Source organism: Grampus griseus (genome assembly GCF_964374135.1).
Source record: "Grampus griseus genome assembly, chromosome: 15".
NCBI lineage: Eukaryota > Metazoa > Chordata > Mammalia > Artiodactyla > Delphinidae > Grampus > Grampus griseus.
In genome coordinates, this window is record NC_139009.1 from 84,389,574 (window position 1) to 84,533,752 (window position 144,179).

General features: G+C 41.1%; 1 protein-coding gene across 3 annotated transcripts; it reads left to right on the forward strand.

The window, feature by feature from the left end:
• Positions 1 to 9,949: 9,949 nt before the first annotated feature.
• TMEM182 (transmembrane protein 182) lies at positions 9,950 to 59,710 on the forward strand. Of its 3 annotated transcripts, none has more exons than XM_082672031.1 (5): positions 9,956 to 10,300; positions 10,539 to 10,638; positions 12,293 to 12,391; positions 40,796 to 40,933; positions 42,359 to 42,976. In XM_082672031.1, the coding sequence occupies exons 1-5, from the start codon at positions 10,169 to 10,171 to the stop codon at positions 42,451 to 42,453; spliced, it is 564 nt and encodes a 187-aa protein (XP_082528157.1). In that variant the 5' UTR covers positions 9,956 to 10,168; the 3' UTR covers positions 42,454 to 42,976. The 3 variants fall into 3 exon arrangements, with proteins under 3 accessions (XP_082528158.1, XP_082528157.1, XP_082528156.1); XM_082672030.1 differs by lacking the exon at positions 42,359 to 42,976 and adding an exon at positions 57,344 to 59,710 and having other exon boundaries at positions 9,959 to 10,300; XM_082672032.1 differs by lacking the exons at positions 40,796 to 40,933; positions 42,359 to 42,976 and adding an exon at positions 57,344 to 59,710 and having other exon boundaries at positions 9,950 to 10,300.
• Positions 59,711 to 144,179: the final 84,469 nt, after the last annotated feature.

Genomic DNA, 144,179 nt, shown 5'->3' on the forward strand with positions numbered 1-144,179 from the left:
CATGTACCCTCAGAAAGAAATACAACGAGACAAAGGGATGAGTAAATTAAATCAAAATTATAATCGTTAAATGTGTATTTGTTTATATAATACATTCCTATGGTTACATAATTTTCATTTCTATTTTCATGTATCAGAAAATTTCCCCTTTGTCCTCAGTTTTGTTTCTGAAATGTTTTTTTTGTGTGTTGATTGCAATTGAAGGCAGGTTTTTAAAAAAATATGTTCCAAGTTTTTTGTGCCTTTCAAGAGTTAATGCACTTAAGTGCACTAAGAGTTCTTTATGGGAATTGAACTTGGAGCTAGGCGTCGGACACTTTTACAAAGTGAAAGATATTTTTGTAATAGAACTCCCTTTGTTTGAGTTACTTGTGTAAGTAGCTCTTAATTTGGTGGAGTGTAAATTGCCCACATTAATGAAGTGAATGGGCCTGTGGATCCTGATACAGTTGTGTTCAGCATAAGTATTTATCAGGGCCTTGGTGCTTTGATGGCATCATCTTAGTTAAGGCTGTTCAGCATCATATCCTGTGAAAATAGGAAATCCTTGCACTACAGTATTTGTGTGATATAAAAATCCCAATAGCAAATCCTTGCTCTACAATATTTGCATTATATAAAAATCCCAGTGGACCATAGTGTACCATAGAATGCAATTTTTTACTGTGGCCAGCAGATGGCAATGTTCAACCCAATTTAATTCAACTCAGTAAGATTGCTGCTTGGTCAGCTAAGTTTTTACTGAGCACGTACATAAAGCATTGTGCTATGTGTTAGGGATGTAGCAGTAAACAAAAACAGAACCTCTTATCACCCCCATAGAGTTTGTTTGTTGTTCCTGTACTCTGTGTAAGATGAGAAGGCTTGTGAAAATAATCTCTTAAAATTCCAGATTGTGGTCCTATTGTCATATTGTTGGATGGGGGAGGTAGCAGGGAGGGTGACACACAAGAACCCAGAACTGTAACACAGAACAGATTTACAAAGGTCATTAGAGTCACAGAGACATATAGTAATGGTTCATGGGCAGGAAAAATCTGTTTCAATCGTGATCACAGGGAAAACAATTAATTTTAGGGTCATCATTTAGTCTATTGCCTTGTGTCTAGGACTGTGGGGCCACAGTCCCTTATATGTAACCTTGAGGGCCTTATATGTAACCTTATACGTAACCTTGAGGGCCAGGTGTATTTAGAACTCAGAATTTTGAGGATTTTGAAAAAGTAGCAACATGCATATACCGTACATTACTTAACACCCCCCGTGGAACCTGGCGAGCCCTATAGTCAAACACGTTCATGCTTGTGAAGTCAAATACGTAAGAATTCACACGATAGCTTATGTGCACCCTCATGCCAATCAGGTTTGCTTTGCCAAAGCTTTTGGTGTTCAGAAATTTTGGATGTTGGAATGGCAGATAAGTATTGTGGTTCTGCAATATATTATTCCAAGACAAAAAAGAATCTACCCGAAAATCTCCAAAAACCACTCCAGTTTTCTGGAAGTTTGATTTGTATATTTGTTTACACGTTTGTTCAGCACTTTTGGATGGTGAGCCATTCTTGCATTTGTTTTAAACTAAAGTGAACCAGAATTAATTGTTTTGGAGAATGTTTAGATAGTTTCATGAGTTATTTTGAGATAATTAAGACTATTACAATATCAGGATTAGAAATTATGACCTTAGAAAAAAATATTTTGCTCCTTGTCACTCACAAATTAAGCATGGCTTGGGATTTCTGCTAAGTTTTAGTGTATTTATTGATTAAAAAACACAGTTAACTAAATAAAAAGACATTTAATCAAAATAGGCAAAGCCTTCCATTGTCTATGGTCATCTAGCCTTTGGTTGTCAAGTTTTATTTAATCTGTTAAAAAAAAATTTACCACACCGCCTTGGAATGCTATTGATCTTTGTATCCTCAAGATTTTAAAAGGTTGACTATAAATTTTTTAGATTGAAAAATTAAAAACATTTTTGCCATAATTTCTCTCAATGACAAGAGACTCTAAAGGGGATGCTATTTCCAGGAAGTCGGGAGGATTGCCAAGTGAAATTATGACAGTAGAAATAATCAGAATGATGGGAAAAAAGGCAGGGATGAACAGAGAATTCAAGGATCTTTCAGAATGGAAGAACGCAACTGGTACATGGTGACTTCTCATATCTGATTTCACAAAGTGTCTATGTTTGTTTGCTTCACTGTTTAGTCTTTATGTTGTTCTCAAAAGTATTTGAAGCTGCTTACATAAACACATACAAAATAATAGGTTAAAAATATGTGTGTGAGAGAGAGAAAGTCAGGGGCACACAGAAAGGAAACTAAGGAAGTCAGGGTAGGGGAGGGAAGCAGGAAGCTGGGACATCACCTTTTGCACATTTGCCCCCGAGCTTTCCAGGTACCAAAATGAAGAAAAGTACTCTCAGTGCCATGAGAATTAAGCTCGTTGAGGATAGAGAGCACATTTTATTCACTGTCACGGTTCTAGGACACAGCACCCTGTCTTAGAACAGGCAAGTGATATGCATTTGTCAAATGAATCAAGTATAGTGTCTCTAAGATGAAAAATAACAGTAGTGCTCTGTGGAAACACAACATTTTTTTAGCATCCAGAAATTTTCTCCAGGTCTTCATAATGGGACACTGTAGATGTTGGGACCAGTGTCCCTAGTAACATCTTGAAGGATAATGGGGCAGATTGTCCATGGTACATTTATTCATTCATTATTAATTTATTCATTGAACAAAATTTCTTGACCCAGTTTTTTTCAAGACACAGGAATTGACAACTGACTAGAAGGGCAGGAGTGTAGTTAAATATATGGGAAAGTGGTATAGGGTGTATAATACAGTCTCCTTGGAGAGTGCGGATGGTAACTCAACACTTAGAAGAACATATTGCACACCGCAGCATAATGGTGAATGTTTGTGGAATGGATTAATGAAGAGTTCATCAGCCAGGAGGAAGAGAAGGGACTTCTCATCTGAGGGGAGCAGAATGGGCAGAGATTTGGGGAACTGCTGGTGACCTAGGAGGGAGGATGGTGTGTATGGGTGAGAGGAGGGCTGGGAGCCCTTGGTGAGAAGTTAGCCTGTGGGAATAAACCTGAGTCAGATCTGGGATGCTAGCATAGGGAGTTTTATTTTCTTTTCTTTTTAAAAATATATTTTTTTTCATCAAGAATGATCCCCAGCTAAAGGCAGGATAGAAGAGAAGCCTAATGTGTGTGGTGCACCAGCTCCTCTGATGCACGTCCTCTTACTCGATACCCCCAGTCATCTTCCGAAGCGTTGTTCCCATTTTCCGTATTAAAAAAACTCAGAGAAACCTGTCCTAAATACCTCCCTGTTCATTCATTAAGACAACACTCAGTGAATGCTAACCACGTGCCAGCCCCACCTCCCGCCTAGGCAACCCTGGGCAGGGGCGTATGTCACTGCGCTTCGGTCTCCTGGCTTGTACACTGGGAGTCGTGAGAAGGAACAGGTTAATAGACATAATGTCTCAGAAGTGTGCCATCCTTAGGGATGGTGGGAGGGAGGGAGACGCAAGAGGGAGGGGATATAGGGATATATGTATATATATAGCTGATTTACTTTGTTATAAAGCAGACACTAACACACCATTGTAAAGCAATTATACTCCAATTAAAAAAAAAAATACCCTCAGAGACTCAGAGTTGAACCGTTTGCCCAATATCAGTCATCTGTGAAAGGAAAGTCCGCCTCTTCTTAATTCAATGAAGTACTCGTTCTGAAATACCAGTAACAAGGGAGAACGTGGGAATGAGAGCTGGTCCCTGCAGTTCCTGTTCTTGTCCCAGGTTCACCGGATCCTGGAGGGTCATTTCCTGGTCCTCAGTCAGCCACGTTGCCTTCTCATGGAGCCTCAGGGATCCAGAGGACAGACTGAAAGTTATAAACAAATTATTGTGAATTGCCTTTGGCAGTGGGACCCCATGCAGAGCTCTCTTTGCTTACCTCTGGCCTTCTAATGCGACCAGGAACATCTTTAACTCCTACCAAGAAGACCTTTAGGTGCTGAAATTCCCACCCAAGACATGGATTATTTCATATTCTACCTACTGAAGACTTACTTGTACTCAAGGCATCTAATATGCTTGGGATGGTGTCTGCTACACAGCAGATGCTCATGAGTATTAGTTATTATCATTCACCTCCATTTACATTTCTGACCATCAAGGTCTCCCACAGGACTGAACCTTAGACACCATGCTTATGCTTGTGCTCTTGCAGATTCACTGTGACAATCATATCAGCGTAAAACAGATTCAGTATTCACTAAAGGAGTGGGCACGTACAGTAGCCATGGAGTTGTTCTATTATAGGATTACTGTGAGTTGAGGTTGGTGCTAAGGTATGTCTGTCTCCCCTCATCACCTGGTCTAGAAAAGAGGCTGAAAGGGAAAAGATCCAACGTCTGAATTTGTAAAGAGATCATGAGGACACAGCAGCTGTTTAACAATCACCCTGGAGTATAGACAGTTTTTTAAGCTGCCGAGAGAACCTGGGGAAGAGATACTGAATGATTGCTGGGAGCATTTTAGGAATCATGGTAAATTAGGAGTTTCAAATGGTAGACAAATGGTCCAGTTTTCTAAAGAAGAAAGATACTTTTTGACCCCTGGATAGTTCTATTTTATTTCTAAATAAGAGTCTACTATGGATTCTTTTTTTTTTTTTACATCTTTATTGGAGTATAATTGCTTTACAATGGTGTGTTAGTTTCTGCTTTATAACAAAGTGAATCAGTTATACATATACATGTGTTCCCATATCTCTTCCCTCTTGCGTCTCCCTCCCTCCCACCCTCCCTATCCCACCCCTCTAGGTGGTCGCAAAGCACTGAGCTGATCTCCCTGTGCTATGCGGCTGCTTCCCACTAGCTATCTATTTTACGTTTGGTAGTGTATATATGTCCATGCCAATCTCTCACTTTGTCACAGCTTACCCTTCCCCCTCCCCATATGCTCAAGTCCATTCTCTAGTAGGTCTGTGTCTTTATTCCCGTCTTACCCCTAGGTTCTTCATGACTTTTTTTTTTCTTAGATTCCATATATATGTGTTAGCATACGGTATTTGTCTTTCTCTTTCTGACTTACTTTACTCTGTATGACAGACTCTAGGTCTATCCACCTCACTACAAATAACTCAATTTCGTTTCTTTTTATGGCTGAGTAATATTCCATTGTATATATGTGTCACATCTTCTTTATCCATTCATCTGATGATGGACACTTAGGTTGCTTCCATCTCCTGGCTATTGTAAATAGAGCTGCAATGAACATTTTGGTACGTGACTCTTTTTGAATTCTGGTTTTCTCAGGGTATATGCCCAGTAGTGGGATTGCTGGGTCATATGGTAGCTCTATTTGTAGTTTTTTAAGTAACCTCCATACTGTTCTCCATAGTGGCTGTACCAATTCACATTCCCACCAGCAGTGCAAGAGTGTTCCCTTTTCTCCACAGCCTCTCCAGCATTTATTGTTTCTAGATTTTTTGATGATGGCCATTCTGACCAGTGTGAGATGATATCTCATTGTAGTTTTTTTGTTTTTTTTGTTTTTGTTTTTTTTTGCGGTACATGGGCCTCTCACTGTTGTGGCCTCTCCCGTTATGGAGCACAGGCTCCGGACGCACAGGCTCAGCGGCCGTGGCTCACAGGCCCAGCCGCTCCGCGGCATATGGGATCTTCCCAGACCAGGGCACGAAGCTGTGTCCCCTGCATTGGCAGGCGGACTCTCAACCACTGCGCCACCAGGGAAGCCCCTCATTGTAGTTTTGATTTGCATTTCTCTAATGATTAATGATGTTGAGCATTCTTTCATGTGTTTGTTGGCAATCTGTATATCTTCTTTGGAGAAGTGTCTATTTAGGTCTTCTGCCCATTTTTGGATTGGGTTGTTTGTTTTTTTGTTATTGAGCTGCATGAGCTGCTTGTAAATTTTGGAGATTAATCCTTTGTCAGTTGCTTCATTTACAAATATTTTCTCCCATTTTGAGGGTTGTCTTTTGGTCTTATTTATGGTTTCTTTTGCTGTGCAAAAGCTTTGAAGTTTCATTAGGTCCCATTTGTTTATTTTTGTTTTTATTTCCATTTCTCTAGGAGGTGGGTCAGAAAGGATCTTGCTGTGATTTATGTCATAGAGTGTTCTGCCTATGTTTTCCTCTAAGAGTTTGATAGTTTCTAGCCTTACATTTAGGTCTTTAATCCATTTTGAGCTTATCTTTGTGTATGGTGTTAGGGAGTGTTCTAATCTCATACTTTTACATGTACCTGTCCAGTTTTCCCAGCACCACTTATTGAAGAGGCTGTCCTTTCTCCACTGTACATTCCTGCCTCCTTTATCAAAGATAAGGTGACCATATGTGCGTGGGTTTATCTCTGGGCTTTCTATCCTGTTCCATTGATCTATCTTTCTGTTTTTGTGCCAGTACCATACTGTCTTGATTACTGTAGCTTTGTAGTATAGTGTGAAGTCAGGGATCCTGATTCCTCCACCTCCGTTTTTCGTTCTCAAGATTGCTTTGGCTATTCGGAGTCTTTTGTGTTTCCATACAAATTGTGAAATTTTTTGTTCTAGTTCTGTGAAAAATGCCAGTGGTAGTTTGATAGGGAGGTTATCTACAGAGGAAGCACAGACCCTGCTAAAATCCACTTCTCCAAGTTTCACAAACAGCAGGCTAGATCAGAGCCATTTCTTCTTGATGGATTACCAGTTGGCTAGCTCAGGAAGCTACGTATTTGTATCACAGCCAAGAGTCCTAATACAAATGGATTTTTCTTTTTATCTTAGTGCCCCTTGTGTGTCAAGCACTGTGAGAAGCACTGAGGATAACTGAGCTAAAGGAGTTCAGTTTGATGATGTCGGAAGTAGTCTACGGTATCTTTCTCAAATGGATGCCCACGAACGAATGGTTGGAAACAATTAGATTGGTTACATTAGTAGCTGCTTTGATAAATATACCTTTTGATAATGATGCTTATACCTTTTTGGATACACCAAAACATGGTGAAAAAATATTAGTTGATAGATCTCATCCAGAAAGACGATTTTTTGTTTGTGACCGAAACCAAAATTGAGATGAACTGTAGCAATAATAGATCCTGCACTCTTTCTACTTATTTTAAAAATCCAGTTGTTTGTGTGTGTGTTTGTGAATGTGTAAAAGATTTAGTATTAATGCATAGACTTTTACATGTCATTACAATATAAATAAATTAAATAAAACCTTCCTAAAAGGATTCCTCTTCCTCTGCAAACAACAGCATTGTCACCTACAGTAAAGCCGCAAAACCACAACCACAGTCGTCTTGGGGGTGTGTGTGGCTGAGCAGGAGGCTGTGACTGGGGCGGCCAGAAGCTTATTACAACCTTAGGTACCTCATTCTGAAGAATCTTTTTTTCTCACTAGCTCATGAACTCCTCAAGGTCAGGCCCTGCGTATCTGATAAAATGCCTGGACCCTCGCAAGTTCTCAGTAAGCACTTCTTGAAGATGCATTCCCCCCCCAACAAAAACCCCCTTAATTTGATCTTATATTGTATTAATTATAGAACAGCATCTTTGTTAGTTTCCTATTGCTGCTGTAACAGTGTAACAAATTAACACGAAGTCAGTGGCTTAAAAACAACTCAGATTTACTATCCTGCAGTTCCAGAGGTCAGAAATCCCCAAAGTCAAGGTGTTGGTAGGGCAACATTCCTTCCTGGAGGCTCTTGGAGAGAATCTGTTTTATTCCCTCTTCCATCCTCTAGACGCTGCCCACAATCCTTGGCGTGTGGTCTCTTTCCCACATTTTTAAACCAGCGACTCTCCAACCCTTTTTCTGTGGTCACATTTCTTTCTCTGAGTACTGTCAGGAAAGAGTCTCTGCTTTTCTTTTCAGGATTTATGTGATTAGATTGGGTCAACCTGTATAATCCAGGATATTGCTATGTAAGGTAACACATTCACAGATTACGTGATTATATTTAGGATTAGGGTATGGACATCTTTGGGAACCCATTATTCTGCTCATCACAGCATCCAAATAAGAAAGGTGGTGATATTAACTTCGTTAGATTCTACCCGGAATATTTCGCTATGCCTCACCTCAATCAAGTACTTGCAGGTTGTAGCAAAGAATCAGAAAAGCAAGGAGATTGGGAGTTGTTCCAACCTAAGGGATGTTTAAAGGAATGGGATGTTTAGCTTAGAAAAATGAAGACCTATATTAAGGGGTGGAGTGGGGTTTGAGGGAGGTACGAAATGATTGCTTCTTCAAAATATCAGAAAGCTCTGTCATACGACAGAGTTTAAACGTGCTGTACAGCCTTGGGGGACAGAATACGATTAAGACTGGAACCTTTAGGGAAGGAGTTTGGGGCAGAAATTAAGGCAGAGCTATGGACATTATTGATGTCCTTAAATGAAACGGCTGAAAATGGCATGGCTTGTTGATCTGCAGAGTCTTATAAAGGAGATTTGAACACTAGATGAGGGATCAGCACAGATGTACTCTCAAATTCCACTTAACCCTCACAGTCACTGATTCTATGACTTAGTGAAGTAAGTCAGAAAGAGAAAAACAAATATCGTATATTAACACATATATGTGGAATCTAGAAATATGGTACAGATGAACGGGTTTGCAAGGCGGAAACAGAGACACAGATGTAGAGAACAAACGTATGGACACCAAGGGGGGAAAGTGTGTGGGGTGGTGGTGGTGGGATGAACTGGGAGAGATTGGGATGGACATACATACACTAATATGTATAAAATAGATAACTAATAAGAACGTGCTGTATAAAAAAATGAAATAAAATTCAAGAAAAAAAGATTCTATGACTTAGAATTCCATTCATGACTCTTGGGCACTTCTGATTGCATATAGCTGGAGCTGGTCAAGGCCCTACATCCTTACTAAGGAGTTGTCTTTTTGCCCTTGCTAATTTCATTATCTAAGGATCTATCCCATGTCAAACAGAAGTGGTGAAGGAAGTCGGTAGAGTTCAGATGCCTCTTGAGAAGATGCAGTGACCTGTGTTACAACTGGGATTATAAAAAACAATAGCTATAGAGACTGAAAGTTTTAAAATATTACACAAATACTTAAAAAAATGCTCTCGGGCATAGTTAGACATGGAACAAAAACAAAGAAGTGAGCTATAGAGGATAGACATGAAGAAAGTATAGATTCATTGCTATTTGGTGACTTGTATGGGTATCAGGTAAGATCCATATTTTGAGGAGGTTGAATATTTAAAATGAAGGAAACAAAAAGTAGACCACATTCTTTCATCCTAATCCAGAAAGTAATATATTTTTGAGACTTTTTTTTCATTAGTGCACTTTTGAGATGATTATTTGGAATAACTTGTGCAAGATCTGGGAGCTGCTATATAAAGTGCTGTTTTTATGTCATAGTGTATGCTACATAAAAGTATTTTTTTCTACTTTAAGTAGGTTATGTTACCATATTCTTGATCTTTTAAATACACTTTTGAATGTATAGGTTAAAACCTGAATTGTACTTGCTGTTACGTTAGATCTGTCAACCCACTAATTATGTCATATCCCACAAATATCCAAAAAGGATTAAGATACTAATTACAACCTCAGTTATATCCAAGAGAGGTCTTTGTGGTTCTTTATAGCTGCGGTTTATATATCTTCAAAGAGAGTCTTCAGTGTCTTTGGGTTTGTAATGGTCATTCTGGATTAAGAGGAGCTTGTTCAGACACTTAAGACTTTGGGCCAGTGCCGTCAATGACCTCATACCATTCCGTCTTCTTTCCACTTCTATGGATTACCCAGCAGCAGTAACGATGATTCTGGCCAGCTCCTGATACTGCCCTCCACAGTCAGGGGAAGGTCAGTTATTTTTTGATCCCCATGGGAGAGAGACAGCTCCTCAATCAGTATCCTAAAATAGTCAGCCATTCTCAGCTGCTGGGCTGGAGTCCCTCCAGGGCAGAGCAAAGGCAATACAAATCCACCGGCTGGGTGCGAGTGCGAAGCCACCGAAACAGAAGCTAAGAGACACTTCTCAAGAAGATTCTGCCTGTTCAAAAATCTTTGTTCTTTTTGGTTGAGGAGCTAGGTGTTAGCTATTTTTTATTTTCTTATTTTATTTAAAGGGAAGCCAGTGAATTGAAAATGAGACTAAACATTGCCATCTTCTTTGGGGCTCTCTTTGGTGCTTTGGGGGTTTTACTCTTTTTGGTGGCTTTTGGATCAGATTATTGGCTTCTTGCGACTGAAGTGGGAAAGTGTTCAGGTGAACAGAATGTGCGTTTCTTCTTCAAAATATTGTTGTACTCGATAGTAACGAGCATAGCTTTATGTATCCTCTTGAAATCCGAAAATGGTAGTGGAATGTCTCTTTCTTCATAGAAGAGATATGTAGAAAGCTACTGATCATCATTACTTGGGAAAAAATACATTGCTTAAAAAATTTCCTGGAGGTAACTGTTTAGATTATGTTCCTTGTGTTGATGGCAAGTTACTTCATTTGCGTTCTGTACAGATAGAAAACGTCACTTTCCACCATGAAGGATTCTTCTGGAGATGTTGGTTTAATGGGATTGTGGAAGAGAATGATTCCAATATCTGGCAGTTCTGGTACAGTAAGTGGAATTCAGCTTTATTTTCCCCCTTGGCTTTAAAATAAAAATGAACAGTTTCTCATTTGGTGCATGTCACTTATAAAATAGGATTGGATTCTTAGTTGTAGAATCTCAATAGGATATCTTCCAAATGTTCATAAAGTGATTCCTTTTTATTAAGTAGAAATGGCTATAGGAATAATTATTTTATTTTCTAACATGAAATTGGAGTCTGAATACTTATGGCAGAATTGAATAATCCGCTGTTTCCTCGCTCATGTTTAAAATACACCAGCCCTAACAAACAAAACAGATATTATCTATAGTATTTTTTTCGAGTGTCTATTATTGCTATGTTGCAAATAAATGCTTTTATTTCTTTTGGCTATTTTGGGGGGCTTGAAATCCCAAGTTTAAAAATCCAGAATTAAAGATGTATTATTTTATATTAATAGCTTCAAAGTTTAAAAAAATCTTCTTTATAACAAAACAGTGATCAGCAGTGGCAGATGAAAGCTTGCTCTGTTTGGGCTTAAACCAAGTTTGTGGGCAATATTCAGAAATGCTTTGCTTTTGATGTTTCCATTCTCTCATAGAAACTTTAAAGTTCTTTTTTGAAGTAGAATAGCTCCTTAAAAATATGATGCATTCTTTCAACTGCTTTTTCTATATTGTGTTAATCTTTGAAAATCAATTCACTGAAAATAGCTAGCCTTTATCTTATTGCATCCAGCAATGAAAGAACTGTTTATTACCCTCAGACTTATTGTGGGTTGAAATTATCAGTCTTCTTATCAAAATACTCCTGTGATAAATCAAAGTATGGTATTTAAACAATAGTCAAGATCATGGAATATAACATACAAATATGAGATCACAGAAGACGAGTCAACGGTAAATGGCATATGTAAAAGGAACAAAGTAATGATGAAATGGCATTTTGAGAGAAATATTTCATAGAGTTTCTGATTGTCATTTGGGGGAGGAGAATAAGCCTGTGATCTGCCAGTGAAGATTATTTAGACTTTGGTAAAGTGGAGTAGGTCAGACTTTGCAAGAGGAAGAGTTTGCCAAGACTTAGAGAAGGGAAGAGTATTTTACTCCTTAGAGGGTATATGATGAAATCCTCAAGATTTCAAACAACATTAAAGTTCTTTCTTGTGGTTTCTTCAAATGCTAAAAATGTACTTGAATTATTAACTTGTATGGTCTATCATTTACATCTTTTCCCTGAAAATAGAATATAGAAGAAATTTTCTATTAATTAGAACCAATAAAGGTTAAATCGAAATTTATTAGATTTTTAAATGACTATTTTTGGAATACCTACTATGTGCTAGGCATTATGTTAGGAATTGGAGAATATAGTTGTGAAAACGAATGAAATCTGGTGCTTTCAATCTTGGGGTGATATTAAGGGCGTTCTCTCCCTTGAATTAGGTCATGCGCCAGATGTTTTAAATGAATCCACTTGCCAGGTCCCCTGTGCTTTATTTACCATATGAGGTTTTTAAGGAAGTTTCCTCCCTTACTCAATAATTCTCTGAATTTGTCGATCTAACCTATAGTTTTATTTTGCTTGTGTACCCCCAGATCCTGTATTTCTCTTCTGTTAGGAGCAAACCTTCACTCAGCTTCTCAGTAACAAATGCCTTTGTTTTGTTCTCCTTCCTAGCCAATCAGCCACCACTGAAGAACTGCATGCATGCTTACCTGTCGCCATATCCCTTCATGAGAGGAGAGCACAACTCGACCTCCTATGACTCTGCAGTTAGTAAGTACCTCTTTCCTCAAGGCCCCTGAGAGGGGCCTTTCTTTCTGAAAGATGCCCACCACAGCATTTCTGTGGGCGATTAAAAAATAATTTAACATTTTTAATTTCAACATGTTTTTTGATATCAGTCTGTTATATATAAAATAATAAGATGCCATTTTTAAAACACCATTTATAATCTTAATAAAATACAACTTTGGTCTAAAATTAAAGCCATTGTAATTTGCTTTCCACTTATAAAGATAATTTTTTTTAAAGTGTGTTTTCTGATATGAAAAGTAGTGGTGTACATCAAGAAGAACTGCTCCTTAAGATGTAAAACTGGTCTGACAATGGAAAATATTGTAATATACACCCTGATTTTAAAACATTTTTTTGCAGTTGTTACACATAAGATTATGATTATGCTACTGTATTTCTACAAAATGACTGAACTTTGCTGTGTGTGGTATCCCACAGAAGAAGTAGAGTCTGATGTCATTAACTGGGAGTCATGATTACCTGAATTCTTTCATGTTTTCATACTATTTTTTCTATAGAAAATATATAAACTAAGTTTCTATAGAAAGTACACAATAATATATTTGTGTACACAAATCTAATTTTAGAAAGTACATAAGCTCAATATGTCAACTTTATTCTCAGCTGGTTTCATGAAGTTTTTAATATTGTTTATCCAAACCTTAAAACTAGGGTTGGCACAGAATTTACCAATGTCATAAACAAAGCCAAAAAATATGTTTTTCAAAGAAGATACTTAATATATTTAACATTCTGAATAAATGTGTATTAGTCAGGATTCTCCGGACAGTCAGTAGGGGATTATATATGGGTGTGTGTGTGTGTGTGTGTGTGTGTGTGTGTGTGTATACAGAGAGAGAGATTGAGGTTGATTGATTGATTGATTGATTGATGGAGAAATTTTAAGAATTGGCTCATGCTGTTGTGGAGGCTGGCAAGTCTGAAATCTGGGGCAAGCCCGCAGCTGGAGATTCAGATAAGACTTGATGTTGTGGTCTTGAGTCTGAACACTGGAAACTCAGGTAGAATATCTGTGGTGCAGTCTTGGGGAGAGTTCCTTCTTCTTCAGGAAACCTGTCTTTGTTCTTAAGTCCTTCAACTGATTGGATGAGGCCAACCTCCTCATTCTGGAGGATAATCTACTTTACTTATAGTCTGCTGATAGTAAATGCTCATCACATCTAAAAAAATACCTTTATAGCAGCATCTAGACTACTGTTTGATCAAGCAACTGGGCACCATAGTCTAACTAAGTTGACACATAAAATTAATCATCACGGAACTTAATGAATTTTTACATCATTCATCCATTTTTTCATCTTTATATAAAATTTGTATTTCCACACATTATAATTTTGTTCTGAGTTTGTCAAAGGATGTAGCATCTGCTTATATCACAGCATTAACATGACATTTTATGGAGCGGATGTGGGTCCGGATAGGAAAAGGGGTGAGGACGCAGCTGTGCTTGTCCACCAGGCTTGCGTGTGCTCAGAGGGTCTGTGGCTGTCGGCCTTGAAGCATGTGCAACAGAGATGCTTTTCCCATTGAAAACCTCATGAGGCACCTCATTCACACTAGCCAGACCCTCTTACATCGTGGATGACACGGACCCTCTCACTGACGAGAGAACAGATGGCACGGGAAGAGCAGGATAAACCATTTTTTTAAAAAAATTTATTTATTTATTTATGGCTGCTTGGGTCTTCATTGCTGCGCGTGGGCTTTCTCTAGTTGCGGCGAGCGGGGGCTGCTCTTTGTTGCAGTGCGCGGGCTTCTCATTGCGGTGGCTTCTCTTGTTGCAGAGCACAGGCTCTAGGTGCGTGGGCTTCAGTAGTTGTGGCACGTGGCCCAGTAGTTGTGGCTCGTGGGCTCTAGAGCACAGGCTCAGTAGCTGTGGTGCACGGGCTTAGTTGCTCCACAGCATGTGGGGTCTTCCCAGACCAGGGCTCAAACCTGTGTCCCCTGCATTGGCAGGCGGATTCTTAACCACTGCGCCACCAGGGAAGTCCCAAACCATTCTATCATATACTACAAAAAGTTACAAAAAAGTTACATTACAAAAAATTATGAAAATGGTACCCCTTCCTTGTCATTCTTTCTGGAACATTAGGTATTTGCATAAATATTAGTATTGCTGTTGTTGATACTCATATGTTGAGGTCCTGTGATAAGATAGGTATTGTAAGTACCATATATTTAAAAATGAATCTACATATTTGAAAAGTTTGCACCTCAAGGAGATAGTGGAGAACTTGAAAAACAAGGTAACGTTATCTGTGCATAATAATTACGATGGAGAAGGATAGTAAATGCATGTCAGAAAAATTACACTGCAATTACATTCGGATTATTATGTGGCATTACATATAATTACTGTGTCATTTTTTGAATCTACTGACAAAACCGTATTCCATTTTGTTTAAATTGTCAAACTCCTCTTTGGCACACATATTGTAACTCCTTATTCACTTTAAGCAACTTTATCAAACACTCTAAGTAAAAATGACTGAGGTGGGAAGAGGTATGTCCTACAGCAGAAATACTATATGCAAGTTTCATTTATCTTCATAATACTGTACAATGATATGTGACATTTTATTTGGGTGATTATTTTATTGTTTCCTTTATCCAAGAGAAGGACATAGATTTCATCAAAAAGATTCCACCTGATCGAAAGTGTGTGCTTCCCGGTTAATGAGGCCACATAGACTTCACTAGACTCCAGAACTACTCTTTGGCTGCGTAGCTTCTTAATTGTCAGGCATTATACATTTGCCAACTTATCTTAGGAAAATTCAGATTATTGTTTGTGAAATCTGATGTATCGTGGCCTGGCAAATTATTGGTAAAATGTCTTTGTATTCTCCTGATTTTTTACAGTTACAGTTATCCAGTATTTGAAATCAGTGAAAATGATACAGTGGTGGATGGTTTTTCTGGAAAGTCTATTGTAGAATTATTGGATACTACTGATGAAATTATTCTTTTTCATGATAAGGAGGCTGAGACTCAGAGAAACCATGTGATTCTGTCTTCACACAGCTGATCACTGGCAGAACTAATGTAAGGTCCAAGTCTCTGGGTGTTTATTGATAATCTTATAAACTACAGTGAATGAAAAGGCTGATTTTAGTTCTTAGTATTAAATCTTTTTAAGTGTAAGTCTTTTAGTTGGATCTCAATAAAAGAACAAAGTAAACTTATGTTGGCTTTTTCTGCCTTGCTGTCTGATCCTGACTTGTGTATACAGGCTGGTCTAATTCATTGTTTCCTTTATTTTTGTCTTAATCTCAAATGCATACAATCATGGATCAAATCTAGTCATTTGGATGGTTGACCAAGCTTAGAGGGGGTGATCTAATTCTCACAATTATTTTCTGAGCTAGGACTGCATGCTTCAAAGTCCATTAAACAATTTCATTACTTTTTGATATGTCAGAATTTAGATTTTCTGGTTTGTTTCATGCTTAAATTCAGTCATAGTTCATTAATTTGGTAGCATTTGGTGATGATGTACTGAATGTGGATTAATTTTCAGGGTAACTCAATCCTTGAGTGAATCAATCATTTCTTTTTGGTGTCCCCATAGCCTTTGATCACACCCATTGGAGTGCTCCTTGTACTTAACTGTAGTTGTTTGTTTACTGGGCTTCTTATTATTTATTGCAACTCCCCAAAGGCACAGAATGTAACCTACTCAAATTTATCTCAGCAGAGCTTAGTGTAGCGCCTGGTCCCCCTGTCCTCACTAATACTTGGACTAGACCAGAGTCTCCTTTATAAAAACCATGCTTTAATTTGATAATTTATAGCACAGATTTTAATCATTTACTTGCATAATTATTTTGTTCATGTATTCCTTCCCGATTCAACTCTAAGCTCCACTGCTGTGATGTCTTTTATGTTTGACTCACCATTGTATCCACTGTAGACTGAATATTTTTGTAGAATTAATATTTCTTGAGAGTCTCCACTAACTGTGCTGTACTCTGGTGCTGGTACTGATGCCCTGAGTAACTAATGATGTGTGTAGGAATTTTTTAAACCTTACTAAATGGACTGTGATTACTCTTAAAAATTTTTTTTTCATACTTTTTGTAATTTTTTAGGTCTTCAACATTGTTTCACGTGTCAGCTGTCCTTTACTTTTATTGTCAATATTTATTTATTTACTTTTCCTTTCTGGTCTGTTCATCCTTCACTCATAAAAATTATAGGGTGATGTGAGTGATGTAAGACTAGAAGCAGGAAAGCAGCTAGGCAAGATATTAGTCAGCAGCACATCAAGCTGGAAGTAGCAGAAAACAAACAGCAACTAAAACGTAAGGGCTATTTTTCTCCCACAATAAGAAGTTCAGAAGCAGCTGCTATAATGATGCTGTCAGGGACCCAGGCCCTTTCAACCTTTTCTTCCACCATCTTTGGCAGGTGGATAGCCCCTGTCATGTTCTTCCATGTTCAGAAGAGCAAACATGTCTCTAGAATTCTCCAGTAGATTTCTACCAATGCTTTCTTCATTGGAACCATGTCACATGGCTTTGTTGGGCTGGGATGTGGAGTTGTTTGCTTTCTAGCCTCTGTGGCAGAGGAGGAGAAGGGAGAAGGGCTGGGAGTGTTGATGGATCAACCTAGAGGAGCCTCCTCAGGGGACCAGCATCGTAATCCTGCCTGGAAGTTATCAGGGCAGGACAAGGGTCAGGCAGCAAAGGTGAAAAGGGAGTGATGGATAGCAGTGATATTTAAAGAGTTAAATGTAAAACTTGGTAGCCAAACAAAAGAAAGCTGGAGGAATCCAGGACGATGAAGGAATTGCCTTTTGAACAAGATGTAATTCAGTTTAAACAACATACAATCAAGGTAATATGGTCACTTTCCTCCAGACAATAAATATTATTTTAGTGTATTTCTTTCCAGTCTTTTTTACGTGCATATTGTACATTGTTTCAATCATTATAAATGCAAATGTATGTCACTTTTCTATTTTTACGTCAGCACATATGTCTCCATATTTGTGCCTAATAGTTTCTCAGATTTTAAATGCTAGTTGCTACCTCCACATTAAATATAATTTTATGTGTGTTATATTTGTCATAATTTGTTTTGGTTCTTCGGATTATGTTTTCATAAATGTGAATGGTGGTGAATCAAAAGATAGGAATAAAATTGCATTATCGTTATTGTGCCAAGGTACCAAATTGCTTGCCAACCAGCACTGAACTGTGAATTATTTCAAGAAAATTTGGTAGGGAGGATAGAAATGTGAGAATCAGGAGGAGGTGGCATGTTTTGAAGTGGAGGATGGGGATTTAGTTTGGATTTAGACACAGTAAATTTGGGTTGATGGTGGAATACCAGTTTGAAATAGTTCAACAAGTAGCTTGATGTGCAGAACTGACGATTAATTTAAAAAACATTAACTAGCACAACTGATAATGATCAGGAATTGCAGACATGGTTTTTGATATCAGATATAATCTTCAAGAAAAAATGTCATAGGAGAGAAGATGGTAAAATACCAGTTATACGTAGGAGAAGGAAAGAAGCGAGGACAGTCCAGAAAGGAGAAGCAGAAAGAGGTATTGAGAAGCAAGCCAGTGGGCAGGCTGGTGTGTCGTCAGAGGGGCCTACGCAGGTGAGTCTTGGGAAAGACGTGGTGGTCCTCAGTGCAGGTGTAGAGTGAATGAGAATGAGAAGGGGGCAAAGAGGAATTGGATAGCATGCTGATAATGAAAAAGTTCTGGTGGCCCCTGGTAGCTCCCTCCCCACCAAGGACCCATAAAGAGGCCAATAAAGTCAGCTCCTTTGAAATATACACTCACAGGCCCTGCTGGTTTGGCCTGAGACTTCCAGACCTTCTGCTCTGTGTCCCACTTCTGTGCACGGCCCATCCCCTTGGGTGGAGCCCGAGGGCCCTGCTCTCTCTTCGTGGCAATGCCTTTCCCCTCCATTTTCCTGTGCGTTCTGTCACCTGATCCTCCTGAGAGCCAAGCCCTGCCGCAGGCTTCCTCCTCTTCTCCCAGGAGACGTCAGAAGGCTGCGATCCCCCTAAAGGCGGGCAGAGCAGCTTGATGATAGGAATGTGAAACCTCACACTGGGTGTCCACGGGGGGCGAGAAGTGAGGAAGCGAGACCTTTGCAATTAGCCAACACTGGGACTTGGAATAGCAACCAGAAGAGCACAGCCTTGCAGCGAGCACCAGGTGCTCGCAAAACCATCCCGCGCTTCACTCTACAAGGCGAAATAAACCGTAAAAATGAGTGCCCTTATACACCACAGCGTTAAGCAGCAGATAAATGAATTGAGATTTGAGTCAACAGTTAATGTAAATTCTTAAATAATTGCAGAGACACATCAGCATGTCATAGGAATCTAATCACGTCGGGATCCCTGCGTCCCAACTCTACTTACAAATCAATTATGCTAGTGTAGCTGGATCTTATGTTGCAATTTTTTTTGTGTTCGTATATGGTGATTCTGGACATTGTTGTAAATGCACCAAATAATTTTAAATACTTCTGCTCTGCCTTAGTTGTGTAGGAAAAAAGCATACTCTGCAAAGTTTAATGGAAAATACAATTCGTCTTTTTTTCTTTTTTGTCACAAATGTCAAGTACCTAGATATTTGGAAATGCCTTAACATTCACTTAATTTCCTACTGTTCATTCAGACATTTGGGATCATGCAGCCATGATCACAGACACAGAGTGATATTTCAGGGGGGCTGTACTTCCTGGTTTCCTGCTGACTTTTCATCTGTGGCCCCAGTGTGGGCTCTCTTTGCGTTCAGGTTAAAGTGCTGCCCACAGGGCAGCTCGCTCAGGCTTCCCAGGCTGCAGCTCCTGAGGGTACAGTTGGCTTTTCAGTTCCAGGGCCCAGCATCAAAGCTGTAATTAAAAATCACTTTTTCAGAGAGCGCTATTTTGCGTTCTCTACAATTTAGTCACGGGTATCTAAGGATTGGTTGGCAGTTTATGTAAATCCCTCCAATAATGGGGACAATTGCTTTCTATAAACAAGACTGGTTATTTACAACGGTGTGGGTCTGCTTCCCTTCACAGAGGACAGGCTGCAGCCTTGACAGAAGCTTCTGGTAACATCTGTGGCGCTGTCAGCCACACTCAGAAGTAGAAATCCCCTCGAATGATAGGGCACCTCCTGGTGCTTCGACCAGGGTTTCTCAGCCTCAGCATGTCGACATTTGGGGCCAGATGATTGCTGTGGGAGGGATGGTCCTGTGTGTTGTAGGGTGTTCACCAGGAGCCTTGGCCTCCACCCACTAGATGCTGGTGGCATCCCTCAGTGTGACCACCAAAAATGTCTCCAGATATCCTGGGGTATCTGGATGGGCACAGAATCACCTCTGATGGGAACCACTGGGACGTTCTAGACATTCATCCCCAACACTTCTAACCCAGGGCCCAAGCTCCTCTTCAGAATTATATTATCCACACACTGTGCCCAACTCCAATTCTGGACCCCAAAGCACATAAATAATGGTTAGTTTCCTTCTGCCTTCTTTTATATTGAATGTTTAAACCAAAAGGGAGCAAGGAGACCATCTTGGCCTCGATTATCTTTAAACAGCATTGCTTCTGCTTCAGACCCTTTTTTAGAAGACAGTATTAACTAAATTTGATGAAAAAAATAGTGTCTGTTGTATGTTGGGCACTGTTCTGGGTGCTCCAGAGTCAGCCCTAAATTCTGACCCTCATGGGGCTTTCACTGTAGTGGGCAGCAGAAGATAAACGAACCAGTCATGTGCTTGGAGAGGAATAAAAGGAGAAGGAGTGTGTGTGGAGGGAACCTCAGTATTAAATAGGGTGACGGGGAGGCCTTATAGAGAAGGTGACGTTTGTTTTGAGTTGACAGCCCTGGGTTGAATGGGGCTCTGCCACCCAGCTAAGCTGTCCAGTTTCCTGATCCCTCTTTTGGGGACTGGATAGATGCTGTTCAGAGTGCTTAGCACAGGGACTGGCTCTTGGTAAGGGTTCTATGGGCGTTACAAGCTGGCCTTTCAGTCAGCGGGTCTGCGTGCACTATCTCGAAACATGACTTCCTGTCTCTAATCTCCCCTCAGATTTACTGCAAAAGGAAGATAAGCTTAGTATCAACCTCATGCGGTTGTTAAAATGAAAGGAGAATACTACAAATGCTTAGCATAGTGGTTGCCATCTAGTTGGTATTCAATAAATGTCAGTTATTCTTAGGATGCTATACCAATTTAGAACACCAAAAATAAGTCATCCTCAAGGCACATCAATTCATCCTAGCTTCTCCCTAGTGAAATGCTTCCTGCTCTCTGAGTGTGTGTGTGTGTGTGTGTGTGTGTTGGGGGGGGTGTATGCCCACATCAAGCATTTGGCACAGTTTCTGGCAAAGAGTAGGGGCTTTATAAATGCTCACTATTATCATGATCCCATCATCCTAGTACATGATACTTAATATTACCATCTGTACAGGCAAAGATTTTCTACTGTTTATGTGATAATATTGATTAAAATTTACTCAATAAATACTGTGTGCTATTCCCTGTTCTAGGTTCTGGGGAACAGCAGTGAACGAAACAGTTGGAAATCCCTGCCCTTGTGGAGCTGCCATTCTAGTGAGGGGAGGCAGACAAAGCAACATAAAATAAGCCAATTATATAGTACATTGGAAAATGACAAGTGCCCAGAGAAACGTAAAACATGGAAAGAGGCTGGAAATTAAGGGGCCTGGGGTAGCAGAGGCGGGGGAGATATGAGCTCTATTATGTGAGGTGTCTGTTAAGTAAGGTCTTTGGACCATTTTTTAACAATTGAGTTGTTTGTTTTCTTATTGTTGAGTTTTAATAGTTCCTTGTATCCTTTGAATCAGTGTTTTATCAGATGTGTCTTTTGCAGATATTTTCTTCCAGGCTGTAGCTTGTCTTTTCATTCTCTTGACATTGTCTCTTGCAGAGCAGAAGTTTTTAATTTTAATGAAGTCCAGCTTATCAATTATTTCTTTCATGGATTGTTCCTCTGGGGTTGTATCTAAAAGGTCATCATCATACCCAAGGTTTTCCCTACATTATTTTTTATAGTTTTACAGTTTACTTTTAAGGCTATGATCCATTTTTTGTTAATTTTTGTGAAGAGTGTAAGGTTGTATCTAGTTTCATTTTCTTTGCACGCAGATGTCCACTTGTTTCAGCAGAATTTTCTTTGCTCCATTTTATTGTCTTTGCTCCTTTGTCAAATATCAGTTGATTATATTTTTGTGGGCCTATTTCTGGGCTCTCTATTCTGTGCCATTGATCTATATATGTCTGCTCTTTTGCCAATACCACACTATCTTGATTACTCTAGCTTTATGGTAAGTCTTTAAGCCAGGTAGTATCAGTCCTCCAACTTTGATTTTCTTCAATATTGTATTAGCTATTCTGGGTCATTTGCTTCTCCGTATAAACTTCAGAATCAGTTTGTTTATATCTACAAAATTACTTGCTGGAATTGTTTTTGGAATTGCATTGAATGTATAGATCAAGTTAAGAAGAACTGACAGCTTGACAATATTAAGTCTTGCTACTCTAGACATGGAACATCTCTCCATTTATTTAATTCTTTGATTTTGTTTATCAGATTTGTAGTTTTCCTCATATAAATCTTGTACATATTTTGTTAGATTTATACCTAAATATTTCTTTCAGGGGGCTCTAATGTAAATGGCATTTGTTTTTAATTTCAAGTTCCACTTGTTTATTGCTGGTGTAGAGGAAATCGATTGCCTTTTCTATATTACCCTTGTGTCCTGCAACCTTGTTATAATAACTCATTAGTTCCACGAGTCTGTAATGGATTCTTTCAGAGTTTCTTCCTAGATGATCATGTCATCTACAGACAAAAACAGCTTTATTTCTTCCTTCTCAATATATATAACTTTTATTTCTTTTTATCTAATTGCGTAATTAAGATTTCCGGTGTGGTTGAAAGGGAGTGGTGAGAGGCAACATCCTTGTGTTATTTCTGATGTTAGTGGGAAAGACTTCAAGTTTCTCACCATGAAGAATGGTATTAGCTGTAGGGTTTTTGTAAATATGCATTACCAACTTGAGGAATTTCCCCTTTATTCTTAGTTTACTGAGAGTTTCTATCCTAAATGGGTGTTGGATTTTGTCAAATGTTTGTTCTGCATCTACTGATATATGATCATGTGATTTTTCTTTTTTAGCCTGTTGGTATGATGGTTTACATAAACTGATTTTTGTATGCTGAAGCAGCCATGCATACCTGGGATAAATTCTACTTGATCATGGTGTATAATTCTTTTTATACATTGTTGGATTCAATTAGCTAATATTTTGTTGATGATTTCTGCATCTATGTTCATGAGTGATATTGATGGTAGTTTTCTTTCCTTGTAATGTCTGGTTTTGATATTAGGATAACACTGACCTCATAGGATGAGTTAGGAAATATGACCCCTGCTTCTTTTCCTCTGGGATATTGTAGAGAATTGGTATAATTTCTTCCTTAAATGTTTGATAGAAATTAACAGTAAACCCATCTGGGCCTACTGCTTTCTGTTTAGGAAGTTGATTAATTACTGATTCAGTTTCTGTAATGTATATATGTTTATTCAGATTGTCTGTTTCTTCTTGTTTGAGTTTTGGCAGATTGTGTCTTTCAAGGGATTAGTCCATTTGAACTACATTGTCAGATTTTGGGGCATAGAGCTGTTCACAGTATTCCTTTATTACCTCTTTAATGTCTACAGGGCCTACAGGGCCTGTGATGTCATCTCTTTCATTTCTGATGTTAGCAGTTTGTGTCCTTTCTGTTTTTTCCTTAGAGAGCCTGGCTAGAGACATTGATTTTATTGATCTTTTCAAAGAACTATCTTGTGGTTTTGTTGATTTTCTCTATTGATTTTCTACAGATTCTTGATTTCTGCTCTAATTCATATTATTTCTTTGCTTCTGCTTATTTTGGATTTAATTTACTCTGCTTTTTCTAGTTTCTTAAGGTAGAAACTTAGATTATAGATTTTAGATCTTTCTTCTCTTCTAATATAGGAATTCAGTGCTATAAATTTCCCCCTAAGCACTGCTTTCCCTGCATCCCACACATTTTGATAAATTGTGTTTTCATTTTCATTTAGTTGAAACTATTTTTTAAATTTCTTTTGAGATTTCTTCTTTGATCAATGTGTTATTTAGAAGTGTGTTGTATAATCACTGTGTATTTGGGTATTTTTCTGTTATCTTTCTGTTATTTATTTCTAATTTAATTCTGTTGTGGTCTGAGAGCAGACTTTGTTTGATTTCTATTCTTTTAAGTTTGTTACGTTATTTTTTATGGCCCAGAATGTTGTCTATCTTAGTGAATATTTCATGTGAGTTTGAAAAAAAATGTGTATTCTGCTTTTGTTGGGTGAAGTACTCTATAGATATTTAATCTATAATATATTTATTACAATTGTCTGCTGGAGATTGTTTCCAGGATCCACCAGGTATACCAAAATCCATAGATGCTCAAGTCCCACAGTTGGTACTCTGCACCTGCAGGATACACGTCTGTGGATTCAACCATCTGTGGATTGCAAACTTAATACATGATCTGAGGTTAGTCGAATCCATGGATGTGGCCTGGTGGCTACAAAGGGGCAACCATATATTTTTTGAGAAAATTCCACATGTTAGTGGACCCATGCAGTTCAAACCTGTGTCGTCCAGGGTCGCAACTGTATATCCAGTTGATGGTGTTGTTGAGTCTAGCTATGTCCTTACTGATTTTCTGCCTGATGGATCTGTCCATTCTGATAGAGAGGTGTTGAAGTCTCCCACTGTAATAGTGGATTCATCCTTTTCTCCTTTCAGTTCTATCAGTTTTTGCCTCATGTAGTTTGATACTCTGTTGTTAGGTACATGTACATTAAAGCAAAGTGGACTTTTAATTAGTGTATTGTACCATTTATACTTAATGTTATTATTGATATGTTGGGCCTCAACCCTGCCATTTTAATTTTTGTTTTCTATTTGTTCTGCCTGTTTTTCATTTTTGTTTTCTTTATCCTGTCTTTCTATGGGTTACTTGAATTTTTAAAAATTCCATTCCAGGCCATTCCATTTGATTTATCTAAAGTGTTTTAGAGTATATCTCCTCTCTCTACACTGTTTAGATCATCCACTCAGTTTTTATTTTGGGCTACTATATTTTTCATTTCTAAAATTTCCTTTTGTTTCTTCTTTATATCTTTTATTTATTTGCCAGTAACTTTTATTTTCTCTTCAATTTGGGTCAAGCATGTACGTATTTACTCTTTGAGACGTCTTTATCATGATTCACTCAAAATCATTCTTAGATAATTCTAACATCTGTATTCTGTATTGGCATCTATTGAGTGATCTTTTTCATTGAAGTTGAGATTTTTCTGGTTCTTGGATGACTCATCATCTTTTAAAATTAAAACCAGGAATTAGGATGTATTATGTTATGAGACTCTAGATCTTCTGTTTTGGTTGGCTTTTTTTGATACTGCTCCTGCAGGAGAAGGGGTGGGCATTGCCTCAATAAAATCAGGTGGGGTGGAATTCCAGGCTCCCCATTTAGTCTGTGTTGACATAAGGGGAACTCTTCTTGGTACTGCTGGGCAGTAGTGAAAGTTCTGGCTTCCCACTATGTTTCCACTGATACCATCCTGACCAGGAGGGGCAGGATTGAATCATTACAACTTTAACCACGGTTGCCATTGACATGGTAGGTATGCAAAGGTAACCTAATTATACTGGGTGGTGATGAAAGTCCTGAATCTCCACTAAGCCTCCTCTGATACCACCCCAGGGGGAAAGGATGTCTAATTTCCACCCTGTAGGGGTGAAAGTCCAGGTTCCCCACATGGTCTCCACTGTCACTGTGAATGGTGGCCTTATTACCCTGCAGAGATCAAAGTCCTGACTCCATATTCAGCTTTCTCTGATACATCCATGTGTGTGTGTGGAGTTGGGAGAGGGCACCTTACCACAGTCTATCAAGAGTCAAAGACTAGGTTCCCCTCTTGGTCTTTGCTGATCACAGTGGGGTTGGGGCCAACGTTTTATTCTGCAGCGTTTGGTGTCAGGTGGCTATTTTCTAAAAGTTTCCTGCTTTGATAGGTAGCCCCTTACCTGGTTCTTTGGACAAACAGCTTTTGTTGGGAATTTTTTTGACTGTGATTGTTGGCATTTCTGGGTTGCTTGCTTTTCCATCCCCACTGACACCACAGGATGGGAGCTGACCATTACCACCTGTGGTGGTAAAAGTCTCACCTCCTTTCCTTCTCTGGCATTTCCCTAGCAGGGGGGTTGGGCCTGCTGTTGTCTGTGTCCATTGCCATTTCCTAGTTATTGGCTCCCCTAGCTCTAGGTATAGGATGAGTGAGCAAAAACAAAACCCAGGGAACTCACCATCACATCATTCCTTGGGTTCCAAGTTTCCTAGTTGGTCTTCTTCTCTCCCTTCTTTCTGAATCTTCTTCTGTTTGTTTCATAGATAATCGGCAGGGATTTTAGTTGTGATTAAAAGAAACAGTAGGGAAAAAGTATGTTTGCTGCATCTTCCTGGAAGCAGAAGCTCAGTTTATCTAGTTACATTCTGAAGGAACAGCTGACCAGATTTGCTGATGGTTCATTGTGAGGTGTAGGGAAAGAGCAGAGTTAATGATGACACTTTTTGTCCTTAGCAACTGGAGGGATGAAGTTGTTATTTTTAGAGATGGGGAAAGCTGAGGTAGAGTTGATTGTTAAGAGGAAGCTTTGGAGTTTTCAGACATGTTAAGTTGAGGACACCTAGTAGAGATGTTATGTAGGCTTTTGGATCGCAGAGTCTAGAGGTAAAGGTTGCTTTTTGAGCAGAAACTGTGCACGTGGCAGTCATTGCATGGAGGTACATTTAAACCATGGGGCAAGATAAGAGCATTTGGAGAGTGAGTGTAGAGAGAAAGGAGGTCGGTCCAGGCACAGAGCCCTAGGCTGCTCTGTTGTTCAGAGGTCAGGAAGAAGAGGAGAGACCCACAAAGGAGACTGAGGATGGGCAGCTAGGGAAGCGGGAAGCAAACCAGGAGAGTATGGTGTTCTGGAAACCAGAAAGAGAAAGCTTTTCTCAGAGAAGGGAGTGATAAGCTTGGCCAAATGCTGCTAAGAAATAGAGTAGGGCGTGGACTGGGATTTGACCCTTGAATTTAGCAAGCTGTCCACAGCAATTTGACCTAGTGTTTTGCAACCTGGATTTCTTTCTTCTTGGGCTCACTACCACTATTTCCCCTTTGACAGATCACATTTTGTGTAATCTCATTTTTCTCTCTTTTACTTTTAAATGATAATATATGAATTATATTTTAAACATAAGTACTGCTTGAGAAATTTCAGTGCTGGCATGAGGGATGAGATCCAGTGAGTTTATGAATAATTGGAGCCATTAATTGCACAAAGGCACCATCCTAATTTCTTCAGAGCTGTTCATTTATATCCTTATTTCTTGTTTCTGCGTGTTGAAACCCACTAATCTATTGACAAATATATAAAAAAAGAAAAAATGTTATTTATTTTATACAAATCATTAATATCACAAGAAAATGACTTATTTTATTTCTTATGATAAACTCCTATTGTGTGCAGTCATTGGGCTAGCCCACCTACTTTTTATTTTACAAAGATTCCTCCTTGGGTCTTGATGACAGTGCTGTGAGGTAGAGTTCGTTGCTGCCATTTCAAGGCCAAGGAAACTTAGAGCATTTGGGTTTCTCAACTCAAAGTACATGCTCTGCAGTGAGCTGCCTCCGTTTCCACAATCAGCTTCTTGATAACATTGTAAAGGAGATTATGTTTCATCTTTCTAACAAGGAATATATAGTTTAAAACAAAATCTATAATTAATTAGGGGAGAATTGGTGAGTTCTATTATATTACTTCTTAGTTTTCGTATGGTGACTCGATATGAGTCTTTCTTTTACTATTTATTACTCTTTACAAGCAAATTTGGGGCTATAGAAATAAAATAAAAGTGATTTTTATATATAGTTTTTAAAAAATATGATTGATTTTTATAAAGCACTTTTTCTAGGACTCAGATTCATTGCTTCAAGTCTGCAAGTGGCCGTGGCAATTATTCACATCCACAGAGTGTTGATTTAGTATCGTTAAGGGAAGGGACGCGTTGTACGGAAAGCGAAGCGTTAACTTGTTTCCAGAGCCACAGCTGTTGTTACACAATATGAAGGGCATTTGCTCCAACAGCTTGCTATGTTGATTAGCTAGAGAGTGAAGTCTTCCCAAGATGTATCGTATCACTGCAAATAAATAAATACAACCAAGTCCCCCACTAGACTGTGTGTAGAGTAGCTATGGGAATGCTACGTTTGATCTTTTCAATGATTTTCTGCTTAAACATGCAGTTTCAGAAGGCTGGTCTTTTCGAGTGGAGACTTGGAAGTTCAGTTCACTATCAAAGGGAAATATTGACTGTTCACTTGTTGGGACTCTAACCAGAAGAGTTAGAAGTGACTTCTGAGACTGATAGCCTACCTTTTTATCAAGAACAAGCAGAAAACCAGGGAGGCTGGACAAGTGACCCACCTCTGAAGAACACACAGCAAATAGCGGACAAGTCAGTGAAGACTGAAGGCTGCCGATAGGCATTTCTACCCCATTCCTTCAGATCGAGCCCTGGAAGAGGCCAAGTCAGTGAGAGATGCCCAAGGGGTTTAGGTCCTCGGTAAATGCTGACTTTGAATAGCAAAGATCGTGTTTCCTGCTCATTGGAGAAAATGTGACTCTGTTTGTGAATAAGCAAAGTGTGAATGTTTGTTCTGGAGTAAATGAGGCGTGCTTGCCCTGCTGGGATGGCAGCTATGTCTCAGCTATCTTGTCTGTCCCCAGGGGATGGTCATTTCACACCGGCTGTGCTAGTACTCCTTGCATGTGTGGTTCACATCCCAAACTATGCAGGTCCAGATTCTAAGCTGGCTGAGTATTTTTCCAAGGCATTTGCTGGCTGGGACAGGCCACTGCTTATTGCCTGCACAACCCTCTCACCCCAGCAGCCAATGGTTACTCCCAGCTCTATACCTTTATTTTGTTGCTAGAAACTTTTTAACTTCCTTTCTTTTGTTATTACAATTCTTTGATAAGGTCTCTTGCCCATTTCATTTTACTCACAAGAGAGGCTAGTTTCCATGAAGTACTGCTAGATTTTTTGGTACCTTTATCTCTAAGTATTTTACCCCTAAGAAAAAAATATCAAGAAAATATAAATGCCTGTAATAAAGAAAAGGGAGTAGGTGTTTTACTGCCTTTTTTCCCCCTCTTTCGCACTGAAAACACCTCCCCGCGCCTCACAAAACCAGACTGCAAACCTTTTGCCTATGGTTTGATTATTAATAGATTGAAGCTCCATGTGGACAAAACACCTATTTTAATTTAAATTGTTCAGTGATTTTTCATATCGTTTGGAGGGAAAGTTTCATGTAACGTGGGCCAAAATGCTCCCCTGCTAAATGACCATATTCTACAAGGACCGTCATGATGTGCCTCGTACCCTCTCTCTCTCACCACTTCCCCAGCACCAAAGCTTTCCTTCCTGTGCCTTCACACTAGGCTGCTTGCACACACCCGCCTTCTTTCTTGTTCATACTTTCTGCTGTCTGCCTTCATTTCCTGCATTACTGCTCTCCTGTTTAAGAATCACCTCCTCCAAAGACTGGGATTGACACATACACCCTCCTATATATAAAATACATAACTAATAAGGACCTACTGTATGGCACAGGGAGCTCTACTCAGTACTCTGTAATGGCCTATATGGGAAAAGACTCTAAACAAGATTGGATATATGTGTTTGTATAACTGATTCACTTTGCTGTACACCTGAAACTAACACAACATTATAAATCAACTGTACTCCAATAAAAATTAAAAAAAAAAAAGAGAATCAGCTCCTCCAAGACGCCTTCTGCAAATATGCCAAGACTGGGTCAACTACCCTTCCTCTATTCCCGTGTGATATACCTTAGAGTTCTCCCCTTGCCCTTGGTGTAGCTGACAGTCATCTGATGGTGTGTTTCTCTCCCGTTAGACTGCTTGATAGCACATACTGGACTTTTTTCATGGCGTATCACCAGTATGTACTTATCTAGCACAGCACCTGATACAAGATAGATTTTTCAATCAATGTTTGAGCATGGGTAAATGAAAGAGTGGGATTCAATTCAGTTGTTTATCACTTCTTTTGTTGGTGTTTTATGATCAAAATAGAGGGGACATATCAAATCATCTTAGTGCTATGCAATTCTCAAACTAACTTTTCTGATAAAGAAATATAGAAACTACTTTTGAGCCACATCCCTTAGAGAAAGATTCCTGGATGTATAGTTGCAATGAAAGACCATAAAATTCCTCAGAGAAGTGTGATTTCTAAGGTGTTAGAGATTTGTGGAGGCAAATCATCTGAAAGATATGAAAATGAAGGCTCAGGAGTCCTAGAAAACTTACAATCAAGTAAGCAAGGCTTTGCTATAATTATTTTCAATTATCTGCCAAAAGCTTTGGGTAAACAGGTTCATAGTCAATGTTTGAAAAAAGTATATGAATAAAGGGATCCTAAAAATGTTCCTTTCATGGCTCAGTATAAAAGACAGCAAGTCTTCTCAGGAATAGCTGATTTTTTAAGAGGGAATCAGTTAATGAGGAAATTTGCCTCTCTTCTGGCATTGTTAGAGTTGGGCAGGAACATTTACAGAAGTTCCCAATGTTCTTGATTCATTTCTATGTGCTGGGTATTCAGCAGCCTGGAAAGGATGGTTACATAGTCCTTGGTACTCTTACTTAGTATCCAGGTGTTAACATCTCATCACTTGATTCCTCAACTCTTCTCTTCCGAGTGCCTGTTTCTCCCTAGTAGGGATTTAAGTGATCCCTAGCCATTGTGATTACAGGCCAAGACCATCAATTCATTTCCGTTTTGAATGAGTTAGCTTCATTCTGTCCCATGGCCATTAAATATCTCACTAACCTGAACTGTATACATTGAGATTTCAGTGGAGACTGAGTGATAAGTTATTGATTATTCACTTATTCATATTTTATTGAGCATCTATTACATGCCAGCCATAAAGATTCCCCTGGGGTTAGAAAGATGGGCAAGACTGAGTTTTTTGCCCTGCAGGAATGCACAGGCAAGAAGTGGAGGTGGAAATGTAAAGACAGAAGCACAACGCAGAGTGCTGTCTGGTGACGGGCATGTGTCAAGACCCTGATGGAGTGCAGAGGCAAGGCACTGCTCAGGGCTGACTCACAGTAACTCTTCCAGTCCTCTTAAGGGCACTATAGGATGGGTATCTTTTTTATTTTTTTCGGTATGTGGGCCTCTCACTGTTGTGGCCTCTCCCGTTGTGGAGCACAGGCTCCGGACCCTCAGGCTCAGCGGCCATGGCTCACGGGCCCAGCCACTCTGCGGCATGTGGGATCTTCCCGGACCGGGGCACAAACCCATGTCCCCTGCATTGGCAGACAGACTCTCAACCACTGTGCCACCAGGGAAGCCCTAGGATGGGTATCTTTATTATCACATCTTAGGGAAGGAGAGTGAGGCATGGAGAGCTAAGTAACTTACCCAAGGTCACACAACTGGTAAGAGATATTCCAGCTGTTGAGTCTGATTCTACTCTCTCCTGCCTTTTGGTGGAGATGAGGACATAACTCCACTGTGTCCTTTTGGGGCGGGTCGGGGGGGATGTTTGATTGGATCTCAAACGACAAGTTGGAAAGCTGTGTATTCTAGCTGACAGAGGCAGTATTATGAAAGCCTACAGGTGTGATAACAGCATTTCCCCACCGGAAACTTCAGTATAATTTCAGCATTTCTGGAGGATAAGGTACGAGGAGCCAGAGTGGGAGGATTTGAGCCTAGAAGCCTTAGATGGATCAGTGACAATTTATTGGAAATAAACACCACAGACATTGAGGCTAATGGTGTCTGAGACTGAGCTCAGATAGCCCTGAGTTCAAATCTTGACCTTGTCATTTACTGGCTGTTTCATTTTGGGGACTTTACGTAACCTCTCTGAGCCTCATCTGTAAATCACAAAATAGGGATTTTTGTGATGACAGAGGAGAGAATCCCTGCAAAGGCTGAGCAGCACCTTCTCAATAAAATTCGCAGCTCCAGAGAGACTCAGCAGTCCAGTGGTTCTCATCCTGGCTGTACATCCCACTCTTCTAGGGGGCTTTTAAAAATATGGTCGCTTGTGCTCACCCTCAGAGATTCTCACTCAGTTGGTGTGGTTTGGAATCCTAGCTTGGGTGTGATGTTAAAGCCCTCCAGGGTGGCTCTGGAAGCTGAGCGGGGAGGGGAGCCATCAGTCCAGGCCCCTCAGGCAGCAGGGGTCAGAGGAAGACCCTGGAGCTGGGGCTTTACTCTGGATGCTCACCTGGCCCCCTGTGTGAGGGTCTGAGTGGCTTTGTACACCGTGCCGCCACAGGGAAGGAAGAAACATTTTTCTCTACCCCCTTAGGTTCAGGAACTGGGCCCTGCAAATTAGATGATAAAAATGGACATTGACATAGGAGAGGTTTATGGTTATGTGTACATACGGAGGCCTTCATAGAAACGTGAAGACCCAAAGAAGCAGAGAGGCCTGGGAACTTACATACCTTTTAGCCAAGAACGATGAACGTGGAGATGCGACAAGACAAAGGAAGAAGAGGTTTGGGCTCGGGTGGTAAACTGTGGGAAAGTGACCGGGAAAAGTATAGGAGAGAAAGCAATGGAACATATGGCTTGTATTTGTAGCTTTGTTTAAAGACCCATGTTGGTGTTGACTTGCTGTCTTTTTCGTGGCCATAAAACTCCCCTGGAAGTCCTCATTTCTCAGAAGTTTCTCCTCCCAGTTAGATAAGGAAAACTCCTAAGAGGTTTCCTTCTGCATTCATTGATTCTCATTTGCTCCCAGCTCAAAATAATCCTTACACCAAACTGGCATATGTGAGGGTGGCCTGTTCTGGTCCCCTTCACTCACTGCCGAGAGCCTGGGTTCCCTCCCTACTGCGACCTTGAGGGTGCTGCCACCACTCCTACCTGCATTCCTGCAGCGCCCCTCTGCCCAGCTCCCCGGCAAGCCTCCCTTCCGGCCGCTCCCTCCCCGAGACTCTCAGGAAGAGAAACTTGAGAATGATTTCTGGGCCTTTCCCAAGGTCACAGCCAGTGTGGGTGGTGAGGGCCCTGCCCCTCCTTCCTGAGGCGCTTTCTCCCTCTCAGCTCTTCCTTCACTGCCAAGTTTACAAGAGGGAAGTCAATAAACTCTGTCAGGTCTTTCAGTGTTCTTTTTGTCCTGAAAAATCAGTGGCCCGAGCAGAGCATGTGGCTTGGCTTGGCACGTCCCGGCCTGTGGAGCTCCGACACGGCCGCTCTGTACAGCCTGTCCTTCTGCTCTGGTGCGGGCATTGCTGTATTTTTAGACCCGCCCGACATCGCCAAGACAAGTAGTACGTGGAGATGCAGGACAGGCCTGCTGGCCTGTGTAGCAGAAGCGTCTTGCCTGAAGCTACGGCGACATATGCTGGGGGTTCTCGTTTGCTGCCGAGGATGGTGGAGGGGGTGATGTGTTTTGTTTTGGCTTCATTTAGACCGTTTTACAGCACTTCGCGCCGTGTGTGCTTGAGGATGTGTCGGAATACAGGATTAGCTCTCTGAACTAGCTTTGTGAGGTGTCTGAGGCAAGATAGCAAGTTTTGAAAAATGAATAACACTTAAGTTTATCTTTAAACTGCAAATACAATATTTACATTTTTATATACCCAACAAAATAATTTATCAAAACACTACGAATTTGGAATTGTGATCATTTGGATTGACTTTCCCCCTATGCTCTGTATGAAAGAGGGTTTGTTGTGTAAGTTGAAATGTTACAAAATCAAGACGAGATTTCTTAGTATCTCAACAGAACAAACTGTTTTGATATATAAATGAAATCCATGAAGACAGCCTTTATCTTGCTGGTTTCTTACTACCTGTAACAACAGAATCACTGAAGCTCGTTTCACCTCTCCCCCAGCTGCCCGGCATTAGTTCCCACTCGGGGACTGTGATAACTACATAACTTGTTTTCCCTGTTCTGTCTTTTTCCTGCCAGTTCATTCTCTATCCAGTTACAGGAATGATACTCTCATACACATGTGGCCACCAGCTCTGATCACTGACTTCAGGGGCTTCCTAGGACCAGTATGATAAAGCGTCAGCCCTCGAGTGGCATGTGAAGCACTGGCTACCTTCCTGGGTTCCTCATTGTCCTTCCCCTCATCCACCTGGGTGGCAGCTTAGGGAAGCTGCTTTCCCTTCCCCCGTCACTTCCTCCTGCCTTCTGCCTACTGAAATCCTAGGCAAACGTCAAGACCCAGTTCAACTATACCCAGTACGGTAGGCCTTCTCTTACTCCCATCCAGCCCTGAAACAGTGGCCTCTGTGCAGGAGTCATCTGGCTTCATGATATTCTGGGCACCCCTCGGCGAGGGCACTTAGCACACAGTGCTAACTGCTTTTCCCTCACTGGCCTGAACTCGTGAGGGCAAGGGTTCTGTCTTGCTCTAGCGGCTTTCGGTGCCTGGCACCTGAAGAGCTGTCCAAATACGTTTGCCAAATTAAGTGGCTTCTGGTTACAGCAGTGTGCCCGTTTACCAGGCAAACTTGGCAGGGCCCTGCTCAGAGGTCCCCTGTGAGACATCAGTTTGGAATATTGGATGGATGTGAATGACTTGGAATGGGACTTATTCTAAAATAAATCCACAGTTAAAACTTCAGGTTGCTTTTGCCCATCGTCTAAACTAATGAGGTTTCTGTACGTTTTTATTACATTTTTAGTGGAAAAGAAATACTGTAGGGTTTTATTTTTTTAACCCCTTACATGGAATTTGGAACAGGTGCCACTTCTGCCATTGGCTTCCTGTCTGTGGTAATCTGCACAGGCATACACACACACACACGCGCAGTTACATATACATGCACACATATTGATGTGTATAATTAAAAGTCCACTTTATTTCATGGTCTTCACTGTTCTGTCGTTTGAGGTGATTTGTATGTTTCCTACCTGAAGGATTCTTAACAGATGTCTCCCTACACTTCCTAGGTGTGTCACTTGGAATTAGGCCTTTTGGGTACTTTCTGGGACATGAGATCGTTTAGTATTTGTTTGAATCTGAAATTTGAATTTGCGGTACAGTTAAGACTCTTTATGTTATGTAATTTTTTATGAATGAACTGAGACATCATGAACATTGTTTTGCATTCATATACACTCTTAGTTAACAAACTAGACAGTCTCTAATGATTTGATGTCTCTTTTCTCTAATAAAAACAACAGGATAATACTGTAAAGGTAAAAGTTTAATTGATTTAGGAAAATAAACTGAGTACTTCAGGAGAACCATTTCTATAATGTCTGTTGTTAGACTAATTATTCATCATCTTCCTCATTACGACACCCGACCAAGGATCACTTTGTTAGGTCAGTTCACCAATTTATCTAGAATTGACAGAACTTCATTTCTTTGAAAACAGTAGTTAATTTTGGCCTTTCACAGATTCAGATGAAGCTTTCTTTAATTAATCCAAATTGTGATGATATAGATTACATGTAAATCTATTTACACTGTAAATCTTGCTTCATGTTCTAAGGAATTAATAGAAATTCAGTATTGTTTAAGTTGAGCTTTAAATTGTATTAAATGGTCGAATTGGATTTTTAGAGATGTTTTCACTTGGTACAGTCCAAAGCTTTCAAAGACAAAGCTTTGCAGTTTTTATGGGCTCATATTAAGAACAAGGAAACAAATTAAGTATTCTCAGAGATACATTCAAGATCTAGGAGTCTTAAACAGTATAAACCACTAACCAAACAAGAACATCCTTTAAACCAAACAAGAACAGCCTTTAAAATTTTTAAAGTGTCTATATACTAGAACTGAAAGCTTGTCCCCATCCTAAATCCATGAGATAAATAGATATCTTTTAAGTGTCAAGCACATTGTTGACAAGAGTATTTTATTACAAGGCATGTAAAGATAATAGTAATAGCAAATACATTTGATTCCTTACTGCATGCGGCTACTTTTCATATATGTTCTCAATCCTTGCTATAAACTTATTTGAAGGATATTGTGCTTTATGTTGGAAAACTGTGGTCTCTCAGAGTCACCCAGTTAGTAATATCTCAAAACATTCATTTTATTTTGAAAATTCTCTGATTGCCTCAGTTTTACTTCAGACAGTGAAAGAACTACCCAGTTCCAGGAGCTGATTCTTCATTACAACTGAACATTTCAATTCTGGAATCAAAGTGTGCCACATATGCAAACTAGGTAATATAATTAGCTAAGAAACAGGAAATTCCAAGAAATTTTGAAATAGGCTTAAAGTTGCGCACTTTGGAATGTTGAAGCACAGGCAGAAGATAAAGCCTGTGGTGACTGCAGGAAGGAATTCTACTTGGAAGCTACGTCTGTATGGTCACAACTCTCCAGGCAGCCAGGTGCCCCCTCCTTTAAGTACAGATCTGTTGCTCCTGCCTTTCACCGGGGACTCAGAATCAAAAGTCAGGCTGCTCTGCTAGGGCACACCAAGGGCAGGAAGCAGCAGGTCTCAGGAACAGCAGTTCTGGGGAGCACTTATCCGCCATTTCCATCTGGCTCTCTTTCTCTCTCACCCTCACCCGGTGTTTTCTCTTTCTGGCAGTCCCCCCGCTTCTCTCTGTGGAGAGGCTCCTCTGCTTTTTCTGCCCTCTCTATGGCCTGAGTCATAATTCCTGCCCTCTTGCTTGGCTATGGCCGTGGCTCACCACAGCTCTTCTGGATCAGCTACCAGTGCTTCTTTGTAGCTTCAACTCTGCTGTGAATCCTCTCCCTTTTGCAGTGTTCCCGTTCTCAGGGGGTCACACTGATTAGCTCAGCTCATCTCTGCATGGGTCAGAGGCCACCATGTTTCGGTCTTTGTGTCAGGTATCTGACCCCGTTTGTTTGTATTTGGGGTAATTAAGAGTAGAGCCGTGTGGTATGAAACGTGGCCAGTGCCTTCTTAGTGGACAGGGAAACTTCCCATGGAAGATAGTGTGAAAGCTCTGTGGAACTGTGTGTATTGGCAAACACAACCTGTACTGTAATCTAAAGGGATTTCCTAATGTCCATGATACACAAAAAACACTGTGCAAGGCTCTCTGGGGGAAGTAATCCACCTTCCTATTACTGACCATAATACCCTCTGCTGTGTCTTGTAAATGAAATTTTAACATGCAATAAAAGCAGCCACAAAATAAGTGGCATTCATTGGTCTCTTGTGAAATGCCACACACTTCAAATACACTGTTAGTAATTCTTCCAAGAGCTCTGAAGGATGGACACAAACATTCTTATCTTACAGAAGTGAAGGTTCAGAAAGCATTCCTGTTTTACAGGTTCATAAGTTTAGTAAGTGGTCCAAGGTTACATTGCAGGTAAGAGTGCATACTCAGGTCACTCTGATTCTGAAACCTACATTTCTTTACTGTATTATGCCATATATATATATATATTTATTTATTACTTTCAACAGTCAAATATATTTTAAAGAAATTAAGATGAGAAAAATAATCTACTATATTTACGCAGATATCCACCTTTTCTGTTTCTCTTCCTTCACTTCTGAAATTTCAAAGAAACCCTGGTGTCATTTCCTTTCAGCCTAAAGAAATTTCTTTAGGATTTCTTTGTAGAGCAGGTCTACTGATGACAAAGTCTATATTTTCCTCCTTGAGAAATGGCTTTCTTTTCCATTCATCCCTCAAAGATATTTTCACTGGAGGCAGAATTTTAGGTTGACAGGTCTTTTTCTGGGGCACTTTTAAGATACTGTTTAACTGTCTTCTGGCCTCAGTCGTTTCTTTTTCTGTTTGTTTCTTTGCCGTGCCTTTTACTGTTGTGTACTTACTCAGGGTCCCCAACCTGAAAGTGGAAGCTGTCAGACCTCCTCTGCCCTCTACTCACACAGGGCTGCTCTGTCCCCAGCATGCCCTCAGTCCTCGAGCAGCCCCTCTGATTGAATGTACACCCTGTGATCATGAAAGGGGACCACCCAAGTCAGCATCTTTGCCAGCAACCCTTTTCCTCTACTTTGCGGTGATTGTGACAACGTGCCCACAGCTCACAATGTCCACTCTGACTTGGGCAGTGGCCTCAGTCACTTCTGATGAGAGACTTGCCATCCGTGGAATTACTGTTCCCGTCCATCTAATGGGTCATCTCCACCCCCATACCCCCAGCTGCTTTCAAGACTTTGCCTGTGGTTTTCAGTAATTTTCTTATTACGTATCTAGGCCGATTTCTTTGAGTGTGTCCTCTTTGGAGGTTGCTGAGTTTCTTGTATCTGTAAATTTGTCTTTCACCCAGTTTAAGAAGTTTGAAGGCATTATTTCTATAAATGTTCTCTCTGCACCAATATGTTTTCCCTCTGCTTTAGGGACTCCAGTGACACAAGTGTGAGATCTTCTGATATTGTCCCACAAGTACCTGAGATTCTAGTCATTTTTCTTTTCAGTCTCTTTTCCTTCTGTGGTTCAGACTAGATAATTCTTACTGTTCTCTCTTCAAGTTTGTTGCTCTTTCCTCTCTCCTCCCTGTTCTGCTAGTGAGCCCATCTAAGGGAGTTTTTATTTCACATATTGTATTTTTCAACTCTAAAAGTTCAGCCTAGCTCTCTTTTTTATAGATACTACTTCTATTTTGAGAATTTCTATCTTTCTGTTCATTTCAGGAGTGTTCACCTTAGTTCATAGAAGCTGGTTCTAAAAGCGACTTCAAAGTCTGCCTGCTAACTCACATGTCTGGATCGTGTTTGTGTTGGCATCTACTGATTGCTTGGTCCTTTGAGAATTGGTCAGATTTCCATGGTTGTTGGTATATCAAGAAATTTTGGATTGTATCCTAGACATTTTGAATATTTTGTTGTCAGTCTCCACGTATTGTTAAAATCCTCTGGAGAATACTGATTTGTTGTTTGAATAGGCAACTGGCTGGCATGGTTCTGTCCTTTTCCTCTGTGATAGTAGCTGCATTGTCAATTCACTTCTCTATGCTATTTGGGTCTGCCTGGGGCATCACCGCTCCGGGCTTGCTCTGGTACTTGGGTGGTTTTTATACTGTAATTCAGTTCTCAGAGCCTTTGCTATACATCTCTGGGTGTTTTCTGCATGTGTGCAACGTGGGGAGTGAGCCCAATACTTGTACAGATTCAAACACAGAACTGGAGATTCTCTGGTCCAGCCCTCTCTCATCTGTGGGATTTTCTGCTGTGTACACCCTCTGGCTTCCACGGCCCCTTTTTCCCAGTTTCTCTGGGTAGAAAGATGGGGTTCCTTTAGAGTTTTGGTCTCCTGTGCTGTGGCAGAGTTCCCTGCAGCGGCACCAGTGCAGACCAGCAAGAGAAAAGGTGATTCCCCCACTCTTTGCACAATTGGGTTTCTTTTTCTGATTCTTTTATCCTGAGAGTTGGATCATCTTTGGGATGTTAAACGTCCACTCCCCCATGGGAGTGGCAGTGCAGATCTATGTTTGAAGCTGGCTGTGAAGCAGGGCGAGGAGAATAAAAACATGAGGTCTCCCCATACTCTGGCTTGCAGAGCCCCTCTCCTGCTTCTCTAGCCAGCATGACGGCCTTCACTAGGGATATTGTGCTCTTTGAACCTTTTTACACAGTTCCCAATTTGGCTTGCCTTGAGGCCAAATCCTGGATGAAAAAAATAGAAAAAACCCAGAAAACCCTTTGCAGCTGAGTTGATCTTTCATTAAGGTTTTACTTCCCTCCTTAATCCACTTGCTGTTGTTTACTTTCCAAACTCCTGTTGTTTGCCATTTTGTCTAGTCTTAGTTGTGATTGGAGGGTGATCAGAGGGTGATTGGAGAGGTGATAGAAGGGCTCCTTTTCCCCGGACCACCTCTTACGAATGTTTATACCCCAGCACTTGCCACAGAACGACCGCGTGATAGTGCACTAAATGAAGTGAACGAAAGTGTAACATGTGAGGCTCACCAGTTATCTAGCAAACTCTGGTAGGACAGGGATGGCCGACATTTGGCTCAAAGCCTTTCACTTTCACTTCCCGCACTGAGAGCTGATCAGTGCTTTACTGCCCTGTGCCTTGAGGACCCTGAATACAGCCACAGAATACTTCCTCACCAGCAAGCCTGGCAGCCACTGCCAGATGGATGGCATTGGCCTGTGAGGTGGAAGCCTGCCTTTTGTTTCTGTCTTCAAAACCGAGTTATTCACGCGGAAATGTAAGCCTTCTTTTCTCATTTAACTGCGGTGGTTCCTCTCCTCGATTTTCCATCCTCCCATTCTCTTTTCTCTTAAAGATTCCAGTTGATTGATATATTTCTTCCTCTGCCAGGTGGCTTGTTGAGAAAAATCATTCTTTGCTTTCTTATAAAGTTTCTGTATTTTTGTAAAAAACTGTAATTTCATGAATGTGTTTCAGTGAGCTTTCCCTCATTTACACACGTAGGAATTTATTTTTGTGTTTTAGCCTTTGGGAAATGATGAATTTGTTGAAGAGATCGGTAATTATCCCACTCAAAAATGCACATTAGAATTCTTCTTTATTTGATCACTGTATGTCACCAAATCCACAATTTATTTATCACCAGCTGCATCCATTAGTTCAGACTCACTGGTCCTTGACTAAGAGACCGCTATAGCTTCTCATTTTAAATCTTTCTAGGAACAAATATTAATAGAAAGTAGTAAGCCTTAAATATATCTGATCTTAAATCTCAGTCTGTACAAACCCTTTTTTTTTTTTCCACTTTGCTTGTCGTTTTTATTACCTTAAGACTATTTTCCAGTAGAGTCACAATCTAAATAGAAGTGTACTTTTTTGTTAGGAGATTGGGGGGACCATTACCAGCTTCTAAGGGATCACTGTGGTATAAACACTATCTTGGCAGTAATTAAGAGGCAGCATTTGTGAATATGAATGCCTTTTTATGTCCTTGTCCTTTTGGTGTGAACACCTATGTGTGACCTATCTGGGAACTTTCTCAAGAGGAGTCTTTATAGAACGTTAGGTGTTCCCACTTCTAACATGGATAATCTGGTTAGAAAAATGAGCTCCCAGAGTATATATTAAGCACATATGTGGTGTAAATACCAAGCGCTTGTTGATAGAAGTTCGGCATCATTGAGTCCAAAGTCGTCTGGTGAGGCTTCCTTTTAAAGAGAACTCAGGACCACAGCCTGGGATTCCGTCCAGCAGTGCTGGGGCTGAAATTAGAAAACTGAAGAGAGAAACTTACTGTGTGACAGTCTGCTGCGTTCACAATCTAAGTGTGCCTTTCTCTTGTCCTTTTCTCCTGGGGTCTGCAGTTTACCGTGGCTTCTGGGCGGTCCTGATGCTTCTTGGGGTAGTTTCTGTGGTGACTGCGAGCTTTTTGATCATCTGCGCAGCCCCCTTCGCCAGCCATCTTCTCTATAAAGCCGGGGGAGGCTCCTACATCGCCGCAGGTACGTCCATCGTGAAGGGTATGATTTCCAGCTGTGGTTTTCTGCCATATCTTCATATTTTCCACTTCTAGTTTCAGGAGTGAGGCTTCTAGTAGTAATAATATGTTAATATTCATGTACAATATTTCCTGAGTGCTACCTATATGTCACACACTTTTCCAGGGACTTCCCGTTTTCCATTTGCTCATTGTATCCACATTATATGAATGAAGACAGTAGACAGGAAAGCTCTGCTGCAAGAGCCCTTTAATCTCTCTTATCCTGTTAATTTTCTACCTGTAAAAGGGGGCTATAACACATCTCTCTGTAACATCTGGGTGTAGGTGAAGCTTTTTGTGATATTACAAACCCTCATGATTTATTTATTGTAGGTAAAAAGCATCTTTTTCTATATCATCATCCTTCCATTTTAATTGTGGTTCATGTGCATTATCTAAACACCTTCTCTTCTTTGTAAAACCTGTATCTTTTTTAGTCAGCTTTCTAACTAGTCTAATTCCTGCTAAAAGGATCATAGTACAAATAGAAAAATAATTGAATAGGTGAGTCTTGTGAATTTTAAGACTTTTAAATTTAATTAGGAAATAAAAGCCAGAGCACTAACCTGAAAACATAAGCACAAGGATTTTTGTAACATAAACGTTCTGGGAATTTAGACAAACTACACTACGACTAAGACCAAACTGTACCTGAGTTGAGTCTATTGCAGCATCCCATAAAAGGGACCAGTTGTCTCACCTGGGATTGTAGTGACCGTGAAGGAAAGGGACAGAGTGGGGAGCTCTACTGTCTTTCTAATCACTGCAAAGATGGCTCATGCTGTTGCCCAAAATCATGTAATCAATGATCAATTAACAAATAGTTCCTTTAAACACTATTTTTGCATAATATTGTGCTTAATTTTTTTGCAGAGGGAATAAAAAGAATAATCACATAGATCCTCTGCTCAGAGAGCTTAAAAAACCACAAAACAGGGCTTCCCTGATGGCGCAGTGGTTGAGAGTCCGCCTGCCGATGCAGGGGACACGGGTTCGTGCCCCGGTCCGGGAAGATCCCACATGCCGCGGAGCGGCTGGGCCCGTGGGCCATGGCCGCTGAGCCTGCGCGTCCGGAGCCTGTGCTCCACAACGGGAGAGGCCACAGCAGTGAGAGGCCCGCGTACTGCAAAAAAACAAACAAAAAAAACAAAAAAAAGCCCCACAAAACAATAACACTGTGGGGACCAGGGCCCTCTATTTAACTTATTCTGTCTTTATTTTTGTCTTTTATTTAAAACTCTTTTCTTCACTGAGTTTTCAAGGACCCAGATTTAGCCATTTGAGCTCATAATTAAAGAAATAACTTTAACAATTGAGATATAATTCACATACTACAAAATTTACCATTTTAAAGTATATAATGCAGTGTTTTTTGATATATTCCCAGAGTTGGGCAAGGATCACCACTGTCTGATTCCAGAATATTTTTATCACGCCACAAAGAAACCTCATGCTCTGCTCCTGCGCGCCTCCCAGTCCTGAGAACCACAGACCTGCTTTCTGTCTCTGGGGGTTTCCTGTTCTGGACATTTCATGTCTATGGAGTCACATAATACATGGCCTTTTGTGTCTGGCTTCTTTCACTTAGATCTCGTAATTGATAATCTCTCTTCTTTACTTCATAATTCCATAAGACCAAACCCCTTATATGCCTTAAAACTGAGCATCTTTTTCACCAAATATTTCTTCTCCCCCAAATCACATTCTACTCTCGGTTTATCCAAATGTCTAGTTAAGGTGTATATTTTTGAATGGTCTTCCCAGAAACAATAGCACTCTACTAAAATGTGTAAATATTAGTTTCTTCTTCTTCTTTGCTTTTTAATCTTTTAAACTCTTTGTCAATAAAGGAAATATGTACTAGCAGTAGTTTAGTACTAACATTATGGGCAACATAATTGTTTTAAACTCAGAAATGCTCTGATCCTGAGTTTGGTCTTATTAGAGAATTGTGTGTTTCTGTATGTGTGTGTGTGTGTGTGTGTGTGTGTGTGTGTGTGTAGTGCTTTTGAAAAAAATTGTTGGTCATTTTTTCCGTTTTATACTTTTTTTGAGAAAGTAGCAGATCTAAATAATTATGTTGGCTGAGGACTCTGAAGGGAGATTAAGCGTCTGATTTGCACCCATGTGCCTCTGACCACTGGATTCCCTTTTTCCAGTGAATCTTTGGCTGCAGTGGGTGTGGGTCTGAAGTCCTCTCGGCTCAGGTCTTTATGCAGAAACGCCTTGGGAGGGGTCCACCGTGTTCTGGGAGCCCATCCTGAAAGCCACTCAACCAGACGATTACGAGGATACTTCTTTTTAAATCTGACTTTTAATTTCCTTCGTGGCACTATTCTTTATTGTTTTTATAGGACTGTTTATTTCCCAAGAACAGAGAGATATTCTGTTGGATGAGATTAAAAAATTACTGTTTATTTTTTATCAGTTTGGGCAGTAAAAGTGGTGTTCTCAGGAATAACTAAAATTTACTGTCAGGTAGCAATTTCTACCACGAGACACATCTTTTAAAGCAGTTATGGGGCAAATAAATCATCCTCAGATGTGAGTGTTATTGACAGAAGAATTTTCAAAACCTTCCAATTGTCTATTATTAACATCCCCAGATTTGTTAATAGGCAGCTAATCCTTTCAGATGTGGAGATGGAAACTTACATACTATTCTGTATGGACACTAGGAAAATATGTGCTAAACACTAGGTTTTTGGGGCAGGCAGCCAGGATTTTTCTGTACTACGTTTAACATGGAACTGTGCGTGTAGTCTTTCACTGAGTTAAACTGGATTGAATTTGTCATGCTTTCTTTGGTTAGATGTTATGTTTTCAAAGCGAAGACCTCTCTTTCCATGGAACTAGTATTCCCAAATCTCCCCCTTTTAGGGCTTGCCTTGTCATTCCCTGCCTCGCGGTCTTCCTTTGCCAACACTCTGTGCTCAGCCGGGCAGCTGGGAACAGGTGCAGCCTGGGCCCACAGCTTCTGTGACTACTTTATCAGTGCCACAAACAAGACTGGACACTCTCTCTTTATTTGGACAGATGGCCTTAAGAGAGGGCAGAACCAAATTCCAAGTGGCCATTGCTGGGTGTGTGCACACAGAAAGACTCTTTGGCATCAGCAAGAAGACTATTTTGGGGCATTCCACACATGGCCGTGGCATGCTGATGTCACAGCTGTCCGTGTGAGCAAGGGGTGGGGTCCGTGTTTTTCGTCTTGTTCTGTCAATGGCTAAAAGGTCTGGAGGCCATATGTTGCCACTCCCTGCACTTGGGCAGATGCCTCCTCAGCTTGGGCCATGTGTCCCCCACGGGAGGTCGGTTCTGGACCAAGCACACGGTAATTGTCAGGACGTTATGACACCCGAGTGTGTTTCAGTGAGTCTCATCCCAATGCCTAAACAGTTGCTGAATTTTCTTTCAACGTGGACTCCAGGAGTACTCAGATGCAAAGGGCCGACGCATGTTTTCTCCTAACCCTGTGATATTGGATGTGTTAGGAAAGATGCAAGGAGGCGTGACATTACAAAACATTTGAATTATGTGGAGAAGATTACTGTACAGCTGAGTATTCCTAATGCCTGGGCAAAGCGACATCCATACAGGAATTGCTACACAGGAGTAAGATCCCTGAGTACACAAGTGAGAATGAGGATGGGGTCTGGATGTTCTGGGACACTGATATTGGGTGAAAAGACATAAAAAAGCTAGACATTAGTATTTTACCAGCATATCAGGGTAGAAAGATTCTTCTTCCATAATTGAAATCCCCTTTACCTGAATGACAACCTGGGGTTACATTTTTCTGCTGGATGGAGAGCTAGACAGAGTCTCACCTGAGCAGAGGGGCCTGGAAAGCTTCTGGATCTTGGCTAAATCCTTGTTAGAGTCTCACGTTGGTGAGACTACACAGACGTCTTGTAAGTCGGAGGAACATGGAAGCCCACGCTCCAGGCCCAGGGTGTGTTAGCCGAAGGAGAGGACACCTTTGCTGTGTAATTAGTCCTTTGGAAGGTTGATGGAGGTAAAGTTGTGGCCTGACTCCTGCCCCATTCTGTGAGCACAGGGTATGTTTCTTGCCCAGACAGCTGTTTCACCAGCTGTCTGCCCAACCAAGCTGCCGTTGGTCACCAGGAATGTGAGCGGTGTGAACCGGGGTGAGTTGTATAAACCCTCTGCCAGGTGGGACAGACAGCCTGAGCACGTCCTTGTGGGGCTCCAACCTGCTCCCTTCTGGTCTGGAGGACAGTGCTTTCTAAGAGTGTAGGGATATGAACCCCCTTAAAAACACACTATAGGGAAGGTAAGTGGATACGAAGGGGATGTCACATTCTTACATGTAGAGGGCAAAACTGACTCAGAAGTAAACTGGATTTGCGGTTTGTTTTTTTGTTTCTTTAAAAAAGATCCGTGGAGTTTGTATAGCTCATGGTAAACATGACTCATTTCTACTTGAGATAAGATAGATGCGATGGATGCATAATACAAGAGACTTTTTTGCCTTCATCCTAGAAAAAATAGCTCACAAAAGCCAAGGGACTTGTTTCAGACTCTCATTTTCCTTCGGCTGCGACTGAACACGTGGCTCACAGGAGGCACTGGGGGTCGTGTCTTGCTCCTCACGTCTCCCTCCAGACAAAGCAGAACACGGCGGCAGTCAGGGCAGGAGAAGAGTATGTGGAGGAAACAGCCCCAAAGCAGGAAGGGATTAGGGGAGAGCTGCTGACAGCCTAGAGGCAGGCATTCTAAACTTACGGGAAGCACACTCATCTCCCCGCTTACACCTGCTGTCCCCATGTCTGTATGCTGAACAATCAGCCTGTAAACAGCTGCTGATCCCCGAGAGGCAAAGGGGGCCTCCTGTGTGAGGGGAACGGGCCAGGAGGGCCAGTGAGTGCTTGCCAGCTTTGCTAAAGCTTCCGTCTTTCTTAGCAAGAAGTAGGCTCTCAGGGGAAAATCAAAAGCATCACTTCCCAGTGCGGAACTGAGTATTTCACCAAAGTCCAGGACTTCAGCATTTTATTCAGAGCTCTGGTTTGTTGGAGGTGGGTGGGGGAAAGAAATAGTGATTAATAAAAACTGTGTATTACTGATATCAGCCAGATGTACTTTTGTCGTAGAATTAGTGTCTCTGATTTTCATGAACTGCAGAAGGGCTGCTCGGATTTCCCTTTTGCTCAGGCCAAAGGTTTGGGTATACAGATCTGCTTTCCAAGTAGGAACAGAAGACCCAGTCACTCTTATGTTTCTAAAACTACCTGCTTTGTACACTTGCTTTCTGCCTTCAGTTGTCATATTTGGGACTTTATTTGGATAGTATCAGTATCCAACAAAAATTATTGTGTTGGATACTGATACTATTATCATGTGGAATTTTAATGTCCTTGATCTGACATTTTTTATAGATGTCAAGTGCTAGAACAAGTCAACCTTGGTTAATATTAAATAGGAAAGCGCTTAGAAGAGCTTTTATTTACAAAAATACTTTAAAGCCTTATTTTCTTTCTCAGATAGTTCTTTGAGCATTTATTTCTCTCCATGTTGCTTATTGGTTGAAATATGTGTAACAGGCTGTTAGAATCAGACTTGTCCAGACTTGGTTTTGAATAGGAACCGATATGGTAAGCACAGGTACACCTTGGAGATACTGTGCGTTTGCTTCCAGACCCACTATGCTGTAATTGATTAGTGTGCAATAGCGTTATGTCTAAAAAATGTATGGACCCTAATTAAAAAAGACTTCATTGTTAAACAGTGCTAACCATCATCTGAGTCTTCAGCAAGTTGTAATCTTTTTGTAATAGTAACATCAAAGGTTACTGATTCCAGATCACCCTAACAAATATAATAATGAAAAAGGTTGAAATAGTGTGAGGATTACCAAAGTGTGACACAGAGACATGAAATGAACAAATGCTGTTGGGAAATGGCACCAACAGACTTGCTTGAAAGCAGCGTTGCCACAAACCTTCAATTTATTAAAAAGTGCAGCATCTGAGAAGCGCGATAAAGCAAAATGCGATAAAACCCGGTCTGCCTGTATGTGGCACTAAAGTGAGGACACAAGTTCCCAGAGGAAGAATTCAAAAGGGACACGTCACACCCAGTCCCGTGAGTTTCCAGTGTCTCAACCAGATGAAGGCTGTGGGAAGGAGGGGGAGTGCGAGGGGAGAGAGGAGAGCCACAGCTGGCTCGTTCCTGTGAGTCCCCACCCTAGCCTGAGCTTGTTACACCGTCCTTGCTGGAGACAGTCTGGTTCCTGGTTGACTCCTACCCAGATGAGTCGAGGTGTGAGAGGCTTGCTCAGTAATAGCTTTGGTGGAACTTTTCTGAAGACTTGACTAAATGCTCCCCACCCCCTTTAACAATGTATCTGAGCTGTTTTTCTTTTCTTTTTTAAAAAATTTTATTTATTTATTTTTGGCTGCGTTGGGTCTTCGTTGCTGCGCACGGGCTTTCTCTAGTTGCGGCGAGCGGGGGCTACTCTTCATTGCAGTGCATGGGCTTCTCATTGCACTGGCTTCTCTTGTTGCGGAGCACGGGCTCTAGGCACTCGGGCTTCAGTAGTTGTGGTACGTGGGCTCAGTAGTTGTGGCTCATGGGCTCTAGAGCACAGGCTCAGTAGTTGTGGTGCACGGGCTTAGTTGCTCCGCGGCACATGGGATCTTCCCGGACCAGGGCTTGAGCCCGTGTCCCCTGCATTGGCAGGCGGATTCTTAACCACTGCGCCACCAGGGAAGCCCTGAGCTGTTTTTCTGAGAGCTAGAGCAACAGGCCTGGCAAATGAATGCTTTCACTCACATGACATATTACTACGGGGTATAATTAATCTCCACCCTGAAAGGGAGTCTTCAGATGTGTTGGGTGACCAGACTTTCTGGCCTACAAACAGGATCTCTGGTTTGGAATTAATTTGCCGTGGTGGAAGGGCAGAATGAGCTTCCATCTGCTTCATTCTCCTTTTCCAAAGTACGTGTACCATTAACATCTACTATTTACCCAGTACTGTTAAGGCATTTAGTTTGTTTGCAAATATTCTGTTTCATTCCTCACCCTTCCCCCAAACTGTCACTTTGCTCTTTGTTTCCTTTACTAGATTATGTTATGCATTTTCTGAGGCCTTTTTTTTCTCTATACTTTCTCGTGTAGAAGAGAAGCACACGGAGTACAGATTCATCTGAATGATCAGATCAACATAGGCTGGGTTTGTCCTAGGAAGAATTTTTGCTTCCTGTAACGCAGGGGCTGTCGAGGAGGGGCGGGAGGTTTGCTTGACTGGGCAGTGGAAAAAGAAAACGTCCTTAATATGAATAAGCCCCAGTTTGGGTTCACCTGATGTTCTTTCCAGAATGTGCCCTAGTGGGGCTGTGAGGTGGCGTGTGCCACCTGGTGGAGAATTCCAGCGAGACACTGGCAGACACATGTGAAGCGACCTTTCCTTCAGAACGGGAAGGCCCCATGGCAAGTTTATTCTCTTGCCTCTTGGCCAGCCCTGAAATAGCCTAGTCACATGAGAAGCTCTGACGCTTTAGAAGATTTCAGAGAACAACATTTCTAGCCGTAGCACGAGCTCATGCCAAAGCCTGACAGTGAAAGTAGCCAGTGCTCCTCATGCGCTAGCCCTGTTCCACGCATCTTGCTGAGTACTTCGCCTCCGTTAATTCCTCGTGACTGCTCTCTGCGGTGGGCACTTGAATTATCTCTGTTTTACCAATGAAGAAACGGAGACACAGAGAAGTAAAAAACTTGCTCAGTGGTACTCAGCTGGTAAAGTTTAAAGTTTTCTGGACAGTAAACCTAGAAGCAGGGCAGACAGATTCCACACCTGTGGTCTTCAACCACTAAATACTTCCTGAAACTCAGTTACCATCAGTAGACACTTCCTTGGCATTAAATGAAACTGCTTTTCAGATTAAGCCCCTAACTATTTGTAGGGATGGATATAACCTCATGATCATTCTCTGTCAATAATTGTTTCTCAAGAGAGTGCAGAGTATTGAATATATAGGATGTTTAATGCCTAAAATTATTATACCAATCTAAGAAAGTAATAAATACTTGAAAAATCTGATAGATGATAGATATTACGTAGGTTTGGTTGACTAAATAAAACATGAGGCCAGAAAATGAAAGGGAAGAGGCAACTCATGTATTTGGGAAGTAGTATGAGGAGGTGAGGGCAGCAATGAATATTTGGAAATCAGATAAATGTAATGAAAATGTATAGTCGTGAAGTTATAACTGTTTAAGTTATTCAGGCCATCTCAGAAAATTGGGGAAAAATCAGTGGAAAGTGAGTCAGAAAATGAAGAGTGGAGATAAGCAAAGAATGTTGACGGTTGATCATTGTGCATTGGTAGTTTTACAATTTCTGAAATATGATATGTAAAAGCGAGCATAATTGAATTATAAGAGAAGGCAATGTGTATTAATTTAAAGAACAAGCTGTTACATAAATACAATTTAAATTATTTTTAAGAACTTCTAGTTTATTTTATCAGAAAAGCTAATTTTTTAATGAATGAAATATGTACTATATGCAAGACTGCTTTGGAAGTATATTACAATATAATAACAAGTATTACTCTTTAGAAAATGTAGAATTGGTAAATTTTCCTTTCCCCATTATATAATGATTAGGAAAAAAACCAGGTATACGTTTAGACTTTGGATGGACCTGTGAGAGTAGATTCAGCCTGCACTAATGCTCGTGTTTCCTCCTCTGGAATGACACATAGGGCTTCTTAGAAGTTGAGAAACGCCTCAAACACTGCAATTTTTAAGATTCCTAACATATTAAAAGTTAACACATGTCAAGATTCATTTTCATATATTGTGGAATTTTTAAAATGTTTACATTTGATAAGTCAACGCTCCATGCTTTTAAAATACATACATAAAGGTAGTGGCCCTACACATGACAATTTTCAGATATTATCCAAAGTCTTGTATGAGAATTGGGCTCAAATCAGATAATCCTAATGGACCCCAATGTCATCCATATCGTGAGGGGGCACATATTCCATCCCCAAAGGTCAAATCCCTTGCCAGTTCTCAAGGGAGATATCTAAATTTTATCCACTGACTTAAAGCCCAGAGATTCTCTTTAAATACCTGAGGAGCAACTCTCTTTCCAAAGGAGTCCCAGAAAAAACCAGTTCATGGACGGTAGTCTGGTTCCTAGGTTGGGGACCACTTCACAGGGGTTCATTTTATAATGAAACTTCATAACATTCATATTTATGTCGTATTTTATATGTTTCAAATAATACATCATGAAAGTTTTAAAAAATTAGGGGATTGAAAACAACCGGTTACAGAAAAGCCCTGTGCTTTAGGCACCTGGAGAGCTTAGCCTCTTCGTGAGCACTAGCGCATGACTGTCGAAAGTTTTGTTGGAAAAATTGATGTTTGAGGAGGAGAATGTCAGAATAACAACTGTGCCCTCGGTAGGGCTTCGTGGGCCTGCTCGGGGTGTGGGGGGAGTCTGGGCAGCTGCGCTCTAGGTCACCGCTGGAACATCGGTAAGCCCGGCGCCATTTTCTCTCTTGGGAAGAAGATCATGTTTTGTAAAAAGGTGGTTTTTTTGCCAATTTTTTTTCAAAACCATTTGCCTAAGGAAATGCTATTCATCCTTGCAAAACTCAATGTTATTTTCATAGGAGCTTAATTCATAATAGCCAAAACCTAGAAAGAGTCCAAATGTTCGCCAATAGATGAGTGGATACCACGGGATGAATTGGTAGGTTCATACGGTGGAATCCCGCTCAGCCATAAGGAGTAAACTGCTAACACAAGCAACAACATGGATGGATTCTCAGTCATTATGTTGGGAAAAAACAGCCAGAGACAAAAGATGGCATGCTGCTATGATGTCATTTCTATCAAGTTCTAAGGGCAACACTACGCTATAGTGATAGATGCTTTCGGTGGGTGGGTGGTGCATGAAGACCCTCTCTGGAGGGACAGTGATGCATACGTTCTATTTTTAACGGGTTGTGGCTACACTGATGTTTAGATTTACCAAAACTCATCAAACTATACACTTAAAATCCATACATTTTGCTCTATTTAACTTATACCTCAATTAAAAGGCTGAGAAATAATGAGAAACAGTAAACAATAAATACATGGAATGCTTTTTACCCATTAGAAAAACCTTCAGACCATTGGAGCTTAACATTATACCTTCAGACATTAATACGGGCTAATGTAAGAAATGTTTGTATGAAGACTGTTGGTGTCTCTTCCTCAAAAACTCCTTGTGGGGATGTTGTCAGTTATGTCCTTCAGTGCTCCTATGCAGATCTGCAGACTGCATTTTTTATATATTTCTTCATGAATTGCTATGATTCCTTTTAGAAAATGATAGTAAATACATAGCTTATCAAGTGTCCTTTTTGTTCTTTCTTCTGAGCACGTCAGATCTAGGCTTACCATTCCATGAATGCTGCTGTCCTTAGCATTCTTACCCACACTCCAGATTTTTTTTCTTTACTTCTATACTTAGGATGAACTCTTGCCCTGCCTTCCAGGCAGCTCCACCTGGAGAAGTAACCTAGTCTCCTGCTGCCTCCTTGGAATAGTTTCCATATTGTAGGATATTTTGGAATGTCTTCAACCTAATGTGTCACACCTGCTATCAGGGTTTCAGTTTGAGTTATGCCACAGGCTAAACTTTTGATCTCGGTAGACAATTAACTACTGCAGACCTCATTTCCATCCTCTGAAAATAGACACGATGAGTAAGCTGGTGTTATCATCCCTAAAATGTTATGAAGCTTACTTTCTAGTTCTATATAGATGCCCTTGCTGAAAATTGCCCTGTCTCCCCAGTGTGTATGTCCTCTGAACAGAGAAAAGATGAGTTATCCTGATTCTAATTTAGTATTCACTATAACTTCCTTCATGAAGCATTTTTTTTTGACTGTGGAATTCCGCAGCCTTTCCTATGGCCACTGAAAGCCAAAATGAGTTTCCACTGAATATGTGTGGAGGCAAAGAGGCCAGTGAATCATCTGGAATTTATGATTCTTCCCCAAGTAACCAATAACTGTCCATAATTCAATCTGTTTAAGTACATTTCAAAGGCAATTCAGTTACATCTAAGCAGCTAAAGATCAAGTTTATTGTTTTTCAGTAACTCCAAAAGGCTTTTTTTTTTTTTTTTTAAATATAGGTATATGTACTTCTAGGCAAGAATATAGGGGTTTGGCATTTGCCTGTCTTTTGAAGAAGAAAGTTTTCATTTCTGTGGCTAGCTTTTCCCTAGGAATGCATTTTAAAATCCAGTTTTTATAATACAGTATAAAAGATCTTTCTAGGGAAATCCCTAGATTTCCCTGGCTGTCCAGTAGTTAAGACTCCACGCTTCCAGTGCAGGCGGCATGGGCTCCATCCCTGGTCTGGGCACTAAGGATCCCGCAGGCCCTGTGGCAGCGGCCAATAAATAAATAAATAAATAAATAAATAAATGATCTTTTTAGTATGCTTTCTTTTCTGTTCTTGTATCTGGAATATTGAAGACGTGCAGTTTTATTTCTCAGTCTGTGACTTGGCGTTGGGGAAATCCTTTTGGTTTTATTTCCATGTTTTTTATCATTAGCAATTGCGTCCCTAATTTGTGACTGAATTTTATGTGATCTTTGTTTCAAAAAATGTTTTCCAAATTGAATGTATGACATTTGTGAGAGAAACTGTGCAAAAATCATAAGCTTGAATGGCTCTTCCCCACACTGCCAATAAAAGAGACCCAACATGTTCTTGATGTGACAATTATTCGTCCATTGTTTCATTGTGATCACAACTCTCCGTGGGCTTTGGGACCATATTTTGATTATGCCTCCATTGAGCAATTTTATGAATTTTTGTTGGACTTCAAAAGATATAAATTTATAAAATTCAATAGGAAATAAATTATGCTTTTAAAATGTGTGACCTAATTTAAATATAACTTCATTTAAAACAAATTACTACCTGAATATTAGCAATATTTTCTATTCCTGCTAAAATCACCATGGCAAGTGGGTTTGAAATGTAACTCACTTGTCACTCAAGACAGTTACTGCTTATGTTTTTATGAATGAAGGTCTTAAGATATCAAGGGAAAAACATGAAGATTTTTCCATAGTATTGGTATTGCCCCAGAGGAGACTCTTCACTTGGTAGGTGGACCAAATCAATAATACTACTTTTCATTAATAGTCACGATATTCCACAGAAAGGAGATGTATCTTTCTGGGTGTGTGAAAGAAACACACGCATACTCTCCTCCCACCGCAACATATACACTCTCCAACACACGCAGCCACAGACTTCCCCCACACGTTTTTTTTTTTGAGTAATTCATTTTGTTTCTTGTTTTGAAATATTTTCAGACTTACACAGAAATTGTAAGTTCCTTCACCCAGAGACTCCATTCAAATTTTGCTAATTTTCCCAATAACGTCTTTAATAGCAAAAGAATCCAGTCTTGGAACATGCTTTGCATTTAGATGTGTCATGTGAGTATCCATCAAACCAGAATAAATCCTTCCTTGACCTTCATGAGCTTGGCTCTTTTGAAGAGTACAGGCCTGTGATTTTCTAGAATGTTCCTGAATTGATTTGTCAGATGCTTCCTCATGATTGGATTTAGGCTCTTCATTTTTTCGCTGCAGTATCATAGCAGTGATGCCGTGTTCTCATTGAATCTCATGAGGTGGTGAGTGACATCAGTTTGTCATGTCCTTGGTGATATTAACTTTGATCACTTGAGTAAGGTGGGATTTGCCAGGTTTCTTTAGTGTGAAGTTACTATTTTTTCTTTATGACTAATATGTGTTTTGTGGGAAAAGACTTTGAGCCTGTGTAAATATTTATTTCTCATCTAAATTTCATCCACTAGTTTTAGTATCTGTTTTTGCTTCTTGCCTGAATTAATTATGACTTAAATGATTGCCAAATGGTGGTTTCTAATTCAGCTATTCCTTCTACATTTATAAGTTAGCATTCTGAATGAAAGGCATTCCCTTCTCCCCACTTATTTATTCACTCGCTTATTTATATCTGTGTGGGCTCATGTATTCCTGTTTCATTTGATGAGATGTAATGGGCCTCTATCACTATTTGTTTGATAATCAAATGTTCTCAGAATTGGCTAGCAGAAGCCCCATGATCTGGCTTCTGAAATGCCCACATTATTCTCTGAGCACATCTGTACTTTTTTGGTGTAACATGATGTTCCAGATTCGTGTGGTACTTCCTGTCCCAGCCTGGACTCAACTATTCCTTAGAGATGTCCTAATTCCTGGTATTTAGAAGCCAAGGTCTGGACACTTGGTGTCCTCCATGCTACTGGGGATTTGTTGCTCCCAGACCCTCTCAGGAAGCAGAGCCAGAAAATACATCTAGGTACATACACGCACAGAGGTGTATTTTAAAACAAACATATACTTTTACTTCTATATTCATTCATTCATCTATCTAAAGCCATAAATTCACACTGATATATTCAATTCTTAAAAAAACACCATAAAGTTCATTCTAGCTTTCCCCCATTTCAAATTTGTAACTCCCTTTTCAGGCAGTGAAGAACTTGACTCCAATTAACCTCAATATATGTATGTATTTGAATGGTCTAGCTATAAGTACCAGTCTCCTGACTCTTAGCCCCTTACTTCATGCAGGCCCCCATCATCCACTTTTGCTGCCGTAGTAGCTGAACCATTGGCCTTTGGTATAGTTTCTCCATGTTTGTTAGTTCATTTTCCTTCTGTTTATCTGTCAGTCTTTACCTACACACACACACACACACACACACACACACACACACACACAAACACAAACACACATGTATACATATAAAACGCTGGCAATTTAACGGGTAGGGAAAGTAGGGAAGTACTGTTTTACTCCATGGGTATAATCATAGGCTGATCTGATAGGAATTAAATGGACTATATCTCCAACTAGTGAACAAGTTAAAAAGTTGTAGTGATAGAAACAACTATTATTCATTGCTTTCAGGCTGTAATTGCTCTTCAAGTAACAGCAATAATTAAATATAAGTTAATTCTTCCTTATTAAGAATCATCTACATGATGTCCTGCAATACTTTCAAAAAATACTCTAAATTCAGTAATGGGTTTTACAATTTTTGAAGAAAAGGTGTATAAATCTACTGGTTTTTCATAAAGTAAATTTTTAAAAATGAAAACACCTGAAAGCACAAGAGATTCACATGATGTAAGGAAGAGTAAAAAGAACAGGGGGCTTCCCTGGTGGCGCAGTGGTTGAGAATCTGTCTGCCAATGCAGGGGACACGGGTTCGAGCCGTGGTCTGGGAAGATCCCACATGCCGCGGAGCAACTAGGCCCGTGAGCCACAACTACTGAGCCTGCGCGTCTGGAGCCTGCGCTCCGCAACGAGAGAGGCCGTGATAGTGAGAGGCCCGCGCACCACAATGAAGAGCGGTCCCCCGCTTGCCACAACTAGAGAAAGCCCTCTCACAGAAACGAAGACCCAACACAGCCAAAAATAAAAATAAATAAATTAATTAAAAAAAAACATATCAACAAATAATAAAAAAAGGTTCGCAATGTGTTGGCATAAGGCAAATGGTATGCAAATAACCAAGCCAAACCTTTACATTAGCAGAGCATACTGTCTGTATATTTTCTGAAAAAATGTTTTGAAATGCTCAGAGTTGCTAGACAACACATGGCCTCACCATATTGTTGTCAAAATCTGAGGCACGGCTCGGCTCTGTGAGGAGTTTGCTCGCGGGCTATGGCTTTACTATGTTTCTGTGATGCAGTTGTCGTTCAGTGGTTAAATTGCTCTATTCTGTGCTCCGGTATTTGCATTTACATTACAGACAACACAGTGAAGGATGGTTCTTATTAGTGAAGCATCTACAATTGATTCTTCACAGCTTTGTAGTTTGTATCATGATTAGGAGAAAGTTTCAGCTCTGATGCTGACATACTTCAACATATGTATGGGCCCTTCTTCCGTGTTTACTTGTCAAGATTCTTTATGAAATTGATGACGCAAGAGGGAGAGGACATCCTAAATGCTGTAGGAGCACAATTAACCCCAGAAGAGTGATTGATGGCTAGGTTTGTAAAAGCAACTCCCTCCTGCCCACGTTCCCCAGCCTCTGCTTCTGATCACAGGGTGGTGTTTGCCTTCTAGACAGAATATCAATTAGGATATGGAGATTTTATACCTGATGGTTCAGTTAGTTAATTCAGAGAGTACAGTAGATCCTTGACAAGTTTGGATTGAACTTTTGGACAAATTGCAAGTGTCCTTAAGTATATGCTGCTTTGGGGCAAATTCGTGTGCGGGGACCTCACTCACTAGTGGATCAGCTTAGCAGGCTCTTCTGAATCTGCAGCTCAGTGCAGTGGTATCGCCTCCTTCTGTTGCTACAATAACAGTCACATGGAAAAGCATATGCTTAGTAGTATTCTCAAATTTTAGCACTCATAAAGCCCTTCTGTCATATTGCTTGTTAAGGTCAAGGGTCCAACACCGTGGTACTTCTCTACCCTTATAATTCCAACAATATTTTTGAATAGGTAGATTGCAGTTACATTGAAATGGTTGATAAATTATCTTGCCTTCTAGTTAGTGGTTAAGCATTTTCCATCCCTCCCTCCCTCCTTCCCTCCTTTCTTTCTTCCTTCCTTTCTTTTGTTTAATAAGCCTCTTGATCTCAAACCTGAGGTTTTATATTCCACAGAATGTTTCTTAAAGAGTCATGTATATTCTTTTACATTAGTTCAGTGCTTCCATCTCTGTTCTGGTCTGGTACTTACCTTGGCTTCTGTTTTCATTGCCATATGTAACTGCAACACCAGTTAGCTGTGTTATAATAATATAACAAAAGTCAGAAATACCTGAACTGAAAATCAGCTATGAAAACTACCAGCTGAATTTGCATATACTTAAAACTGTGGGTTAATAGTACCTGTTTCACAAGTTTATTGTACATATTGAAAGAAATAATGTATAACAGTGCTTGTCACAAACGAGGCATACAGTAAAAGTGGATAAATGTTAGAAAATAAATTCCGCTAGGCAGGGATCTTTGACTCTTATAGTTCACAAGCACCTAATACAGTACCTGGCACACAGTAAGCACTCGGTAAATACATGTCATCTGTTGCCATTTTTCTTCTGCAACTATAGCCCTCACCACAGTGCTCTGAAAACTGAAGATCAATGATGTGCCTATAAAGCATACAATAAAAGGTCTGACACAAAGTAGGTGAGTTAGTTAGAATTATATTTTTATAGTTATATCATCAGGCGTATGATTGGTCTGATATAGCATTCTTGGGCAGACATCTTCAGAAAGGCTAAAGGTCTTTTGTTTTGTCCTTCTCAGGCATCCTGTTTTCCTTGGTGGTGATGCTGTATGTCATCTGGGTCCAGGCAGTGGCTGACATGGAAAGCTACAAAAACATGAAAATGAAAGACTGCTTGGATTTCACCCCTTCTGTGCTGTACGGCTGGTCATTTTTTCTGGCCCCAGCGGGGATATTTTTTTCTTTGCTAGCTGGATTACTATTTCTAGTAGTTGCACGGCATATTCAGTTACATCACTAATCAAACTGTTGCCACCAGTATTTTCTTGAGAGATTTTAAAACAGAGCATTTTTTTTTTTAATTTTCTCTCTGTGATCCTGGCATAGAATGAGTTGATGTAACTTTTTAGTTGCTATGTGAATTATCCATTTTACTTGGGATCTTCTCTAATAAGAGGGTCCTAGAATCTCTCCAGACTCCATCTTGCTTCCATCTTATCTAAGTGCTCTCAAGAATCTAGTTTTTTAGGGAACAGGTAACATGGGCCTTCCCTTCACTGCACTTGTTAGAGTTTGCGGGTAACAAAGGCCTGGCAGTAGCAGAAAACAGTCACCAGGGGCAAATCATGATTTGAGTTAAGCGTCCTCCTTGGCATTCACTTCTGCTGCTCTTAAAAAAATCCTTTGGAATCCCATATCTGATAAGAGGTTAATATCCAGAATATATTAAGAACTCCTACAGCTTAACAACAGTAACAGCAGCAACAACAAAGCAAATACCAGATTTAAAAAGGGGCAAAGGACCCGAGCGGGTGTTTCTCCAAAGATGATGTGCAAATGGCCAAAAAAAAAAGTCCTTTGGAGATTAATTAAGAGCAACAAACAAATGTTGTCAGAGAATTTACTCCATTTCTTCTCCACACACATAAATATCCACATACACATGTACTGACACCTGCGAGCAGATTATTCATTATTTAAAAATAGACAGCAGTTGTTCTTGTAGCAGGGGCTGCGTGAACTCACCAGTTACAACGGGTCACAACAGAAACAACATGTACTTATTCCACTTCCTTACGAAAAACAAGTTTGGTTATGTAACGTATTCACTTAATTGTGCATGCTTACATAAATCTTAAACTATATTTAAAAGAAGCAAATCTGTACACCAAATCACATACAATGAAGATTGGATTTTTATGAACTTAAAGTGGGTTAATTGTATATGTAATATGGTTGAAAACATGTAAAAACCAAGCGCCTTCACTTTGTACATAATTCTATCCGATATTTTTAGATTTCGTTTAAAAATTATATTGCTAATATGTTCAGCATGTGAAAATTTATTGATGAAATGTACTTTTAATATGCACTCAACTCTAAACTTTCGAAATACTTCCAGATGAGGGTGATAACAGCCTTGCTTTATTAAAGACCGTGAAATGTGAACTTTTCCCAAGATCTTATGGGTTATAGTTCTGATCATTTGATTCCCTTAACTGTCGTCTCTCCCTGTCTTCAGCTTTGCAGCAGGTATGTTAACATTTACAGATCTGCTATTTCCTTTAACCTCTTGGAAGATAACGTTTTGGGGATGGTTGTGGGAATTATTCTTTATTATTCACTAGAGTAGACATTTTGCATATCAAAGATTTTTGTTTGGCACTAATTTTGATTGAAATCAAATCCATCTGAGAAGCCTAGGTCGTATTTGCATTTTGGAAGCCTCCTGACAGAGGAGTTCCCTGTTAGTGAAGGAACAGAGGCCCTGCGTGGTGTGCGGACTGTGTTTCAGGCACAGCATTTTACTCCGCAGCTGTTTGAATACCGAGGGCCTGACTCGGAGGCACATTAAAGGGTGACCACCTAGAAGCCGCTGTAGGATAGAGGCATTGTGGCTTTCACTCTGGGCTCCCATGATGGGGAGATTGCCTGAATCTTCTCTGCACATCTTGTACTTTCCACTAAACCTTGTTTCAGTGAGAGGGCGCTCTGGGGGAGGAGCGAAGATCTGAGGTATCTGCAGATCACCAGGGCATTTTAGGGGTTAGTGACAGGGCTTGCGTGTTTAAAAAAAAAAAAAAAAGACTTCAGGGCCTTAACTGGTCTCTCAAGCCGTTTCAGTTTTATCATAAATGTTTTCCTGGTCCTTTCCTTTGTCTTTCTCTGTTTCATTTTTATATTGCTTCATTTATTTCTTTGCTTTTGGCTTGATTATTACAAAAATAATTATGGGTTCTGTTATTCACATTGACTGTGATATTAAGTTGTGGCATGCTATTAAGTTTTCCAGACGATGCTAGATGTATTTGCTTAGTTCATGTCATCTGTAAATACAATTCCTTTTTGTAGAACTTTGGAATGGAGCCTTTTTCTATGTATTATACATCATTTAAATTTCACATGCAAGCTGCTTTTAGTAAAGGTTTGAATATTTGTAGTTTTCAGATGGTTACTCTTACTTTCTAATACTTACGCGACTACCGTTTATTTATCTTAAGGCAATTGGCTGAATATCTGATGTACATGACACTTTCACACAGATCAACACTTTGGAAGTGTTTCATAGGTGTAATGCATCGGTCACACGAGTTCAAACACATTTCCTGACCTATTTCACCAGCAATCCATGGAAGAAAAGAAGGTGAATTGTATTTGCCGTGTCAATGAGTAAAATATACTTAAAAATAGCAGATATATTCTCGTCACAGCCTTCTATCTCATTTGGGGTAATATGTTTCCTTTTATTTCTCTATTTGGTGTATTGATTTATTTTCAGAAGCTTTCAAATGAAGTGTTAAAAATCTTTTTAAGAGGATTGATTTTGCATCATAAAGTTTCAGTTCAACAAATAAGATATCTTTTTGGTGACACTTCTAGAAAGAGTGAGGAGAGAGGGCAGTGAGTTATGTGCTTGCACTTTGGTGAAGGCTGTGATCTCTCCACACTGTGTTTGCCCAGGGAGTTTAGTTCAGTCGTGTGGCAGGGAGCACAGGAAACGGGCTAGAAAAACCCTCCAGAGACAATGAATGAAGATGTTCCATTTGGGGTTGAGTGTAGGACTTTAAATAATACTATTAGGTGTGCTCTTACTGGTCACTGGCTGCTTTTATGACTAATCTATGAAATGTATTTACTGAATTTGAAGATTAAATCCACTTATAAGAGTATATGTATATGATGGAAGAGGTGTCAGTGTTTGGTAATTATCTAACTATCATCAACTTTGTGTGTGTGTGTATGTGTGTGTTACATGTATAAGTTTGGATAGAGTTAAAGTGAATAGTGGAAATCAGTACATTTGAGTAGCACATTTTTAAAAAATTCAGTTTCTCAGGGACAGTAACATAGTTGTTTCCCTGGTGGGCTCTACCAGGAATGGCATCTCATACGAAAGAGATGAAATAGAAACTAAATTTGTATTGATTGTCTGAAGGAGTTAAATATATGGAGACATTTTTTTGGTGACGATCAAGTATAGGCAGAGAAATTCCAACAAAACCCTAGGAATAAGGTATGTTAGATACCTTAAAAACCAAGGAGGGTGGGGAAGTAGTTAGCATCATACATATTATGATAAGCGTAAACTAAACAAAGGAACATTTAATCTGATTAGCAGGGAAAGAGGAAAGAAAGAAAAAAAAAGTTAGAGCTTAGAGCTTCTGAACTAGCCACAGCTTAGGCAAGTAGTAGGAGCTCTACCCTCAGGACCGTTACGTTCAGCCTGGGCTGGGCTGTGGACGTGGGAGTATTAGAGAGAACAAGTCGGCAATGACAGAGGAGTACAAGAGCCCCCCTCTGGCTTTCGAAGGGTCATTTTTTCCCCTCACTTGCAAAATTGAAGGGGCAATTGGATGGTTGAACTTTGTAAAATGATCCACCTCTGGTTGTAAAGAATCATACGGTATAGCTAGTAATTCTGTTGCACATGTATATGTATATATATATGTGTGAGATGTGTGTGTGTGTGTGTGTGTGTGTGTGTGTGTATGGAGAGAGGGAGTGTGTGTAGAGAGAGAGAGTGCGTTTTCTCTCAGTACCTCCGTATCCACGGGGGACTGGTTGCAGGACCCCTGCAGATACCAAAATACACGGATGCTCAGTCCCTTATATAAAATGGCATTGTATTTGCATATAGCCTATGTATATCCTCCTCTATACTTTAAATCATCTCTAGATTACTTTTAATATCTAATACAATGTAGATGCTATATAAATAGATCCCAGCATGGCAAATTCACGTTTTGTTTTTTGGAACTTCCTGACATTTTTTTCTAGCATTTTAAATCCACAGTTGAATTTGTGGGTGTGGAACTGGTGGATATAGAGGGGAGGGCTGATTATACATCAGGTATCTATAAGTAGCTACAAGGTATCTATAAGTAAGTAAATTAGAATGATTTTTAATTCTTGAAGTGATGATTTTTCTGGTTCACACAAGTGACAGCGATAGTCTAACCTGGCTGTGTGAAGTAAGTATGGTTGGAGCCATTGGCATCCTGCACTGGTCCTGAGCATTGTGCAGGTGATTTAGGGGGGAGAAGGCTCACTGCAATAAAATAAAAACTTTCAATATTCCATTCTTCTGGGAATCCAGGAGTTAATGGTTCTCCCTTTATATGGCAACTCTTTTTTTTTCTTTCCTTAGCACTTCTTTATCCACTAATTCTAACAAGAGACTCTGCCACTGTTAAAAGATTCACCAGTGTGTGCAGACAGCACTGCTATTGCAGACTCTCTAAACAAGTAGATATTTAAACAATGCAGCTTAGAGAAGAGTACAGTACAGCTTAAAGAGTAATGCTTGTTGCCTCATATTTTGCTGTGGGATATGCAAGACACTGTAAGAAATACTGGCATATTGTCTTCACCCCCCAAAAATACAAGAGACATTTTTTTCTCAAGATTTTTATGGGTATGTGTAAATATCTGGAGGGTTGTCAAACAGAAAGTTGGATTAATCTCTGTGTGTGTGTGTTTATGTGTATATACATATGTGGTATGTATGCATATGTATTTGGATACAGATTTGGAGAAAACTGTATATTTGTCAGTAGGTATACGTCTGAATACCCGTGTACCTATATACATAATATATGTGTATTTATAAAAATATTTCTACATCTATAATGTATACATGTATATATATATAAGAAATGCCTACATTTACATCATTGTTTGTGGATTTCCACATAGCTATCTGTCTCAGGCATTCCCAGGCTCTTAAGGTTTGCTGAACAGGAGGACACATGTCATCTTCATGCTATTGCATGCCTGTCCCCATGGAGGGTGAGGGGTATCGGGGAGACTCAGTGAGTGGCGTCATGGCCTCTCTCTCTTGGATCCAGGGCCTATGTGGTGATGCGTGTGCAGTGGACTATTCACTCTTACCCTGTGAAGGCCCACTCTTACCCTGTGAAGGCCCAGCAGTGACCCTGTCTTGAACATCTTCTAGCAACTGATACCTAGCAATTGATAGCTGTTGGTGAATAGTTAACAGTTATAAACTTTGCTGGATAAAAGGATTCCTTTATAAAGCAGCATGCCTTGCTGATACATTCATTCAGTCCCGCTGCAGAACATTAAGCCCAGTGGACCCCCCCATGGATTATTTATTTGGTTCACCTTAGGGAGAAGCTGATGGTGTGGTGGGGAAGGTGATAAATCTGCATCTGGAGACCTGCACTCCGATTCTGGATTTCAAACCTTTGGTTTGGAAAGTTATTCCACCTCATTTTGGTGAGTTCTTCATCTAAAATACTTACTAATTTATTCAACAGATACACACTAATTGTGTCTACACCCATAATTGTGTACACACTGTACGTGACAAATGGTGCTAGATGTTGGGTATCACTAAACAAAGCAGACATTTAATTGTCACTCTTCAAGCTGGGATTCAAGGAAGAAATATAGACAACAAACAAGTGAACAAAAAGTAACTATGAAATTATAAATTGTGATAAATCCTCTAAAGAAAAATACACAAGACGTAATGATAGATAAAACCATGACTGTTGGATAGTCCAGGAATTTCTCTCTAAGAAGAGAATTCTGAGTATTCTGATACATAAAAGACGAAGCATCCATCTGGGTGAAAAGCAGCAGTGAAAGGATTTCAGGGAGGGGAACTAGGGGCAGGAAAGGCCTGAAAGTGGAAAAGAGCTTGGCATGTTCTAGGAACAGCAAGGTGGCTTGTGTGGCTGGCATGGAAGGGAGGGTTTGTGATACAGCTGGAGAAGTAGGAAAGGCCCCATGCTTCAGAACCCTTGAGCCATTAGAGTATAGTCTGAAGGGTAAAACAAAAAACTTGCTGGTAGGTTGGCTATGGGTTGAGAGAGGGGCAAATTAAGAATCGCTTTCAGATTTCTAGCTTCAGTGAGTGAGTAGATGGAAGAGACTGGAACAGGGAAGACAGGAAGGCAAAGGCTTGGGGGAGAAAGGAATCCCTTGCTCGCTGTGATGCTGTAATAGTTGATAAGCCTGTGAAGGGTGCAAGTTGAGACGGTGGTGGATAATTGGATGTGGCCATCAGGAGCTCAGAGGAACAATCTGTGCTGGAGACTTACATTTGAGAGTCACCAGATTGAAAGCCATGGGAAAGGTGAGACCACCAGGGAGGATGGCTAAAGAGAGTGACTCTCTGTGCCCTGGGAACCCAACATCCAGAGACTGAGCCAAAGACTGAGCCTGAAGAGAGGCCAGAAATAGACATGGAAGGATGGGTGGGAAGTGATACTGAGGAAGGCCAGAGGGGTGACTGTTCTGAGAAGGGACTGCTGAGAAGATGACTAAGACGAGGAAAGAAAGGTGACCTTAGGCTGTGGAAGCGTGGAGGTTGTTTGTGACAGGGCCAGCAGAAGTCGTGGCATGGTGGTCAGAACAGAAGCCAGATTTGATTGGTAAGAGGAGTTAATGAGAGGTGAGGAAGTAGAGAAAGCTTGTTGTGCAACTTCTAAGAGAAGGTGGTCTTTGAAGGAGAGCAGTCACGGATCTGGGTGGAAGAGGGTATGAGGACCAGAGAAAGCATTCTGAAGACCTGGGAGAATGAGAGCAAGTCTGTGTGTTTTGAAAATTATCCTGTCCAAAGGGAAAGTTGATGATGTGGGAAGGCGTGGTGGCCGGAGTCAAGGAGCTGCCAGTGTGTGTGGAGGGGCAGTGCTACCTGCCGCCCCTCAGAGGGGGTCCATATCTAAAAACACCCAGAATGTGGAGAGCACTCATTCCATTAAATTTGACAAAAACAAACAAACAAAGATCCGGCTGTGCATTCACCACGTCCTTGTTCCAGCATTAGGTGTTGGGGTTACAGAGAGTTTGGCAAGTCCCTTGTCTAGGTCAGATGTGATACTCTTCATTGCTGGTCAGCCAGGCATGTACAGAGGACCCCAGGGAGTCAACAGAAACGACAGCAGATTCAGTGTCTCAGTATGGATCCGTCAGGATCTTACTGCCTATCTAGACGATTCCATCTAGCTAGTGAAGCTGTAAAGCTCAATACTCCCTGACGTCTCCAGACAAGTGTTTGAGAAGGAGATTTCTTGCTTCCATCTGATGGCATTAGTTTTATTCCTTTCTTGAAGAATCCGGTGCCTGTCAGAAAGCCATTCAGTGGTGTGGTGGAAATACTCAGCTTCCTCTTTAAGGACAGTCAGAAGACACACCAGATAGTGCACTAGAGCCCTGGATCTGTATTTTTGATCTGGAAAAATACCCTAAGATAAAAGGAAAAGTACAGTATATGGAAGAGGGGTGATCAAATAAAACTATCAGAAAGAGGCTCTGTTTGGATTCTAAGAAATTCTTATATTTCTTAATTCATCAGTAGTAAAATTAGAGGAGTTTATTTTTAAAACAGAATATGTGGAAGAGTTGTGTTCTTGTCTGTTTTTTTACTACTCTCCCTCTGCTTGGCCTGACTGACTGCGAGCACAATCAGTGGACCAACTCAAGGCTGCTGGGGTACATCTTATGCTCATAGATACTATAGTTTTTGATTTTGATGCTCATAGATACTAGTTTTTGATTGATCAGTAGCGTTATCAATACACTTTATGATTTCTAATACTTTTGCCTGTCCACATGATAGCATGATGTTTCTCATTAATGTGGTTGTTTCATGACGTTGTTGTTTCAATCATAAAGTGTGAACCCCAAAGCCTACAATTTCACTAACTACCCAGCTTTCAGAAAAATAGTTTCCAAGTTCTGTTACTTCCTATTCACAGACACAATAGGACAGAAAAAAGATATTAAAAATACTGTTTAATTCTCCAAACTGTTTTTCTTTACAAAAGCAATACATATTCATTAAACAATTCAGAAAGTACAAATGAGCAGAAAGAGAGAAATTTCACCCATAATTCGACCACTAGAGTCAAGCAATATATAAATGGTTCTAATAGGTAACTAAAAGGGTCATACAGAAAAATGTTTTGTAAACTTAGAGTTTTACTTAATATGACAGCTTTAACATTTTTGTGTCATTAAATATTTCAAAGATTGTCTACACTCTTTCACTATGAGCCAAGCCAGCACATCTCAGACACAGGCCAGCCTGGTCTGCGTTGGAGTCTCTGACTCTGGAGAGTGTACTGTTTTTGAGTCACTTTGTTGTTCTCCACGTGGACATATTTTAAAATGGAGGAATGATAGGGAAAGTCCACCCTAGGTTATTGTGAGTTAAATAATTGTGGACAGTTGCAAATCGTATCACAAGAATAATAGATTTCCACTCTAGATTTCCACTGAGTGAAAGTCCAGACAAGATTAACAATGGGCTGACTCTGATTCTTGAGCACCTCCTGTGTACCAGTAGCCTTTCATACGTTGTTTGGTGGTGTCATTCCCATAGGGAGTTGAGGCCCCTGAAACTGGGAGGGTATGGAAATTGCCCAAGGCCACGCAGCTAGGAAGGATTGGAGATGGTTTTCTAGCTGTTTGAATCTCCATGCTCTTTCTGTGATACCACTTGTCTTCTCCCTAATAGTGGAGGGAAAATATTTTGAACATATTTCAGTAAAAACAGAACGATTTCTGTGAATGATTAGGGCTACAGCTTGGATTAGTTGCATGAATGAAAAACCACACATTGAGCTACTTTTAGATCCTCCACTGACTACTCCCTCTACTGCAGTCTTTGGGCTTCAGGCATTAAATGGGATGGTGCAGATGTCAAGGTCCCTATGGCACACTCAGTGACATCAGTCACCTAAGATCTGCTATGAGTCTGAAGCCACTTGAATGGCTTATGCCCCTTGAGTGCAAAACAGAAAGCCCACTATTTAGAAAGCAGATACCGCCTTGCAGGAGTGTCTTCCTTGCCATATTATTGGAGGCCATTGCTCGCAGTGTTGGAGAGCACCTCCAGCTATGTGTAGGGAAAGGCAGTGGACTTAGGTCCCTTAGGCGGGTCACTGAGCCTCTTTACTTTTCTCCAAACAATATCATTGGTCAAAGCCCCCAGGACAGTGTCCAGTGTGTGGTTGGCTCGGAACAGATTTCCCACTGAGCACCAATTAGCAGGGGTGAAGGCCTTCCAGTTAAGAGAGAAGGCCCTGGAGAGAGGGAGAGAGTGAGCGCCAGGCTTGGAATGTGAGTTCAACTATTAGCAGTGTGATTTTGAACAACTATATAACTTCCCTCTGCCTCAATCTCCTCGTCCACAAAGTAAGGACAGCAAAAATGGTCGTGCAAAGTGTTTAGAACAGTGCCTGCCACAGAGTAATCGCTTAATACATGCTCTCTATCATTGCTATTCATTTTTATTTTATTCTAGTTTTGAATTACCATGTTTCTATAATTTCTGATCCAAGACTTCTTACCTTACTTTTCAAAGATTGTGGATATAATTTTTCCCGGACCATTTCTGTTTTCCTCATTCCTGCGCTTATTTTAGGAACATCTTACATCCCACTGACTCTGTGTGTATAAGATTGCCCAGGAGTGTGATGAGAGCTAGAAGAACTTGTGGGGAGGGGGACAACAGTAATATTAGGTCCCTTTTATAGAAAATAGACTGCCAAAGAAAAGTTATCTCAGAAGTTCCTGGGACGGGTTTCCATATGTGGTTGGCTAACCAAAAAAAAAAAAAAAAAAAATCCAAATTGAATTAGTGCCTTTTAAATGGGGAATACATTTAAGTATATATAAAAAGGAAGGCACAGAAAGGCAATGAATAATGGCCCTCCGCACACCAGCCCTCCTTGCGCCCTCGTTACACGGGTCCACTTTGAACCAGATCGCTCTCCAGCCTGCTGCCAGCCACCACGTGGCTGCTTGGCAGTTAGTTAAAGCCCAGCTCATATTACTGCACTGCAGGGCTGGGCACCCGTGTCCCAACTGGTACACAACTGATCTACACAGAAATCAACTTCGGGTCTTCTCTGAAATTAAGTGTGAAGGCGTGATTCCTGTGATCCTCTTTTTCCTTTCTTTTGCTTTATTTCTTTTTGGAACCGTGCCTCTCTTGCACCACAGAGGAACTTCAGTTAGGTTGTCAGTCTGATAGACTGCGTTATCAGATACGTTAGCTTTCCTCCCTCTTCCGCTGGCTTAAGAGCTTCGAAACACAAAGAATAAAAAGTGCTAAATGGGATGAAATGACCTGTCCAGGGTAGACTCAGCATCTGTGAACGACTCAGAAACCCCCCAGCTTCAAGGCCCTCCAGTCTGAGTTGCTTTTTCCTTGGCTTTCCTCTCTTCTTCTCTTTTCGAACTGAAGTACTTTGTACATCACTGATCTTGGAAGATTGTTTCTTGAAACGAAACCGTTTTTCCCCAGCCTAAGAAGCCTCAGACCAGATTTGGAAGTGCGGTTGAGTGTTGAGCCTTAGAAGAGGAGATTTAAGCCTCACCTTCATTATGATACAATATTTATATTTCACAGAATGTTCAAGAAAGACAGACAAGCAACTTCCAAACAGATTTGGCCAATACATACAATGGATAGCAGTGACCTGTGGTTTTAGGATTAGAGAAATAAAAATGTTTTAGAATGTGACTTGGTTAGAAGATACAGCTCTGTGCAGCTGTTAACCAGAGAGGAGGAATCCAGTCCCTGCCCTGTGAATGATCAGAGGGTATTAAACATGTCTCAGGTCACACGTAATAGAAAGTTATCCCTGGTGGAACAAATTAATAGAATTGCTAGTATTTATGGGAAAGTGGGAGTGAAGACACTGCTTCTACTCATGGCTGATGTAGGTTGTGATCTCAGGAAAGACATTGCTTATTTTTTCTATCTGTGAAATTGAAAGAGTCATTCTTTGAAAGAGCTTGGAAAACAAGGTCGCCAGCTCATGTCCCAGGTTGTCACATGTTATCTTTGCAAAAGAGCCATCAGGAAAACTGGTTATGATTTCTTTTTTTAATTAATTAATTTATTTTGGCTGTGTTGGGTCTTCGTTTCTGTGCGAGGGCTTTCTCTAGTTTTGGCAAGCGGGGGCCACTCTTCATCGCGGTGCCCGGGCCTCTCACTATCGCGGCCTCTCATAGCGGAGCACAGGCTCCAGACGCGCAGGCTCAGTAGTTGTGGCTCACGGGCCCAGTTGCTCCACGGCATGTGGGATCTTCCCAGACCAGGGTGCGAACCCGTGTCCGCTGCATCGGCAGGTGGATTCTCAACCACTGCGCCACCAGGGAAGCCCCTGGTTATGATTTTGACATCCCTCCTGGTTCTGGTGCAAGATTACCATCCGGCATAGTAGTTAACTCCCCAGCGATGGCCCAGCTAAGGGGTGTTGCTGATATCACCCCTCTGTGATGGAGTCTCCACAGTAGGTACTGAGTAAACACCGCCTGGATGAATGAAGGACTGAGTGAGTGAAGGGAAGTGGTCAGGGTGAGGCGAGCCCAGAGCAAGGTCACTTTTATTGATGACTTAGAAGAAACAGAAGCAGCATATACATGTTTATATTAAACACATATTCTGTGGCTTATTTATGTTCATTTAGAAAAATGAAAGTCATTCTTTAAAGAGTTGGAACAGAGCAGAAGTTAGCAAATCTTCTGGATTCTGTCTTTCTCTTTTAATGTGTACTAATTAGCAGGAGGAGTTTAAGTGCAGCTAAGTTAGGGGTGGCTTGCTCAGCAACCAGGTCCTGCTTGCTCTTTACGTACACCAAGCATGACTGCATTAAGAATATCCTATGTCCTTGGAGCACTTTGTTGAAACATACTTCATAAGAAAAGGTACTAATAATGTCACAGAACTGGCTCCTGTTATACTTTCTAGGGACCAGGCCCCTAGTTTATGCCACAAAACCAGAACAGGTAGTTGTGTCAAGATGTGGCTCCTGGCCCCAGGACAGCCAGACCATAGTCTATCCAACTGCTTGTGACTTAGGACTGTAGCCCGGGACAAAAGTTGGGCAGTTGGGTTCTTCTCCTTCTCCCCTTCCTCTTTCTCTCTTCTCCCCCAGCTGCTGCTCTCCCAGAAACTTATACTGGGGACATATGCAGAGGTGTAAGTGAAGCTGGACCTAGCCTTTGTACCCCAACACCAAATTAATTCTCGGAGACAGAGTTTCGGGTGAAGTAGAAAAGAATGGCTTTATTGCTTTGCCAGGCAAAGGGGGCCACAGCGGGCTAATGCCCTCAGAACTCTGTGTCCCAACCTGGAGGGGTCGTGAGGTGTTTCATAGTAATGGTTCCATGATAGCGTGTTGGCTCATGGACACTCTTCTGATTGGCTGGTGGTGAGGTCATCGGGAGTCAGCATCATCAACCTTCTGGTTCCAACCGGTCTGGGGTCTCCGTGCTTGTGGGCAGCAGACAGTTAACTTCTCCCGCCTGGAGTGGGTTTCAGTACCTGCAAAACAGCTCAAAGATATTGTTCTGTGCATCCTTCGAGGGGGAACCAGGACCCTGCCCCAAGGCTGCACTGTTGTGTCCTGACTGCTCCTCCCTTGTCTCTGCATCCTCTCCCTTCCCTGATTAGTAACTGTTTGAACCTGCTTGTTGGAACGCAGGGTAGGTCCTGGAGGCTGAATGAAGCCTATTTCCTGTAATCAAGAAATGGATGGGGGACACAGAAAGGCTTTCGTGCCCAGGAGCCAGCCCTACAGGCCTCTGCTCGGTATCATAAGGAAGTAGTAGAGACAGAAGCCAGCAGTTGTCATGGGAACAGTCAGAAGGCTTAGGGGGATGGAGACATTAGAAAGCACATGAAGCTTTTTGCCAGCGGGTCAGGAAGTCACCCACATGAGAGTGTAGAGGGGCCCCATGAATACCAGATGGCTGTCGTGAGGTCCGGAAGCTTTTGCTGCTGTGGCCGTTGGTGCCCCCTGGCCTCCAACTCAAGGATCCAGTCAGCCTAGGCCTTTTTGTGTCCTGTTCTTGGCTTTTTGTGAGACTTTCTCTTCTTGTACCATCTGTTTTGTTCGAATATTCCCCTCCCCCATTTACACTAGCTGAGGGAGTCCACATTCTTGGCAACCCAAAGAGCCAAACCAAAACTGGAAAGGAAAATATAGGGGCAGTCGCCCCACGATAGGTCAGTTCGTGTTACCTGTAAGAGTAACAGGGCGAGAGGAGCAGGCAGTGTGTTCGTGTTGCTTAACGTACCGTGGAGGGAATCAAGAAGTCTGTGTCAGTGGAGGATTGATTATTCACCCAGTTCTATCTCAGGGTTTATGTCTTCTGCAGAGTATTTGGTTTCTAATCTGCCCCCATTCATTGTTACAGTCATATAAATGTCTTATTACTCTTGCTAATTTCAACATCTGAAACTTTACCTATTATTTTTAATACCATCATCCTCAGATTTCATGAGCAATCGATTTTTGACAACCATTCCATACAAATGACCATTCTTATCCTGTAGACTCAGGATTCAGGATTCAGAAGTGCTGGATTGCTGGCATTAAGCCCTGGTGCTCTATGAATGAATAGGTCTTGAAGCACTTAGGTTTAAAGCATTCTGTGTATAGAGGTGGGCAAGTTCATGATACCAGCTCTGATAAGGAGGCTTTTGTGAGCTACCCTGGGAAGTAGGCTATTGTTTACAACACTGGAGCTTTGGGAAAATGCATTCTAAGTTTCAACCAACTGGCCGACCGTTTATAAACAGGGGCCCATCTGCATACATTTTCCATGCAGTCATGTTAAAAGAAGAGTGATGAAGAATTTCAAACACAGGACTCTGGTTCTTGGGATACGCTTCATATGTGAGTTTCCACCGTGACTTATGACAGACGTGATGTAGCCAGCTAACATGGTACTTGTAAAGAAAGGCCAGGCGTGGTTTTTGCTATAATGCTCCTTTTTTCCCATAGTACACAGACCTACATTTTCTTCCATATTATATGTTTAAAGGTGAAATATATGTGCCAAGTAGAGAAAACTCAAGAAAAATGGAAAATATTGACATAATTCATGTTTCTGTGCCCGTTTCTGCGTGCCCAGCATGCAAGAGTGGTTGTGATGGACACAGTGGTCACATTTTTCACTGGACTTCATCCACCTTCATCCTTTATTCTGCCAGGTTTCCACTTTGTACATCATCGAAACATAGCCCAAGGATGTATTTCGGAATTAACCCTTAGGGTTCAATGATTCTCTTCAATCTTCCTCCAAGTTCTATCCAGTGAAAATACTTCCTGCTTTTGTTATCATAGTTGCTGTTGCCCTTTTCTGCTGGATTTATATGTCCATGTGTACATTTCACGATTGTGATTGGAAAAGGCCACACCCAACTTGATAAGGTACAGGCACTTAAGTATCATTCTTTGAAGGTCCTTAGAGGGTTTTGTTGTAGCATTCATTCCTGGGGAATGTTGACACTGGCGCTAGGAGTTCTGAGCCAATGGCAGCCTCACATACAACTGTGTTCAAGTCCAGCACTTAAACATAAGCCAGAAGAAGTTGGAACTATGGCAAACCGCATTTATAATATCGTTTGAGGGACAGCTGGGGTCAGGGCTAAATTTTAATTTATCAGATGCAGAGAGGCAACTCTTGCATAACAATAAGCACAGGCTATCTCACTGAATGGAAAATAACCACATTTTCACCTTGGAAAATATATTCTAAATAGGACAGTAATTGTTTTTAGGAAGCTATTCATGACTTCCTTTTTTTCCCCTCTACTTTCAAGAATCATCCAGGAATAAGGTAAACTTTTTATCATAATTTATACAATGTGGTAATTTTTTGAATAGTTTAGAATTTTTATAGCCTGATGACAGACCTGCCAAATTCCACACAGCCATTGTGCACTGGCAGGGAGATGGGCTGGGATGACCTGCTGGGTCCTCCACATCTCTGACGTCTGAGAGTCTTTGAAATACATCCCAGAGCTTAATTATGACAGCGGTCTTTATTATTCTGAGCCCTTAACAGCATACTTCATGGGAATAATGTAAGGAGAGAAGAGCTGGTGCCTTAGCAGTGGTCGACACAAGAATTGGAACAGGCGATTTCAGGGAGGAACTTCCCTTTTGCAGGCGGGTGGGAGGTCGGAGGAGGAGTGGTGGGTTAGGGAATAAGAGGGTTGCTGGCAGGAACTTATCAAACTAATTCTCAATCATTTGTCCACAGTCTGGCATAAACTAATTATGGATATACTTTTTGTAGAAATAACAACCATGTTCATTTTGACCCTTTGCATCGATCTAAGCAGGGTAGATGTCATTCCCATCCTGCACCACATGCAATCCCGGTCCCAGTATCTCCTCGGAATTGTTGTGCATGGGGACTGGAACATCAAGCACCAAGCTATTTTCAAAACTTTTTATTTTTAAATAAATGTAAACTTACAGAGCGGTTGCAACTATAGACAGAGAAACCACAGGACAACTCTCAAGAAATTCGCTCTGGTACAATACCTCTAACTAAAACTGCACACTCTTTTCCGTCTCACCAGCCTTTCCTCCAATGTCCTTCACTGTTCCAGGATCCAATGCAGGTCCCACACTGCATTTAGTTGCAGGGTCTCCATAGCCTCCTCCCATCTGTGACCTTTCCTCGGTCTTTCCTTATTGTTCACGACCTTGACACTTTTGAAGGGTACCGGTCAATTACCTTGTCAGGTGTCTCTCATTTTGGGATTGTGTGATGTTTTGACAAGTTGGAGCTATGGCTTTTGGGAGAGAATATCACAGAGATGATGTAGCCGTCTTGGTGCGTCGTATCCTGAGATGCAGGGCATCGATGTCCCACTACTGGTGATGTCACCTTAATCAAGGTGGGGTCTGCTAAGTCAGCAACATAGAACGTATTCCATTTCTGTGAATGGGGCCTGGGTTAGCAAAAGAACTTAGGTAAACTCGTGTTAACTATTAGTTTAGAAGACATACAGTTTAAACTGCATGATGGGCCTTGAGTAAGTATCCAGTGCTTTGAATCGTTGGTTGGGCTCATGTGATTCATTTCAGTGCTCTGTGATTTGTGGCCAGCATGGTGGATATAGGTCTGAACACATCTCTGGTAATGCTGTGGCTGTGTGTAGCCATCAGTGAGTCAAGCCCTGACCTCCCTTTGCCTTGGTCTTAACTCTGAGGCTGAAGGATAGTCCCTTGATGAGCACTGCACACAACAGCCCCCCTAAAGGAAGGAGCACTGATCCAGTGACCACCTTAGGAGTTGTCTTTTTTATCTGCCTGTGCCACATTTTTCTTTTTTTCCCCTTAACCCTGCGAGATAGGAAAATCAGAAAGAGTGTCATCTTCATTCCATAAATTGAAAACAAAACCAAACCCACCCAAAACTGATGAACCGATGCGGAGAAAAGTTCAAGGACTTGCCAGGGTTCTATGGCCGTGGCAGTGCAGCATCAGTGATGGGACCCAGGTTCTCTGATGCTTAGTCCACTGACCTGCCCGGACACTCAGTGCACTCCAGCAGGAGAGGCTGGGCTGCTGCAGGTCCAGAGCCGTCCAGCACATACGCAGGTGGCTCCAACTCTGAATTTATTACCAAGTTATTATGAAAGCCAAGGAACGTTAGTTAATCACTCTTGTTTCTCCACTTGGTGATTGTTATTTCAGGAATAAAATATTCCTGGGGTTTACTTCTAATTTAATGCCAAGATGCAAATTGTGCCTCACCTGTTTCACCTGAGGTGTTATTTATGCCCAAATTACACCTCCTAGATGAGGACCCATTGTGCATGTTTCCTCCTTTGGAAATTAAATATAATAATAGTAATCAGCTGCATACAAAGCAATTGTAGGGGGTGGGAAAGGCTCAAAATTTGTAACAGCTCAGGAAAAACCATCATCAGGGAAAAGCGCTATGGAAATGCTCAATGCAGACGTAAGAATTATGACATCTCTGCCAATTCACCACCAGAGGCCAGGGTAACACAAATGCATGGTAAACGTGAACTTCGTTCAACAAATATATATTGGCTACATGTAACGTCAGAGTCTAAAGCTAGAGGGGGTTTTATATAACAATAACCGCAGCTAAAATTTTTGAATAGACAATTTTTTAAGAACAGCTTTAGGTTTATAGCCATATTAAGCAGCAGGTACAGAAATTTCCCGTATGTCCTCTGCCCGCACCCTGATCCCAGCAGCCTCCCGCGTTATCAGCATCCTTCACTAGAGTAGTACATCTGCTGGAACTGATGAACCTACACTGACGTGTCATTATCACCGGTGGGTTACGTTAGAATTCACTCTTGGTGTGCCTTCTGTGGGTTTGAACAAATGTATGAGGACATGCAGCCACCATTGTAGTATCATCCAGAGTACTTTCACCGCCTAAACATCCTCTGCTCTGTCTGTTCATCCCTCACTCCCCTCAACTCCTGGCCATCACGGGTCTTCTTACTGTCACCACGCTTTTACCTTTTCCAGAATGTCATATCGTTGGAATTATACAGTATGCAGCCTTTTCACATTGGCTTCTTTCACTTACTAATACCCATTTACATTTCTTCTATGTCTTTTCATGGCTTGATAGCTTATTTCCTTTTAGCACTAAATAATATTCCATTGTGTGAGTGTACCACAGTTTTTCTTTTTTTAAAAGTCTATTCACCTACTGAAGGACATCTTAGCTACTTGCAAATTTCGGCAATTATGAATAAAGCTGTTATAAACATTCGTGTGCAGGTTTTGTGTGGACATAAGTTTTCAGCTCCTTTGGGTAAACACCAAGGAGTGTGATTGCTGAATCGTATGTTAAGAGAACATCCAGCTTCGTAGAAATAGCCAAAGTGTCTTCCACTTTGTGTACCCCCCCAGCAATAAATGAGTGTTCCTGTTGCTCTGATCCTCTCTAGCATTTGGTGCTGTCAGTACTCTGCATTGCAGCCATTCTAATATGTGTGCAGTGGTATCTCATTTTGCTAGAAGCTCTTGAGGGCTTACTATGTACCGGACACTGGACCAAGCACGATAAATGAGGATCTCATTTAATCCTTGCAAAAATCCTAAGAAGTGAGCGCTATGATTTCGTCTTTCCCCCTTACAGAGAAGTAAGGGGAAGCTCAGAGAGGCTACATAACTTACCCATGGTCCCATAAACAGCGAGCACAAAGCCACGTGGGCCGAGGAGCTCCTGTGGAATCTACAGCAGCCGATCTTGGACAGTGCAGTTCCTCCACACGCCCCTTTTACAAGGACCTTGACTCCAGATCTCTGAAGGGCTCCCTGGAAGTCACAGCTGATTAGGGGCAGGAAGAGAACCGGTCTTTGTCTGCCCTGCCCAACTTCTCAGCCATCAGTCATGTGGAGACTGGCCTCCGATATAATGTGTGCAGTTCAGGATACTGATGAATCTTGATATATGACAGCTATTCCAAGGTTCTCAAACCCAGTGCTTATTTTGAATGTATTTAATTTAATGCTCAGATGAGAGACGGAAGACCTCTCTTGACTGCAACATAAACTTAGCATCGCCTTGCTATCTGCTTGCAATATGCTTTCTGCCCCGCACACGAACACCAGGCGCAGATGAGCCTCTGTGTTATTACGGGACCTCCCTCCAATGCTAACTGTTTTCTTAGGTAGTTTCCATTCCCAGCTCTATGGTACCCGTGGTGTTTCTAATTTTTTCATACGTGATAGAGAATTCTTAGAACATTAGTTCCAAGCCAGTTCAATTTTGTAAACAAACGTTAGACATAAGAAGGTGACGTTTGTGGATTTTTTTCAGTTGAGGTGGCTGTAATTCCAAAACTGTCAAGAATTATAGAGTTGCTCATTCAAATAAGGAAAACCATTTGTTTCTAACTTGAATTAGAGAATACTAGAAAAGCACCAACTGTAAAGTACTGACTGACTTCTACAGATTTCCTGTAGAACGCTTTGCTGTTGTTAATAGGATGGAGATTCTGTTCTTGGAAAGAGGAGAACGTGTAAAACTGACGGCAGAGTCAGGGTGAAAGAGGCCAGTGCAGGCCGTTATGATCTTTACGTGCGGAGGTGCTGTGAGCAGGCTCTGTGGGACCCTGGAGCCCTGTGATGCCATCCTGATGGGACCACTGAACCCCCCATGCAGCACGGTTCACAGAACAGGGGTGGAGCTGGAGCGGGCAGGGGGATGGGCTGGTGCAGGGGCTGAGGGGGGTCGGGGAGGGGTGTGAGCCTCACTCCACCAGGCGGCAGAGGTGGGGCTGACGGGCCCTTAGCACCTCCTGTGGACTTGCTTTAGCTGCATTCTCCTGTTTTCCGTTCATGGGCTACAAACGCCTTCACAGTGACCCTAGTAAGAAATACTCTAGCACAACATTGTAAAGCAACTATATTCCAGTAAAAATTAATTTAAAAAAAGAAATACTGATTCATATTTTTAGATGACCATTTACAAATTCACAAAGCCTTATTCCCTTTACCTCGATGAACTAAATTGTCCACTTCCACCCCCATAAATGGTGTTGTATTTCTATTTCCCTACTTTGGGTTAGGTTTCGTGAGTCTTAAATTTCACAACAGAAAACCATGAAGCTCAGTCCTCACTTTCGACAGAAAGCTCAAGTTTGAACCGAGGACCTAACTTTGTTGGTTCAGAAACGTACTGTTTTTTCTCTTAGTTCCACCACCGGGTACAGTGGACCGCAAACACCCTGGACATGGTCCTCCTCTCAAGGGCTCCTGTGTTCACGGGGTGTAAAGCACATAACTGTGTGGTAAGTGTGTATAACGTGTTAGGATGTGCAGGGGACGGAGGGGTTCATTTACCTGCAGGTGGTTGGGGAAGGTTTTCCGGAGGAAACTACCACGTACTGTCCCTATCTCTCCCCAGCGCCCCCTGGTGATTCACAAGTCACCTTTGTCGTTTCCCGCATGGAGGCCCCTTCTCACTTGTCAGTAGTAACATCCTGAGGCATCAATATCCTCAGCACACTTTGGACACTGGTGCAAAGGACAAGGAGGTCACCGATGGCATTTGCAGTGGGAATGAGATCCGGGGCGCATTTTGGAAACGGGGCTCCGTGGAGAATGGATGCTGGGGCCTGGGGTGAAATGACCGTGAGCGCTTGAACCCATGAGGGTGTCACAGCTGCTCAGGCAGAGAGCCCTGAGAACTCAGCCAAGCCCCTGGCACAGGAGGGGCAGCGAGGGGATGGATTCAGATACATCTTGGATGTGAGAAGTGAAAGAGAGAAGTCAGGGATGGCTTGTCTCTTACAAGGTGCGTGAACCAAGTCCTGGGTTCCATCCGAGGGAACCGCAGGTCTTCTTGTTGGGACCACTCTAGAGCACTGAGTAACCCGCAGCGATCGTGCTTGTGTTTAATATTTCTGATGGGCTCAGCTTCCCGGTTGATTTCCACCTGTTTATTTTGCTCTCTTCTTCATTTGACCACAAGCACTTTGGTCACCAGGAGTTTTCTTTTTGCCTTTGTACTTATGTTTGTTTTACATGGCGTAAACAATGGGTGCTAAATACAAGCGACATGCCATTTTCTGATTGGTCAGGATCCCGAAAAGGACATCAAAGCTGTCCTCTTAAGAGGCTCTGTGGATTTAGTCTGTTGATTTAAATGCTTTAGAAGGAGGGAGAGCAATTTCCAAAAGCCGCAGGACCCATCTGAGTTAGCACTGATTTCAGATTTATTTGCTTTTAGCGGCTTCACGTCATACCCAGCACCCTATCCTAGATAGTCGAAATGTGCCTTTTCCGTTTTTTTTTTGAGACTAGAACAGCACAAGTGTAGGTGTTAGATATGACTGGCATGGCAGATGGTGTGACTTTGGGGGTCAATATTGAAACACCTTGAAACTCAAATGCACTGCAGCTGTAGCTCGTGGCCAAACTGTTCAGAGAAAAGTGTTTGCTTACACACTGCCAGTGTGGTGTCGTTCTCAGCATGTGGCTTGTGAAGTCAGGAGGCCAGCAGTTCTACAGCAGAGAAGGGCACGGGGACGGAGAATCCCAGACTGATGGGTAAGAATGAGTTGCACAGATTACAATGGACAGAAAGAAAGTTTCTCAGGGTTGCTGCAAACTGGGGAAAGGAGTGTAGAATTCTTCTGGGGACAAAAAGTAACAGGAATGGAAGTCACGTCAATTCCTAGTGAGAAGCAGCTCTGAGTGTGTCATTAGAAGAAAGAAGAAACTGAACCCACCTCCTCACAAATCGTAAAATAGAGGTTGTAACTTGCAAAATCGCCACTAGAGGGCTTGCTTCATCTATAAAGAAAATTTTCCCTTGGAAACCCGGGGAATTTTCCAAAAGGCTCTTGAGCACATCTCAAAGGGTGGCGGGGATTAGGGTGGCGGGGGGAGGGGAAGAAAAGGGCAGCCTGAGATAAGAGGCTTCTATCCTTGGGTAACAACTGGGGGAGGTGTGTGTCTCAGCATGAAGTCACTGCGGCTTACGAGGCTGGTTTTTCCTGATTGTTGTGGCCTCAGTATACACAGCACATATTCCAGGGACAAATTCAAGACTACTTCCTCCAACCTAAGTCTTCTATGGGGGGACACAGATCTGGCGAACGCTCCACTGTGCTCCACAGGGCCTGTCCACCTAAGACGGGGCAGGAACCACAGTGGATACAGGCGTCTTCCTGGGTCGGGAAACTGCTCTTCGGGCACAGAGAATAGGGGGCCACAGAGTTCGTGTCTGGCCAACTCAACATCATAGAGAGGCTAAAATAGAGACCTGAGGGATAAAAGCAAAAATGGAGAGAGATGATTAAAAAAAGAACATTTGACAGACAATGTAAAATTCCAGCTTCTTCCACAGAAAGCAAAATATTCCCAGAAAGGAGCAAATTCCCAGCGATAGGGGGAGTCGGAACTCAAATAAGAGCTGCAATTGTAGGCATTCTTTGTTGGTAATCCCTCCATTCTTATAACATTTTCCAGATCTGCCATTGCATGAACTACGTAACTGACAAATCTTCAACTCACATTATATTTAAGTGGTTTCCCCCATCACTTCTCACAGTTAAAAATACATCACATAAATTACTATCCTGCCTAGTGAAATATGCAATGACTCTGTTGTCTGCCGTTTATTTCTAAAACATTTTGGCACTCTCCGCGGAAGTCTTCTTCTCAGTTACGGCAGGGGACTTTTTTTCAGTTTTACTTTGTTATTAAGTACAGCATCACAGAGACCCACGGATGGTATCATGGCTGGGGTGTGATGGAGGGGACTGTTGGCTACATGCAGAGGCAGGAGAGGAAGCTGGGCCAGTCACACAGCGACAACGAGATGTAGGCTTGTCCCCTTCACTTGCCAGTCCCTGGGGATTTTGCTGCTTTGGGACCTGGCTGGAACTCACCCAGCTCAGAGGGCCCCAGAATCTGGGTAGGAATCATCCTGAAGAGCTCCGCACTCACCCGATGAGAAGCAGCAGCTGCTGTAGGAAGGCAGGGGAGAACCTGCCGCCCCCCACCGTCCCTGCCCAGGATCCCCCAGTGAGGACGGGGCTGAGCAGTGCTTTCTTCCCAGCAGGTGTCACTGTGGAATTATTAAAATAGGGAGAAGAAAAGGAGCTGCGTGTTAGCTAGCTGAGCCGCAAATCAAAGACCTTGAACCAAAATTGTACCCAGGCTACGTAGCAATGACACGGAGGAATCAGAAACACTCCCTCCGCTGACTCCGAGGCTGAGAATCTGCAGTGACTGTTGTCTTTGATCTCTTTAGTTCACCTGGCTTTTCAAGTTTTAAGAAACACAATCGTCCATACGGACATTAACAAGGTAGATATCTACATTTCACAGTGTCAGTAACCATATAAGTGTTTCTCCCATTTGCTGGCTGTCTGGATAGGTGTTTTGTTTGTTTCTTAATGAGGAGGGGTAAGATGTTATAGAAAGAACTCAGGAATCTAAAGCTCTCGGTTCAGATTCTTGCTTCTCCACCCCATGTGTGTGTTACTTTGGACAATTTACATAATTTAGAGCTTTCAAGCTCAGTTCCATGACAGGGTAATTGCGAAGGTTAAATAAAATAATATTCATGAAAGCACCTCTTATGGTTAGTTAAATCTGAATCCAGATGCATCACTGAAATACTCTTTAGATTTCATTATTATCTTAATATTTTAATTTCATTTTGAATAGATTCTGTTCATACATTATTACCCATGTACAAATTATAACCTCTAGGAAGATAACCTGCTTTTCTCATCTGGGTTCCAATGCCTACTGACCGTCTCTGCTCAGACGTCCTGCTTGGACACAAATGCAAAATCATTATCTGTATGGTCCAGTGTCCTTTCTGCTCTCTTTATTCCATTTGCTGGTGCTGTCCCCTTTCCCTGGCCTTGAACTGTTGGGATCACCTCAACTTGTCCTTAATCACGGTCCTCCATTTCCAGGTCCCTGAACCGGCCATATCATCTTCAAAGGCTGCGCCATCTCCTTTGTCTGCTGCTTTTTCGCATCGCTTGTTGGCAGGATTACTAGTCTGGTTTCCTATCTCAGTGGCTCTCGAGTAGCTGGGGAGGTCTCCCCAGACAACAATTCCAACCCCCCCGGATCCATGTCTTCAGAGTTGTAGAGTGTAGGGGCCCAGGAGGACATGGCTTTGACATACACTCCGGATTTTGTTGGGGACCATGGTCACATACACCTCTGACTTCAAGTCAGTTCTACCTTTAAATCCAAAAGGCACTCACTCGTAGAATGCTCTTCCTAAAGACATATTTTTATTTTGTTCTTTCCCTGCTGTGCACCTTCGGGTTTCCCGTTTCATAGAGAATGGGCTTAACGTCATAGTCAGGGGACATCACTATGTAGCAAAGTGCCTGGCACCTGGGATGAGTTTACTTACAATAGACACCTCTCCGTGGTCGCCTGGATCACAACCGGTTCCCCTTCTCCGGGGACGGTCTTGATACATAGGAGGGCTACTGGCACTGCCCCTTGGCCACAGCTGTTGATGCAGAGGGAAGGCTTCTGATCCAATGGGTGTGGAAAGATGCTATTGCCAAGGAAAGGAGATCTGTAACGCAGAGACACTGGGGTCTGAAGTCATGGACACTGGGTCCCGTGAATGGCAATCCCTCCCCTTAAGAACCCTGGCTGGCACGGCTCCCGGACTCAGCCGGGTTCTGCCCGCTAGGTCGGCCCCTCAGGATATCCTAACATTCCCTCAATTACAGTGACATCCCCCAATAACTAGTCTTTTTTTTTTCTTTTCTAAGTCACCCAGAGTCAATCTCTCTTGTTAGGAAATGACAGATATAATCCGATACATTATTGGAGATTTAATCTGTTCATGATATAGTGCCAATCATGTTATTTCTCACAATTCCCTGAGAAAGTTCTTCTCTAAAACCCAGCAGTTCTCCTATAAATGTCACTTTTCTATGTGGAATTTCCTCTCCTCCCTGTTACTCGTCTCTCAAAGCCTTTCTGTCCCAGCTCCTTCCTGAAACTTCTTTAGTGGTCAATGGTCTCTCATTCCTCTGAGCTCTTACACCACTGCTGGTACAAACCATTCGCTGAACATGTATCACATCTGGGTGTAGATTGCCATTTATCTTTTCACTTGTAAATAATGCATCTTCCCAATTAGTTGCAAGCCACTTGGAAGCAGAGAACAAATCTTGAATTTGTTTTAAAATGTTTTTCTCTTTAATGCTTACATGCTTCTATGCTACTTTTATTCCTAATGCTTATTGTTTAAATGTTTCTCCTGTACCATATCATGTCTTATAAATATTTATTGAATTAATGGAGGAAATGTATACCTGTTTAAACTTATAATGAAAGAGAGCCGGGGATAATAGTATTTGTTTTTCCAAAAATGCTTCCAATTATCCATTCCCTCATCAGTTCACATGCAGCAGGGAAATGCAACAGTCCCTTTGTAGCACGTCTGCTCCGTAATTGCTCCTGTCAGGGTGATTAATGGATAGGGCTTTGTGACCAGGAACCTCTGTGGTGACCCAGTGGTCAGCAGAGGCCACTTGTCTCTGATATTTCTATCCCTGCATGAGGTTTTTTTAAAAAACGAAGTTATGGCTTTGGAAAATAACGAAGGTTGCATTATGGTACATTTGCATACATATTCCCAGAGCCTGTCCGTAGCTAATTGCATCCAGGCAGGAGGCTTGATTTGCTTCCCAGGCCCTCCTGACTGGGACTTGAGCCAGTCCCTCCAGGCTGAAGGCAGGCCACTGCCCGGGGCCAAAGGTCTTTTCTTCCTTGGGGCTGCCCTCTGCATGGGCCCGCCTGGCCTGCTGACATCTCAGGCTGAGGCTCTGCTCTGGTCCTGCAGGGCAAGGCTGGACAGGGCTGGGGATGGGAGGCTGCAGAGGCTGATGGGAATCGGGATCCGCCACTCCACCGGCATTGACTTAAGGTCCAGTCACCCAAGGTTAAAGGGCTCTCCACCCTGACATGTACACCCTTCATATTGCTGCTGTGAGTGACCTTGTTCCTCTTCTTCCGAGACCCTAAAGTTGCTCTAGGCTACAACTGCCCCCTGGTGACTTGATGGAAAGTAACAGCTCTTCCCCAAGGAGGAAAATAGCAGTGGCTGGAGCTAAGGGTGGAAGGCTATCTGAGTTCTGGGAGCAGAGAAGGTGTGGCTTTGGAGGGTGACACTCGGAGACTGTGCTCCCTGGGAAAGTCTGAGGGCTGTCAGCCGATGCTCTTCCTGTTCCACCTGCCAGTCAGGGTTCCAGGTCCCTGGGAGCTGCTGGTGTACTGGTCCTAGCAAAGCAGTATTAGTGTACCAGGTGCATAACTCAGTGATGCTGTGCGGGGTTATACATATTCAGTGGATGTTCCCACTTAATCCTCACAACAACCACACAAGGCAGGGACTCTTATTAATCCCATTTTGCAGTGGCAGAAACTAAGGCACAGAGAAGTTAAGTAACTTGTCCAAAGCTGCACAGCTCCTATTCTTATAATAAGTATTCTTATAAGAATAACAAGAATTCTTATAAGAATAATGAATACTCCTGTAGGTACTCTTCCTAGTTAACTCTTTCCTAGTAATCATAGAAACCTTGCAGTTATATTTCAGGATTCAATTTAGCAATATTAGGTAAAAGCCTTCTACTTGATCATTTAACAGTTATTTATTGAGCACCTATTAACCTGTAGCCTCGTTCTACAGGTTGAAAGAAATACCAAAAAAACCCAAAAAATGATAAACACCGACAACGATACAGTTTAGGAGAAAAGAACTTTTTCTCCCCATGCCTGCCTTGTTATGTGTGGCTCTGGCTGTAGGCATAGCTGCATACAGGTGTCCACGTGGATGCAGGCACCGTTAGCGGAGCCAGGCTGGGCAGCAGGGCAGTGGTCAGGAGGGCAGCGCCCAGCTTGTCCATGAGAGGCTCTATTGCTCACTAGCTACATGACCTTGAACATTCATTTAACTTCCCCATATCTCAATTGTCTCATCTGTAAAGTGGGAATAATCATAACTCCTAATTCTGCGGGAGGGCGGTGAGAATTAGAATTTGTACGTGATGAGGGCTTAGAATAGTGCTGGACACGTTGTGAGCATCAACTGCAGCTACCGTTTTCCTTGTCTTTCTGCATCTCTGTGCGTATCTAATTTAGAAGAACCACTTCCTCTTGGAAGCCCCTCTAACCCCTGCCCCCGCCTCCCCAGCACCTTCCCACAGGATGGGTTGGCTGTCCCTTGGGCAGATTTCTGTAAAATCCTGTGTGTTCTGCATGGACTGCACATTCCGGTCATACATGTTTAGTCTGGACCTACCATGTGCCAAGCACACAGGAGGAGCAGTGAGCAGACAGGCAATCCTTCTCTGCTGGAGCTTAGCCTGGCGGGAGTGGTGTTTAGTTGTGAAACCACCAATAAATATCGAAAGCCCAGGAATCATAAGGAGATGGTCAGGGGACTTCACCTTCTCAGAAGCAGAGGTTAACTGGAGGTGAAGAAACGCTTCTGGGAGGGTTGACGTTGCAGGCGAAACCTGAAGGAGATGCAGGAGTTGGCACGGGTCGGGGGGGCAGGGGAGGGAGAGGATGTCTAGGCAGAGAGAACAGGAGGTGCGGAGCCTAGAATCATGAGCACCCGCCGGGCAGCAGGCAGAAGCTCAGGACCCCAGGAGTGCGTGCATGTGGGCCGGGCCCCTCGGGGAGCTGGGTGGGTGCTCTGCCCCGGTATTTTCCCCTGAGCTCTCTGATGGTGTCGACTTGCCTGGATCCTCACGTCAATGGTGTGATGTACGCCCAGTTTAAAACTGGGGAAACCGAGAGATGAAATGACTTGCTGCGATCAGCACCATGGTGAAGGGCAGAGCTGGGGCCTGAGCCCAGGCTGCGGAGCAGAGCCCTGCCCTCTGGGTGATGCTAGATCAGCTTCACGCATACACAGGAGACCAGTTACCAAGGGAGTGCTCAAGCCTCTCCGGTAAGTTTATGATCAGAGACAGAGACTTCTGTGGAAGCTGTGAAGCAAATCAAATCCTCTCTCTTGAATCGATGGAAATGGCAATTTGGGGAAGGTTGAAATATATCCAATGACTTTTTGGCATCTTTTAATCACCTGAAGTGATCTTCTTGATTCAGAAACATAAAATGCATTATTAACAAGGAGGGTTACTATTGCCCTGGTCGCATTGGTATGTTTTCTTATATCCCACCCCGCTATCCCCAAGCAAAAAAACAAAAATGAAAACCACCAAAACTAAATGTTTTTGGTGAGAAATATTTTTATAGCTATTTTTAAGTGAAATTTTTAAAAATTCAGTGTAGGGCTTCCCTGGTGGCGCAGTGGTTGAGAGTCCGCCTGCCGATGCAGGGGACACGGGTTCGTGCCCCGGTCCAGGAGGATCCCACATGCCGCGGAGCGACTGGGCCCGTGAGCCATGGCCGCTGAGCCTGCGCGTCTGGAGCCTGTGCTCCGCAACGGGAGAGGCCACGACAGTGAGAGGCCCGCGTACCGCACAAAAAAAATTCAGTGTAAAAACTATCTTTGTTATCTTTACCTGTTTGGAAAACTTTCCTCCTCCTTCATAACTCTAACCTTTTGTAAACCAATGGTTGATCTACGTTGTAGTTCTTGTTCTTATGAAATTCAAACCAGAAGAATCCAAGCTGACTGGCGCCCAGTTTCATGAGTGTGCTCTGAGTTGTTGTACTTCCTGGAGGATTCAGTGGGGCCTTATTGTGAGTGTTCAACAACAAGAAAGTTGACTACGAAAGGGAATTTGAATACAAAATGTTAATTTGACTTTGAGTTCAGATACTGTTAATATTATTATTAAAGTAGGTTAGGTTTTCTCCCCCAAGTCCTGGAGGACTATATTAAGATGTGTTCAAGGAGTGAGTTTTTTAAAAGAGAAATGGACATCTCCTATGCTTGTTTTCTAACCTTCCACGTCATAGAACTGAATGAACAGGGAAACATATACCTTAGAGAGTTTAACGTGTCTTACTGAGAAAAGCCTTTAACTGGAGAAGACAAAATGGACTCCTAAGATTTTTAGACCTTTACAGAGGAATTGTGGCTGCTTTGCTTAATCAAAGTTGTTTCAAAAGCCAACTTTCCTTTGTAGGATCTGATGTACAGTGTTGACAACAGCACATGTGTCATGGAAGAGTAACTGAGGTGGCAACTATCTGTACCTGTGTGTGTGAAGAGAATTAGCCACAGGACAGATTAAAAAGATATATGTACATAGATATACACACATATTTAACTCAGAATTATCAATAATTTCCCCTGTAAATTAGCAGGTTTTTGAAACAAATTGTTATTGAAGGTATTTTCAAACATGCAAGTATAAAGAACAGTATAATAACCCCATGTGTTCATTCCCTGGATTCCACAGGTATCAACAGTCTCCCAGCCTCCTCTCATCTACCCCCAGCCCTGCTCTTTTTTTGATCTATTTTAAAACAAATCCTCCATACTATATTATTTCACCAGTGGATACTATATTAGTTAAAGTACCCTTCTTTTACAAATAAACCTCAATAGTATTATCAGCAAAAGTAGTCATGATTCTGTAATATCACCTGACACCCAGCCTATATCCAGTTGTCCCCAGTTGGCTCAGAAATGGCTTGTTACAGTTGATTTGCTTGACTCAGGATCCGAATGAGATGTACATACCCAGTGCATTTCATTGGTGTATCTAAGTGCCCTTTAAGGTAGCTTCCCTCCCCTCCCTGCCTCTAGCTCCCTTTCCTTCTTCTTTTCTTCCTGCCATTAATGTGTTGAAGAAAAAGTGGGTTATTTGTCCTGAAGACTCAGTGTTCTGCATTTGGCTGATTGAATCCTCCATTTGGCTGTGAACTGATGATAGCTCTGAGACTTGGTTAGATTCTGATCATTAGCAGGAAAAGCTCCGCAGTTTTTGTTTTATTTAAATGTCTCTCCCAGGAACGACCACCTGGTGGCAGTGTTAGGCACAACATCTCCTTCTTGGGTGCGCCTCCACATTGGAAGCGACCTTGCCCCGCCTCTGCCTTGATTCTCTGCCTTTTCTGGGTGCCTGCCAGCCACAGTAGAGCACGCACAAGCAAAATGAATGGCTTCAGGCTGAATGGCAGCGCATCTTGTCCAAAGCCCCTCTCCTTGGGGTCCGCTCAGTGCCTGTGCCTATAATGAGGGTGGCTGACAAGATCTGCCCGGCTTGGTTTGCCTGCCTTGTCATAGAAATCACTGGCTCTCCTCCAGATTTTAGTTCGTTTGAAAGTGTAAGAAAGTTTTTTGGTTGGAGACTGAAGGTTTTTAATTTGAGTTAAAATAAGCAATGAGGCATCAAGGGTGTTTAGCTAATTTGATAGAAAATAGAGGCAGCCCACGGTGTTTATTTGTCATGATCCCCTTACCCAACTCCAGCGTTTTCCCAAAAAGAGAACAGTCAACTTTGTTGGTTTCACCTTCAGTTACTAGACAGCTTCAGGGAAACAAGAAGTGCTCATTTTTTCATCCTCATGTCAGACACCTCCTGGATGGATCAAGTACATCTTTCCAAAATTGCTTCATCAGAGACCTGGAACAGAAAGAGGCACAGCACAGGGAATGACAGTGTTGACCTGGAAGGGGTTCTACGTTAAGGCTCTGGCACCAGATTACTGACATATACTTAACCTCGGTTTATTCGTCTGTAGAGTGTGAACCCCTATCCGTAAGTGACATTAAATGAGTTAATTTGTGTACCTGTTAAGTAGTTGCTGTCAACTTATATTAACACACAAGCAAGCAAACTCAACTTAATTACATTGGGTCTTCAGAGTGGGAGTTGGGTGAATTCTGGACCATTTTAAAATTTGCAGGGCAGAAATAGAGACACAGATGAGAGAACAAACATATGGACACCAAGGGGGGAAAGTGGCGGGGAGTGGTGGTAGTGGGATGAATTGGGAGATTGGGATTGACATGTATACACTGATGTGTGTAAAATAGACAACTAATAAAAACCTGCTGTATAAAAAATAAATAAAATTCAAAAAAATTTTGAATGATCATGCTGAATGAGAGGCCCGACGTCCGGGTGACACAGCAGGGTAGTGCTTGAACTATGGCAAAATTAAGAAATGAGGAGAAAGTAATTCACTAATATGTGACTAATGCACACTCAGCCTCTGCACCGGATATCCGCAATTGATTTGTTAGTTACAATTGGCTAAGAGCTGTTTTACCTAGAGTATTTCCTTCCTTGTAATTTAAAATTAAACCTTCAGCCAAGGCAAGTAACTTTAATCTGAAAGAATTTCAGACTCTACTTCTGAGACTCTGATTTCTCTCTGCGACTTTCTGGCTGCAGAGTCATCATGCATCAGAGCTGCCGAGGTCAGCTCGCTAAAGCGATTTATTTTCTTAACAATTTTGAGTGTATTATTTAGAGCATTTAAACTGCTTTTAGGGAAATTACTGACAAGTGTATATAAACCCAGACCCAGGTCACTGTAAAGAAGAGAAAGAGGAAGAAGAAAAACACCCTTGTTCGACATCCAAAAACCATAATTATGGTCATAAATAATCATGTGCTACTCTAATAAATTATGGGATGTTAAGCCAATATAACTTGTACAAGATTATTTAAAACATTTCCTGAATTTAAAAAAAATTAATCATATGGTTCTTTCTGTAACATCTTGGGTTTGAACTGATTTATTTGATGATATACCAATGATGAGAAGAAAACAGGAATATTTAAGGAATTAATGATAGAGTGCCATGAGAACTCTGCCAACCACTTACAAAAAGAAGCCAAAATATTAGCGGTATAAAATATGTTTATATACATTCAGAATTTTAATGAGATTCCTTTGATATGCTATAAATTAATTGCCAAATTGATCTGTGTTTAAGCAGATCATACAGGTATTAAAAATAATTTAGGTAATATGTATAGGTGCAGATTTAAAATTTCATATTTAGGAATTTTAGTAAAAATGCATTCCTCAGCTTGAATTGGTAAAATCCTTAGCGATTATTCTATTTGTATCCACTGAAAAACAAAAGTTAAGAAATTTTATGGTTAGCTGAGAAAAGCTGTGGTATTTTTTCTATAGATTCCTCCCCCCCCATTTAGACTGTTGCTGGATGATTCTCATTTCTACACTGTAATTTCCAGCTTATCCTAAATATAGACGCTGGATTTGAGCCATCCTAATTAAACTGTGAAGTTCTTTTGTAGTGAGCACTGATGCTTCTGAAATCAATTTCAAGGCTTACACAAGCAGTGTATGTCACCTTCCTGGTTTTCTTTCACTTTATGAATTTATCTAGAAATGATAAATTGCAAATAATATTTTAGTGGCAAATTTGTACCTTTTTTCATCCAGGCTGTATTTTATTTAAAAAATATCTATAAACTTTCTTCTGTGCTGTAGAGATTGAATTCCTTTTTTCAAAAGTTTCCCACCCTGATGCAACTCCCCTCTTTCTACACAAAGTTTAAGTCTTTATATAATAAATGAAGAAAGCAAGCTAAAACGGTTTTGCCTAAGGCTACCTAGAAAAACAAGTTTGGTATCCTTCTGTTGTTACACAAAATTCATGTCTTTTCTTGACACACAGCTGTTAGAGATAATGAGATTTTCAGGAAGGGAATAATAGAAGGTGAGAATCAAACACAAAATTTCCGTGCAAACCAACTCACAGAGTAAGGCTGTGGTATAGACTCTGGGGTGCTGGCTCAGGAGTGCCTGTGGTTTGGAAGCCTTGCTGGAAGCTGGCCCCCAGCCCCCTGGAGCTGTATGGAGCTGGAGAGTTCACGTTCTGGGTTACCTCGGGGGGGAGTCTCCATCTACCTTGGAGAGCTCCAGGCTGCAGTCTTTGAGCTGGGATTGTGGGAGACCAAGTTTGCTCTGACTACAGCGTGGGGCAGGGAATACAAGAGGCAATAACAATTCCATAAGAAAATTGCAAACCAAAAATTTTTTAATGAAACCTAAAACCCTGTATCTGTTGGAGGTGCAGCTTGAGAGTAATTTTAAATGGACTCTGATTTGTCCTTTGACTTCAACTTCCAGAACGTAATTTTACTAGAACTTTTCCTGATGGTTGTGAGGTATTGGTAGTGGTGGCTGCTCTTTAAATTGCCTTTGAAAGGCAGAAACACATGAAATAGTGTGTTTGCCCCAGGGCTTACAGGGTCGAAGAGCAAAAAGCAAGCACTCTGTGAGCTAAAGTTGGCCTCAAAGTGTTTCTCAACCCTAGCTACACGTTAGAATAGTATCTCAGGGCTATTGAAATAGACAGAACCTAGTCCCACCCCTACACCAACTAAATCAGTTTCTTTGTGGGGCGGGGGCAATGCATGAGTATATTTTAAAAGCTTCCCAGGTGATTCTAACTTGCACCCAGGGTTCTGATCAGAGTGGGGTTTCCGAATCTGGATGTCCTCAGCAGCCCAGAGAGTGTCCTGTGGATTGCCTGAAGAGTTGCGAAAGTCTAAAAATTAGTTTTAATATGCTTTATTTAAAACAAAGTTATAATTTTAGATAGCTATCTTAGAAGGAAGAGCAAGCAGGAAGGATGCAATGAGGGGTAAAATAAATAAATTACACAGCAGTGTGGTCCCAGGTTTAGTTTTCTCTGTGTTGGTCTAAGTTATGAAGAACCAAAATAAAGGAAAATGGGGGTTAAAATATAGAAATCATGACAAATTTGATATGCAGCATTTCTTTTTTCAGTTGATCTGGTACTTGGCAGAAATGTTATATTTTAGCTATGAGATTATATACCATTATAATAGTGTCAGGTGAACATCATGAATATCACTGAAGAAAGGGTCCATCCTTGAGCTGAGGTTCTAGCATACAGTTACACTTGGAAAAGGAAGCAGCTTTTCCAGTTCTAATTCAGTTTAAAGCAGTGGTTCTCAGACTTGCATGCAGGAGAATCATCTGTAAGCCTTGTTAAAACAGATTGCTGGGTCCCATTCCCAGGGTTTCTGACCTATTTGCTCTGAAGTGGAACCTGAGAGTTTACATTTCTAGCAATTTCACAAACGATGCTGCTCTGGGGCCCATGCTTTGAGAACCACTGGTCTAAAGCATTAGAAAAGCATTTCACAAGTTCATTTTACATAATATATGTCCTGGCCTAGGTTCTCTAGAAACAGAACCTGAGGCTAAAGCTTATATGCTAATAGTTTACCGGGGTGTAGGGTCCCTGGGAAGCTGGTATGAGGGAGACGAAAAACAGGAAGCAAGGAAGGAGGGAAGACCCATATGAGGTGTGTGCTGCTGCGTTGCAGGCGGCCCTCACATTGTAACAAGCCAGCTCATTGCCTGGAGAGAGCAAGGAGGGGAATTTATCTACCAACTCTCTCTAGTCTTTCATCAACAGCTGAATAATGCTGCCCCAGGGACGTTCCCCCCACTTCTGGGTCGTGTCATTTTCCTGACCAGGCGGCCACTGGAACATCCAGCCTCCATGGACATAAGCCTGCCAGAGGGCAGGCGTGGCAGCTGGCACCATGCACAGGCTCCTAGGTCCAGAGGCTCCCAGCATGAGTGACCAGTCCAAGATTCAGCTGTTGCTAGGATGACTCCCGTCAGGGGAAAGCAAGAGAACCAACCCAGAGTAGCACATAAATGGACACTAGTCAATGATCAGTGCTTCTCAAATTATTTGCTGTGAAAGACACTTTTAAAAATTTTCCATTGGTTCATGGCTCCTGTCCTACCGAGTCCTGCTGTGCCAGACTGGCACGTGCCCTGTCACATGTGATTCAGAGTCTGAGCTCAGCCGCTCCCAGATACAGCCAAACCCTGTCCAAGCAGAGGAGACCCTGGTCACACAGCTGGAGGTCATGGCCATGTCAAATTGCTGTACAGGTCTCTGGATGCTTGCTATTAACTTTCTTTCTGTCGTTTTCTCCCTGTGAACTGGTCAAAGGGTCTAGGAAAGGGTCTTTGAAGTCAGGTAAACTTGGTATATAAATTCTGTTTCTGCCATTTTCTGACTGTAATCCTAGGCAAGTCATTCATCACTATGAATCTTGGGGTTATGTATGTAAAAATAGGGACAAAAGAATGACCTTCTTAAAGTGATGCTTAAATGGGTTGTCATATAGTAAACATATGGCACTTAGAAGTTGTTCACAAATGTTAGTTCTGGCCCGTTGCCTCTGTATGATCCAGCGAACCTCCTAGTAATGTTTTAGTAATGACCTAATCAACTGTATTGTGGTTTGAGATTAAAGGGAGGGCAGAGGTCCAAACAACTGATGCTGGTTTTTGGCCATCTTTTCTCCAAAAGATAACTAATGGTTGATAAGGGAGAACTGAGAGAAGGAGAGACTGGACATTGCTTTTGACAATATCTAGGGCCTAAGACAGCAAGGATTGTTATCTAGGACCTGTTAAAACAGGATGAAACACCTCAGCTTAGGGCTGGAGCTCCTAAGTGCTACAACTGAGGAGAACTAGCTCTGTGAGGACAGCACCTCAGTCACTAAAATTGGAGTGAATCTTGGAGTATGAGTGTCCCCACATAGCTGGCCAAGCAAACATCAGATATCTGTGAAGGCCTAGACTTATTTCTACATGTAATTTTGCAAATATAATACCTAGAAAACGGTACAAATCTGACTAATTTAGCTGATTGAAACTTATCTGATTGAGATATAAGACAGCCTGACATAAAACCAAAGAAAGAAAGCCAGATCAGGGGTCAGGATATTGGAGATATCAGTGACAGATGGACATTCTGGAATTTAAAAATGTAATAACTGAAATGGAAAATTTAGTGGCGAGTTTTATGACTAGATTAGACACAGCTAAAGAGAGAAGGAATGAATTGGGTGATAACTCACAAGAAAGCATTCAAATCGAAGCACGAAAGAAAACATATTAGAAAAATTAGAAAAGAGGGTAAGAGGCATACAGTGAAGTTTTAATAAATGTTTAATTGGACTCCTACAGATTTCCCAACACAATCTTCCCTCTGGCCTCCTATGGGTCCTTCCCCTCTAACCAACAAAATACATCCACACCCTCTCAAGGCCCACAAAAGTTTCATCCCATTCTAAACTCAGCTCAAAGTTCTGAATGACATTATTTCAATCAGGTCCAGGTATGGATGAGGTGCCTCAGGTATAGTTCTTAAGTACAACTCTGATGGAGAGCACGTTTCTATCTGTAAATCTGTAAAACTAAGAAGAGAATTTATATGCCCCCACATATACATACAATGGTGGGACAGATATGGGATAATTGAGACATTCTTGTTCAAAATGGGAAAATCGGGGGCCAAAAAAAGAAGTCATTGGTCCATAGCAATTTTGAAATCTTGTTGGGAAAAACATTGGAAGTTTGTTGATTAGGTCTGAAGGCCTGGAAAAAGTCTCCATGACTCTTGATTCCATCCTCAAAATCATCCGTCTTTTTCATGAAATGTAGCACTTGTTTGCAACTGAGTAGTTTTCTTGACCTGCCTCCCGCCAATAGAATCTGGGGGGGTCCAAATGGCTCTTTTCATTGTGTACTGATTCTGATTATTTCATTCCAGGTTGATCATATTTCTCCTAACAAAATTCTCTCAAAAACTTTGTGGGCCTCCTTAGAATCTCTTTGTGGTTCACTCCATTAAACAAAGCCATATCTCCGGATCCCTTTCTAGTGAGAACTTAAGCTTTTCAGAGGTCCTCTTGTTCAATTGAGAGGATCTGTGAAGTACACCCTTACTTTTTTTTTTTATACATATATCCCCATATCCGCTCCCTCTTGCATCTCTCTCCCACCCTCCCTATCCCACCCCTCTAGGTGGCCACAAAGCACTGAGCTGATCTCCCTGTGCTATGCGGCTGCTTCCCACGAGCTATCTGTTTTACGTTTGGTAGTGTATATATGTCAATGCTAATCTCCCAATTCATTGCTATGAACATGGGTATACAGATATCTCTTTGAGACCTTGCTTTCAATTTTGGGGGCTGTATACTCATAAGTGGAATTGCTGGATCGTATGATAATTCAAGTTTTAATTTTAATTTCCCTTTCTCTTCTTGGTTCGCACAGCTCCTGGGGTTCAGCTTGGGTCTTGGCCCCATCTGTGTGTAAGTCACCCCCAGGCATCTGTTCCCGCCCAGACAGGACGGGGTTAAAGCAGCTGCTGATTAGGGGGCTCTGGCTCATTCGGGCCTGGGGAAGGGAGGGGTATGGTAGTTTTTGGAATGCGGGGCGAGCCTGCAGTGGCAGAGGCCAGCATGACCTTGCACCAGCCTGAGGCGTGCCATGTGTTCTCCTAGGGAAGTTGTCCCTGGATCCCAGGACCCTGGCAGTGGCGGGCTGCACAGTGTCCCGGGGGGGTGCGGGGTGTGGGGTGTGGACAGTGAGCTGTGCTCGCACACAGGATTCTTGGTGGCGGCAGCAAGAGCATTAGTGTTTCCTGCCCGTGTCTGGTGTCTGCGCTGATAGCCACGGCTCAGGCCCGTCTCTGGAGCTCATTTAGGCGGTGCTCTGAATCCCCTCTCCTCGCGCACCCCGAAACAATGGTCTCTTGCCTCTTCGGCACGTCCAGACTTTTCCCCGGACTCCCTCCCGGCTAGCTGTGGTGCACTAACCCCTTCAGGCTGTGTTCACGCCGCCAACTCCAGTCCTCTCCCGGCGCTCCGAAGCCCGAGCCTCAGCTCCCAGCCCCGCCCGCCCCGGCGGGTGAGCAGACAAGCCTCTCGGGCTGGTGAGTGCCGGTCGGCACCGATCCTCTGTGCGGGAATCTCTCCGTTTTTCCCTGCGCACCCCTGTGGCTGCGCTCTTCTCCGCGGCTCCGAAGCTTTCCCCCTCCGCCCCCCGCAGTCTCCGCCCGCGAAGTCGCTTCCTACTGTGTGGAAACCTTTCCTCCTTCACAGCTCCCTCCCACTGGTGCACGTCCCGTCCCTATCCTTTTGTCTCTGTTTATTCCTTTTTCTTTTACCCTACCCAGTACGTGGGGAGTTTCTTGCCTTTGGGGAAGTCTGAGGTCTTCTGCCAGCGTTCAGTAGGTGTTCTGTAGGAGTTGTTCCACGTGTAGATGTATTTCTGATGTATCTGTGGGGAGGAGGGCGATCTCTGCGTCTTACTCCTCCACCATCTTGAAGGTCCCCCCAACCCTTACTTTTAAAGGACCGTTTTTGTGTGACTGAATAGTACTCTGGAGCATCAGCTTTGATCGTTCGGAAGATTTAACAGAAGACTTTATATTCCCACCCTCAGCTTCCTCTCTAGACCATATTTTGCTGAGAGTGCCCTGGATTTGACCTTTACTTGGAAGCCGTTTCTCAACTTTGGAAATAACCATTTGTCATCTTGAGGGTCTGAGAACTTTCAAATCCAGCAAGTCCTGGCTCCTTTGTGATTAACAGTCCTTCCCACAATTTATGTCTCTCCTTTCGCATGTACTATAAGCAGCAAAAAGAAACCATTTGGTACCTTCAACAACTTGCTTGGAAATCTCCTTAGTTCATTTGACATATGTTCTACTTTCCATGTTACTGCAGGTGATAATGCTGTGAACCTTTCCCCCACCATAGAACCAAGATCCCCCTTCCTCCAGTTTCCAAAAATATATTTGTCATTTCCTTGTAAGTCCTCACTCAGAGTCCTCAAAACCTAGAGTGCTACTAACAGTCTGTTCAAGGAAATTTATGCTTCTCTAACATTTCCTAAAAATCCTTCCAGCTTCCACCAACTGTCTTGTTCAAAGCTACTCTCACATTTTAAGGTATCTTTTCATGGTAACACCTCATTTCCAGGTACCAAAATATGTATTATTTAGCTATTGCTACATAATGTTACCCCAAAACTTAGTGTCTTAAATCAAAAAACGTATATTATTTCATAGTTTCTGTGGGTCAAGGATTTAGGAGTGGCTGTGCAGGGTAGTTCTGGCTCAGGGAATCTCATGAGGCTGCAGTCAAGATATTTTCTGGGCCTGCAACCATCCCAAGTCTCAACTGGGGCTACAGAATCCACTTCTTAGCTCACTTATGTGCCTGGCTTAGATCTGCTTCCAAGCTCACTTATGTAGCTGCTGGCAGGCCTCAGGTCCTTGCCATATGGGTCTCTGCATAGGCTGCCCGGGTGTTGTCATGATGTGGCGGCTGCTGATGTGTGTGTGAGAAAGAGAGAGAGAGGGAGAACCAGAGGACAGGAGAAGGTGGCCACCGTGGAAGCCGTGGTCCTTTTGTAACCCAATCTCAGAAATGATATCTTATCACATTTGCTGCATTCTATTCCAGGAAACAAGTCCTTAAATTCTCAAGGTGAGGGATTACATAAGCGTATGGATTCCAGGAGGTAGAGGTCCTGGAGAGCTATCCTCACATCTGCCCACCACACTAGAGTATGCCGTAGTCACAAATGACCCCAAATAGCATTAAGAATGCTTCTGATTCTTCTCCATGTCTTCCTTATATGATTCAAGATAGCACAGTTGACTCTATCTGAGACCCTGTCTATTTTTTGGCAGAGGAAAAAGAGATTTCAGAGGTATCTCATGTCACTTCCACTTAGACTTTGTTGGGCAAAGCAAGTTTCATGGCTTAAGATTGATGTTAGGGTGTAAGAGTACAACTCTACTGCAGAGCGGAGCATCAGAAGAAGGGGTAGCACATGTTTTGGGCAATAACGCAGTCTTCCACAGCTAGCCTCAGGGATTTCAGGAGATTGATATCAAGCAACATATATTTTTGACTATAATGCATTTAAGCTAGAAAATAATAACAGAGTCTGAATAACCTATGTATGTATCAAAGCAAAAGAATCGCAATTAAAATTAAATAATGAATAACAAAATTACTATATATATCAAATTTGTGGAATACAACTAAAGCCACACTTAGAAATTTATAGCAGTAAGTGCCTATGATAGAAAAGAAGATTTGAAAGTACATGAACTGGACTTCCCTGGTGGTGCAGTGGTTAAGAATCCTCCTGCCAGTGCAGGGGGCATGGGTTCAAGCCCTGGTCTGGGAAGATCCCACATGCAGCAGAGCAACTAAGCCCGTGCTCCACAACTACTGAGCCTGCACTCTAGAGCCTGCGTGCCACAACTACTGAAGCCTGTGCATCTAGAGCCCATGCTCCGCAACAAGGGAAGCCACTGCAATGAAAAGCCTGCGCACCACAACAAAGAGTAGCCCCTGCTCGCTGCAACTAGAGGAAGCCCATGCGCAGCAACGAAGACCCAATGCAGCCAAAAATAAATAAATAAACAAACAAACAAATAAATAAATTAAATTAAATTAAAAAAGAAAGAAAATACATAAACTAAACATTCAAGTCAAACATTTGAAAAAATAATAACAAAGTAAACTCAAATAAAGTGGGGGAGACGAAAAATCAGAAAATATAAAAAAGAAAACAAACAAAAATAGGATAATTAATACTTAATTGAAGTAGTAATAATTAATTGGAAAAGGGTTTGTAACTTTAATAACACCTATAAAATAGATGACAGAGATAAGCAATATTTATTTGCTTAGCGACAACAGGAATGCCAAAGGATGCTTCAGTAAAGATCCTATAGTCATTAAGATATCATGGCAGAGTATCATAAGCAAATTTATTTTAATATGCTTGAAAATTTTTATGAAATTGTAGGAAAGCAAAGTTACCAAAATGACTAAGGCTGGAATGTAAAACCTTACTGATCCTTTCCCTTTTAAAGAAATTGAAGAGTAATTATAAACCTTCCCACAAATAAACTCCAGGTCCAAGTGACTTACAAGTGGATTTTACCAAGTATTGAAAGAATAAATATTATCAATATTTCACAAATTCTTATAGAGAATGAAGGAAAAAAGAGAGAATATTCCACAACTAGTTTTAAGATGCCAGTGTAACCTTGATATCAAAATTTGACAAGAACACTATAAGAAAGGAAAGTTACAGGTCGTTCCTACTCATGAAAATAGATGTAAACTTCTAAACAGAATAATATTAAACCTAATCCTGACAATTATAGACAGGACAATACATTATGACAGGTTGGGTGTATTCCAGGAAAGTAAAGTGGATTTAACATTTGAAGATCAATCCATGTATTTCATCATATTAACGGGATAAAGGAGAAAACGTACATGCAGACATTTTAAAATAAATTTGACATGCATTCATAATTTTAGAAAAACTCAGCAAACTGGCAGTAGAATAAAACTCTCTTAACTTGAAAAAGATCTATAAAAAGCCTACAGCAAACACCATCTTTAGGGTGAAATGTGAAAGCTTTCTCTTTGAGATCAGAAAATGATGAAAGCTTTGCTGTCACCCTTTCTATTCAATTTTTTACTTGCTGTGCTCAAATAGTAGATAGGGTGAGAAAAATAAATAAGTATAATAATTGGAAATCAATATATATGGCACAATGATATGATGTAACTATGACTCCATATATAGAAATTTAGAAGACTCTATAGATAAATTACTATAATTAACAAGTTCAGCAAGAGAGGTGAGCAGTGTATGTCTTGGTCCAGGCTGCTATCACAGCAGACGTTTGTTTTCAACAAATTGTAGAGGCTGGGGAGTTCAAGATCAAAATTCCGGAAAACTGGGATCTTGGTTCTCTTCCTGACTTATACTCAGCACCTGTGGCTATGTGCTCACCTAGACTTTCTTTGCTGTTTGTGCATGGAGAGAGAGAGAGAGTGAGAGCAAGAGAGAGAGAAAGATATTCTTCTTATAAGGGCACTAATCCCATTGTGAGGGTCCCACCTTCATGACCTCATCTACACCTAATTATCTCCCCAAGTCCCCACTTCCAGATACCATTACATCAAGGATTAGGGCTTCAACATATGAATTGGAGGGGGACACAAACATTCAGTGTATAACAGCATACAAATGTGTAAATATACAAAGTATGTATACAATATTCAAAAATTCATAAATAAATTAGGTTTTTGCTTACCAAAAATAGAATACTAGAAAGTTAAAATGAAAACCATACCTTTTACAATAATATAATTGTACCTAAAAATACATCTAATGAAAAATGTTTAAGAACTCTACACAAAAACTACAACACCTTACTGAGAGAAATTAAAGAAGACTTAAATGAATGGAGGGATATATTAAGCTTGTAGGTTGGAAAGCCTGATTTCATAAATATGCTAATTATTTCCAAACTGATTTAGAGTTTCAAAGCAATTGCAATCAAAATTCAACTTTTATTTTTGTGGAACTTTATTGTTTTATTTTACAATTGCTGTGAAGTACAAAGGTCTAAGAATGGCTAAGATGTTATTGGAAAAAAGAATAACAACGTGGCAGAACTTACTAGACCTGAGACTTTTAAAATATTATACCCTAAGACACTGTGTTATTATCACAAAGGTAGATGACCACACAGATGAAGTAGAATAGAGACATGATTTTAAATTTCAGAAATTCTGTTCCTCAAAAGACATTCATTAGGGATGAAAATAAATGTCACCAAGTTGGAGCATATATTTGTACTACATACATATCTCCCCAAAAGTTCACATAAAAAATAGACATTTCTCCAAAAAAGATATACAGATTGCCAACAAACACATGAAAGAATGCTCAACATCATTAATCATTAGAGAAATGCAAATCAAAACTACAATTAGATATCATCTCACACCGGTCAGAACGGCCATCATCAAAAAATCTACAAACAATAAATGCTGGAGAGGGTGTGGAGAAAAGGGAACCCTCTTGCACTGTTGGTGGGAACGTAAATTGATACAGCCACCATGGAGAACAGTATGGAGGTTACTTAAAAAACTAAAGATAGAACTACCATACGACCCAGCAATCCCACTACTGGGCACATACCCAGAGAAAACCATAATTCAAAAAGAGTCATGTACCGCAATGTTCATTGCAGCTCTGTTTACAATAACCAGGACATGGAAGCAACCTAAGTGTCCATCGACAGATGAATGGATAAAGAAGATGTGGCACATATATACAATGGAATATTACTCAGCCATAAAAAGAAACAAAATTGAGTTATTTGTAGTGAGGTGGATGGACCTAGAGTCTGTCATACAGAGTGAAGTAAGTCAGAAAGAGATAAACAAATACCGTATGCTAACATATATATATGGAATCTAAAAAAAAAAAATGGTCATGAAGAACCTAGGGGCAAGACGGGAATGAGGACGCAGACCTACTAGAGAATGGACTTGAGGATATGGGGAAGGGGAAGGATAAGTTGGGACAAAGTGAGAGAGTGGTATGGACATATATACACTACCAAACGTAAAATAGATAGCTAGTGGGAAGCAGCCGCATAGCACAGGTAGATCAGCTCGGTGCTTTGTGACCACCTAGAGGGGTGGGATAGGGAGGGCGGGAGGGAGGGAGACGCAAGAGGGAAGAGTTATGGGGACATATGTATATGTATAGCTGATTCACTTTGTTATAAAGCAGAAACTAACACACCATTGTAAAGCAATTATACTCCAATAAAGATGTTTAAATATATATATATATATATATATATATATATATGAGGAGCTCTTATGTGTCTAAGAGAAAGACAAACAATTCAATCAAAAAATGAATAACTTGGAAGAGCACCCCTCAAAAGTGATTGATAAATGTATTAAAACACACTTGATTTCATTTGTAATCAGGAACATCTAACACACACACAGAATGAAATACACCACATTAACATAACCTCCAGAATGGCTGATATTGTAAAAGACAGATAACGTGTTCCAGAAAAAGAAGCAATATTAATTCTTACACACCGCTAATGATGGTAAATCTTGGTAGAATCACTTTTGAAAATAATTTATAATTATCTAATAAAATTGAAGAAAATCAAAATTTCTGACCCAGAAATTACATACCTAGGAATATACCCCTGAAATGCATGTATATGTGCACAAAGAAATATCTATGTATCTATATCTGTATGTATATCTAAAGCTATAGCTATATCTATATCTATCTACACATACAAGAATGTTTTAACAGCATTATGAATTATGTCAAACAGAAAAAACCCAAAGTTGCCATCATCAATAAAATGGATCAATACATTGGGTTTATCTGTATAGTAGCATAGTACACAGTACTGAAAACTAACCAGTTTACAGCTGAACACAAAAACATAGATGAACCTCACAAACATACTGTTGAGCGAAAGTTCCCAAACAGGTGAAGCTAAGCCATGTTACTTAGGAATATGCATGCTCATATTGTACAAGTACAGAGAAAGAACAGATGTGATTTCCCTGCAAGTCAGAACAGTGGTCACTTTTGATGAGGGCTGGGAGGGGGCTTCTGAGGAGATGCAGTGTTCCGTTTCTTCATCAGCCTGTAGTCAATGTATTTAAAATTATTAAACTCCCACATTTCGTTCATTGAACCCCAGAGCATGGACATGGCTTCACAGTTCCTTCTTCTAAACCTTTCACATCCAACATTAGAGAAAATGGAAACCCGCAGGAAAGGAGCTGGCACAATGTCAACATTAAAATCTGCTTGTCATTTCCCGGAGGGCTCGTTCCTTTTTGACGGCAGCTTGGGCCCTGGAGCTTTCCTGTGGCTCATGTTGCCGTATCGTCATCCCTACCATGGTCATCATCACCCATAGAATTATTCTCCAAATACCCTGTTACCTGGGAGAACTGATACTTCCTAGTCTTTCCTCACCAACGCAGAGCATAGTCGCAATGATAAGACCGTAAATGTTTCGTGTTCAGCCACCTAGTAATAATATGTGGCTATAAACTGAAGTCTTCAAATTCCAGATGGATAACTTCACATCCCATTTTCAGATTTGAAGGCCTAATCTTAAATTCTTAATTTAGAGTCTGCCTGTATCCTTACAAGTCAGGAGTGAGACTGTTACTCTGTATAATAAAAACACGTGAGCTTTAAGGAATGTGACTAAATAATTTGCCTCCACTGAATATCTCTTGTATGTTGACTGGTTCCTTCATCTGTTAAAAACGAAAGTTTGCACTAGATCTTCAGGTAATAAAAACTGTGCTTTTGGTATGAGGAAACCATGGTGCTGGATGCTGAGGTGGAGAGGAACAGGGCAAGATGACTCCTACTCTTTCAGGGAGTCTACAGTCAAGGGGCCATGAGAAACACAGGTGCAGCTCGATTAGAGAGGAGGCTGTGATGTTTTGAAAGCCCTGTTTGGAAATAATCAAAGTAGTATGATGTCCACCCGTGTGGTTGGAGAGTTCATGAACAAGGTGACTGGCAACCAGCCCTCAAGCAGAGGAGTGCCTACCATGGTCCTTCATGGCCGCTAGCTCCTCTCCACGCGGCAATTTTTGATTCCTTAACTCCGTGAGGGGACATTTTCTTTAACGACGCCTTCATTTACATAGTGCAAATAAAGGAACTTACTCTACGGGGACAAGTTGCCACCACTAACGCCACATGACACCCGTGTAATCCAAGATTTCAAATAAGTACTTGCAACACTCTGACAGGTGCTGTCATGCTCTAACACCTCCTTTTTTGTTACGGCACTCTAATAGACTAAGATGATATCACATTAATGTGATAGGAGATGACAGAGGGTTGAGAATGTAATACACTGGTCTCTCAATCTGTGTGATAAAAGCTGAATGCTGACAGGAAGTGCCAAACGGAGACATGTAGCGTCTCAGGCTCCCCATCCCTCTGCAGTCCACCTGCAGGGTGAGGTGTCCTGTCGCTGGTGCACCTGCTAGAGCTGAGATGGTAGGAAAGAGCTGGGCCCACAGGGAAGCTGCAGGATGCAGACAGAATGTTCTCCCCAGTGCGTATTTCTTCCCAAGGTGACTCAAAGGGATTACTGGTGCCCAAACCATGGAAAGAGGCCCAGGCTGGGAGTCAGCAGCCCGAAATACTAGTATTCATTTTTCTTTAATCTCTGGTTACTTTACTCTTCTTAGTCTCTGCTTCCTCATTTGTAAAATAAAGAATTTGGATTAGAATAAATCAGTCATTGCAATTTCAAATATGTAAGAAACCAGGCAGGAAATGAAATGTGGACAGCAAGCCTGGTGTAAATGACACGGGGTGCTTGAGCCTGAGGCAACCAGAGGCATACAAGCCCCAATTAAAAGAGTCAGAATTCATTTTTAACACTATGTTGGCTTTAGCAAATGGACAGCTAGTTTGTAAACCCCTATGTTCGATAAACTGTAAAGTTTTTTCCCACTCTAAAGTGCAAACTCAAATTTTCCCCAAGACATTTGGTAAACACACGACATATCTACTTCACACTAGCTAAGTAAACCTTGTATATTAGTTAGGATAACATTCGGCTGCAAGCAGAAAGGAAATCTCAAAGAATAATGGCTTAAATGAAATTTATTTCTCACATTTATCCAAGTCAGTCCATAGACAGCTCAGGGCAGTCTGGCATCTCTGCTCCTCAGGCCCCCGGGGACCCAGATCCTTTCCAGCCATTCCTGAGGTGTGACCCTTGTCTCAGTAGTCTTTTTTTCCAGGCTGTGAGATGGAGGAAGGGATGAAGAAGCAGGAACAGAGGACAGTTTCTTGAAGTAGATTCCCCAAAACTGTCCCATGGCACTTCCTTTTCCATCTCATTAATGAGAACTTAGTGACCTAGTTTCAAAGGGGGCTGGGAAATGTAGTCTTCACACTAAGCAATCATGTACTGTTATGAACTGCATTGTGCTCCACCTCCAGAACTCATGTGTTGAAACCCTAAGCCTCAAAATGATGGTATTTGAAGCCTTTAGGGAGGTAATTAAAGTTCAGTGAGGTCATAAGGATGAGACCCTAATCCAATAGGATTGGTGTCCTTATCAGAAAAGGAAGAGAGGCCAGAGCTCTCTCTGTCCGCATGCACAGAGGAAAGGCCGTGTGAGGACACAGTGAGAAGGTGGCCATCTGCAGGCCAGGAAGGGAGTCCTCACCAGAAACAGAATTTGCTGCCACTTTAATAATAGACTTTTAGCCTCCGGAACTGTGAGAAAATAAATGTCTATTGCTTAAGCCACCTAGTCTGTGGTATTTTGTTATGGCAGCCCAAGCAGACTAGTACATGCATTGTTACCTTGCACTGTTATTAAGTTGGAAAAAAAGAAGAGGTGTGCATTAGTCAGGGGTTGCCAGAGAAATAGCACCAATAGGAGAAATATCTGTATCTATATCTTTATCTACATCTACCTCTATACATATATCTATATCTGTATCTATCTATATTCTATCCATATATGTAGATATTTAAATACATACGTATATTATAAAAAAATTGACTCATGCAATTTTGGATGCTGAGAAGTTCTGTGATCTGCCTTCTGCAAGTTGGAAATGCACGAAAGCTTGTGGTGTAGTTGTAGTCCAAGTTTAAAGGCCAGAGAACTAGGGGAGCTGGTGGTGTAAATCCCAGTCCAAGGGCAGGAGAAGACCAGTGTCTCACCCTTCTACCCTGGAAACAATTAAAAAGCAAGAATTCCATGTAGCATTACATTTAAAGACAAGTGATGGAGCAAGAGGTGTTATTTGAATTCAGAGAAGGAAAGTTCAGTGCAGCAAGAGTAATACAGGAAACATCAAAGGTGAGTTTTTAATTGGCTGGTTGGAATTAGACGCCAAGCAAGATGTGTCATGAAGTCAGTTTCTGTTCTAACCCCTGAGAACTTTCTCACTGACCACAGTGCTCTATTTTGGTCGACTTTACCAACCATGACACTGTGTGGTCTCACTGGCTTCATATAGAACTGAGCATTCAGTCTAATAGCTCGATAAATTTTATAAAGATTGAAAACTGAGGTCGTGATCTCATTAATGGGTCAAACGCCAATCTTCAAAGCAATCCGAAATGGGTTTTATCCCAGTATTCTCACTGCGATGTTAATGTCTTATGAAGAACTTGCATGTGTACATTGTCAAAAAAGTAGTACAAATATTGAAAGCAAAACCAACCAAACAAAAATCTCAACAACTTCTCTTTGCCATTAACCTAATGGAATTACATAGCATATTGTTTGTCATGTAGGCATTCTTAAAAGACTTTGTTGAATAGAATTGAAGAAGAAAACTTGTGAGTATTAATAACTGTCATACTTGTGCAGACATGGATTTAGAGAGCAAAATAATACCTGGTACTAATGTTAATATAATACTTAAAAATCATGGGATTGAAGAGTTACATAAAAAATGGCACTTATGTAAGATATCATGGATTTGCTTCATGGTAATTTCTTATATTTCTCATTTATAATACTACAAAAGCAAATAAATTGTTCCTATAGAAACATAATTTTTCAAGAAAATTCAGATGATAGTATTATTGAAAAAAAGGAGAGAATAGATGTTGGTAAGTTTATGATATACAAAAACACTTAAAATTTTTTTGATCTGTAAAGGCTTTTACCTTTGAATAATTTATGTCAATTCACCAAAACTGGAAGTCAGTTTGTACATTTTTGGTGGAAAGGAAGGAATGCATAGTAGGGCTAACAATCTCATCTGAACATATTTATCTTCTTGCGGCCTGGTGCATGTCTCAGAAAACAATGGAAAGATACTTGGGAGACAGTGGTCAGTTTCTATACAAAAAGTGTGAATTATGAACGGGTCATCTTGGATAGCAGGCCATAACTTGAGTTTTCTTACGTGTAGTTCATCCACTTCCCAAATTCAGAAGTCATTTTATCCTCACTTGGATTTATTTACTTAAGACAGCAATTAATTTTTTTTAAAGAAATCATCATCACCAAATATTTAATTATGGTATTAGAGTATTTAGATTGTTTTACATGTTCACTCAAAGTGATTTTCTAATTGACCATTTCAGGAGTCACAGACTTAAGTTTTTCTTCTGTATTTTCCAAAGGTACAGTGTCAGGAAGAGGGGGAAAACAAAACAAAACAAAACAAAACAAAAGCTATCTGAGCCTCTCTCAGTAAAGCAAAGCAGTGGGGTCTTTGTCTCCCTAATGTGATATGTCTTCTGAACCTGATGGATTGGAAAGCTTTGAAAGTATCCTCAGGCTAAAGTTGAACATCTCCCATTCTAAAGTAAGTTGACATTTTACAAACATGAATTAGAATAGAGTCAGAGGTTAATTTTTCTTCAAAATCATTGCATTAAGGTCCTCTGTGGTACTGAAAATACTGGAATTGGGTAGATTTTATCAATAAAATCCGAATTGAGTATTTGGTGTCTTGTAGACAACCTATCTAGACATTTAGGAAAAAAAAAAGTATCTTTCCGTCTTAAACAAGTTATCCACCAATTATTTTGCCTTTATTCTGACCCAGCATCAATCTGAGTATCATAGCTAATTTCCATTCCTGCAGGGTTGCATTCTCAGTACAGAGGAGCCTTTTGAGCCATTCCTGACGTGCCTCATGTATTGATTAACCAGAGCGCAGGGCCTAGTGGTGATGGGAGACTTGAGAATGACACAGTATGAGTCCACACTCCAAATCATGGGGACAGATTTCTTAACTTCTGTGAACCTCCATTCCTTCGTCAGTCACAACCGAACAGGTTGCTGTGAGTGAGCAAGATGTAGGCGACTGTGACTTACAATCATAACGACAACAATAAGGGCAGGTGACGTTTATTGAAGTCTTAGCCATGTGCCAAGCACACAACTATACCTGTTGGGAGTCTCATCTCTTCCCCTCTTTATTGACTGGAGAAGCAGCCTATAGTAAGGGCAGAGATAGCAGGAGTCCTGGGGGGATTACCTGGGATGCTGAGGCATGGACACTCTCCTCTCCTGGACTCAGTCAGGGAGGTGGTGAGTTCAGGAAGGGCTGCAGTGAGAAGGGCAGACCCTGGATTGGCAGCAACATGCCTAGACTTTCCCTCCCCACCCTAGTCCCATTTTTTTTAATAAGACAGTCTGAGTCAAATATCTTTCGCTTACAAACAAACCCATATGTACATCTTACTTAATACATTTGAAAACTTGTGAGGCCAGTACTAATACAATCCCCATTTTAAGCATGAGAAAACTAAGGTTTAAAAAAGCTAAGTAACTTGCCTAAAGCTACATAGCTACTGGCAGGGCAAGAATTCCAAAAAACTATCTGGTCTCCCGATGCCCAGGGCTTAGCCACTTCTCCACAATTCCTCTAACTGATGTTCCTTTCTTATGCGCTGCACCACAAGGAAGGCGGGGTGGGGGTGGGGGTGGGGGGGTGGTGAGGGTGATGATTATTTGGCCCAAGGCCACGATGAGAATAAGGATCCTGGCTGGCCTGTGACGGCCCAAGGCCAAGGGTGGATCATGAGGTCGTTTTGAGTGCTATGAACCCAGTAAAGAGCTGGATTAATTAGACACTGGAGAAGGTTTCTCTATGGGAATTTTCACTGGAATTTAGAAAGAAATGAAGCAAGTGTCCAAGCCCCAGACCCCCGTGGAGAGGAGGTCAAGAGAGAAGAGGTAGTGGAACCTGTGAAATTGGCATCCCTAAGCTGTTGGCAGATTTTAGCTCTTTCATCCGTCTTTTCTCCAGGAACCATGTTTTTTTCTAAGCCTGTAACTCCTCCTTTCCTTCCCCTGTCCCTTCCAACATTATTAGTCCACATTTATAGGAAGTAGTGCCTAATTTCTCTGTAACTTGGTGGCCATGAAGATCCCCATCGCTAAGTGTTATTGACCAGCTCCCAGCATCCTCAGTTCAGTCCTGCGTCTGTGTAAGGGTGAGACCAGCCAAGTCTCTGGATCTCACTAGACCTCACTCCCGTTTCCTCTAAAAAAAGCAGCAGATTAGGTCATTAGTAAGACCACTTCCTGACCTAAAATTCTGTGGTTCTTGTCACAAAAAAATTCGTAAATTACAGTGAGTAAATGAGGATTTGAGGTATCATTTCTGGAAGGTTGCTGACCTCTAGTGTCAGCACAGATCTGGAAGGGAAATTCAGACCTCTGTGTTAATTTCACATTCCTATCAAGACTTCCCCACCCCCTTTCCAGTTTCCTTATGGAGGAAAAGAAAATGTAAAATACTTCAAATTAAAGTTCTATTAACTAAAGCTTCATTTACAGAATAAATATTTCTGCTGACATTTGACTGATTATATCAATTTTGAACTTCAGATTTTAATAAGGTATTACCAAGCCCAAGAATAAACAAGCTAATCAGACCCACTTTCCTATTTCCTCCTTTGTATTAAATGATAAGTGAATTTAAAGCTATGCTTTGTCTTATTAATATCTGCTAAATATGGATGAATTACTGAATATATATTTATTCTTAAACTCATTTAGAGGCAAATATTTGCAAGGCTTTTCTGTTATAATCTGATTTTAATATCTCAACTGAAACTGATTTATGGCACGTGACTTCAAATGTGGTGTTAGTTAAAGAGGCCAAGAATTAACTAGCTGATTCTATCAAGGGTTTCTTGAAACTGATTTTGAAAGGGGGAAAAAGTCTTTTTTTTTTTTTCAGTCAAATTTTAATTGTAGGAATTTTCATGGCAAATATCAGAGTCCCACGTAAACAAATCTTTAATAATTTTTCATGTGCATATTTGGTTTTACCATAATATTAACTGAATGAGGAACTCACTTCAGTAGTTTGTGTCATCTACTGAACATCATTTCTAGCACGCAGGCGGGTGCTGTGTGTTCTGGAATTAGCTACCGGGGAAGTCAGTAAATTCTGTTTCTTGGAGTTCTTTCTTTAAAACTTGCTGGATAAGAGACATGGGCAGTAAAGGTTGGTGAAAGCCAACCAAATGTCTCTCCTCCTCTGGTTATCAGCTAAGGAATGCTGTCCACCTACCATGTTGTACTTACAGAGCTTACGTCTTTTCCGATGCTTAGGAGACTATACAAACCTCTCTGATTAATTGGTAAACTTCAGTCACGCAAAAAGTGCTTGCTGTCTGTGAGTCAGTGAACAGCTCTCAGGCAATCTTAGTTTCCTCTTCGTGGAGTTTTGTGCTGGTCAGTTGTGAATTTAACACAAGTGTGTCTTAAAGTTTGTAACAAAAATAAATAAGCATTAATATATACATTTAAAAAATAAGATATAAAGCTTGTTTATAGACCAGCACACCTATTTTGGAAGAGAAGTATTTTAGATACTGGGCCCATTGGTGCCATAAACCCCTTCACTGTATTAGTCAGGGTTCGCCAGAGAAACAGAACCAATAGGATGTGTGTATACATATATATAGAGAGAGAGAGACAGAGAGAGAGTGACAAAGCGGGAGAGAGACACAGATAAAGATTTATAAAAATTGACTTGTGTGATTGTGGAGGCTGGTAAATCTGGCAGGGCAGGTCAGCAGGCTGCAAAGTTTATTTTATTTTTTAAAATTAGTAATCATATTTTTATTTTCCCCGCCTTCTGTCTCCTCACAGAGTGCTTTTGCATCTCTGGGCTGGAAATTTTAGCAGAAGTCCGTGTTTGCAATCTCAAGTCTGAAGGCAGTCTGGAGGCAGAATTTTCTCTTTCTCAGAGGACCTAAGACTTTGCTCTTAAGTCCTCCAACTGATCGGATGAGGCCCATCCACATCATGGAGGGTCATCTGCTTTACTCAGAGTCTGCTGATGTAAATGTTTATCATACCTAAAAATACCCTTGCAGCATTATCTGGACTGGTGTTTGACCCCACAGTTGAGCACTATAGCATAAGTAAGTTGACATATAAAATTAGCCATGACACCCTGTAATACAATTATGCATGGGCTTGATTTAATATTTTATTAAACAGTCTTTTGTTTTTTGTATAGTTATTCACTTGCCTCAATTTGAGAAAAGTTCAAACGATGAAATGATTTTATTATGTAAAGAAATCATTCTTCCTGATTGGTCCTACCCTGGCTCCTTTCTCTTCTTCACATCTGGGCTTTGGAAGAGTCCATTTTTATCTGCAGATTTATTTCATTTCTTTTATCTTTTCTCTGAAAGTGATGTTGTAGCTTTTAGCCCAGCTATTCAGTCAGCTGGGTCTTAAGTGATGAGTCCATTTAGAAACTGTGAGGGTTAATTCTATGCGTCAACTTGGCTAGGCTACCGTGGACAGATATTTAGTCCAACATACTGGATGTTTCTGTGAAGGTGGTTTTTGGATGAGATTAACATCTAAATGGGTGGACTTTGAGTAAAGCAGATGACTCTCCGTAATGAAGGTGGGATTCTTCCAATCAGTTGAAGGCCTGAGCAGGACAAAGTCTGACCTCCACCCAGCAAGAAAGAGTTCTGACAGCTGACAGCCCTTGGACTGGAACCGCAACTCTTCCCTGGTCTTCAGCCTGACAGCCTAGCCTGCAGATTTTGGAGCTGAATCTCCACAATCCTGTGATCTAATTCCTCAAAACAGATCTCCAGATTTCTCTATCTCTCTCTCCCTTTCTCTCTATATGTATATGTATGTCTACTTATGTGTACGTATATATGCACACACACATACAGATTCTGTTGGTTCTGTTTCTCTGGAGAACTGTGACTAATACAGAGAGAGCTGGAACAACCGACAGAGCAGAATTCCGCCTTTTTAATTTGGGATTTCCATTGTTCTGAACGTTTTAAAGGATAGCTCTTGTTCTGCATAAAAATAAAGTTTTATTTTTTTAAAATGTCACAAAGCGCTAGTAAGATTTGGGAGGGTTCAACAGAGGCCCAAGGGAACTTTCAATGTTTCAGAATAAAGAAGCTGAATCTGGCTGGGCTTGGTGACTTTCTCTGTGTCTGGGACCTCACAAGTAGATGCTGTGTTCCTGGAGACCAAGGAGAGAAGCACCCTTTCCAACGTGGACCTCCGGGAAGGGTGGTTCCCCCAGTTGGAATGGCTCTAGCTGAGCATCAGGAACAGACCCCTGGGGCCCACAGTGTGGCAGTCATGAGAATGTGCTGTTTGGATGCTCAGATCTGCGGCAGGAAATTGACGTGGGTCGCCGGGGCCCAGCGGCTGTGATTTGTACACGTCACTTCACACCTGCAGGGCAGTCCTGCTTCCCATGGGCTGCTCCCACCAGTGACCCAGCATGGCCAAAATGCTTCTTGCCTCTGGGGTGCTTTTGGGAACTGCTCACGCCACCACATCAGGATGCAGGATGCCCAGGACATCAGGCCGAGTCAGGATTGACCATGCCCACCAAGCTCGACCTCTGGTCTAGGTCATCAGATCCCTCCACTGTGGAACACACTTCCCTTATTCTAATCAATAGCTATTTGGAGGGCTGATACTAATTCATATACTAATTCATAATTTTTAACAAGTCATTCCTGAGGAATGGGGTGTAGGGGAGATTCTTCTAGTAACATTTTTACATAACTTTCCCAGTTACTGAAGTGCACTTTCCCACATGCAGTAAGGACACTGGGGAGTTAATGCTGGAAAGGACCCAATGATAATCTGGCTCAATTCCATTTTTGTATTTAACAGAAGAGGAGCCCAGGTCATCTCAGTAAAATAGTAAGAACCATGCTCCAGATCCCCTGATTTTTGTTCAATTTCCTATTATTTTCGAAACATGTTTACTGAATCCTTCAAGAACAAAAAGCAAAATCTTAGACAATCAAAAGAAGACATGAGAGGGACACAGAAGGTATTCTGTTCTCGGGGATGTGTATTGGGAATGATAACACCAGGATGTGTCTGCTCTGTAATAAATAAATAAAATATAGTGTGAGCCACAGGTGTGAGTCACATAAGCAATTTTACATTTTCTAGTAACCACCTTAAAAAAAGTAAAAAGAACCAGAAGGAATTAAGTTTAATAATATATTTTATTTAACCCATATCCTAAATATGATCAGTTCAACAGGTACTCAATATTTTAAAAACTATTTATGAGATAAATAATATTTGCATTTCTTTTCTTTTTTTGTTGTTAGTTTCTGGTGTACAGAAAGGCGATTCATTAATGTGTGTATATATATATAACTGAATCACTTTTTCTTTTTCAGATTGTTTTCCATTATACGTTATTATAAGATATTGAATATAGTTTCCTATGCTATACAGTAGGACCTTGCTGTTTATATATAGTAGTGTGTATATGTTAATCTTGAGCTCCTAATTTATTCCTTGCTCCCTTTTCCCTTTGGTAACCTTGTTTTTTTAAAAAATTTTTTATACAGCAGGTTCTTATTAGTTATCTATTTTATACATATTGGTGTATATATGTCAATCCTGATCTCCCAATTCATCCCATCACCCCCGCCCCTTTCCCCCCTTGGTGTCCATGTTTGTTCTCTACATCTGTGTCTCTATTTCTGCCTTGCAAACTGGTTCATCTTCACCATTTTTCTAGATTCCACATATATGCATTAATATATGATATTTGTTTTTCTCTTTCTGACTTACTTCACTCTGTATGACAGTCTCTAGGTCCATCCAAGTCTCTACAAATGACCCAATTTCATTCCTTTTTATGGCTGAGTAATATTCTATTGTAAATATATACCACATCTTCCTTATCCATTCATCTGTCGATGGACACTTAGGTTGCTTCCATGTCCTGGCTATTGTAAATAGAGCTGCAGTGAACATTGGGGTGCATGTGTCTTTTTGAATTATGGTTTTCTCTGGGTGTATGCCCAGTAGTGGGATTCCTGGGTCATATGGTAATTCTATTTTTATTTTTAAGGAACCTCCATACTGTTCTCCATAGTGGCTATATCAATTTACATTCCCGCCAACAGTGCAAGAGGGTTCCCTTTTCTGCACACCCTCTCCAGCATTTGTTGTTTGTAGATTTTCTGGTGATGGCCATTCTGACTGGTGTGAGGTGATACCTCATTGTAGTTTTGATTTGCATTTCTCTAATAATTAGTGATGTTGAGCAGCTTTTCATGTGCCTCTTGGCCATCTGTATGTCTTCTTTGGAGAGATGTCTATTTAGGTCGTCTGCCCCTTTTTTGATTGGGTTGTTTGTTTTTTTAATATTGAGCTGCATGACTTGTTTATATATTTTGGAGATTAATCCTTTGTCCATTGATTCATTTGCAAACATTTTCTCCCATTCTGAGGGTTGTCTTTTCATTTTGTTTATAGTTTCCTTTGCTGTGCAAAAGCTTTTAAGTTTCATTGGGTCCCATTTGGTTATTTTTGTTTTTATTTCCATTACTCTAGGAGGTGGGTCAAGAAAGATCTTGCTGTGATTTATGTCAAAGAGTGTTCTGCCTATGTTTTCCTCTTAGAGTTTTATAGTGTCCATTCTTACATTTAAGTCTTTAATCCATTTTGAGTTTATTTTTGTGTATGGTGTTTGGGAGTGTTCTAATTTCATTCTTTTACATGTACCTGTCCAGTTTTCCCAGTACCACTTATTGAAGAGACTGTCTTTTCTCTATTGTATATCCTTGCCTCCTTTGTCATAGATTAGTTGACCATAGGTGTGTGGGTTTATCTCTGGGCTTTCTATCCTGTTCCATTTATCTATATTTCTGTATTTGTGCCAGTACCATATTGTCTTGGTTACTGTATCTTTGTAGTATAATCTGAAGGCGGGGAGTCTGATTCCTCCCGCTCCATTTTTTTCCCCTCAAAACTGCTTTTGTATCTCCATACAAATTTTAAGATTTTTTGTTCTAGTTCTGTAAAAAGTGCCACTGGTAATTTGATAGGGATTGCATTGAATCTGTAGATTATTTTGGGTAGTAGAGTCATTTTCACAATATTGATTCTTCCAATCCAAGAACATGGTATATCTTTCCACCTGTTTGTGTCATCTTTGATTTCTATCATCAGTGTCTTATAGTTTTCTGAGTACATGTCTTTGACCTCCTCAGGTAGGTTTATTCCTAGGGATTTTATTCTTTTTGTTGCAATGGTGAATGGGATTGTTTCCTTAATTTCTCTTTCTGATCTTTCATTGTTAGTGCACAGGAATGCAAGAGATTTCTGTGCATTAATATTGTATCCTCCAACTTTACCAAATTCATTGATTAGCTCTAGTAGTTTTATGGTGGCATCTTTAGGATTCTCTATGTATAGTATCATGTCATCTGCAAACAGTGACAGTTCTACTTTTTTTCCGATTTGGATTCCTATTATTTCTCTTTCTTCTCTGATTGCTGTGGCTAGGACTTTCAAAACTATGTTGAAAAATAGTGCTGAGAGTGGACATCCTTGTCTTGTTCCTGATCTCAGGGGAAATTCTTTCACTTTTTCACCATTGAGAATGATGTTTGCTGTGGCTTTGTCATGTATGGCCTTTATTATATTGAGGTAGTTTCCCTCTGTGTCCACTTTCTGGAGAGTTTTTATCATAAATGGGTGTTGAATTTTGTCAAAAGCTTTTCCTGCAGCTATTGAGATGATCGTATGGTTTTTATTCTTCAGTTTGTTAATATGGTGTATCACATTAATTGATTTGCATATATTGAAGAATCCTTGCATCCCTGGGATAAATCCCACTTGATCATGGTGTATGATCCTTTTAATGTGTTGTTGGATTCTGTTTGGTAGTATTTTGTTGAGGAATTTTGCATCTATATTCATCAGTGATATTGGTCTATAATTTTCTTTTTTTGTAATATCTCTGTCTGGTTTTGGTATCAGGCTGATGGTGGCCTCCTAGAATGAGTTTGGGAGTGTTCCTTCCTCTGCAATTTTTTGGAAGAGTTTGAGAAGGATGGGTGTTAGCTCTTCTCTAAATGCTTGATAGAATTCACCTGTGAAGCCATCTGGTCCTGGACTTTTGTTTGTTGGAAGATTTTTAATCGCAGTTTCAATTTCATTACTTGTGATTGGTCTGTTCATATCTTCTATTTTTCCTGGTTCAGTCTTGGAAGGTTATACCTTTCTAAGAATTTTTCCATTTCTACCAGGTTGTCCATTTTATTGGCATACAGTTGCTTGTAGTAGTCTCTTATGATGCTTTGTATTTCTGAGTTGTCCATTGTAACTTCTCCTTTTCCATTTCTAATTTTATTGATTTGAGTCTTCTTCCTCTTTTTCTTGATGAGTCTGGCTAAAGGTTTATCAATTTTGTTTATCTTCTCAAAGAACCAGCTTTTAGTTTTATTGATCTTTGCCAGTGTTTTCTTTGTTTCTATTTCATTTATTTCTGCTCTGATCTTTATGATTTCTTTCCTTCTACTAACTGGGTTTTGTTTATTCTTCTTTCTCTAGTTCCTTTAGGTGTAAGTTTAGATTGTTTATTTGAGATTTTTCTTGTTTCTTTTTTTTTTAATTTTTATTTATTTATTTATTTATTTTTGGCTGTGTTGGGTCTTCGTTTCTGTGCAAGGGCTTTCTCTAGTTGCGGCGAGTGGGGGTCACTCTTCATTGCAATGCGTGGGCCTCTCACTGTTGTGGCCTCTCCTGTTGCAGAGCACAGGCTCCAGATGCGCAGGCTCAGTAGTTGTGGCTCACGGGCCTAGCCGCTCCGTGGCATGTGGGATCTTCCCGGACCGGGGCACGAATCCATGTCCCCTGCATCGGCAGGCAGACTCTCAACCACTGCGCCACCAGAGAAGCCCTACTTGGCCATCTTGAACCAATCTCATAAGTTTGCTTTCTCTGTCTGTGAGTCTATTTCTGTTTTGTAAATAAGTTCATTTGTATTATTTTTTAGATTCCACATATAAGTGATATTATGATCTTATGATATTTGTCTTTCTCTGTCTGACTTCACTTAGTGTGATAATCTCTAGGTCCATCCATATTGCTGCAAATGGCATTATTTCATTCTTTTTTTATGGCTGAGTAATATTCCATTGTATATATGTGCCACGTCTTCATCTATTCATCTGTCGATGGACACTTAGGTTGTTTCTATGTCTTGGCTATTATAAATAGTGATGAAATGAACACTGGGGTATGTGTATCTCTCTGGACGTATGCCAAGGAGTGGGATTGCTGGATCACATGGTAATTCTATTTTTATTCTTTTCTTTTTTTTTTTTTTAAACAGTCTGTGTGTATTCTATATTTACGGCACATCTTAATTCAGATCAAGCCACATTTCAAGGGCTCAAAATAGCCTCTTGTTATTCGTTGTACTGTTGAACAGTGCTGCTCTAGAACAATGAGGAAATGTGAAATACAGGTTCCTACTACTTTCAATATTTCAAAAGTATTTAATATTATACATTTATCCAAAAATAGACTGACTGCAATGACACTCGTGTCTTTAAATGGGGAAGGTTGTTACTCATTCAAGGCTGCTTCACTGTAGTCACCCAGAGCCTGATGATGAGAAGGGGTTTGATGCTCTGTGATCATTGCCTTGAATTTTTTAAAATTTTATCTTTGTATTTATGTTTTGCAAGTTAACTCGGGGGGTGGCGACTATGAAGTGTGGGTCCACAGCTTGTCACCTGCCTTCCTGGGAGGCTCCAGGATGCAGGAAGTTGTCCGCGCTCACCTGGCAATTATCATGGTGCCAGAAGGATCACTACGTTAAATACCAATCAAAATATACCACGGCAGCTCAACAGAGAGACTGCAGAAGAAAAGAGAAGCTTGTTTCCTGATTTTAGATCAGGGCTCCACATTTTCATTTTGTGCTGGGCCCTGCAAATTATGTTACTGAGTGTAGCTGTTTTTATTCCTATTGCTATTAAATTTTGTAGCACTATAATTGCTGCCCTTTTAGAAAAAAAGATTGATGGAGAAACTCTTAAACTCTTTCTTAATAAAGGCACTTTGGTAGAGAAACTCTTTGAAAAGATGTGATATGTGGGTAAATTATAAAGTTGGATATATTTCATTACATGGATAATGGAGCAAATTGCGTCTTGATGTAGAAAATATTGGGAATCCCTAATATGGACTGAGAATGTGTCTAAAACAACTAAATCAAGCAGCTCAATAAAAATACAAGTCATTGTGTGGATGTAAAGGGGAAAGAGGTTGACTCCATTTTGGTTAGTTTTACATCATGTAACCAGTTAATTTACTAAATTTTTCACTATGTTGGATATTGCAGTGATATCCTATCAACACACTCTGACTAAATAAAGTTCTATTTAATGAAATTAGGCATTTTGTATATGCAGGGATTTAGAGACTAGAGCTATGGGACAATCTTTTAAGTTGTGATCAGTAGGAATGAAAATAAAACCAAAATGATGAGATTCTGTTAAATACAGTATTGAATATTGACCCAAGAGGACTGGAGCTGCATCCAGGGTCCTTGCATGAAAAGTAACAAAACCCTGAGTGAACACTTGCATAAAGGAACACGCAGACCAGTGCCCAGGGTCGTGCTGTGCATGGCGGGGCTAGGACTGTGCTGGTACAGGTCTGTGTCTGCTGGACGCAGATGACCAATGACCGTAGCTCCGGTTCTGCCTCCGGATGGACCAACCTTGAGAATTACAAGTAAGGTCCCTTCCTTAATTGTAAGCCCCAACAAGCCTGGGGTTCCTTAATATCCCTTTTATTCTACGATTCTATGATCCATAAAGACTACAAACAGAAATGTGCTGAGACTCTGTGTCATTTTCCCAGGACATAAGGACCTCTCTCCATTGTACTAACATACTAACATGGTCCTTGCCTGAGACTTGGAGGAAGAGGCAGCACACTTTAAGGCAGTCCCCTCAGGTTTTTCACCTACCCTGTATTTCATTAAAGGGAATCCTGGGGTGGTTAGTTGTCTTTCTGTTCTCTGTTTTTCCTTTCTTTCCTCCTTTCGCTCCTCCCCACATCCCATCCTGCTCCTTATTCTTCTTTTTTGGATAACCAGATAAATGCCTGTCAGTTTGTCAGCACTGTTTAGGCTTTAGATTAATATTCCCGTTCAGGGGGTTAATTGCAGGCCCTTGGGAATTCAAGGTAGCTACCGACTGCCTGTTGCTTCCTTAGCCCCCAGGCCTGCTTTGCTTGAAGTAGTCTATATTCTTTTGCTCTTTAGTGGTGTCTGTTTCACCATCATGGTCTTTATCACACACACTCTTTGAGAATTTCAGGAGTTAAATGAAGCTGTCCGTGAAAGTTTGCTTCCCAGGAGAATGCCAGTAACCTCCAGAGATGGCTTTGGAGACATTTTCCCACCAACTTTTATAACCTTAATCTTCCTGGTCTCCAACAGTCTTCTCCAGCATGTGCATCTATTTGAAAATTTTTGAAAAGCAAATTTAGAAATTAAAGACCAGCTCTTGTTTAGGCCATTGGAAAGGACCAGGTGAATGACTGACTGGCTGAGCCTGGGGACTTGACTGAGACCTTTCCAGTCCGTGGGCTGTGCTAGTGAGTTCCACCGCCGAGCGTGGAGCTCACGCCTCCAGGGTCTGTGATGGACACAATCCAATTTTAATGCCTTGTGTCAGGCATCCTGGCTGCCCTCTAACCATTCTTAATAATAAGACAAAAGCGATATTTTAGGGTAACAGTTAATAAATAATGTGACATCCAATCATACCTTTCACTAAAATATTATTATCTTTTGGCAGATTCATTACTGTAGAGACATCAGGATCTGATGAAACATTCTCTAATTCTACCACTAGTACATTTTCCAGAGTTGTCTTTCTTTTAATTTAATTCTCCCACTCTGAAAGCATACTGTCTGTTGCAATTACTGAATGAGCATTTAATCTCGCATAACTAAGGCATTTTAATCTTTTCTTATGGAGAGACGATTAAAAGGTCCTAATATTGCTGTGATATGGATACATTTCATCCCAACCAAGTGAATCAAAGTTTCCTTTGTCCTCATAACTATAAGTGAAGACAAATCAAGACACTTCGCTGCAATGGTTAAGCCACCTTATCACAAGGTGTGATAAATAACTATTTGGAAACACAGTCTATTGAATAGAAAGGTTTCCAGGGTTTCCTTGGGCAGAGGTGAGCCCAGAGGTGGAAAATAGTAAGAGAAGTTTTCATAGTTGTTATCGTAACTTGATTTATAGTCTATTATATTTTCCCAAAGCAATAAATCTTGGCACTTTTTAAAGGCTGTGTTGCCAAGAGAGATATTGGATCACATTAAAATGGCAAGGGGTGATTTTGTTATACTATAGCATTTTTACATTGATAGTTTCAATTTTTAGTTAGCATGTTAGTACACTGGTATAAAATAAAAGAAATCTAACACATTTTTAAACTTTTTCAAAATCAGCACCTTTTCCTGATTTTTATTTTCACTGTTCTATTTCCTTGGCACACAGTGCATCTGGTTAAAAAGATTTTATACCCTGAATGTTTGCAATGTACATAGACCTTCGCCCATTATCAACTCTAGTGAAAATACATAAATATAAATCTGCAATGTGTTATTTATCTAAGAAAATAATTTCCCCGTGACTATCTTGCCTGGCCTTTAACCGCTGACACTGGTATATTTATTAAAATTGTACTGGTCACTGTTTTATGAGGAAGGGCGTCACATTGCTTTATGTGTTTTCATAATACTTTGAGCTTGGTTGAGAAATGTCATATCCCTTTTCTTCAACCTCCGTTTCTCAGCCACATCCATTCATGACCTAATTCTCCCCTTCAGAACTGTGGTATATAAACGGGCCACAGATTAACAAGTTTGCGTTTGGGAAACAAGGCAACTCCGATTTGATTTTTATTATATATTCATTCCTCAAGGATCATTTCATACTTACTGAAACTTGGTAAAACAACAATTCTTTCCAAACTGATAGTGATCTGGTAATTAATGTGAAATATATTTGTAAAACAAGTTGGGATTTTCTTCTGTTTCCCTGTGAAAGAAACATTCAGATGGCTGAAAAGGGCATTTTAATGGATAAATTTGAACTTTCAAAATATACTCTTTTAAAATAGAACACATTTTCTTTCTTCTATGTATGCTGCTTTGTTACCTTTTCTCATGAAGATTCTTTTAAAAATTACATGAAACGCTTATTAAATAAATGTTTAGATTGTGAGTAAATAGCATAAACTGGCATAAGAAACTATTCAAGGATGTTTCACTCTTTTTTGGGTGGAGGTAGAATGATGACTGAATCAGAAATTCATAGAAAGAATATCTAAGAAATTCGAGCCATGCATAAATTCATAAGGATACAGATACACTTTGTTTGCATATTGTTTCTTTATTATCCAGGAGCTGCTTTGATCATTTGGGCTGAGGTGTTGACAACGTGGGGTATAGTCCTTGATTACATAGGTAGAGTAATATACATTAAGCTGAATAGAAAGCTGATAGCAATGTAGGCTAAGTGCATTTAATTAGCTGCTTATTCAAATACCCTATTCATTATTTCTCCCTCTAAGAATGAGATCAGGGTGTGTGTGTGTGTATGAGCTGGAAGCAGGAAGGTGATGCTATTGGTACAATGTGAACGATCCATTTACAAAGATGTAAACAGTTGAACATTTCCAAGGGGACCAAAAGGGTTGAATTTATAATATGGCGTTTCTACATTGATAATGTGAATTTTCTGGTTAAAAGTGTTAGTGCGACACTAGGGTTGATAGACAGCCATCATAATATCAACATGTCACTACTAAGCTCTAGTGGTTTAGAAAAGCTTTTCTTGGGTGAAAATGGGGGGTAACCAATGTCTTCCTTAATTATACAAGATTCCCTTAAGGTGAAATAGAATTGGGAAAGAAATCGTCATTGTCTTTTGAAAAGAAACTTTTTATTTCATGAGGCTCTTAGCAAAAGCAAAGAAAATGACAAGAAAATAAATATCTAATTTAGTGTTGATTTAAAATATCATCCTTTGAACATGATAGCAGGGAAGGCAACGCAAATCTCATTTTGTTATCTGAGTCAATCTACCTCAGAAACATGATTCAGTTGTAAAATTACACAGTAATTAGGATTAAGAGATTTGGAGTCAAGACAGACCTGAATTCACATGTCAGCTCTGTGTCTAGCTAGTTACATGACTCCTGCAGAGGTTTTGAAATTTTCTAACTTCCAGTATGTAAAATGAGAATGGTAATGCAATATCTTCTTCATATGGTTATTGTGACAACTAAAGATAATGTTTGAAAGTTCTTAGCAAGATACCTGGCATATAATAATAATCCCAAGCATGCAGCTTTAAAAAAATCCCAGGGTGAAAAATGAATGAAATATTTAAGAAAAACAAACATTTTTTTCCCCATTTACCATCGCTTCAAACTGAGTTGTTGGTTTTTCCCTAGAGTTACATAGCTATTTCACTCTCTCTCTAAAAAAAAAAAATCCCAAAACATTTTAAGAATAAATGACCTGTTAAAAGTACAGAAAAATCATGCCTTGACCTTGAGGCAGAGTTTATGAATTCTGAAAGGGTGAAGAAAAACATAATAATTAACTGTACCTACCCACCCGAACAGTTATTGTGGAAGTCCTGGTCCAACTGTTTTTAATCACAACTTTGCAGGTTTCAACAGACCCTGCTGCATTTAGTCACCGGGTAGCCTTCGGGGACAGGGCGGCTGTGAGCAAGACTAAAGTCAGCCACGGAAGGCATTTCTCCTTCTCACACTTGGGGATTCGGAGTCTTTTTGGGCCAAGGAAGTGCAATTGAGCTGATCTGTTTGCTTCTTTCTGAATTAGAAGTCCTAGAGTCAGACAGTGCAGGAACACCTCCTTCAACCTGCGTTCTTGGCTCCAGGCTTGGTTTGAGGTATTTTATGATTAAATTCATGCCAGTTACCAAATCATTATAAAGACTGAGCCCAACACTACTTTTGTTTGACTGAATTACTGACTTGCCTATGTATTTATGTCAACGCCCAAGATATAGAAATAATGGAAGGTGCTTTACCCAAGACTATAATTCTGCTTGTGTAGACGTTGTCAAATTAGGAAACATTTAATAGAAATTTCCCTTGGTTCTACTCTGGTTGAATAGGCAACTCCCATCATTCCCTTTGCAGTTAGGGTGTCACAATTCATTTTACACTCCTAGTAAAAATACAGGGGCTGGACTCTTCTCCGACCAGATGCCCCTTCACTGCTTGCTGGCTTGCACTGGACTGATTTAAAATAAATTTATGTGGGAAACCCATCACTAGATTGTAAGGGAGCTAGGGATCTCCTGAATGTCGATGTAGGGCAATTTGGTATGTGTCTGATTATGAAAATAGTTTTCCTCTCTTCTCTCATCCAAAGGAAGAATCTGTAGAGATTTTTCTGCGATATGACTTTAGAAAGCCATTGGTCCTTTGAGACAGCCTTCACTTTTTTTTAAACTTATAAACAAAATATCTGTCTTTTCTATGTATCCAGTCTTTTGTCTGATTTTAAATAACTAAGAAGAGAACCTAATAGTTTTAAGTCATAATAGGGATATACTTATTTTTAACAGTATCTGTTCAGAAGATCCTTATTTTCATTTGACACTTTTTTCTTATGGGGCACTAATAAGCGATAGAGAAATGATTTGAAAGAAGGGATACTCACACATAGAATATACGATGCCACTTTGACTCAGAAGAAGATTCTTTCCTCTCTCTCCTCTTCCTCTTTCTTTCTTTTTTCCTCCCCTCTTCTCTCTTTGTCACACATACACACACGATACTTAAAACATACATGGTACTTAGAACACCTCAATAAGTTAACATTGGACAACTGTAACTAATTTGTGGTTTTAAAATAATCTCTGTTACTTATACAACTTCTTAATATCAGACACCTGATCTAGAAGATATTAAATGTTGAGGTGAAATATAAAATCTTTCTTGGCAAAGCGGACAAAAATTTTAATTTTCTTTATTGCCATAAATTGACAAATTAGCCTTTACTATTCAAATTTTTGCAATATTAAAACATGTGTGCATGGGACTCTGTTGATAGAAATCCCTTGGTTTTGCAGAAGGAAATCAGTAGAGTTGTCTGCTGAGTTGAACCTTGGCCTCTAATTTTATTTATTGACATAAATAGACAAATTAGTTTTTACTATTCACATGCGTACAATATTAAATCATGCATGCTTGGGACTCGGTTGACAGAAATCCCTCGGATTTGCTGAAGGAAATTGGTGAGGTTGCCTTCCACCTGTTGAGTTGAGCCTTGGTCTCTAGTTGGCCCGTGCCCCTTGCTGCCCCGGCCCTGGCTGTGTGGCTGGCAGGAGGGAACCTGTGGCTCTGACCGAGGCTCTCCGCTTCCTTCGTGCTGACCTCCTTGTGTCCTGGGCAGGCCTCTCCTTACTCCCCAGAAGCTCCGCGGCTCTTATGTCCTTTACAGGGTGATTCCTGGGACAAGGAGGAATTTGGTGTCTGGGATCCTCCGCCTTCTCCTAGTCTCCTTCCCTCCCCTACTTTCCCTCAGCTTCTCCATTCTCTTGGTCCCTTAGAGAAAGGGAGAAGACAAAATGCAATTAAAGCGGCTTTCTCTGAGCCACTGGCCTTTAAGGTGCCCTTATGGGGAGGCTGGATTCAATCCACTTCTAAGAAAAAAGAATCTTTCTTTATGCAAACACGATCTGGATGGCTGTAGGTGTTCAGGAAAGAACAAGTACTCAAAATACTTGGAAAATCACCTCTAAAGGACTGAACAATGACCCTCAAGGTTCAGGAGATTTCCTGGGGATTAATGAGTGGCTGGGAAGAATTGGTGGCCTTCAGCTGTACTCTGGGCAGTTAACCTCAGCCAGTAAGACCTTGCTAAGAAACGCCCCTGCATGGTGGTGGTGATTGCTATTGTGAGACGTAAACATAGAAGAACACTTTTAGTCTGATTTTATTTCAATGTGCCTTTTGCTTCTGAAAGACTGTGCTGTATCGTGCGGAGCATTTGGTGGTAATAACACAGCTCTCGTTACCGGACCACACGCGCCTCATCACATTAACCAAGCTGATTGGAACGATGTTTAAAAGGGAAAAAAAAATTAATATTTTATGGAGGTTAAAAAAACCTGGAGAAAAGCTGTTAAACTACTTGATACACAGCCAAGGTTGTATTGAATTTAGAGCAAACCAGTTATAATTTGATCACAGGTACAATTAGAACATTTTTCTTAAGAGGGAAGGTATTTTCCTTTTGTGGTGAGAGAATTACTTCAAAAACTTAAAAACGTTTCTGTCCCTTTCTGGCTAAACCTCCTGCTAGCAAAATACTTCATTAGCTAAAAGATTCATGACCCAAGTTCACTTGGTTTTAATTTCAAGGGGGGGATATGGAAAAATTATTTGTAACCTGATGTACTCAGATAGATACTTAAATTTTTCCACTTACCATGGTGATTCTCAGTTCACTTCATCTTTAGAACACTTATCCCAACAGATTAAAACCTGCCTTTGTCATTTCTGTTGTTTGCATCTTACATGAACCAAGTGTGAGGTGAGGGGTTGGCGCTTGTGTCAGTCTGACCTTCCAGAGAAACCAGGCTGCTGTCATGAAGTCTTTGCCTTGGTGTCATTGTTCCGGGCACTAGTGAGCCAACCAAGCTTCAGGCCAGTTCCTGACACGTTGACAAATCCCTCTTCCTTTAGTCTCTGCCAGTGGCTTTGCCTCAGGAAGCCTGGAAGTGTTCAGACTGGGTAATAAAAGGATCAGAGGCATGTTCTTTAGTTCTGCTTCCAAATTGAACAATATTTTAAAGTAACATGTTCTGGAAAATGAAATATATACATATATATACACCAGTGAGGAGATTGGTATTTCTAGATATACTCCCACATCCCAGAAGGGCAGAAACCAGCAGGACATAGGCTGGAAGTACAGGAACTGGGGTGCAGCTTGTAGGCTCAGCTGATACCTGAGGTGAGAACAGGTGGCAGTGAGTGGTCCTATGTACACAGCCTTGCAGAGGACCCAGAGCCTGGGGTCCTGTACCCTGCTTGAGGTTCTTTGGGTCAGCTCTCTGGGTGGGCTCCACTTCTGAATGGGGCAGGGACTGAATGTTAGAGACAAGACAGTAAATTTTCTGTGCATATCAAGGAGGAGTCTCCTCCAGTTTCACACAGATGGAAATATGATGGGCTTTCCTGGGGCAAAGGCGTATCTCATGATCTAATTCCATTGTGTAAAAACTCACCTGTTGAATGGGAGTAGCTAGCGACAGTGATAACAACTTTTGAAATACATAAAGCTAAAGTGAGAAGTCCAAACTTATTCATTCAACAGATAAATATGTGAATAAGTACAAAGTGGAGAATGAGCACACTACTAAAAAATATGAATGGCTTAAATTAAGGTGAGTAGAAATCCAGGTTCAAGTTTTAAACATCATGTTGTAAACTGTTGTGTCCTTCATTCCACCACTGATTCCTGATGGCAGAGGTTCACCATGGTTGACAATTCCACGCGCAGGCAAGGAAGGAACAGTGAGTTGCAATAGTTAACATGTGAGGTCTGGAGTCAGACCCTCCATCTAACACCCATCAGCCATCTACTGGGCTATGTGTGACCCTGAGCAGGTCATTCACCTCTTCATGTCCCAATCCCCTGGCTGCCTCTGGACCTCAGTATCCTCCTCTTTAACCAAGTTGTTGCTTAATTATTTAAATATTTGGGAGAGTATGAGTTTCAGTTTGCCCATTGGTTAGATTAGTAGGATCTGGCCCTTGGTGGTCATCTGTAAAATGGGGATAAAAATACCTTGCAGGACTACTGTGAGGGGGTAAGGATGATAATGATAACCCAGCAGTTAAAATAGCTTAGTTAATTCAATCCTCACTACAGCTTGGCAGTTATGATTAATATCCTGTTTTACAGATACAAACACTCAGGTATAGAGATACCAGTGTGGTGCTCTTATCACATAGTCAGCACTCGATAAACGTTAGCCTTAGGAATTTTGGTTAAGAACATATTCTTTCATTAGAATTGTTAAAGATGGATATATTAATTGCTAGGGCTGCCGTAACAAAGTACCACAGACTGGGGGGGCTTAAACAACCGAAATGTATTTTCTCATCGTTCTGGAAGTCCAAGATCAAGGTGTCAGCAGGGTTGGTTTCTTCTGAGACCTCTCTCCTTGGCTTGTGGATAGACCTCTTCTTGCTGCGTCTTCACGTGGTCTTACTCTGTGAGCATCTGTGTCCTAATCTCTTCTTATAAGGACACCTGTCATAATGATTTAGGGCTCAACCCCAAAGACTTAATTACATGTTTAAAGGCACTGTTTCCAAATACTGTCACATTCTGTATTTATTATGAGGTTATGAGATAAGGACCTCAGTATATGATTTTTCAGGTGACAAAATTCAGGTCACCAGAAAGGGCAAGTGAAAGCATTATTAGAGTAAACAGTCCAGTCTCAGTGGTCTCAGCAATCAAAACTTACAACCAGGCGTAGAGAGCTGCCTTCAGCTCTGCCCTCGGGCTCCCTGCTTCTAGAAGCACGTTGTGTAGGTGAACAACTGCTGAAATTCCTTTCCCTCAACTGGAGGACTTTGATCCCTTGAAACTCTTTAACAAACAGCAACCAAAACCAAAACCTTCCCTTGCCACAGGTCTTTATATTGTAGTAACAAAGAGGTGCATATTATCAGGGAATTCTTACAAAGAAGTGAATATGTCATAAAGGGTTATTTTTCCCTCTGCTATCAGTCCACCCAAGACCAAATTCAATTGCCATTCTCTGTTTTTCAGATAAAGAAGAGATGGCTTGAAAATATTTCACCACTTTGGTATTTAGTGCAAAGCGATGGGACCATCACAATTCTCATATTTTGCAGGTGTTCCTTGTGCCTGTAGGATATTTAGCTAAGAGCAGGGGAAAGAGATGATTGGAGCAACAGATGCATGGGCAGCCTTGAAACTCTGTAGCAAAACACCCCTGGTCAGCGTGAGAAGTGAAGGGAGAATGCTTCTCTCTGATACTGATGACTCCTCACAGAAGTTCTTGTTTGGGATTTACGGTTGCTCGTTTGAAATTCATTGTTTATTTTTATTCTCATTCTTTGGGCATTGTTCTTTTTACTTTGGATGCCACTGCTGTTGTGTGTAAATAAATTTGTCATTTTTATTTTACCCTTTTGGGACATTGCACATTGATGAACAGGCTAGAAAAAGAATAGTTAGTTTAAATTAGCCATTTTCATGCAACAGGCAATACTAAAAGAGGATTGCAGGGAACGCAGAGTTCCATTTTCTACTGAAAAGCTATAAACAGACTGAATGTTAGTGAGAATTTAAAAATGATTATTAAAAATGTTTAGTTTCAGAATTCTGAAGGAATATTCCTTAATTTTTATCTTTTGGCACAATGATAAACATCAGTGGTGTACTTATTATTTTTATGGCGATATACCTTTTTTTCATATTGTTCCCTAATTTTATGTGCCATCATAGGACATAGGCAATAAAAACCTGCTATTTCATGTTATTCCTTTTCTTTGTCTTTCCTTTCAATTTACAACCATGAACATGCTGCCTATACAACAAAGCAAACTTTCAAAAAATCTCAAAACAGATTGGACAATGCTTTCTTGTGTTTCTTTAGTAAAAGTTTGGAAACTCTTTGTAATGGAAAAGAGGTGGGGATTTTGGAGGCAGATTCTTGCTCCCCATTCAAGACTTTTGTTGACTTAGCCAAGATTCCTCACCTCCCTCAGACTTAGTGTCCTCATCTATAAAAGGAAAAATGAACAGAACGTCTGGAAAGTGCACACCAGATACTACCAGCACTTTTCCAGGGTCCTGAGAATGACTCTACGCTGGCTAAGGGCAAAGTGTATCTCTTCTCCACACCTTCCATCCCCTGCTTTCTCTTTGAAACACCTTAGGGATAATTATTAAATACAAATAAAAAATAGCAATAATAATAAAACCATCACAATAATAAAAGCTAACATTTATTTACTACATGCCTGGCACCAGGCTAGGTGCTTTACGTGAGATTCCTTCTTTCCTGGTCATCACTGTTTCACCAGGGAGCTGCTCTTAGCCCCACAAAGAGACCCAAATGAGTTAAGAAACTTGATCAAGATCACACCTTTGTGCTGCCAATGGCAGTCAGGATTTGTTACGTATGATGTCTCATATAGATACTAATGAAGACTTTTGGATACATAAAGGAATAAATTATGGTTAATTTCCATTTCAACTTGAAAAAGAACTGAAAGAAAATGTAAAGAAAGTAAATTCTAATTATAGAATTAAATAAATCAAAAGAATGTCCTGTAACTTCTGGCCAACTGATTGGTAATTTTCAAGTGAATCATCAGTTCACCTTGGACATAGACTAAAGATTGTCTGTACATCTTCTTGTGGTCAAACTCTGTGAGTTCCATTCTTTTTAGTGGACACACTAACAATATTTCTAAAATCGTAGATTTTCTGCCCCTAGCCTGAAGGATAAGTAATGAAGTATTTCTAAAGGGGAAAAAGACCAAAAGGAATATCTTAGGTATTTGTAATTCTTCAAATTTTAATAGAATATAGTATACGCAGTTATAATTTAAATTTCATAAACTTGATAAAATTTATTTTATACAGATATAAAATAAATTCATTTTATACAGATGTGATTCCAGAGACACATTCTGGATACCTGAGCAGACTAAATTTCCTTAAAAACCTGATTCCATTCAGAGATGCTTTTAATCTTTTCTGGCTCATGATTGAATGTTTGAATAGCTCAGAGTTATCGAAATTGTGCCCTTAGGACCTGTTGAGTTAGACAGGATTAAAACAATAACAGTCCCACTGTCTGAACAGTGTACTTTTACCATAGGGATAGTTATCCCTAAAAGTGGATTGCATATATTTAAAAGCAGACTGCATATATTTAAGTGAACATAACAAAGCATCTTTATTCTTTCGGTAATAATTTTAAAATAATGCAAAGATGTTCTTTGAAATATTGTAGACAAAACACATGCTATTTAAAGAAGGGTGTGCACCTTCCTTTGCACGATTCCCATTCCAGGAAGGCTCCAGTGCATTGTGGGAAGACTCTTATAGTATCTGAATTTTGAATAGTTTTTGGCTGAATGTAAACATGACACACTTTGACTGATGAGTGTCCATCCTGGCTTGCTGTGACTTGTGGACACTGAATTTCTCTACTCTGTTCCCCCCAGATCCTCTGGAACAGGCTGAGGCTCATTGGTAGTGTCAACTAGCAATATCGAATTCTAAAGGAATATACCTAGAAATTCCTTCTCTGTAGGCCATGTTACAAAGATTGATCAAATAAGTATCATACATCTTTGGTGACCTCAGATCTCAGGGTCTGTATCAGTCAGCATAGGCTAAATTATGTGATAGTAACAAATATCCCCCAACTGTCAGGGGCTTATAAAAATCAAAATTAATTTTTGGGCCATGCTACACATTCACTACAGGTCAATTACATTTCTTGGATCCAGGATAAAGGAGCAATTCTTTTTGAAACTGTGAGTTTCGTGGCAGAGGGAAAGGAGAATATAACAGAGCCACATGTGAGTTTTTAAAGTTTTTACTCAGAAGTGTCAGAAGCTACTTCCTCTCACATTTCACTGACCAAAAGAAGTCCTATGGCCAGGACTGGTGTCAATAGGGCAGGGAGGTATAATCCCTTTGTAAGGAAGGGCTTTCTAATTCACAGGGCTAAACCTGATGTTAATGGGTTAAATCTACTTTATCTTCTCTGTTCATATTTTGGAATGTTGTACAATCCACCCCAGTTACCTAAGAAGCAATTATTAATATAGCTTTTCCCAGAACGTAGCCAGTATCTTAGCCAGTAACTGGTAAGTAAGCTAAGGGGACAAAGAATTCAATTTCAGTTTCTGTACAATTAGCAAACAGCCCTTTGGGCAAGGGACACACCATCTAATTCTGGGGAAGGTGGAAGGTCATGACTTCTTTGCTGGTGGAATGCCTCCAGTGAAAAACTCTTGGGACTTCCCTGTCAGTCCAGTGGTTAAGACTTTGCCTTCCAAGGCAGGGGGTGTGGGTTCAATCCCTGGTAGGGGAGCTAAGATCCCACATGCTTCGGGGCCAAAACACCAAAACATAAAACAGAAACAATGTTGTAACAAATTCAATAAAGACTTAAAAAAAGAACAAAAAGTAAAACTCCTATTTGGCAGCTGAAAGTAAAGGACTTTGCACAAGACACTAATTACTAATGGGATACCTATCAATCATTAGTGTCTATGGGATAACCTGGAAGTAACTCTTGTGGACCCACATACTATTTGGACTCAAGGTAAAGTGCACAGACCTCAGCAGAACAAATTAAGTCATGGGGCAGTGCTATAGAACCTGCTGGGACGTGTGCCAGAAGGAGCATCTCCAGGCCATCTACATGGAGGGGACAGTGCCCTTGCTCCTGGAGACTGTAGAGAGCGTAGGCGGCTACTCACTGGGGAAGTTTGGAGGATCCATGTGCTCACTGCCTGATCTGTAGAGAGAATTGCATTGGCGTGTCTTCATAACATTTCTTTGGGTTTGATGCGGCCAGTCCATTTAAAGTGGGGATTTGATATCCAAATACAACCTAATTGGCAGATTTTTCTCTAGCTTGGTCAAGAGTCCAGACTTTAAAAATGTGATCCTCTCCCCCTCCCACAATGCTAATACAGCCCTTCCGACAGTGACCGTCTCTGTCACAACACAGATGATGGTGGTTGGTTCCCCATGTGTCCATCTTGTCAGTATTCTTTAAGACTCCATGGAAGCTTTCCCTCTGGGATACTTTTTTTTTCTTTTTACCATTTTACTACCTTTCCAGTGCCCCACATAGCTTAGTCATTCACGTGTGAGTCTGAGCAATTTGTACATTGGTACGTGGTAACTGTCACACTGCAATGGATTGCCAGTTTACACATGTCTTCCCTAATGAACTAAACAGATATTCTATGCCTATTTCTTCAGAATAAATTATATATCTCCAGGTCCTGAGGTAGACTCTGTATCTCCTCAACCTTATACTCCCAGCATCTAGATGTGCAATAAAAGCTTGTGGAATGAATTAGCTTTCAATTTGCCTACACTGCAACTATAGTATTAAAAATATCTCCATCTACCTCCAAGCAGAGAATTGTATATGTTAGTAACTGTCATTTCTTGAGTACCCACCATAAACTGTGCTCAGTGCTTCATAGATATTATTTTCTTTCATTTAATCCTAACAGCATTTCCTGTAAGCTTAGCATTAATGTCTCTATTTTATTGATTAAAAAGTTGAGGATGCGAAAGATTAGGTACTACTTAAAGAATTCACAGTTCCACACATATTGATGTCTTTCTCAGTATCTTCAAAAATAAAAATAAACTAGATTTGAGTAACTCATGTAGGCATAAGTTAAAGCTCCTGCCTTGAACACATCCAGACATTTCTGAATGCTAGATGTATTCCAACCAATAGTTTCAAGAGTTCCTTCCTGGAGTTGAGCAAAGACTCTGATATATAAGCATATAAGGTCCTTACTGGGGGACATATGCCAAAATTTCTTTCTCAGAATTATGCAGGTGTTCTGGTACCTCTTTTTCCAGAGGTATGTCCGTAAAATAAACATACTATATGTCAATTAAAGCTCAAATACAAGACTGAATATATTTACATGCATTTTCATCTCTCAGTATATCACAAAGGAAGTCAGATGTAACTGGTTACCAAATAGATTGGAGGGAAACTACTTTACAGTTTCTTACCACTATTTCAAACAAGTTCTGAAGCATATCCCTTCCCTTCCCTGGCTGAAGGTAACAAATCAGCCAGAGCTCAGACCTCCTCTGCTCACTTTCTCATATTATCAACCAGTCCTCAGACCTAAATCTCATCCAAATCAAACCTTGAACTTGTCGTCCAGGGGAAAGCACTTCCTCTGCCCCCAACTCAAGCTTGAATCAAGCTTGAAACCTCAGTGAAGAAGGAAGGTGCCTTGTTTTGCTTTGTTTCTCCTTCTTTTTTTCTAAGTTTCTATACTTACACTGCTTCTTATAACTCTTCCAGAGTTGGCATGGAGAGGAGAGATGCAAGGTTAAGAAGCAAGTTCGTACTTGGCTTGGGATGTTGCAATTGTACTGTGCTGTCATCTTAGTGGTAGATTGCAAATGCCAGTATTGCTGGTATTTTCTCTCATGGACAACATTTATGAGCTCTTTGAAGACCTAAAATAGGCAGTTCCTACAAATCTGTATTAGTGAGAGATCTCCAGAGAAACAGACAAAAGATTTATTACGAGGAATTGGCTCACACCATTTAGGAGGCTGAGAAGTCTCACAATTTGTTGTCTGCAATCTGGAGACACAGGAAAGCCAGTGGTGTCATTCCAGTCCATATGCAAAGACCTGAGAACCAGGGGAGCAGAGGATGTAAGTTCCAGTCCAAGGGCCAGGGAAGACCAAAGTCACAGCTCAGCAGGCAGCCAAGAAGGGAATGGATCCTTCCTTCCTCCATGTTTTGTTCTATTCAGGCCCTCAGCAGGTTGGATGGTGCCCACTCACATTGGGGAGAGCAATGTGCTCCATTCAGTCTACTAATTCAAATGCTGATCTCTTCCAGAAACACCCTCATGACACGCCCAGAAATAATGTTTAACCTGGGCACCCTGTGATCCAGTCAAGTTGACACTGCTGTTGACCAACTTGGCTGCTGTGTTTTCTTTCTCACCTTCCAATGACACCCCATCTTTCCGCCTGGCTTAGAGCCTCTTTCTGGTGAGGACCCTCACCTGGAAGGCTCTGTTGAACCACCAGGCCTCCATGACAGCCCAACATTAGGAGGCAAACATTTCTCATCGCAACCTCTTTCCACGGCGCTGTGGCCATAGGCAGCCTCTTACCTTCAGACATTTCCAGGGGCATGGTCTCTATGCCCCTTGAAGTCTAGGGACACAGGTCAGTTTTCTCCAAAGATTCTCCAGGCTACTAAGCCCATTCACTTGACCAGGAGGGAGTGTAAGCGTCCCTCCGGACCCTCCCTTAAGGCAGCAAAACACTCCTCTTCCCTACAAACATACTTCAGCCTGTGTCTCTTCAAGTAAACCTCTGTCTCACTCCACGTCCCACCCCCTTCTCCAATCAGATTCTAGTCCTCCCATATTTAGGCTGGTGGGTGGCAATTGGTAAAGAGACCACAGAATTGGAGTTAGGCTATCCCTTAGCTTAGCAAGTCATACATGGTGTTATGGACTGAATGCTTGTGTTCCCCCAAGATTCATATGATGAAATCTAACCCCCATTGTGATGGCATTAGGAGGTAATTAAGTTATAAGGGTGGGTTCCTCATGAATGGAGTTAGTGCTCTTATAAGAAGAGGGCAGAGAGCTAGCTAGATCTCTTGCTACCATATGAGGACACAAGAAATCAGTCATCTTCAACCTGGAAGATGCTCTTCACCAGAGCCTGACCATGTTGACACCTGGTTTCAGCCTCCAGAACGGTGAGATATAAATTTATCTTGTCTACAAGCCACTCAGTTTATGGTACTTTGTTATAGTAGCCCAAGCTGACTGAGACAGATGGTGTTCTACTGGCAGAACGGCCCAGCAAAGACGTGCATGGTCTAATTCTGGGGATCTGTGAATATGTTACAGCCTACAGCTAGAAGGACTTTGCAGATGTAATTAAGGTTATGGACCTTAAGATAGGGACATAATCCTGGATTTTTCCAGTGTGTCCAACCTAATCACATGAGCCCTTAAAAGGAGAAAACTTCTAGCTAGAGGTAGGAGAGATGAGGTAGAGAAGATGAGGTTGACAGAGATTCAGTCTGTAAGAAGAACGCACCTCATTTCTGCTGGTCTTGAAGACAAAGGGAACCACCAGCCAGGCAATGAAGGTGGTCTTTAGAAGCTGAGAATGACCCCTAGTGGGAAGCCAGCAAGGAAATGGGGACTTCCATCCTACAAGGGCAAGGACTGAATTCTGCCAACCTGCTGGAAGGACGTTCTCCCCTAGAGCATCCCAACAAGAGCCCAGCCCATTGACATCTTCATTTTAGCCTTGTGAGACCCTAAGCAGAGAACCCATCAAGTTTGCCTGGACTTATGAATCAATGACTATGAGATAATAAATTTGTGATGTTTTAAACTGCTAAATTTGTGGTGATCTATACGGCAGGAATGGAAAACTAATATAGATGTTTTGGGAATAAAGGAGGCAATTGTCTCCATACTGTCCTCTCCTTTGGAGTCTCAACCAGGACCACAAGAAAAGTCCCATTTAATATCACATTGCATATCTCCTTTTCTCGTCAATGCTCAACCACCTGCTGCTTCTCCAGAGCCTGATAGGGGCCAGCAGGCTCAGCTCAAGCAACACCTGGGGAAATTCTGGGCCAGAAGCAGGAAAGGGGCAGGCAGTAGAGTAATGTTTTGTATATTTCTGTTATAAGAGAGCTAAATCTTAACCCTAACACACAATTTCTCTCTATTTTACTGAGCTATATATAAAGACTGGAAATGAAGGCTTACACTTATGTTCAGGAATTATGTTCCTAAAACCCATGGATTTTAAATCCAAACTGCTCAAATTCACACAAAGTCTCAGCTGCCTACATTTTTCTTCTGCTTGCCTCTTCCCATTTCTCTGCAAGATATTAGAAAGGGAGAAGGTAGCATGCAAGATTAACTTCATTGTAATCATTTGGTTGCTATCTTACGTAGAAAGACATGATCACACGTGAATTGCTGCAGTGTCTTGTGGGTGAGGGAACGAGGTGGAATTCAGGAGCATGTAGCTGGCGTATTAAAGCAAGGCATGGGACTTCACTGGTGGCGCAGTGGTTAAGAATCTGCCTGCCAATGCAGGGAACACGGATTTCAATCCCTGGTCTGGGAAGATCCCACATGCTGTGGAGCAACTAAGCCCGTGCGCCACAACTACTGAGCCTGCACTCTAGAGCCTGCGAGCCACAACTGCTGAGCCCACGTGCCACAACTACTGAAGCCTGCCCGCCCAGAGCCCGAGCTCTGTGACAAGAGGAGCCACCACAATGAGAAGCCCACACACTGCAACAAAGAGTAACCCCACTCCCCACAACTAGAGAAAGCCCACGCGCAGCAACAAAGACCCAAAGCAGCCAAAAATAAATAAATAAATAAAAAAGCAAGGCATAAGGTGAGCTCTCTGAATTAGTACTTTGAGGGCTACTGAGTCTGTGCACCAGCTGTCCATCTCCCACCCTAAACAACCACTACAGATGAGGAATAAGGCCAGCACTGAAATAATCAGAAGTCAGAAGGTTCTTATGTGTTGGCTTTTAGACTTTGAGGGCATGTGACACTTCTGAGCTGCATCAGTAAGGATGGACTAGGGTGTGCTATGGAACAAATAGTCCCCACGTTTTCATGACTTGACCCAACAGAAAACTCTACCTCACTTATGTTGCATGCCCACTATGGACCAGAAAGGAGACTGTGCCCCTTGTGGTCTGTCAGGGACTCAGGTGCCTTTTCTACACTTACTTCCAGGATCACCACATCAGGGGGCTGGGAAGATGGTGAATTATGCACAGGTTCTTAAAGCTTCCACCTTGAAGTACCTTTCTGCTTATCTTTCATTGGCCCAAGCCAGTCACATGACCATGGCTTACTTCCAACATGGCAGTGAAGTACAGTCCTACTGTGTTCATGGAAGACAGAGGGCTGGACATTATTTGGTTGATAGCACTAATTGCTACCAGGGTAGCCTAGGAAGATCCTAAAACTCCACGTGGGACGAGGGGTGGGTTTGGAGTAAAAGAATTGACTTATTTTCAGGCATATAAGATGTTCTTCAACTTTTTCTTTCTTTCTTTCTTTCTTTCTTTCTTTCTTTCTTTCTTTCTTTCTTTCTTTCTTTCTTTCTTCTTCCTCTTTCTTTTTCGTACTAATATCTCATGGTGAATTTTAATTTGTCACTGTGAAGAGAGTATCAAGAATATGAATTTAATGAGACTATGGTCAAGATGTGAAGTTTGCTTTTTGTCCCATTTTATGAGAAAATATTATTGTGATAAGAAATTAAATATTTTTCTATGTTGAACCTTATAAAGAAATATTAAATGTTACATATATGAGAATGCCAGCAGTTCTCCATCAGTGATGCAAAATATACATGCCCTGTGCATATCCCTGAATATTTGGTCCAGTATATTCTGATGGACTCACTCTAATATAATAATTTGGCAGGAACTCTAATAACTGAATTTGGAATATAACTCCCCAGGTGAACTTGAATGACACTCTTTTTCAGTCAACTTCATTTTGTTAAAGTAAGTATCAGAGCATCAAACCTTCAACAAATTAATTTTTTTAAAAGAGTCTATTAGTAATGAAAGAGATGGGGTAAGGTAAATTGCATCTTGAATTTTATTTTATTTTTGTAAAAAAGCTTGAGTTGTGTCTCTTGTCTTAATGTGTCTCAAAGGCCAAAGTACCATGTATTTCCTTAAGCAGCTGCATCACCAGACGTCCTGTGTAACCTCGGGAGGAGCCTGGGAGGTGCCCAGGTCTCAATGGTAAACTCCTGTTTGGTGTTGTCAGTATAGACTCACTTTCTTCAGGAAAGTCCTGACAGTGTCCAGCAAATGCCCCATTCATAGAATCTTTAACCTAAACTAGTCTCTACAGTCCAAAATGCTTCCATGTTCTCATTTGACATTGAATCCTTAGGACTCCATGGACTTAAAGTACTTAAAAAGAGTGATTTCCAAACTCCTGAAGTAGGAGCATCATTTTTGGCAGGGATCGTGCCAGAAGCTGTTTGCTGGAGGTGAGATTTGCCAGGCTCTGCTGGAGGCCGCCAGCATGCCTGCCAATGTGCCTGCATGCCCCCTCCCTTTAAAAGCCATTCTCTTTAATCAGGCCTGGGGCTTCCCAGAAGGCTACGTAGAAAGGCAAATAATCTGCCGTTTTGTAATAGATTCAACTCTATTTATCTAGGAAACAAGAATTAATGCGGAAGATTTACTGGTCTTCTTCGTAGTTGGTCTTCTCCACTAGAGTGTGAGCGCCACAAATGCAGGGATTTTTGTCAGTTTCATCTACGGCCAGACCTGATGCACCTAGAAGGGTGTCTGCCAGAGGAGGCATTTAATACACGTGTTCATTGCATTAAGATCCCGTTCATCCACAGGAAGATCCTCAGGAAGTGCGACACAGTTTAATTGCTAATGTTATGGGCTTTAGGGAAAACAGACCTAGGTTGGAATACCAGTCCTTAGTGTTTATGTGCCCTTAGACATTTGTTTAACCTATAAGTTTCAGTTTTTCCATATAAAAGGCAGATAATACTAGTAACTCTCTTGTTTTGGGGGGAATTATAGTATCTATAAAACATCCAGTAAGGTACTGACACAGAGCAGGTGCTTTGTAGCCTGTAGGTACTATTACTATTACTACCCGGTTGGGGGAGAAAGGGGAGGGCATCCCTCTCTAGGGCTGAGAGTCGGGGATGCTGGGATAAGCCGCGATGAATGGGGAAGCTTCTGTACCAGGGCAGTAGGAAGAAAGGGAGACCCCCAAACTTTCCCTGGTGGCTCTTGAATTTGGTTTTTATAAAGGACTGAGGTATAGGACCTCCAAAGGAACATTTTAAACTATACATATGTAGCTACATGTGAAAAATGACTATTTACAGTTACACCAACATATATGTAGATATATGTGAAAAGTGAATTTAAAGCATTTGCATTTGAAGACATTTTAAGAAAATTTAAGAAAGCCCTCAGGTCCTAGGAGAGGGTGGGGAGTAGTGGTTTGGGGGAGGGGGGAATCCCAGAATATCACAAAACCAGAAATAGGAACCTCAGTGCTCTAAACACTTGGCATGATTTCAGAATATCTAATTATCTTCATTTGCATGCCACAAAAGGAGTTGAGGTTGATGCCGCCTGCTAATTAACTGTTTATTGGCCTGATGACTAGCTAGGGTATCTGCCACAGAGCATCCCCTACCTAGATGCAAAGCGGAAAAATGCACGTCGTGTTGTGAGTAATGAGAGTTCTCTGAAGACGTTTGGCTATTCCAGACGTAAGCCGTGATCTGTGGGAAAGGAGTGCTGACTGTGTTTGGAGACTTCAAAGACGTGAGCCATTGGACCATTCTTGTTTTCTAAATGTTAAGACAAACTGCCGTTAAGGAAGCCACCTGAGTTAGGTGACGTTATCTCCTCGACTGTTTCAGTTTAATACCGTTGGTACTTAGACCACTGGATTTTTGTGACGATTAAGTAAGATGGTAGATACAGATACACATGGACCAAAAAATGTTGGCTATACTATAGAATTGCTTGCTTTCTTGTTCTTGCTGGTCCCCTTTCTCCCATCTCCCTCTTCCTCTTCTTCTCTGTTGGGACCCTCATCCCTCTGGAAGGAGAAGTTGGGGAGGGTTGTAGTCAGGAGCCAGTGCCTTCTCACTGGATTGACTTTGTTCTTTCTATTCTCAACAAGGACAGGAGGGAAGGTAGCTTACAGATCATCCGGTCAAGTGTTACTTAGCTGGAGGAACTCTTTTAACCCTAAACAAATCTTAAGTAGAAGCTTGTATATACAATAGATTTTAAGAAAGAGGTGCTCAATAAAGATGTTTAAAAAAAAAGAGTAATTGTTGAGAGAAAAATAAAGATGTCCGTTTAAAAAAAAAAAAAAAAAAAAGGTGCTGTGTCTTGAGTAGGAATATAAGGATGGAAGTGCGTTTATACCCCCCTGCACTGCACTTCCCAAAACAACCATGTTCCCCAGTGCATAGTGTGAAAACAAAGCCTTCTTCTCCAATCTCCTCATTTTATATAAGAGGACACAGAAGACCTGAGAGGTGAAATGACTTAGGCCAAAGAAAGAATGCCTGCGGGCAAGCCTGCTTTGATGACTGAATGACCATGAAAATTCACTGCCCGGTGCTTTGGTTAAAGGGAAAGCATCCAGACATGGTATAAAGGAATACACCATCCCATGTGAAACTCCACGAGGTTATAAAATCTTCATTCTTTAGCCTGCTTTGCCTTGACGTGTCAATCTCTCTCTGGGCCTCGGTTGGTTCCTCATTTGCAAAATGAAAGGGTTGACGAAATGAACTCTAAGATGTTGTAATTCAATAATTCCAGTGTTGTTTTTTTTTTAATGAAGAAAGCCTTATATAGAAGCAATATGCAGCATAGTGAAAGTCACCTCAGATTGGGACAGCAGGCTTAGTCACCCACACGTATTTTTTGAGAGACTAGTATGTGCTTGCCAGTGTTTTAGCGTTTTGGGATAAATCAGTCAACAACATAGAAAAACTGCACTGGTCTCGTGGAGTTGACAGCTGCTCAGAGGGCAGCTTTGTGTGTGTGTGTGTGTGTGTGTGTGTGTGTGTGCGTGTGTGTACCATTTATGCCAATGAGGGCCATTGTGCAGACTGGCCACACCTGTGCTGTTGACGGTGCTCATCTCCAGTAAAACTCACGTTCTATCGATGAAGTGTCTACTTGTATTGGGGGCTTTCCAAGTTTTACTCTAATCCTTACAATAACCCTGGAAGGTAGGTGTTATTATTCCACTTTATACGTAAGAACACTGATGCTCGGGGCTTTTGCACAAGCTGCCAAAGGCTACTTTAAAAAAGTGTAGAGAAGTTGGGATTTGCCCCAAAGCCCCTGACTCTTCCTCTGTGTCCTCATTCTTTGTCCTCAGTAACGGACACCCTCTTATGAGGGCAAGGCCAGAGAAACACTTCCACAGAACAATGTGCCATTATAAAGAGTTATATTTAAGGAAAACACGCTTAGTCATTTATTTAAGCTAATCCAACAAATACTCTTAGGAAGTCTAGGAAACACGCTGTGGCACATATACGCCTTTACTTTTGGAGCTGGGCTGAATGAATAACATTGCTGGGGATAAAGGAGCACGGAGACTTGGCATTACTTGGTCTCCCCAGTGTGACAGCCTCCAGCGGAATCTAGCGCTGAGTTGATTCACAGCGACTGTCATGCCAGCGTAGTAGCTGGTGTCCCAGGCCAGGGCTTCATTCCGATGGCCAGCCTCTCCTGCTTCAATCCCTCAGATTGGAGCAGGTCTGTGTGCTTTTGTAGTCTCTTCATTTATTGATCAGCCCCTGTCGCGTCCGAGGTGGTCCTCACATGCAATTGAGCCCTCCACCTCCCAGACCTGCCTCCCTGCCTCTCCATAACCTCTGGACACCCTTTCACCTGGGCTGTCAGAATAATGAAGGCTTGACTTCAGTACTTTCCCTCATTTCTCTGTTCACTGCTCTGCGGGTTAATGCAGATTCCAGACTTCAACAAGCAGCTGTTAAACATGTCATTAACACGGCTTGGGCTGCAAATGAGACTCTGCTACTGGGATTACTCCGTGAGCTATAGTTTTGTGATGAGCTTTGTCAATCACAGCTGACCCGCTGTGTACCGAATAGAACTCAGATTATCTTCTTTCTTCGTCTGACTCTTGTCATTTTTTTCACAAAGAATTACTATTCTACTCCCCGAAAGATTGATTACTTGCACAAATAAGAGAGTCTGAGACATTAATACAAAATTCACAGGCTTTTCTTTATCTCAGACCTGCAACTCCCTCTACATTTCCTCCTGGTAATTATATTAGAATTGTGTACACTAGGAATTGCCATCTGATTATTATGAAACTAGTTTTGTCATGACAAAAATGAGCTTAAGTCTTGTTTTTTTGGAAAATGATCAGTACAGTGCACTGGATGGGAGAGAAGGAGATTAAATCCAACTTACTTTCATCCATGAATGCTTTCATCTCTTTTTCAAACACAGGAAATGATTACCACTGCTATAAGCTGCAGTTCATATGAGTGAAAAAGGATAAGGAAATATTGAAAATTCTGTAACCAACAGTAGGACATAATATAGGTCCCTGGCCCCCACTGAGCGACATGTACTTTATTTTTCCATACTGCCAATGTCAAGAGTTTCATATTTTAAAGGGAGTCTTACCTAGAGGTGTGACATTACAAACTGAGGAATAAACAAATTGACTTTTCTTTCATTTGGACTATTTTGTTTTTCATAGAAAATTAGAAGATAGTATTTATGAAAGCGAATAACTATGAGTTAAAGTGCAACATTCGTTCATGTTTATAATTTACAAAAAAGAGAAGGCAAAGCTCTCATTTCATTATATTATATTTTCCAATATGTCATCAGGTAGACAGAAAGCTCTTCAGGAGCAGTGACCACAGCCTATTGCCTTTACATCCCTGATATCTTGTATGCGGTAGCTATTTGATAGATAATTATTAAGTTAGTGAATGAATGAATGAATAAGTGTTCTGTGGGCGCATTACTGTGTGTTATCTTGAGATTAAAGAACTAAACACAGCTTATAGTTATTCGTGTAGAGAAACGTCAACTGTGTCCTTTCTCTCTGTTTCACACACATACACACATCCTAGCAAGGCTTACATGCCAGTTTACTTTCCAAATCAGTCTCTACAGTGGGCCTTCTAGTGAGAGTAGGTACTGAGACTCTCCTGTATCAGTTATCTATTGTCATTATAATGCTGTGTAACAGAACCACAAAACCTTCAGTGCACACAGCAAAGAGCATTTATTGCTTATATGTGTGGGCTCAGCTGGGGGCTCTGCTGATTGGGGCTGGGCCTGATCACGTGTCTGGGAGTTGGCTGCTGTGTGAGCTGAGATGGCCTCCACGTGGACAGACGGGACAGTTTGGCTCTGCTCCAAGTATCCCTCATCCCCCAGCTGGCCAGCCTGGGTGTGTCTCCTGTTGATGGCAGCGTTGTCAGAGTAAGAAAGCCCAAGCCAGAAGGCTCCTGAGGCCTTGACTAGGGACTGACACGCCCACTCTCTTTTATTGGCCCAACTCAAATAGGAGGGTTGGAGGAATACACTCTGCCTTCATGAGAACTCCAAGCCACGTGACAAAGGGCATTTTTAGTGGGAGGGCTGAGGAGTTTGGCCATTTTTTCAAATTGCACATTTGCTATTACATGAATCCCTTAAAAACAAAGGATATCAGTTACAGTGAATCAAGTGCCTTGTCCTTCCTTCCGCTGACCTATTTGTAACTTCTAATCACAGGTGCAGAAAATGGAACTCTTCTGCCCAAATGAGGTGGAAGGAAGAAATGTGCACCTTCCTCTTATTTGGAATCGGTGTTTAGTTCTGGGCCACTTGAAAACACAAGCTTTTTCTGCAGCCTGCTGGCATTCTTTCTGCTCTGTAGATGTCAATAAAAGAGCAACAGAGACAGTGACAAGACTGCTCGCAGAGAAACAGAACAAAAGGTGAAAGGAAGGTGGGGACAATGTAGGCAAAAAGAAGCAGTGCAGAGACTTCTGCTCCAAAACCGGAGGCTCTAGCTGCTCTCCATCAGCCATGGCAGAGGTAGGAAAAGAAGAGACGTGGCTCTCAGGGATCAGCAAGGTGGTCGCTCAACAAAGCCCAGGACCCAAGGTTATTTGGATATTTCATGTTTTGACCCATTTACATTTCATGAGCCCCAAATAGTGCTCCTCAGTATTCAGTTTTTTTCTCCATTGATTTTAATTAAGCTCACCATCGGTGCTCAACCCTGATGAACAGGGAGAGTGTTTTCTATCAACAAGCGATCTGGCTTCTGAAGCAGGATGTCTGGGGCTTGTCCACATCTCATTCAAATGTTTTCTCTTCCATCCTGTGATGTGATTCTTGGAATGTGACATGAAGACACATTCAGCTGCTACAACATAAATATGTTCCGCTCTGTAGCTGTGAAAGTTACCAAATTATTCCTGATTCAGACATGTCATCTAGAACCTGGGATCAGTAGCTTCTGTGCGGGAAGCGGTGCTAGGTGCTGTTCATGATGGGACGTGCTTGCATACCTCCATTTAGATGTCAAATCACATGGGTCCCCTCTTGCTTTCCAGCATCTCCTCTTCATTTTAAGCCTCCAATTTTTATGTCTCTGACTAGATCAGGGAACAGATGTATTTATTTGGCGTTTAGTCCATTAATTGCGTTACTTGTTGAGAAGTGTCTGCTTCATCTTTATGATGAGGAATCCCAACGCAAAAAGCACAGAGCCAGATTCTACTTATTCATCCAAAGATGGCTTCAAGGGGTGGATTAGGCTTATTGTTAGAGCAATGCCAGCCCAAGAACAGGGTTTCCAGGAGGTAGGTTAGGGTCACTTCATTACATAGTCTGTCTAGTTAAAAAGTGTACTTTGTGCAGTTTTAATAAGTGTACACTGGGAAATGAAAAACGTGGGTGCGATCAAAATCAGAACAACAGGACAGGGAGTTTGAATATAGTGTTAGCAAAGGCCACTGAGATTAGGTTCCCAGTGTTTTGAGTAATCCTACTTAGGTATAGAATTCTGGGAAAGAGAAAGGGAGAAAAAAAGGAAAAACACAAGGAGGGAGAAAATCAATTGGCCAAAATTCTCCTTCTGATTACAAAGTAAACATGTTTATTTTTTTAATGGGAAAAGAACCCTGCATTTCATTGGTTATCTATTGGCTGCATAATACATTACCCCAACATTTAGTGGCTTAAACAGTAACACTTATGATCTGACTGTTTCTGTGGGTCAGGAATTGGTGGCTGAGTGGAGAGTGTCTGCCTCAAGGTCTCCTGTGAGGTTGCAGTCAAGCCGGGGCTGTGGTCTTATCTGAAGGCTCCACCAGGAGTGGGAAGGGTGCAGGTGTGGATCTGTCTCTAAGCTCACCCAGGGGCGCTTAGTGACCTATCACACGGCTGCCTCACAATATGGCTCCAGCTTCCTCGGGACCAGCAGCCAGAGAAAGAGCAACAGAGAGCTCAGGATGGAAGCAGCAGTCTTTCTAAACCTAGTCTTGGAAGTGAACATCTGCTCAGTTCTCGTTGTTAGGAGCAAGTCAGTCAGTCTCACTCACCCTAAAGGAAGCAGGTGGCACAAAGGCCTCACTGGTGGGTGCTGGGAATTATTGGCAGCTGTGTTGGGAGGTGCCTGACACATACACAAAAGCACAGAGGAGACAAATCCTTAAAAATCGTCTGTAATCTCATCACCCAGAGATAGTTATCTTTCAGTTTTAGGTACATATACATACAGACATTTTGCAATACTTTGGGATACATTTCTATCATTTTCCTTATAAAATCAGCTCATACTACGTGTAACTTTTTGAAACCCTTCACTTAATGGGTATTTAGTAAAAGAGAGAGCTTCTCATTATTCAACAAATGCATATATATTTGAAAACAAAAACAAACAAAAAATTTAAAAATGATCTGTAATTTCACTACTCTGATGTAACTGCTATTGGCCTTTTACAATACTTCAATCTTTTTTTCTTCATATTTATTTATCTGAAAATACACACATATAAACATGTTACCTATTATCATTTGGTAACCCAAATCCTGTTATTGCACCCAAACCTGGTCTTAGCACCGTATTTACAGTGTGTGTGTGCCTGGGGGGGAGCCAGTCTCTTCAGATAACTTATATTTATTGTCAGTATCATGGTTGTCACACATTGATGAACTTGA

Coding starts and splice junctions, on each gene's coding strand:
- TMEM182 (XM_082672030.1), top strand. CDS start 10,169: ATGAGACTAAACATTGCCATCTTCTTTGGGGCTCTCTTTGGTGCTTTG. Junction 10,639..12,292: donor TATCTGGCAGTTCTGGTACA/GTAAGTGGAATT, acceptor TCTCCTTCCTAG/CCAATCAGCCACCACTGAAG. Junction 40,934..57,343: donor AGGCTCCTACATCGCCGCAG/GTACGTCCATCG, acceptor TGTCCTTCTCAG/GCATCCTGTTTTCCTTGGTG.